Here is a 144,179-nt window from a genome sequence, read left to right on the forward strand (position 1 = left end):
CTGCCTCTCGTTTACCTTTCAAATCAATACGGTCTTACAACAGAGTCTCGCTTCTTTCCAGGCTGACCCACTTCCCTGACCCGTAAACTGTCAGGCCAGCCCTTCCAAATACTTCTCCTCTCGTTCTTTAGTGCCCTCACAGGTCGGGAGGAAGATTCATCACCAGAACTCATCTTTCCGTCATACTACTAAATTAAATAAATAATTGATGGTTATAATGCACTTCTCTCTGGTATCCCAAAAGGTGTGGTTTCTGCCCACAGTTTGTTCAGAATCCCGCAGTTACAATTCTCACTAAAATTAGGAAAGATTAACATATTACCCCCTGTAGCGGACTGTTCCGCCCCTTTGTTTATTATTGTTATGATTTGTGTTAATGCGATGGCGAAAGCCGTCCGATATTATTATTATTATTATTATTATTATTATTATTATTATTGTTGCGTATTGTTTGGCCGACGAGCGAGACGACGTCTGCCAGGTTATAGTTTTTATTTTTGGAAACCTCGTGGGGATGCGTGACTGATCGGCTACTGATTGTTTAGCTAGCTGACAGTCATGCATCCTTAGTTAAAACCGTGCAGAATGTGACCGACGGATATTCAATAGTTAATTGCTAGTTTAATCCCTTGGTCACAAATTATAAAAGGCTGAAGCTGTGTGCACTCAGGGGTGGAGAGGAGTTCAGTGATGAACGAGAGTGGAGACCGGTGGTAACGGTTGCTAGAGGTGCTGATTCTAAAACCAGCATGATACTTGTTACTTGGAATTATTTGTTTGTTTGGAAAACACCCTTTGTTTTGTGTGTTTTTTGTTTAAATCTTTTATTTGTGTATTAATAAATATACTGAACGGCACGGCTCAGTTTTCACCGGCAGTTCTTGTTGTGGAGTGTGTTTCTGGTTTGACGTCACCCCTGTGAAGCCATCAATTTTTTTAGCAACAGAAGCAGTCTTTTTTTGGTGTGGGAAAAAAACAAACAAAAAAAAAAATGATAAAATGGAGCAGTACATGGAGAGGTGGCATACTGATCGGAGGGAATTAAAGAAAGGAGGGGTTACATGATGCCTCGCCTGTCTGGAGTATGGGCATCTCCCTGATGTGTGCCCATATGAAGACCCCCTTTTTGTGCAGGCCTCCGATCAGGGTGAGGTGGAGACTGCGGAGGAGTAGATCTGCCTGAAGGCCGTACCATCGTCGCAGGTGGATCAGGAAACCTGCCTCATCTGCCTCAAAGGGGAGGAGTGGTGCTTGCCCATCGGCGAGGTCGTTCACAAATCACCTGACCAACCCCCTCCTTGGCAGGAGGTGGAACTGCCGGTCCTGAAGAAGGGAAGGAGTGGCGGTGCCAAGAAGGCGGCGAAGAAGCCGGTTTTCCGGTGCGGCCACGCAGGGCTTGCAGCCCACGAAAGGTGAAGCCCCCTTGTCCACAGGCCAACGATGTGAATCCGGGGGACTCTTATTACCCCGCTTTTCACAGGCACCGGCAGAGGGAGAATGTCTCCCTCTTCCACCCCCACCACTGTTGGTAGGGTGACTACCTCCTGCTCCCACCACCACCAGCAAGGGGAATGCCGTGTTGGTAATACCTGTTGGTTCCTCCACCACCGGCAGAGGGAAAATATCTGCTGGTTTCACCACCTCCCTCATGAGTAGAGGAGCAGGAGCTGCCTCTGCCTCCATCCCTACCATGCAGGGAAGAGAACCAGGAGCTGCCGCTACAGAGCCAGCACTACCTCCTGAGCACTATCTTCACTGCACAGTACTGCATGGACACAAGCACTACTTTCCCGGCATTAAAAGGAGAGCTGCACCAGTCCCCTGCAAGTGAGGGAGAGCCGCACCAGTCCCCTGCAACAGGACCTCCCACCGTGGCCGCCACCTTTGGCCCATTGCTGCCCCTGTTCTTGGGCCGGGACTATAAATCGGGACTTTGGGGACTAAGGGGGGAGGTGGCCTTTTAAGGCCATGTGTGCTGCGTACAAGAGGGGGCATGTGTGGCAGAGTGTTCTACCCCTTTGTTTATTATTGTTATGATTTGTGTTAATGCGACGGCGAAAGCCGTCCAATATTATTATTATTATTAATAGTTTTTATTTTTGGAAACCTCGTCGGGATGCGTGGCTGATCGACTACTGATTGTTTAGCTAGCTGGCAGTCACGCATCCTTATTTAAACCCGTGCAGAATGTGACCGAGGGATAATTCAATAATTAATAGCTGTTTTAATCCCTTAGTCACAAATTATAAAAGGCTGCAGCTGTGTGCACTCACGGGTGGAGAGTTCAGTGATGAATGAGAGTGGAGACCGGTGGTAACAATTCCTAGAGGTGCTGAAATCAGCACGATACTTGTTATTTGGAATTAATTTGTTTGTTTGGCCAATGCGCCCTTTGTTTTGTGTGTGTTTTGTTTGGTTAAATCTTTTGTGTATTAAGAAATATACTGAGCACCACAACTCAGTTTTCATCGGCAGTCCTTGTTGTGGAGTGAGTTTCTGGTCTGACATCACCCCTGCGAAGCCATCCTGCTCACATCCCCGTTCTAAGCTCCTTATGCTGGCTCCCTGTACACCATATAATTGATTTTACTATTTTCAGGCATCCAGACAGTCCAGACAATGGTGTGATTTTCCAAAGTTTCTTTTCTTTTCCTTTATTCCTGCCTATTAGCAATAGTAACCAGTAAACAAAAGAAAATGTCCAAACAAAGAAGAAATGCTAACTGAAATGAGACAGACAAAACAAATAACCAAAGTAAAATGATCCAGGCTCTGGGTGGCTGTTCTCTCCTTTCTGGCCATTCTGGTGTCCGGCCTCCTGGTTGGTTGTCTCCCTTCTAAAGCAATTTGTATAGCTCTGCCGAAAAACCCCAGTTAGCATTTGTTTTATGAAGAAAAAAAAATCCCTCAGCACCTCTCCCATACTTCTTTGTAGCTTCAAAAAACCAGCCTCGATTGCTACAGCATGGCCCTAATCAGTGGAACACCAATCAGTGATGGGCGTTTTGATCGCCTCCCAATTCTGGGAATCTCCAGCACATTCCATGTTGTTACCCTCAACAAAGATGGCGACCGTCCTTTAGGGACTTCCGCCCCAATGGCGGAACTGCCAAGTCACACAATCTCTGTTGGGGCCTTATAGGCTGGAATCCAAGCAAAATAACATAAATGAATCTTTGTCAAATATTGTTAACTAACACTAAATAAAAGTAAAATAAACTCAGGTCACATATCTTTTTCAAATTACAAATGGCTAAAGGGCTCTAAATTACAATGAATAAAAGAATATAAATACATGTACAAAATCAGGTCTAAAACAATACTATGCAAATGCATAGATCAGTCATCACTGAGCATCAAGCCTCACTTGTGCTTCTGGCCACAGATTTTCATCGACATCGTATCTAATGGCTGAATTTGCAAAGCAGCATGAAAAAAACCTTCTTGAAGGACGTACCCATCCCTGGCATTGCTCTGCTGTATAGGATTAAGGAATGGGGAATACGGTGGAAGGAACATCATTATGAATTGTGGATGTGCTGCAAACAACTCTCGCACTAACACTAGATGATGTAAATGTATATTGACCCACACCACGACAAATATGATTACTGCATTTGGTTGTACGAGGCTATTGTGCAGCACATGCAGGAAATTCAGCTGATGTACTAAATTGTATACCCCTAGTAATGGGCTTTGGGCCACACCATTCTTGGAAATGGCGGCACACATAGTGATATTCCCACCACACTGCCCTGGCACATCGACTGTGGCATGCTGGCCTGTGAGGTTCTGTCCACATCGTTGACGTTTGGCCAGATTGAAGCCAGTTTAATTTAGATAAGGAATGAATGTCGGTTGACACCGGCATCAAACTCCATCCTCCTCTTTAAAACCATTTCTATTATGACCATCTCCTGCTTAGCACTGAGGATACAGTGATGCCAGAGACTGCCTTCTTTCCTTTGAATTCTGAAAACATAGAGTACAGTAAAGCCTATGTAAAAGATTTCACACCAACACACTATAAACATACTCTTTCAGCAATTACTGTAATACTGCACGTATGTGCATGCAGTGTAATCCAATATTGTATACATTTTACTTACCGGTTCTCAGTACGCAATGTTCGGATTATTGAGGCTACAGTTGATCTCTTCAGAATGGGTTGGACAACCTGTCCAGCAGCTCTCAATGACAAGCCTCTGTTCACTGCATGGTCAATTATGGTTGCTCTGATTTCATTGGAGACAATGGCACGTCTTTGTTGTTGTTGACCTTGACCTTGACCTTGACCTGCAGCAACTTCTGCAGCCTGCTCCATGTTGTCACAAACTGATACTCTTCCTCACAGCCTTTTATGTAATGATGTAGTACTATCAATTAAGTTTGTCTGCATTCTCACATCTACAAGGCCATTTGCAATAATGAGCACTAATCAGTAAATTAAAATATAATTAAGTACTTTGCAAGAATAGATGTTAGCATTTTAAATGTTTAAGAGAGGTAATAGCACTGAAAGAACTGAGTGTGTGATTAAGAATTTGGCATTTTGTATATAAACATGTGAAAATGTGTTTTGAGTTTAGAATTGTGGATCTCAGTTCTGTTTTTTTGTGTTTGGTAATCTTTTGAATAAAGTGTTTTAGCAATCGTACAAAACTGTAATGTAGAAAAGAACAGTCATACAGGTACCACAGTAGCAGGTGCAGTTTACGCTGCCTCGGAGTTCCTGATTGCATCATAAATTCCAGATTTTCTAAATCCATTGAAGTAAATGTCTGATCTGCTTATCATTTTCAAGCAAATTGGTTTCTTCACATTGCCATTCTCTCACTTTGACATCTGACACATTCTTTGCCTTGCCCAATGTTTCTTTAACCTGGGCGAGCCAATCAAAACCAATAAAGCCAAAATAAATTCCTTGTTATATGGTAATATGCCTGGGAAGTTTTATTTTAATGTATTGTGTTGTTTGTTATGTACAGTGCTTTGTGATACTTTGGTGTAAAAAGCACTATATAAATGTAACAAATAAATAAATAAATAAACAAACAGAAAATGCAGTGACCCTGAAGTGCAAAACATAAAAGCAATAAAAGCTGAGTCTTTAGTAATTGAGTTGGCCGTGGTATATTTTGTCAGTGTTATAATTGGTATCGCAACGGCAACCCATGCCCTCTTACTTTTTGACAAAAGAAAAATGTATAAGGCGCAGCGGGGGGAAAAGGCGCTTGTATTATAGCACACAGGCGCTACAGCATGTAGACATCCCAAAATAATGTTTCTTCAGGTTTCAAAATGTGTCGGAGTATGACTGCAATAAGACTACAGGGCAGGGATATGTCACCCAATTCAGTGGCAGATACTTAGGCAGACAGCCTTTCAGTTTTCACAGCCTTTACTTTTGCTGTGAGATAAGGTTGTTTTTTTTCAGCGTGAGAAATATATTGCTTTTAAGACTGGAAATATATAGAAAACTTGGATAATTAAAGAATGGAAAAAAGAACACATTAGAATGCGATAATATTGTGGACGAGGCAGCGAAAATCAATTTCACCGCCACCACAAAATAAAATAAAACAAGGCAACATATTAAAGTATTCCTGCAGGAGCCACTCTGCACAGCAAAGCAAAAACGCTGACAACTTCAGAAGCAGTTTGATAAGCATTCACAAAGACAGAATATTCTTTACCAACAACTTATTTATCAATATAAATGTTATATATGGTCATTTTCTTTTTTTTTTTTTTTTTGTTTTACAAAACATTTGATTTAAAATAAACAACTCGCTACCCAACAATCACATAACAAGCTCATTATTAGTCATAGTAGTAATGTTGTTATTGTTGTTGCAAACTTTAAATAACCAGTAGGCTATAAATATATAACCTGCTTCAATATTTGACATAGTTGTTATATTGCTTTGATTTATTTGTAGAAATAATGCATCCAAATGACTTTCTTTTTTTTGTTCTATGTTATTGTATTGTAATATAGTAAGCATATGGCAACAAGACAAAGGCATGGCTTTTTTCTGTTGTAAAAACAGCCATTTACTGCACTTTATGCAAGTACAAGCTTGGTCTATTGCATTTTGTGATAATTATGTATTACAAAATGCATCAAGTAGACTATTAGTATTACATCTTTGATATATCAAGGTGGGTGCACCACCACCTGTTAAATCATATTTTTGTTCCAGGCCTTTTTTACATTTTAAACCCAAATTGTGTACAGTAAAAGCAGTTAAATACTACTATTTTAGTTTTTTTCGTGGCTCAAAAAAATTATGGCTTCGATGTCTATGAATTTCTAGCTTACCCTACACACCATTGGCATTGCTTAACATTTCCACAATGAAGGCCCTGTGAAAGATGATCTTTATAGTACTGTACATCTAAGAGCATATAGTATTTACCCAAAGTTTGATGACATAGTGCACTTGTGGCTAGTTGAAACTGCACTAACCAAAACACGTATGATGCTTTTTTGAAAACAACTAGAAATTCACACACACTGAAGCAAACTTTTTTGAGCTTCAAAAAAACAAATCAAATGTTGTCCAACTAAAATAGTAGTTTTTAACCGCTAGTATTACTGTATACAAAACTCATTTTTGGTAAACATGATACTTACCGCTGCAATACCAATTAGAATTTATAACACTGAATGAAACATACCACAGCCAACTAAGTTAACTTAAAAACTCAACTTGCACATTCCATAACCAGCTACCTCTCCAGAAACAGCCAGGTGGAGAAACGGAGAGTGTGCTCTCGTATCTGGGGAGTGGCCTTACGTCCGTTGCGTTTTAGGCTTTTTGTATTTGTGTTTTTATTTATTTATTTGCATTTGTTTTTTTTTTTCTGATTTGTATTTGTGTTTTTCGATTTGTATTTGTGTTTTTTGATTTGTATTTGTGTTTTTTGATTTGTATCGTGCTTTTCAATTTGTATTTGTGTGTTTTGATTTGTATCTGTGATTTTCAATTTGTATTTGTGTTATTCGATTTGTATTTTTTTTAAATTTGTATTTGTGTTTTGCACCTCAGGGCCACCGTAGAAAATGAATACAGTAATTGCTTCTGTGGGATATGTGTACCTCCCCTATCGGCTCAGGCCGCTTCTCTCACGCCTCCTTCTCCGACCCTGCTGCCAGTCCCCGCCTCCCTGTGTGACTGCAAGCCCGAACTTTCCTCATTCTATTGTCCTTGACTGAAGTTATCTAACTAACAATCTCGCTTTATCTGTACAACAAACTTCCAAACTTCACCAGCAAAAAGGGTACTAGAGGCTTTAAACCGGAGAATCTCGGAGCAGCTGCCCGCAGTCTGTGTGCAAACCAGCAGTGGGAAGCAGGCCGATGGGGAGGATGTGGATCTGGTACCTGCTGCTCGTTTCTGGCTCCAGCTCGGTCGGTAAGTGACGGGTAGCTTGTTAGGAGAGAGAGAGGGGGGGAAGTTAAAGGGGCCGCCTGTCGCAGTTTGCAAAGCACAGAAACTCTACCACACCAGTACAAACAAATAAAATGGCATAGCGTTATAGGCATATATCATTTAAAATTGTACCCCAGCGTCCTGCTGGATTGGAGTTTATAGCAGGTTACAAATTTGAACTGTCTCTTACTAATTTGTGTACAAGTTCTGTTTTTTTTTTTTTTTTTTTTTTTTTTTTTACTTCATGGTCCAACCAAAGTTCACATCTCAGTAGCTGATATGTACCACAAAACGTTTTTCGCTTTCATTTAAAAGTATAGCTTTGAGAATTGAGATGCTTGGATTTCCGTTATGCGCTGCACTGTAATGTATACAGCGTTTGCGGATTACGATACGTGGTGTGCCAGTTGGCATATGGAGAAGAGATTGTTGACAGGAGAAACTGGTGACAAATCAATCTCGGTCCCTCGTCACTTGAGAAATGTGTCTGTGCGGGTGCAGATGCTTGTGATGTATTTGATGTTAAACTGACAGGATACACTTGTTTTGCATACGGCATTCCGATATGTGTGATTTATGTACTGAGCGTTTCATAAATCCATTTTAATTATTTAACGTATTTCACAGTAGTTTTACAATTAACATAAAAAATAAGTTTTTGGTATCTTGCGTGAAAAAAAGTGATTAACAAATTGTTATTTTACATCAATATTTATGTGTTTAAAATATGTTTGTGTCTAATATGATCTAGTTTTTTTTTTTTTTTTTTTATAAATGTAGTGTCCTCATATTTAAAATATGGTACAATGGTTTAATTTTATTACACTTTCTATGTTTCAAACATAGATTCAGTGCCCCTTGTTCATATCGAAACAGCTGAGTTTATTGCAGAATATATTTGAATTAATGTCGCTTGTATAGTTTGTAATGATGTGGACCGCTACTTTTGAAAAGACGTGTTCATGCTATCACTGATTGGCTACACAATGTAGTAGCGCTTTCTCATTGGCTCAGCACTGTTGTTCTGCTGTTCTGACTGATACGTTGTGTTTTTTATGAATAACACAACAAGATCTGCCATGATTTAAGTGCTAACCATGTTAAATGCAATATCTAACATAAAATACTATTAAGTAGGCCTATATGTGAGATCAGTCTTCAGTGCAATTGATTGAGCATGGTGGTTATATTTTCTCATGTTTAACCAGAGATTGTCTTCATTACTTACAGTCCTGATAAAAAGAGCTGTCTCAATTTTATTCCAGTTCTTTTCAGAGAAAATAATTAAATGACAGCAACAACATCATTACCAACAATATCTTTTTTTCATGACTAATCCAAATGTATAACCCAGATGTACTAAAAGATGCCTGCCCCCCTCCCCCCCCCTCAACTTTTTAAATACTCTCACAATCGCTGTGGAGTTGAAGTTTTAATTTGGCATAGTGTATATGTACTGATACTGGTAAGGACATTCTCAAACATGCTATTGGGTATCAGAATCTGGGGATATATTGTATGGAAGTGCCTGCCCACCTGTGTCTGTCACACATATTTACTCTATGTGCAGAGGATATTTATGACCGGATTACAATGAATGTAAGCTTTCAGATCAAACTGAGGCAATGCATTATGTTGTTTGACAGCTATCGATAGTCAAGCCTGTGCATCGTTTTTGTGTAAAGGGTTTAAGCAAAGGAAAGCTTTTTATTTTTTGTTACATTTGGAATCGTCAATTATTTTTTGCATAAAGCGCAGAGCTTCTCTGCTCCCCTCAGGTCTGACTGACTGAATCTGCATGCGATTGAGCTCACCTCCCCCCCCCCCCCCCCTGCCCAGCACCCTGTGAGTGTTTACTGATGGGATAGTATCTGTGCAGGAGTCTTCAAAGTAACAGAGCAAGTTAAGAGCGTTGTGCTAGAATTACAAATGCAAAGCCATCCGATGTTTGGCAGTTATTTTCTAAAGTAAGACGGCAAGAAAGTAAAGAAAGTTTGGGATACTCTGGTAACACAACTAAGCTGCATGTCCATTTTATGAGGTGGCACCCTACGAAACATCAAACAAAATCAGCATTTATTCATCTGAGCTACCCCGGTGTAAAAATGAAGAAAAACAACCACGATCGTTCCAGAAGTTGTGTCTTTGGTCAGAGGTATTAAGCATCCTGGCAACGTCAGTCCCTAGTGAACAGGTGTTCAGTAATGCTGACCAGATTATAAGCATGTGCCAGTCATCGCTTAAATTAAAACAAAATGTGGACACTATCATGTTCCTTAACACAATTAAAATATAAGCTATGGACAACACTCTTGCTCTAAACTGCTGTGGATAGTGATGACTTTTTTAAAATTAGTTTTTTTTTTCTCTCTTGGAAATATAAACAGTCTTCCTAAAAAAGATATCCAAGATCCGACTCCTTTACCTCTAAATACACAACAAAGAGTTCTGCACAGTATTGTAAATGACAGAGATGGATGGGTGGCTGGTTGGCACATTTTCTGTGACTGGTTTTATTGGTTAAAGTACATTGCTAACAAAATAATTCCAGTAAATGTTATCTAATTTGTATTACCATCACTATGTTATTTATTTTTTTCATCAACTTGGTGAACGTCTTGCATTCTTTTCAGGGCTGTACTTCCTGTTGAAAGAACACATCTGACCCAGTGAGTTGCTTCTAGGAGTTTGAGTCGTTGTAGGAAAAACAATTGTAAACTGTTTTTTTTTTTTTTTTTAAAACATTGACTTCCTGACTGCATTTGTTTATAAAAAAAAAAATAATAATAATAATTCTAATTCTATTGAAAATTAAAAAAAAAAAAAAAAAACTTTTACGTGTGGCATTCACCACAGTGTGGTGCTAAATATGTACCACCACTAGCAGGTTCAGCATCAGCATTCTTTTATAAACTTGCGGTATAGTAACGACAGATTTAGTCGCAAGTGATTTTCAAATGAAATGTGTTAATAAAATCAATCCGATGCTTTGAAATTGAGTCGATGAGGTTGTTAATGAACGCATTTCTCGTTAAAAAGCTTAACTGTCCCAGGTCACTTGCAAAGAAAGATCATTTTCTTTGGTACTCTTTCCTCACCTCTGCGATAAATAAACTCAACATGATTTGAAGTAGCCACCAAACACTTACAATATTATACGAACAAGTGTCCATTGTATATCAAGTGTGGGGGGAGTCGGACAGCATTACAATTGTGTTTAGGTAAAATCCATGTCAATGATCTGTTGCCTAACAGCCCTGGCCTTGGCGGCTTCTACGGGAGGAATATTCTGAGGAGGCGCTTAGTGTATCTGTGTGCCCCTGTACGCCTGTTCTTCGTTCTTGTGTGGATTAGACACAGGTGTTAAAAGCCAAGGATGCATTGCAAATCCACAGCCACAGTGTAATCTCTAATATGCTGTTCTCTATACCAAGATTTCATTATTTACTCTTAGGTTTTTATTTGTATAATTCAAATAGACTCTACAGTAGAGGTCAGTTGTCATATAATGTACGTATCCAGAGTTCAAATAGGCTACAATTGCATTGATAATTTCTGTAACAATACACTGGTTACAAATGGTTAAAACAAGTGAATAAATCTTTCATAACCACAAGTATAGAAAAGGCTTAAATATTTTCATAACTACAAATATTAAATTATCTAGGTAGTCTGAAATAAATTAACCCTGGTCCTGTACACGCTGTCTTGTTTTTCGTTAATTAAAACCCTCCTTTTCCAAGTGCAAATTAATTCCTGATAAATTATTACAATTAACACGGATTTCCTTTTACGTTCCCAAGCAAACAAAAGAAATATTGGCAAGAAGCACTACTCGTTAAGGTATTAACATTATTTTGTAATCAATGCTACATAACGATTTGTTAATTAACACTGGAGTTATAATTTACAAACTTTTGAAAATCCCCCCCCCCAAGATTTCTAATTGTATAGCTTTATGTACCGGTAGTTTATTACATTTTGAGTCATTCCCCTTTAAGAGCAGCCTTTAAAAAGTTTCCACATCTCTCTAACAGGAGCTTGCTTTTTCCTATTCTGATAGCATGTTCCACTGTAGGCTGGCTAAGTAGGAAAAAGCTCACAAGAAAGTGTTTTAGGTTTGCAGCCTCAAGCACAGACACTTTGATGTCTTTGAGACAAACTGAAAGTTGCTCATACAGTAGAATGGAAAAAAAAAATAAAAACACTTGCTGGATTTCCATAAATTTAACTGAGCAACATGCTGATAACACCCAATTAGGTTTTTGTCAGTAACAGATGGCAAGATGCAGAAGGAGAGCAGAACTGAGAAAGATATCTTTCCAAGCCTGATGAGTCATATTGTAAAAGAATGTGGTCTACAGGACGCCTCACAGACATACAGATATGAAAAACTGACAGGGCACTCACAAACAGACTGGCTAATGAACAGTCACAGAGATTCTGGATACCTCTTTCTTGACGTGGTCAAGAACAGAAGTTGTACAGAAGTTGGACAAAAAATAAGAGTACCTTCCAATGGTACTGTCACTAGAGTGTAGACTGGCCTGGACAGCACTGAACACATTTACTGTAGCATTTTGTAATTGTTGTGGACCTATACATTACCATTTCTCAATGATTACTGATAATTAGAAAGAGTTTAGAAAGATATTTCCTTTAACCTTCTACACCGCTAGAAATCGCTTATGTATATACAGTGATGTAATGGTGACGTTAGACACCCATTTTAAGCCTTTTAAAGAGACACTGGTTGCTTACAAATAACTGACACTGCCAAAGGCTTCAGCAACCAATCAGGGGTGGTTTTATTTACTTTCAAAGTAAAAGTAAAGTTAAACAGAAAGCTAGACGAGCGAGTTTTAGTTTTTTGTTTTCTGTCGGGAGACTCAGCGATCAAAAGTACAAAGCTTACCAGAAATGATGCTAAATCGTCTAAAATGTTCATAAACTAATAAAATAAATTTACAAAATATTAACTGTAATGAAATATTCATAGGATAAACTTCGGGGATGACTCTCCAACTTAAATGCATTTATAGTAACGCCCCCTTTATTATGTGGTGCAGCATTTCAGTATCTTAGGTTTTGATTACCGTATGCCATGACTTTTAACACTAGAACCACCGGATTTTCTAACTGCTGCCATGTGGGTCAGTTTGACCCATACATTTTTAAACTGCTTTGTTATGAAAATTAAAGACCTACTGTCAGATACAACTGAAAAGTTTTATTCATGAACATCATATCTAGCATTTGCATCGCAGAAACACTATTTAAATGGAAAAAGAAACATAAAAGGCTTTATTTTTAAAATGAGCGCATATACAGCACAACTACAAACAAAGTGAAAAAATATAATAAAATACAAATTTCAAAAGAAACTGGTATGTACAGGTGTAAATGATATATGTAGATGCAAAACTATAAAACCAAAATCATTGTTTCTAATACGACAAAAAGAAAATACAACACTACTTCGGGTATGGTGGCTGCATTATACTCTATGGAGGAGTGTATGCGTCTGCAGGCTAACTGTGCCTGCATCCAGGAGCTGTGTTGTAAACACAGACGCAGTACGAGGTGTAAATGATATATGTAGATTCTGCAAAAGCTATTAAACAAAATCATTAGTTTCTAATTCTATAACAGTAGCCTAAAAGAAAGATACAAACACTAACTTATCACTTGGGGTATTGGTAGCTGGCATTATATGCTATGGAGGAGTGTATGGGCGTCTGTCAGCTAAGCTGTGGGCCTGCATCCATTGAACACTATTGTGTAAACACGTGTAAACTGGTACGTGCAAACCTGTAAAAAAAATATATAACCTGTTAAAAAAAATGTGTATATATATATATATATATATATATATATATATATATATATATATATATATAATATATATATATATATATATAAGAATAAATCATGGATTTGAGTATAAACAATAACAAGTAGTTGTCATGCCGTCAAACACCTATAAATACCTCCAATGTTTTGATTCAAACACAGGCTCCCTTGAGAAAGATATGTACAACATATCGAAACGTTGGGCAGCTGGCTCTTTGAGCTAATATATATATATATATATATATATATATATATATATATATATATATATATATATATATATATATATATATATTTAAGTAGTATTAAAAAAGAATATATAACATATGTTTCCTATTGGGCACTGTGGCAAAGTGATCCGCCCCTGGGCTATTATTTGTGTTGTGTGTAGTACAGTGTTGGTGTATTGTAGTTGGTACACAGGATATAATGTGAGTTATGAACACAAGTGATTTAAATTGTATATTTATATTTAGGCACAAGGATTGCACAGCACTTCACGTGCAGGTAAAATTAATAATATGTGAGCAGGGGGAATTGCACTTTATTAATTCACGTGCAGTTGTACAGAGAATTGAATGTTTGATTAGCAATCGAGTCTCAGTACAGCTGCATAAAAGCAGCATATTTTCACTCACACGGGGTTGTGTGTTCGGTGAGTGGAGAACTGGTGTGGAGAGGAGAAAGTAAAAAAAGTAAAGAAACTTAAATTCAAACACATAATTGCTATTTTGTGCTGGAAGGACAAGCACGATACTTGTGTGTTTGTTCGGACTCACTGTGTTTTGTTTGTCTGTTCGTCTGCTGTTTGTTTAGTATTAATCCTTTTTGTTTGTCTATTTTGGCCTCAAGTGCCGTGTCCTGTGTTTTATTTGTCTTTCAGACCATTTATTTACTGCTCTGTTCATTTATTAAATGCTGAGTGCAAGCAAGCGCTCAGCTTCACCAAAACTCCAGCTCTGTACTTATTTTGTGTTGGTTCCTGTTTCTGGTCTGACGTCACCCACTACAGCCGTCTTTGTGACAGGCACATAAGTTGTTATCCTACCTGTCATTTCAGTTTGCTGCGTGCATCTGAGTGCAGCTTGCCATATTCCAATCAAATGACTACTATATATTCCCAGTTGCATTTCTGGAACAAACAAAGAATTGTTGTCTCCCAGGTACATTGAAAAATAAGCTCGTACTCGGTCTACAAAAACAACAAACACATGTGCTAGGAAGAGGAGGCGTGTCTTGCTTGCTGCATTTACAAGAAAATCAGTTCTAGGTAGAACTGTTTATAACTTTAAAAAAAACAGTTCTAGGTAGAACTGTTTATAACTTTATCATTTTTGCAATTATGGCTATCAAACGCTGTCAGGATATTTAATTCATACATTTAGGAAAGTCAAAAATGGACTGTAACAGGGTCTTGCTTCTGGGTGTGTGCATTCGTTGCTGAGTGACAGGCAGGAGATCAAGACAGGGGTTGAAGTTGAAACGCCGGCACAGACGCGCAGGACTTATTAACAGAAACAGAAAGTGAAAGTAAATACAAATGGTCATGTGACATTACCAACGATGGTAACGCACAGAGAACTGCTACAGCAAGCTGTACAAAAAAATAATGCCAAATAAAACAGCACAAAAAACTATCAAAATAAAGGTGCCGTAATAACGGCGTACGCTACTCCCTAAGACATGGAGGTCCCGCTTTATACACCTCGCTCACTACACATTAGTGGGATTTACAATCCCTGAACTAATCTTTTCTGTTCAATCATAAACAAACCCCGACTTCTGACTACTAGCATGACCGTCGGCGGTTTCGCTTCTGATCCGTGTCACTGTCACGGCGATCAGGATTACGCAGCCAGGTCTCCATGTCCGGGTAGCGTGGACGATCTTTTGCCTATTGTCCGTGGCTTTGCAGCAGCCCCAATCACACCGATCGCCATGGTTTTATACTGACGCTTCGCCGACACGCTCACCCGCCTGCTAGAACAGCCGATTGCTTTCAGCTGCTGCTCCACGCAGACGGGTAATCGTCCCCAGCAGAGCGCCACAGCGGATAAACAATTAAATCAATATTAATCAACACAAACATACAATAAACTACATATTTCATTGTGCAAGGCTTACGCTTTGCCACACGGACATACACATATGATTTACAACAGAAGAGTAATTAACATTTTAAATGAAAAATGGGTCAAGCTGACCCGCATGGTGGTGCTAGTGTTAAAGCGCAGCATTACCGGAGAGCATACTGAACTGCTTTACATAAACAAGAATGCTTACCGACCCAAAAGAAAAAAGTATTTTGTTTTACCAAAGATGTTCATAGGATGAGAGATTTCTCTGATGTCAAACTTCTTCACATTGATTCTAGTAAAGAATCTGAAGTTGATGAACCTGCCCACCGATCAAACAATTTGGTGTAAACTTAAAACCCTACATGGAATTTATAAAATTATTCCTGATCTTAATTCATGAGTAGGTTGTGGCTAGTACTGGTTATTTTACAGTTTTTAGGCAATTAGGCAATTCTTTGAGTTCATTTTAAATTTTTTTTTTTTTTTTTTTTTAACATTGAAACAAGGTTATCATAGGGTGTATTTCATCATAGAGTAAAACATTATTCTCTAAATAATCTTCAGACAGCTGTTTGTAAAGGTATAATATGGTATACACAGTGGATATGTGCCCTGATTGAGAAAGTTGGCAGAATGTTTCACTGTAGCAAAAGCGTTAACCTGACTGGTCAACATGAGGGCTTTAATCTCTGGTAAATGACCTTGACTGTTGTCTTTCAAACCATGTTTAATCCATGTTCAAGTGAGTGACGAGTTGAAGAAATCAAACAGCTGGATGCAGTCTGATTCACTGTCAACAACTTTATTTCAGCATATCACAGTAACAATACAGGCACGATGCTCTCTTCTCTAACAAAGCCAGGAAGACGGCTTTGAATAATCCTTGGAACACACACTGTGGACAAGTTATGGAACAAACAGCACAAATCAGCATTAACACATAGACTATGAGTGAGGTCTAATTACTAAAACCCTTTTAAAATGCATTTTGCCACTAAGTTTTATGACCTAATGGTAAATTAAACATTTAACCCTTTTCGGTCCATTTATTCAGCGCTTGGCAGGCGCATCAGGTGCAATTTATTTTCACACACGCTGTTTATTTTACACGCACTGTTTTACATTTTTTTTTTTATGAGTAAAACAGATTTAAAAGGCACTGAATCGCAAGAGGACATCAGTACTGCGTTTCCAGCCAAGTCCCACCCCTTGTTCGCTGTATTTTTCACATACCTCTTTATAGACATGCATACTGATAAATCCTCTCCTGATCACTCGTCTTATCACCAAACTCCTCAATAATGCGATCAAAGTCATTATTTTATTACTGTAGCATCTCAAAAAGCTCTGCAAATGTCTGTGATATTCTTTGAGCGCTGGATGCAGAATCAGCTGTCTCCATTATATATGTCTGTGTTATTTCTGTAGTGCATGGGGCTATGAGATACGCCCTTTTTCGGCTTCATTCGGCTCGTATCTGTCTTTCTCGGCTTTTGCCGGAGAAAAAACGACTAGAGACCTGTGCTTTACATCTTTTTGATGAAATTGATTCGGATTGGAAAGGGAAAATTGTAATGTCAAACCTGGTCCGACATAGGACCTCAAAGGGTTAAACTTACACAAGTACGTGAACTCAAATCCTAATTCACAAATACAAAAGTTAACTGTATTTTTATTATTTTACATGTTTTACAAAGTTCACAAACCATGATCACTTTTCTGTACGAAGTACCTGAACTGAAGAACAGCTCCATGTAGAAGCTTATTTTTATTACTATTGAGTTATTATTTGGCAATTGGAAATACCCACGAACCATCCACCACTGGGATAATGAAGCCTGAGTGATGGCTCCACACCGCAGATGGAATTCTGAGCAAACCGCATTACTCATGGAATATTGGAGAAAAAGTTTGTATTCATTAGAAACAAAATCTAGAGCTGCATAAATATATTTTTCTTTAAAAATATCAATTTTCTTATAGCAGTAGAAACCTCATAAGAGGGCTTTACTATCTGCTAATGCCCTTCTCGTTATGTCTCAAGACATTTTAATGACACGAGGCGGGCCTTGCCAGACGGTAAAGCCCTCTTCTTAGAGTTAAATTTCTTACGTAAAGCTGCATTGTTCACGGAACACATTGCATAGAGCTCAACTATTTCGTTAAAATGTCGTCAACGACAAAGACACCAGCTGGTAAAGATCGCTCAGTCCACATGTCTGGTGATATTGTGTTTTGTTCTCTGTGCAATATTGCTGTGAATCATAAATGGAAAGCTACATGCGAAAATTATTTTGAATAAGAGAAGGCTATTCTTTAATCATCAAATATCTATTTTTAGACTTCCTGTGACCAGCCATTTTTAACATTAAAAACAATACAGCGCAGACTATAAGACTCAGTTATGAAATATGGTTAACTTGCATAAACACCCTCATGTGCACAAGCTGATTTATCATGCTGGCCTCCATAACATATATGCAAACCTCAAACATGTAGTTTTAGAATGGAGTCATCGTAACAGAATGCACTAGAGAGTATAGCTGGCCTGAATGTCAACAAGTACAGTTAATGTCATGTTGTGCAGTACAGGCTGCCTTCTATTGGTGTAAGTACATAGAAGGCCGGAAAGGCTGTTTTAAGTACTGCATGTGTAAACTTTGGAATCACAGGGAACTGCATAGGTCAGAAAGCAGAGTAGGTGTGCTGAGGAATTATTTAAACCTAAAATGAAAAATAAAAATAACACCGCGAGATAATATTTCTGTTACTAATACAATGCCAAATATAAACTTAAATAATTCATCCAATTTATGCAAACAAATGCCCCAGTATGTCTGACTGTTTAATTAGAATATGTTAATATAGTGTTTACACTACAAAATGTCTCTTATTTATTGAGCTTTTAATCAAAAAGGGCTGTTTTGTAAGACACAGTGGCGATGCATTCTCGAATAATACATGCTTTCTGCTTTTGTGGATTGCTGAAATGGTCCCTACATAAATGAGGCAAACCTCTTGTGAATAGCACTGGAGGGAGAGGTGGACTGTGGGAGCCTCTTGTGAACAGCACTGGAGGGAGAGGAGGGTTGTGGTAAGCCTCTTGTGAACAGCACTGGAGGGAGAGGTGGGTTGTGGTGAGCCTCTTGTGAACAGCACTGGAGGGAGTAGTAGATTGTGGGGTCTAAATGTCCCAGGCCCTGCCCATCCCCCAGTACTGCTCAATGGTAGGTGGAAAGCTTGTGTGTGAGGCAAATTGAGCTATGCTTGGGGACTGGGCTCGTCCTGCACAGAGGCTGCCATGCAGCTCATATTAGCAATCTACCCAGAGAGAGATCTGGTTTGAAACGCCATGTTTCACCAGCTTCAGAGCTCATTTTTGTCAAGTTGAAGCTGAAAGCCTGTGAATACAGAGCACTCCACTTCAAAACCTGGCACAGAACGAACGCCTTACAAGTTGACTTACAGTATGTACAGTAACCATTTAATTGTTGTGTTATTCTTGCTCAAACGTGCTAAAAAAGATTGAATGAATCTCACCGTGCTTTTACCAGCAAAGGGATTCTATTGTAAGGACCAGGCCCATTTGAACTATCCGTAAACAAGTATTGGGAACTTGCAGAAGGATTTGTGTCGGACCCCTTGCTTTAATACTAAATGTCTTGATATCCCTGGAGATCATTTCTCTCCTCCTCTTCAAATCTATGCAAATTATTTTAATGAGCAAGACCTCCCAGAAGTGAAGGCTGAACAGGGAGGGTCATGTTCTCAATTAGGCCAGCACACAAAAAAAAAAGTGTTTCTGCAATGGAGCCAACATGTGGTACCAGTAAGTAAGCAAGGGGTCTGGGTGGGTTTATTACAGGCAAACAACCCCCACTAAGGGGAGATGATAATGTGAGGCTAATCACTGGGTTTTAAGGACTGAGCTATGAAGGCTGAAAGAACTGTATCTATTTATACAGGACAGGAGGCATTCTTCACACAGAGAGTGATGAGGGTAGGGAATGGGCTGCTTAGCCATGTTGTTGATGCTGAATAACTGAGATATTGTGCTGCCTCCCTGTAGAATGCAGTGCTCATTAACAATATAATAGTTCAGGACATGGTCTTTCAAACACTAAAACAAACTGTTACAGATTAATCAGCCTGGCTGCTTTAAGTCATAGCTGCTTGAACTGACATTCAAATTATTATTGTATGTTAGAAGTACACTGTACACCCGCCGCCACTGCTGTCAATATAAGGAAAACTGATTGTTTTTAAAGTTGGTCTGCCTATGGAAATAGTTATTCACATTTTATAGTCTGATAATTTAGATAATTGTTTGGTTGGTATGAAAACTATACCTGTACTACCCTAATAAAAATAAATAAATAAATAAATAATCATACAGTTAATTTATTTTACATTTCTGAATCATAAAGGAACAGCAGCATTGGCTACAGCCTGGCTCTGTGCTGATGGGTGCAATGAGAGACACAAACACAAATCAGTTGTGATGGTTAAAATACATTGACGATTTAATTTAGAGATGAGAATGGGACTTTTACAAAGCAGCAACTTTAGGTTGGAAGTTTTTTTAATTTTTTTAAAGTCTGATGTTGCAGAACTTCGCAAGACAGTGCACTGTTTTTGAGGTGCGTGATTGTGCCTCATTTGAAACCCAGGGTAGCAGTTTCACTTGTTTGCGCTTCTTAGAAAAGATGTGTCTTTCTATGTTGTGTTACATTGGCCATTGTGAACAAGTTGTATGTGTTTCTGAACCTGGGACTATATTTTCAGTGTTTACTCCATTCATTTTATTAACGCCTGTGTAACAGGGAGAGATCTGTACTGACTCTGCTGGCGTGTTCACGGGCTGCAGGAAGAGGGCGGCAGTCGCCCAACAACCGCCTGTGAGTCATGGCAGTGACACGGGGAGGTGGGAAAGTTGTGTGTGGACTTTCCCCCTCTCTGAATGGCCGAGAGGCGGGTCTTGGGTGATTGTCGGTCCTATAAAATAACGCTCTGTTGTTTCCTCAGGTCTGCCCACCTAGACGCTCTAAGAGTGCGGAAGCTTTGATTCGGGACCGGGAATCAGCCGGGAGAAAAATAAAGAATCACAGTGAGACAGAGAGAGAGAGAGCGGGGAATCCTTGGGCAGACCCCGGTGTATTGTGAAAGAGCAGGCTAGATAGCCGATAGAGTAGGACGGTGATCCGGGTCGTGCGACCGGGATAACGCTGCCGAGTGCAGCACCTTTTATTTGTAGTTTTATTACTGTTTTATTTTCCCTTGTTCTTTTCGCCTTCTGTTTTCATTATTATTTCTTTGAGCACCTGCGAGTGCCTTTCTTGTTCACATACCAGCTGTGGTATTTCCGTGGTGCTGTCTATCATCGTTGATAGGCAGCCCACGGTCAACAGTGCCCTCTGCTGGAAAAAGTAAGAACTGTCTAAAAATAAAACTGGGCACCTGTGTGGTGTTTTCAAGTACACCTGTCTGTCTCCTAGTCAGTGAATTACCCACACCCCTTCCACAGCCTGTTTTTTTTTTTTTTTCCTAAAGAAAAACAACTGCATATTAATGTTACAAAGCAGAGAAACAAAAAACTTGCATATTCATATATTATTTTGGTTTAGTTTTTAAAAGATGAACATGTGTCTTTTGTCTAGAGTAAATTAAAGAATGGAGTAAATGCTTTCAAAATACCGTGGGGTGGTAGTGCGAACGAAAGTCTGTTTCATCCCACACTGCTGCACCTGAGGAAAAATGTACACATTGAAAACTGACTGCACTTCAAATTGATAATGCAATAATACCAGTCCACTGTAAAACTAGATTAGAACACTGTTACACTGCAAGACTAGATTAGAACATTGTTACACTGCAAAACTAGATTAGAACACTTGTTACACTGCAAAACTAGATTAGAACATTGATACACTGCAAGACTAGATTAGAACATTGTTACACTGCAAGACTAGATTAGAACATACACTGCAAGACTAGATTGACATTGATACACTGCAACACTAGGTTAGAACACTTAACTGCAAGACTAGATTAGAAAATTGATCCACCGCAAAACTAGATTAGAACAATACTACCCTGCAAAGTTAGATTAGAACTCTACTACACTGCAAAACTAGATTAGAACATCGATACACTGCAAAACTAGATTAGAGCACTGATCAGAACAACACTTCTTTTGATAGCTGTTTTGTCCTGTTTTAGGACTTCTGTCAAGTGTGTAAGGTAAGCAAACAGAAATATGCAATTGTATTAAACTGCAGAACCATTTTTTTTAAATTATTTAAAAACCACATTATTATTATTATTAAGACTTGTCATCCTAGTGTTTTTATTATCAATCAGACGTCAGCCTTTGTGACAAATCCAATGTACTGTATTTTTTTTTTTATTTATTTATTGGAATTTAATAAAGCCCATGGTTAAAATATTACAGAATTATTATTTTTTAGTTAGAAAGTGTATATGTAAACAACCATTTATATTGTGTGTTTACAGTACTTAACCATAACATTAACTTTTTTATTTATTTAAAATGATTATGAGATATGCTTAACGTGATAACTTGTTAGTTTAGCGTATTCATATAATGATAATGTCATCATGTAAAGAAGACTGCACTCTAGCACTGAACATGGTTTTTAACTTTTGATTTCTGTCATGTGTTCTGTGCATGGGATGACATGGACACACACGATAAGAAATTCTGACAATTCCTTAAGTAATTGGGTTAAAAGCACTGGGACTTTGGCTTAAAATATAGCGTTTTTATTCATGTGATTTTCTGTTGTGTTCTATGCTGGTCTTCAATTTAAATGTGGAACCAGAAAGATACCATATGTGGATTTAGATCAAGTTTATAGAGAATTGAAGCAAGGTTCTAATACAATAATTATCCAAAACAGCGTACAAAAAAAAGTTCATTTGATTTTGTACTTCAGTAATGCAGTGAATTAAGAACAGAAAAAGAACAGTTACAATACTTACCTGGCACAGAAACTGATCGTTATTTTAGTAAGATGTTAAGCAAGAAGTGTGTCGTGTAAGTAAAGTGTATTTAAGACTTCATACATAGATATGTTAATGTAAAAATCTGGCCTGGAATTCCTGAGTTCAAAGGAGTTGTATAGCTTTAAATAGAAGGTGTAACCTAATCTCTGTCTTGGCTGGGGTAAAATAAACCTAGCGCACTATTTGGAATGCATTGATTTGGCTACCTAATGATGAGCGAGGCTCGGTTTCCAGCGTTCATTGTACTCAGGCCTCCAAGTTTGCAATGAGATGTTGCTGTGCGTCTCAAGTCAGCTTGTGTGTAATGTAGTGACTTTGGTATACAATTTATTTATATATAAATTAGTCTCTAGGCGCATTGTTTAAGAACAGCCAAATGTTAATAACTGAGACATACCATAATAGTTTGGTGATATCATGTAGAACTTGGATTCCCACAACAATTGACACCCACACAATGTGTCAGAAAAATAAAACAATCTTTTATTTAAGGACAAAAGGGCTGCACAACTAATATTACAGAAAGGAAAGGCTATTGGTTAGAGAGATGCGTGAATAGTATTATGCAGTTCATTGATTCCATAGTTATCAACCTCAGATGGGGCAGTGGTTAAATTCTCTGCATTTACGAGGCAACTCCTCTTGAGCTGCACATTTCAAACAAACAATACATTTCTTACACACTCGAAAACAGGAGGTTATATTCTATTCCTAGAACGGTTTCCACTTAACTTGATAACATTTGTTTCAGTTACTTTCTCGAGTCATAAAATATTTAATGTTAGACGTGTTGAATACTTACAGATACAGAAGTCAATCTCTGTCGATGAATACTGCAGCTCTCCGGATACGCAGTTCCAATGTAGACTGTACTTTGCTGTATGCATTGTATTGCTAGGCTCTCAATAAGCTTCGCTTCAGTTTGTTTCGTGCAGATACGTGGAAACAAAGGCCCGCTTTCCGATTTTAATGCAGTATCCAGTTTACTGATCCAGTCTCTTAGGACAGACGGCAGGGCCATTTCTCAGAAGATGATTTTAGACATTATTCAGAACATTGGTTCTTCCTTGCCTTCTGTGAATTTGAGCATGCGTGCTTCCATGACTTCAGAAACTTTCTTCAGACCAGTGTAGCTACCATTTCATTCCGAACTCCAAGCCACATCTAGCGGGTGGACACTCCTCGTGCACACCTCCTTTGCGGAAAGAACACTTGGGCAGCACGCAGCAGAAGCTCACTCACACTTCGAAAGTCAGCAGGTTTTGTGATTCTACCTTCAACCCTGTTTGTCAGAATGCTGCTATTACCCATTCGCTCCGCTGGATGATTTTTTAATGCAAAGTCTTTCAGTGCTTGAAATACAGTCTCCCCCTGTGGATTGACATTACGTTCTTTTAGAAAATGGCTCATTTTCTTTTTAGTTACCTACAAAGTGTTTCTATCCATTCAGATGTTCATGCGTAAAAGAAAAACTGGCGGACACGCATGCAGCAGCCCAGGAAATAAAAAGGGATTTAGATTGCACACACTATCAGGCATAGCAAAATAAATGCATTGTTAATAGGTGCAACGTTTTATATTCTAATCACAAAAATGTCAGATACCAAGTGGGTGGTACAGTACCTATAAACTGAAAGCCCCCCACGCCATGCTGGCCTGTGCTGCTTAATTGTGCTTTGTCAATGCAATTTAGTCATGGCCTGTTTTATTGCTCTGGAATAGGAAAAGACCATGTGGAATAGACAAGAATAGTGCCATGTCAGTGCTTTTAGGTGAACACTATTTTCTAAAACCGGACGATAGTACAGATGAAAATTAAGTGAAAAGTTACTTACCCTGCATTGTATTGCAGTCCATTGGAGTGGTGGAAAGCCAATGCGCACCACTTTCCTTCACTGGAAAAAATGACTATAAAAACCACTTGCAGTTGGAATAAATATATATATATATATATATATATATATATATATATATATATATATATATGTCTATAGGATCTATATATATAATATATATAATATATACTGTGTGTGGCTGATTCACCTCAGCGATACTTTGAAAAAGTAATTGTTTAATCACAATTGGACCATATTTTCTTTTGTGAGGGGACGTTCTAGATTTTTAGCAAAAGACCAAAAACTTTCTAAGATTTTCTTGTTTAAATAGTTGCTGCAGATTTTTCATGTCCATGTTAATTGACATTTTCGTCATCTTTGAGTACAGTGGTTTAAATTTAGATTTTTTTTTTTTCAAAGATGTTTTAGTTCAGTAGTTGTGGGCACAGTTTGTTAAAGTTGCCGTTTATCTGTGGTCATTTGAAACAACAGGGAAAAAATCTCGTCTTTTAGATACTTGCTTTTAAAATGGATTCATAGCATTAATTCATAAGAATCTTGAAAAATGAATTGTTGCTTGCTATGCTAAGTTTATGGGATGGCAACGTCCTTTTTTTTTTTTTAATGGTGTTTTATTTAATGTAAAACCAGTGTCCCCTGTAGTGGATTGAGATATGAAGGAGATACTAGAAACTTAGAAAGGTGTACGGGTACACACATCGTCAATGTGATACAATCGTGATGCAGTTTAAAGATTTGTGCTCTAAGCTGCATCTTTTTGTGTTTGATAAACAAATGTCAATGCATGACAAAGAGTAAATATATGAGTAAAGTGTATTTATTTAAAAGGGTATTTAGTGTGACAGTGTAACTACGGTTAAACGGTTAACCGATAGAAATCAAATAGTCTAAATGAATTTCTTATTAAACGTTATTTACATCCCTTATTTTAATGGAAAGGCAGTTTCTTGGTTCTACAAACAGGGATATGGACTGTCTGGGAGTGCAAATTTGGCAATAGTAGCCTCACGACTGCATGTATATCTTGGGTGAGCAAGCAGAGGAACAACCATGAGTATACCAGGGTTCCAGTATTTAGAATACAGATTCATTTAGGGGAATTTTAATCCCACAAAGGTATATTTAAGATTTGGATTTGGAGAAGGTTCCTAGAGCGGGACCTTCCTTTTAGTGGGAGTAGCGCTGAGCAACTTGATGGCAAACTTGTTTGTTTTGTTTTTTTTTTAGCTGTTTTCCCTACTGTGTTTTGTCTTGACTTTTTGAATGAGTATTTTCCTGTACATATTTATATGTACATATACATATACATGTCCTTCCACACTAGGACTACCATTGTTGGTACACTATTGGCAGCCTCCTCCCAATGCACCTGCTTGTGTGCAATTGTAAATAAAACCTGCATGCCTGAACAGCATTTTCAATTTCAACCTGTGTCTCTCGTCGCTAAGCTGATACCAACACAGCAACAGAACAGAACTGTTACAGTGATGTTTTTGTTTTGTAAACTTTATTTTCCATTTGAACAGCGCAGTCTTATAGTTCTGTGTCATAAATATTGAAAAAAGGATTAAATCACCAGTCAGAAGTATAGCATTAGATAATGCGTAATGTTGCATGCACAGTTTTTAATCATATCAAAGTAAATGGGAGTTAAACCAGATTATATAGTCATTTAGCAGATGCTTTTTTCCAGAGACTTGGGGGTGAACTGCATCACAGCTGTTGCAGAGTAACTTAGAATACGACCTCGATTTTACATCTCATTCGAAGGACAGAGGACAAGGAGGTTAAGTTTTCAGGGTCACATATAGTGAGTCTGTGGCTAAGCTGGGATTGAACCTGGAGCCTCCTTTCTTTAACCACTAGACCACCAAGACTCCAGGTGCCTGGTTATTTGTGCTCCAAAAGAAGATAAGGCAATTATTCTTTCAGATTACCTCAGCTGGACGAGTCTCGGTTTTTCTTCAATTTAAAAAAAATACGGACCAGTATGCGCTGATTTTGTTCGTCTCTCACACACTACATATCGAGCACTTCCTTGATTTGCACCAATCTCCTCCAAACTTTTATTTTACTGTATACTTCAAGCCTTCTATAGGTGTTTTGGATTGCATTAGGATATAATCCGATAAACAAATATTTTTAACCCTTTAAGAACTGTACTTTTGTTTTGAAATTTTGAGGCCTCTCCCTCAGTATGTGCACTGGTTCACATACACACAATTAGTGCTAATCGAGGCCTGTGAAACGAACTTGCGGCTTTTGGTTCCAAATCACTTCCTGTGATGTAAGTCTAATTGATGTGATTCTAACCTAGAAGTGATTAGTTACCAGGAAGCAGCAGCAACGTTATCTGTGTGTGTGTGTGTGTTTTTTTTTTTTTTAATCTGTAAAATAAACAGGAGATCATCATCACAAGGCACCTGTGATGATGTTGCATGTTCTAATGCAAGTATAGAGATCTTTAAATTCCCTTATTGGTGGAGCAATTTACCAGGAGCTGTTGCACTTTGGGATCTATAAGCCAGCTCTATTATACCACACAAAATCCAGTCTAGTATGGGGTTTTAGTTTCAACTTCTTAAACATTTAAACTACGATTAAATATATTTAAAATTACCACTTTAACATATATGTATTATACCACTCAGAAAAGCCATCATAAGAAACCATGCATCACTTTTCATGAAGTACTGCAACATGTGTTTTATGTATTGTAAAATTATGTACAGATTTCAATTGTAAATAGAAAAAAAATTGAAGGTGAAAAATGTGCCTATTGTACATTGTATCCTGTTTGTCGTGCACATTTCTGACAACAGTTTAATATTTAACCACGTCTATACGTTTAACGCTTGCATAATGTTTAAACACTCTAAACTATGTTACTTAGTGGCTCTTGGAGAGCAATGGGTTAAGACAGGAAGCACAAGACCAGGCAAACTGTTTCCCTACAACACGTTCTCAGCAATGTTTGTGGGCAAAATGTTACCAGTGTAAAGAATATAAACTAGCAGCAAGAACTCTGCTGTCTCATACATGTGCAGTGATAGCACTGATGCTATTGACTCTCCTGAATCCACTCATCTGTGCTCCTCTCTACCTTTTAGAATGAACAATTTCATGAGATTTGTTGCCATGGGAACAGTTGGTGGTTAAAAGACAAGTGTAAACAGCTGGTCTTTTGAAGATAAATCTCCCAAAATACAGTAGAGCTTTTATAGAATGCAGTGCTACTTTTTCAAAGCAGGCAGTACAATGCGAGCTGACTGCTGGCACTGAAAATTCATTGTGACCAATGGTGTTAATTGGCACTCTGTGTCTTTGTGCATTTTAGCAATTCAAGCACAAGAAAGTTTTAGCATGAGACATATTCTAGATAATCCGGTACTGTAGGATAAAATGTAAATTATATTCTGAAAAATTAAATGAGTGGGACAAAGCAAAAAATGACCTGTTTTAACTTTGGACCTGCAGAAATGAGGATTAGGCAATTTCACCAAAACACTGACTGTCTCGAAACAAGATTCCTGGAAGGAAGAGATTGTGTCTTGTTCATTATTAGTTTCACAGACACTGCTCATACCTCAGTGAAAACGTGTCAGTTTAATACAAGTACTGTTACAGTAACATTTAACAGTAAATTACTGTTCAGAAAATATTTTTCACTTTCAAAACACTGTTTCTATAATCTGACCAGGTGGTTTAACTAGTGCTTGCATAAAATGAAAAAAGTCATTTTTTGGCTTAATGTTAAATGACCATAGAAATTACAACAAACAAACACTGAAATGTATAGTTCACTCACTATTTGAAATATTATTACTGTATTTACTTGGAAGTTTTTTTGCAATGTCCAAGTATGTGTCCTGGATGATAATTTCAGCTCTCAAATTTGAACTGTCACCATGAAAGCGAGTGTGACAAATTTCTGTCATATTTTGTAATGGGGTCAAATTGTTGCGACTCCATGTGTCAGTTTAATGGGTTGTAAATTCAAGGGGGGGGGGGGGTGTTGAGTCAATGAGTTCCAACTGGATAACTACATTAAACATTAAATCACTTGCGTTACTAATTCTAAAGGCCTCGGTTTCACTTTGTCATTATCATGGGTGTTCATATGAAGAGAACACTGTACTTATCTAAATATTTTTTAAGACCTGCATCTCCGGTGCAGTTTTTGCCCTGGCTTGAAGGTTCAGACACCCTCTTTCATTGTTTTATTGGCTCTTATTCCATGACAATGTTATGGATGTTACACTGTCACGCTTATATAAGGAATGTTGTTTGTGCTGATGTGTCTATTCTATCCAGATACACATAGTGGGGCTTTAGGTCTTAAATAGAATTGACAATGTTAACCTTAACCAGTAGTAAGCACAACACAGAAACCAGGACCAGAGGACACAGCTATAAATTAGGTTGAGATCGACTTCTCTCGGTTGATGTTTTAGAAAAATGTTGATGTTTTAGAAACACGCAAAGACAAAATGGCAGTCATGATGGTGACTGCTTTTAAGGTTGAAGTGGATGGAATGTTCAAGTGTGAGAAAGCGGACTAGTTTTGTAAAACTACGACTTGTTTTGTACAGGATGGTCAATAAAAAGGTTGTCATGTGAAAATGACCTTTTCTTTTACTTTGTTCATAGGAACACAAACATAGCATTAACTGCTGTGTACTGTAATTGCAATATTTGCAGTGCAGCATAACAGGAACAGTATCAGTACCATAATGTACCTAAACCACGGTAAACTGCAAAACCAGTGTATCGGTCATCTACTGGGGAGCCGAGATCTGCTCTCCAGAAGAGGAAAATGCTCCACCACAATTCTGTGCTGTTACAATTAGCTATATGGAGATTGAACAGCAACTGCTGAGGAACAAGGGGCTATCTGAATAAGTAGCAAATATCCTACTTGCTTTAAAAAAAAACATCCACTTTTCAAGCCTATATAGGCTAGAGAAGATAATTTGTCCTCTGGTGTGATTCAAAATCTCTGCACTCTACCACTTGTTCCACAAGGGTCTCTCCCTGTTCTCCATCAAGATTCACACTGCTGCAATCTCCAACATGTTATCTGGCTGGGAAGGTCACCCTGTAGGTGTCCACACTACAGAATCTAGATTTATTAAGGGATCAACCTCCTTAAGCCCCCAAGAAAATACATTGTCCTTCACTGGAGCCTTAGCCTGGTACTCAACAAACTTATCAGACCACTGTTGTAACCCATGGCTGTATGTGAATAGAAATATGTAATTTGGAAAGCAGCATTTCCAGTGGCAGTGACCTCAGCAAGAAGAAGAAGGTAAGTGAGCTACAAATCTTTGTCATCAATGCACCTTACTGCGGGATTGCCTGCAGGCCTAAAGCCCAGTTCCTTCCAAAGGTGGGAACAGAGTTCCATTTGGATCGGGTCTTGATCCTGATTTCTACCCAAAATGTAAATCTGAGAATGTGGGGTCTGGCCTCCTAATTGATGTCCAGAGAGCCCTGAATGTCTACATACATAGGACTCTCAATATCAGACCATCAGGACAACTGTGTATCTCTTTCAGCTCACAAACCTGGGGCAAACCTGTCTCCAAAAAGACAGTTTCATACTGCATCACATCTTGCACCAGGTTCTATTACAGACTTGAAAAAAAAGCTCCAGGGTCTCTCAAAGCCCACTCCATAAAAGGAGTGGCTATAATGTGGCAAAACTAAAATCTGTGCCAATACAGGACATCTGCAACACTACCACCTGGGCGGCCTTCTATACTGTTATTCAGCATTATAACTATGATTTGTCTTGCTCTCAGCCTACTTTTGCTCTGTTATCTGTGGCTTCCTCTAGTAACATCTAACCTACACCGTTCTTGTCTGCATCCTTTGTTAGGGTTCACTATGTGTGTGGAGTTCATCGTACAAGGTAAGAATACGAAGATTACCTGTAATATGGTTTCTTGGTAGGATAATTAACGCCATACACATATATCCTGCCCTCCTTTACCTTTTTTTACTGTCTTATTATTGAAATTTTGATAATGAGCTTGAAATTGTGTCTGGTTACCAGAGAACTGGAGCTTGCTTTTTGTGTGGAGTTCATCATCTGTGAAGAAACCGTATTAGAGGTTAGGGTTAGGGCTTATATATATATATATAAGATCAGAAACTTTGTGAGTTTGGTCTTCACCATATAGGTGTGTGGAAACACGTCATGCCACAGACAAAAGAAATCTCTGAGGACCTCAGAAAAACAGTTATTGATGCTCATCCGTCTAGAAAGGGTTACAAAACCATTTCTCAGGATTTGGGGCTCCACCAATCCTCTGTCAGACAGTCTACAAATGGAGAAAGTTCAAGACCACAGTCACTCTACTCAAGAATGGCTGTAGAAGAAGAAATTCCACGTTTTAGAATGGCCTAGTCAAAGTCCGGACCTAAACCCCATGGAAATGTTGTGGCAGGACCTTAAGCAAGCTCTCCATACAAGGAAGCCTTCAGATGTCACAGAGTTGAATCAGTTCTGAAAGAAGGAATGGGCCAAAATTCCTCAAAACTGATGTGAGAGACTGACCAACAGTTACAGGAAACGCTTAGTTGAAGTCTTTGCTGCTCAAGGGGGTGCCACCAGTTACTGAATCTAAAGGTTCACATTATATTGAATGTTGAATCATTTGTGGATAAATAAATGTTGAAAAAGTATCATGTTTTTGTGTCATTTGTTTAGTCAGGTTGTCTTGATCTCTTATTAGGACTTGGATTAAGATCTAATAACATTTTAGGTTTCAAATATGTGACATATGTGAAAATCCTAAGGGGTTCACAAACTTTTTCTCGGCACTGTACTTTGGCACCAAAAAGAAAGAAAAAAAAGCGTATTCCTTTTGTTCTGATATCATAACAATATGTACCCAGGTGCTTGTGAGAGATATTGGGGGTTCATTTATAGAGGCTGTACGCTTTTAAGAAGAAAGGCGTAATGGGATATCAGCTGTTGTCAGCTGACATACAAATGCTTAAGTGCAGCTCTGGATTATTACACTGCGGCTTCATGCAACAGTTATGATGGTGACCAAACGTGTGTTAGTACTGTTTTGTTAAAATGAACAGTTGCATTAAAAAAATGTAGAATAGCAAAAAACAAAAATAGACGTGCATTGCGTTACTTATTGTGATGCTGCTTGAATGATGAAAACATTTGTCTTTCATATCTCATTGTAAACTCCTTCGTCTTCAACTCAAAATGAGAAATGTTAGCATTGAAAGACAAACCTGTTAGTTATATTGCTTAGCAGTGGAAGCAACGAAAAGTCTTCTAGTCCACTAGTTGAATAGACTAGTGACGGCTGCCTGCAGAAATGTCACGTGATAGTGAAGGAATTGCAACATGTTCGTTTTCAGAGGAATGGGGTTGCATTGTGATCCGTGAACATATAAATCACATTTTAGAATATAGTTACAAAAAATTCCAAGAAATTTTTAAAAAATGAGTGTACACAGTTAAAAATGGAGTGAGGTCCAAAATTATCACTATCGCTTATCCCTGCATTGCAAAAGGATTTCTATAAATACACCAACAAGTACCTTGATATATCTAAGGAAGTTTGTGTTGAGTTCAACTTTTTTTTGTTGCTGCTTTCTTCCTATCTTCTTCCTTTTTTCTATACATCCTGTTTCATAAACAAAATCGGAAAATTAAAAGAAATCCAACTCCCTTTTAAAATGCTGTTTCCTTAACTGAATGGCCTCTTCTCTCCCTCTTTCAGAAAGCCAGCTGCTCCCTGGGAATAACTTCACAACGGAGTGCAACATTCCTGGGAATTTTATGTGTGGAGATGGGAAGTGTGTCCCCGGGAGCTTGCAGTGTAATGGGCTGCCCGACTGCTTGGACGAGAGCGATGAAAGTGGCTGCCGTGAGTGTTTCTCTCTCTCTCTCTCTCTCTCTCTCTCTCGTGGTGTCTGCTGGGAGTGCATGGGCAGAGTTTGAGTGAGTGTGAGCTGCTGTTGGAAGGTCTTTTGTTCTGTTTGTTTCTCTTTTTCTGACTTTTTTACTGTTTTTTTTTAGAGGATTCATATAAAGTTTTGGGTGTTGTTTTCAGAGGGGGTTGACTTTTGTCAGCCTTTGTAATTATTATGACAAGTTCAGGGGGGAAAGGATTCCCTAATTCTTCATTTGAAAAACGTATCCATAGGCATGGAGTTAAAGTCACTCCTGAGCAATTTTGAGATGCAGGCATTTTTAGCGGCAAAAGCTTCTTTTAGTCTAGGACTGAGGTCATGCGCTGTACAAATCTGGCCTTTGTGCCCAAATGCCTATCAACCTTCCATGTCAATCAGTCTGTGGAATTGGAGGCTTTTCATCCTCCACCATTCCAGTCAGATGAGGAGCACCGGCTCCATACACTTTGTCCGGTTAGGGCATTAGCGCATTAGGGCATTAGGTTGACCAGTACAAAAAGTTGGTGGCAATCAGAGCAACTGTTTTATATGTTTTGAAGCTAAGAACCAAAGCCAAGCTCTGTCAAAACAGAGGCTGTCCAATTTTATTGTGAAGATGGTTAAGATTGCTTACGAGCAAGCCAACTTGCCCCCTCCAGAGAAGGTCAAAGGTCATTCCACCAGGGGCTTGCTATCTCTTGGGCGTTGTTTCAGGGTGCATCGGTCTCTGACATTTGCGATGCACCAGTGTGGGGCTACTCCTCACACATTCACAAGGCTTTACAGGCTTAATGTCCTGGATCCTCAGAACCCTGCCTTTGGAACCAGAGTGCTGACAGCGAGGTCTCAGCCGAATTCAGAAGCACATGCATGAGGTAATTCTGTGTTCTGTGGACATTACCGTGCTTTAGAAGTATGGCAAACTATCAGTCTCGCCAAATTGGCTCTTCTGCAAGTCATGTCCTTTGACGGCTTGGGTATACTTGTAGTGGAATACATTTAGTACTTGAAGGGGAAAGTTAGGTTATTATCATAACCCTGGTTCTCTGAAATAGACATATAATTATTTGGTTGCTGCATACATTCCAGTAGGCTGAAGAAAATGCAGGGTTCTCCCCAGGAATGCTGTACAGCTGGGCAGCAGAACATTATAGCGAACGAAAAATAAACTTGCCTTACCTTAAATATATAATACGACAAAGAATTTAAATAACGTGTTGTCTTTCGTTGATTGCGCTTTATGTTCTACATTTTCTTTTTTATTACTGTTTCTTATTATTGTATATTACTGTGCTTTATTTAGGCACTGCTACGGATTGATTGGAGAAAGATAATATAGGGTTATTGGAGTTCACAAAAAAAAACTGTATCCTTTTCATTTCCTTTTTATCTTATTGCTTCATTTAAATTGTTTTCTTTAAGTTTTCAGGGCATTTCGTTAATGCACGTCTGTTTATTTTTCACTATTCTGCATTTTTTTAATGCAACTTCATTTTTAACAATTGCTTTTAACAAAACAGTACTCTCACACGTTTGGTCACCATCATAACTGTTGCATGAGACCGCAGTGTAATAATCCAAAGCTGCACTTAAGCATTTGTATGTCAGCTGACAACAGCTGATATCCCATCATGCCTTTCTTCTTAAAGGTATACAGCCTCTATATATGAACCCCCAATATCTCTTACAAGCACCTGGGTAGATATTGTTACAATATCACAACAAAAGGAATACACTTTTCAAAAAAGATGTTGTGCATATGTATAGCTATTATGTACTATATGTCAACCTTACAGCACAATTGTACGACAAAAAATTGACTGAATGATAATACCCGAAAATAAGTAAGTACCCAGCGCAAATATAGGGTTAGGCGGTGGATTGCGACAATAGCAGTTATTTTTTTAACATTTTAGCCTGTCAAAGTCCTTAACACAGAAAACCCACCTCTTCAACTCTGATTGGTTAAATGTTGTGTCAAGACGTAATACAGCTGTCATGTGGTTCCAAGATTTTTTTTTCACCCAGCAACATGCAACTGATCTAGTCTGCTAGAAGCGCAATCAATCCTTATTGCACATGTTGTAGCATCTGCAAGACGGGTGGATCTGTTTTTTTCAGGCTGGGCGGCGACAGCCACTTTGCCGGGCGGCTCGCAGGGCTGAAAAGGCCTGGGGAGATCCCTGAAATGTATTCAGTTGAATCCAGTGTAATAGGTTAACCCATTCTGTAATGGACACATTTGTATTTCAGGGAAACAGGGTTTTGATAATAACCTAATGGTTTAATAAACCAATCAGTGTTCCTCAAGACACTCTCTCAGTGACAAGTCAGTTCTGGTTCCTTTAGGTGGAGCATATACAATGGGAAAAATCTGTTTCGCCACAAGGTTATACTCATAGCCAAAGTGTTCTCTTAGGAGGTGTTCCTATACGAGGAGACTACTTTACTTTTCTTAGGCTGTCAGTATTTTGTTGTTTCTTATTACAGTGCTCTGTGACTGATATTGTTCAGCTGTCCACTTTATTATTTTAGGTTAGATGTCAGTCATTTAACTCAATTAGGGGGTTTAAGCCCTGGTGAAATGCAGATTTAATTTCTATGTTGCTGTGTGATAGCCACCTAATACAATACTTTCATACTGTGTCACACTGACCACTATGCATTATAAATAAATATGTCAATGAATAAATGTATTGTACTTCGGTGAGTATCAGTGTTTATTACCCTGTCCTTAACACTTACATTAGCAAACTTGGTTAAATGGAAAGTCAGCTCTTGATTTACATCATGATATCCCTTTGCATTTCAGTTTCCACAGGAATGTGAACATGCCACAGAATGCTATTGGCAAATATGGTTGGGTTCACCTCTTTTAATACATGCATAATACAGGCAGTACCCCAAATGGGACTGGTCAGCAGCCAAACCAACAGGTATACTAGTTGTAGCCTATTTGAATGACATGCAATTGCAACCAGATCTATTGTACTGTTTGTAAGTGTGGCTACCTTTTAGTATTATTTGTGTTGCATTTCATCCATTCTGTGTTAGGTCAAGCCCATGAGTGAAGTAAGTCTGGCCTGTCATTCAAAAAATGCAAGAGAAGCCCCTCCAATATCATTAGAGGTAGCCATGGAATACTTAGAAACATATTAGAAGTCATTAGGAAAGAAAAAAAAAAAAAAGCTTCTATGAAAGACATGAACAACTTTACTAAAATGTTAAAAGTCATTCAATCTAAAAAGAATGCAATCTCTGGTGATTTAATTCATTCTCATTTCTGGGCATTCAGAGGATAAAGCGATGTACACAGTTCAGTTTTTAGAATTATTCAGTCTTTGCTGTTGTTAAAAGTTTGCTTTATAATTACAAAAATCAATGTAAACCTAATGGCATTCCAAAATTTGTGTCATTGCTACTAACTGGTTTATGGTGGATGTGACTTATAGCCTAATTGTTCTTAAACCCCAAAAATACTTCCCCATCAAAGGAAGCCCTTGTCTTACCCAGGTAGTTTGATATGTGAAGCTTGCACTTCCTAGACCCCGTTCACACTACTGGGCCGCCTCAGGGGCCGCCTCAGGGGCCACCTCATGGGCCGCATCAAGGCTGCCGCAGATTTAGGTCTGTAACCCCGTTCACATTTGCGATTTTAAGGCACCTTTGCGAATTCACATATGTGACTGAAAAGCAGGTCTAAAAAATGGCGAATTGCTTGTTGGGAAGGATTTATATAATTAAGTAATACCCCAAAGGTGGTTGAATGCTTGTTATCTCCTGATTTGGCTAAAAAGTATTAGTATGATTATTATTTATTACTGTTTGTCAAGTAAAAGGCATATATGGAAATAATGTAATACTATAAATGTATATTTATTCTTTTGTGGAATGAAAGAATGGAGGAGATACCTGGATATAGGGTAATCCTTAGTTTGTGGCACAGATGTTTTTTATTATATTTTTTCAATGCAGCACAATGGCAATGTTTTGGTATATTAAAAGAGAAGGAGATATGATACTTTTTATTGGACTAACTAAACAATAACTAATCACACGCTTTCAAGACCTCAAAGGTCGCTGCTTCAGGTGAAAGTAGGAAAGAGAGTTTGATGTTTACATTCAAAGGTGGCATCAGAACTTTAATAAAAATAACCATGTGAAAGACTACAATTCTTAAAATGTTAATTACATTATAAAATGTAATATGATATATAGAGGATGGGGAGCAGTAAAATGCAGCCTTGGTCCTTATAGAACCCCCCAACCATCTTATGGTTAGCCCCAAGTACTTTGGGTGTATGCTTCTATAGGCTGCCATTGCAGAGCCATTTCATGAATATATATTACTGTGCATAATATGCTCCTGTCACCTCGTATGGTGATGTCAGGCCAGGAAGTAGACAGACAACAGTGCTGGCATATGAGTGAATGCGCTGGTGCGCTGGTTTATTGTGAAATAAAAGGTTTGAACAATACACTTTACAGAAACAAAATGGCACGGTGGCCAAAACATACACGGAACAAAACAGACACGGAACAAATAAGTGTCAGATAAGTATCAGTTGTTCTGATTTTAAGCTTTTTAGTTTCTCTTTCACTCGTCTCATTCCACCGCTGAACACACCAACCCCGTTCAGCCAAAGCTGCAGGTCTTTTATATTGTGGCCAAGGGGTCAACTGGCTATCAATTACCTAATTTACCCCACAGCCACATTTAGAATGGGTTCTATATCACGATTTTATCTGGATGGGGAATTCTAACCCCATCCAGGCTGTAAAACAATAACAATAACAGGGTGTGTTTTAAATACACTAAACAGTACATTTTAAATAATAATACAACAAATACAAAAACCCCACAAAACATAATATGCACAGGGGCATGGAGTACCCTGTTACAGTTCCTTATAAAAGTCTCTCAAATGATTGAACACACCTCATAGAGCTGCACGATTTTATTTAAATGTCTTCAATGAATAAGACACCAGCTGCATCAAAGATTGGAAATATTTCTGCTAGATAAATATGTCCAGTACAAGAAGGTTACATTTCACGTGCCTGGTTTTGTTCTATGTGCAATATTGCTGTGGATCATAAACGGAAAGCTACATGCAACCGCCATTTAGAATCTATTCTTTTAGAATCTATCTAGAAAACTATTTTTCAATTATTATTATTATTTTTTTAATTTCTAATATTTGTATAAATATTATGTTTAATTGTGGAAATCTACTTTTAGATCATGATGCATCATGGAATAAGATTTTTTTTTTACAGTGAAACAGATGCAGCCCAGCCCATAGTCAAAGCACAGTGAAGTGAAATACAGCATGGTAAAGCACTATTGTAAGCCATGCAAATTTACCTTGGCAAACTTTTATAAGGGGTGTTCTGCCATTTATCATCTGAGGACCATGTCTTTTATGTGCACTACAAACAGGTGTTTGCATTTTCTTTTGTCCAGCACTATACTCACAATCATATTGTTGTTGAATATACAGTCAGCTACTCATTTAATTTAATTTAATTAATCGTTAACTTGATTTAATTAGTCCTCAACAAAACATTCCTTAAAAGGTTTCGTGAACAGGGCACTGCATCGCTAGTTTATGAACAGGGCGCTGCATTTGCTGCTTTTGAATTTTTTCCTCATTTAGCCAGGCATGTTTATTTTCAGCATGTTTACTAATATGATACAAGGAGATTTAAAAAAAAAAAAAAAAAAGCACACACAAATTGTTTTAAATGGTTTCAGGGAACTCTGTTCTGGTTAAGATGTCTTTTACATTTATGTACTAAACTACATTTTTTCTCACTTGTAACTGATTAGATTAATAAAGGCCATACAAAAGTAAATAGGCTTAAGTCTGAGTCAAGTCTGTATTTGGCTTTGTGTAGCCATTTGCTACAGGAAGGTATTGAACATTCTACTGTAGTTCAGGGGCACTCATTGTATAATGTCTAATCTAATTCACTTGTACCAAAAAATCTATTGTCTTTTAGAATGTGCAATTTAATAGTCCTGGGAAATTAGTTGAAATGAAATGGCTCCTAAACAAATGGGGATTGTCGGTAAAGTTGTACTGTTAGCCCCAAGGTGTTGTGTGGGCTAGCAGAAAGCAAGTTTCTAAATATACCCAATAAATACCAATATATTTTATTATTAACCCTGCCAGTCAAACAGGATGTGTACTGTATATAAATGCAGACATGAAGGAAGGTTTTGTTTGGGGTCTACTTTATTGGTAAAAGCTGCTTCTAAGTAAAACCCTTTTAATCCGAGTCCCTCTCCACTAAGGGGAAGGAGCTTCCTCTCTGACTGTTCCTGCCCTTACACAGAATTTACATCTTTTGCCTACAGAACAAAACAAACAATAACTGGATAATACTGTGTCGAATATATTTAAAAATAAATATTCAGTTTATTTGAAAGCATATAAATGTGATGTACCTTGAAAATCTCTCTCTCTCTCTCTCTCTCTCTCTCTCTCTCTCTCTCTCTCTCTCTCTCTCTCTCTCTTGACGCACAGTCAGGGTGGGCTGGATGGAAACCAGCACCGAAGGCACTGCTGCAAGGTGTATACAAAACTCTCCACATTGTCCAACAATTACCACAATTAATGATCAATTAACTAAACCAGCCTCATAACTCTTAATTCACCCTTTTGCGGTCCATTTATTCAGCCCATGTCGGGTTCAGTGTATTTTCATACACAGTTTTTATTTTACATGCGCTGTTTAAAAGTAATTTTATTCAATACGCATTTTATCAGCTGTCTTGTTTGTTTATGACCGTGTTATGTCTGAGGTGATGGGACTATACGTATTGCTCAAATCTGCCTCTTTTTTTTTTTCGGCTTCTATCAGCCTCACTTGGCCATTGAAAACTTTTCTGGGCTTTTTCCTGGAGAAAACACGACTATGACTTGTGCTTGACGTCTTTGTGATGATGTTGCAAAGGGTTAAACTTAAATCAGTATATGATTTCTATGTTTTGTCATTTATTCTGTTGTCTTAACATATTTAATAGAAATGGAGTCCAGGTATTTAACAGATGGGGTGATTCACATGGGACTAAAAACCAGGTGTTCTCAGAGTCGGTAAATTCAGAATGAAACGCGATGTTGTGGCCAGCGAAGGCGATTTTGTTCATGATTTGTAAACAATGAACCGGGTTTAAATAACTAATTTCATTGTACCTTCCAAAGGCTTTTTCGTTACTCGAGTTATATGTATTTCCATACATATCTTCAAATGCACAGTTAAAAGCATTCATTTTTTAAGTCGCCAATTATGTTTTGTATTTTCGCCCATCCCCAATTTGGTTATGCCTAGTCGTTGTGTTTTACTGAACTGTAGATTCTCAGGACAGATGGTACCAATTTTAATATTATATTATGGTTTATTGCGAAGGCTGGTAGTGCTTTGAGTCGAATACCCCAGAAATGCTATGTCAGTTGTAACATAACACTGACATGGTTGATTTGGACAGGAGCAAAAAGTTTGAAATTTTACAAAAGGTCCCAATGTCCTGTAAAATAATTCTCACAGGTCCTCTGAATATCAGGGATAAAAAGAAACGGACGGTTTGCACAGGACTAAGTTTCACCGATGTCAGATGAAAATTTCACAGATTTTGGAGCTCTCTTTTCATTTTCCATTAATGCTAGTGTTAGCTGAGGCACAATGGCGCCAGGGGGCCTTTCTAAAAGATGTTAAAATATGAAACGGCCTGGAACAGAAAAGTGGTTTAACGGGTGTTGATGTATCAACGTAAGATGTAATAGGGTACTTGATGCAAGAGACCGAGCTTGTACTGGCATAACATTCAGTTAATGGCTGTTTTTACAATAGAAGAAATGATCCATCCATCCAAAAAGGGGGCAAAGCTACAATACTAGAAGTCAGCACCTTGCTGCAGTAAGCGATGTGTCAGTCATGGATTGGAGGAGACTTGATTGCACTTGCTACCAAAGGGGACGTGACCGAAGGTATATCAGGGGATCTGGCCAAGCAATCTGTTCCTTTGTTATGGTTACGGACTGACCGAGAGGAGTAAAAAAAACCTGTGAGTGTTTAACATTACCTTTTCTGTCTATTTAACTGTTGTTGTCATTGTAGATGATTAAATATCCGGGAGCTGTCGCTGTTAAGCTAGCATTAAACCCGGACTGCACTGCAACTCTGTAATCACTATTAAAGTGTATTCACAGCAACCACTTGCACCCAGATCACTCACTATTGGACTGGTGACTGCGTAGGTGTTTTAAAGTATGTGTTTGGTGCTATTGTTTCGGGACTGAACCCTGTGGCTTTGACTGGCTGTATTTATTAGTTCAAAGCAATTAATAAAGCTTTGTTTTCACCATTGGAACTGTTGTTGGACTGTTGTTATTAAGGCTGCATGACCTGTGCACTACAAACCACTTTGCCACAATGTTTAAACTGTCTTCTATAGTGTTGCAAGATGACTCATTTAGAAACGTTTACTATCAGATACAAAGTCGGCTTCTCTGCACTAATTCTTTACTATAAACATTTCTTCCAGCATTCGTGTTGTTAGTTGTGTCGCAAATGGCTGCCATATTTCTCTCCTTCTCTCCCACATCATTGAATAATAAATTTGTGGGTTCAAACCCCTAAGGCCACACCCCTAGCTGCGCCACTGGCTTGCAAGGTCTTCATTGTCCTCTAATCAAAATATTTGTATAGTTATGGATTTATGTTTTTACTTGGTTGAAGTGTAACGTTTTTTTTTTTTAAATTTAGTCGTTGCCATTTTTTTTTTTTCTCCCAATTTGAAAATGGCCAATTATTATTTAGGCTCGGCTCACCGCTACCATCCCTGGGCTGACTTGGGAGTGGTGAAGACGAACACACGCTGTCCTCCAAAGCGTGTGCCGTCAGCCGACTGCTTCTTTACACACTGCGGATTCACCATGCAGCTGCCCAGGAGCTACAGGGTAGGAGGACAACGCAGCTCCCGGGTAACTAACAGGCAAGCCCACAGGCGCCCTGTGAGCAAAAGGACACCCTGGCCGACCTAGACCCCTCCCCCCTCGGTGACGATAAGCCAGTTGAGCGCCGCCTCCTGGGAACTCCCATCCACGGTCGGCTGTGGAATAGCCCAGGCTCGAACTGGCTACATCCAGGCTATAGGGCGCATCCTGCACTCACGCAGAGCGCCTTTACTGGACTCACCACTTGGGAGCCCCCGAAGCATAGCATTTAATAAAATGATTGACATGTGTAATGTGCATCATTCAGCCAAGATAAAAGAGGAAAACAGGATTACTTCTGTTTCCTGACATTCAGAGTGTACTGTATTAGGCTTTTGCTTAAAGAGACAGTGTCACATTGTCAGTTTTATAGCAGCATGGGACTCTCTGTTCTGTTTAGTTACTCTGTTCCTGCTTTTCCATAGTTTAGCCTGTGTACGTCTGTACAAGCTGGTTGTATCTTCAGGGACACATGCTTCCATGTTTATTGAAACCTGTCTGCCACTTTGTTATTTTAAAAGCCACGCTGCTACTGCATTGTGTTTTCAATTCTATTGACAAGCTCTGTGATAGCTAGGGATGCGAGAGTTAAACTGTTTGCCAAGTGTTACACTTTTACAGTGTTTTTTTGTCAAAGATATCCCCCGTGCTGACTCGGGAGAGACGAAGATACACATCTCCTCCGAAACGTGCCGTTAGCTGTCCGCTTGTTTTCACTCTGCAGGCCCGCCATGCAGCCACCTTAGATCTGCAGTGTCAGAGGACCACACAGCTCTGTGCAACTTACAGGCAGGCCCCCAGGGGTCGCTGGTGCGCAGTGAGCCAATGACACCCTGGCGCACCCTGCATTCCACGTTGAGTGCCACTCAGGAGCCCAGGATATTTAACACGGGGCTCTGTACTTCCTTAAAGACACACCACAGTGTACGTAATTTTTTTGTTATATTCAAATATGGACTAATGGCAGCCATTTAAAGTTTTTGCCAGAAATGCAAGATGCATAACTAACTTCTACTTTATACAGAAATGGCAGTCTAAAAAGTGGCAACAAACTGCACCAATAAATAGCCAAATATTGACACCCAGAGACCTGTACAACTACAACAAGACCACTAGTAATATAGTGACAGTTTACATCAGCAAGGATCAAGTCAACTAGAGAGAAAGTTACTTGACAGGCGCGCATCATTCATTTGTCCCAGTCAACCTCAATCACTCGTGCATATGGCTCAAAACTGACAAAAAAAAAAAAAAAAAGAAAGAAAAATGGCTGCGATTTCCAGGTAAAGTAAATAACAAGACAGTACTTTCAGAGATTCCCCACTGGGTCATAAAGTACCCTGTGAATTTGAACAAAATCCATTAGAGGGTGTTTTGTGAAAATTACACTTTTGTTTATTTCCGTGGGAAAAGATTGGTAGTGTAGTTCTGGAAATGAGGGGTCGATTTGCATACTGCAGTCAGAGAAAACAATTGATACCAAAATAAATGTTTAACTAGCTCATTAAGGTCTTTTAAATTAATGTTCCTTTTTAGAAATATCAAATCTAGCATTTCTGGCAAAACAAAATGTCTGCTATTCTGCCATCTTTTACTGTACACGATTATTTATTGATTTATTTTTTAGCCACGACCCCCTTTTAAGGGAGTGTACTTGTTTTGTACAATAGCAGAGGTCATGCAACACCATTTTGAAAATGGGATGTATACACCCATGGACTTGTAATTTGAAAACCTCCTTAAATAAAGAAAATCTATTTTTATAAACCAAAAGATTAACTCCACCTTTTGTTTTCAAATGTCTGCATTTAAGTCTGTTTCTTAAATATACCTTAATTGTTGCTGCCTGTCAACATTGTATCTCAAGTACTCCTCTGAATAAATAATAAATAGAAGCTGTCATCAGAAGCGTCGTGTTACCCGTGTGACTGTGACTGTCTTGGAATCAATCACAGCAGCCAGCCAGTATTCACCTCTGTCTGAGCACATCAAACACAGCGATGCAATGATTCCCTTTGTCAGCAGGTTGGCAGAAACAGCTTCACTGTTAATTGAGTCTGGCTGTGTTCCCAAGGAAACCAGTATAAAAGTTCAAGAGAACCTAAAACAAACAACAGTAGAACCAGAACCATGTTTTAACAGTTGCATTACAGCAGTAGGTTTTGGTTTTGGCTAGATTGCAAGACACCATTTGGGGACTGTGGCAGGAAATGGTGTTGCGGTGACGTCAGGTCAGAAGGCAGAAGAAAAACAGACAGGCAGGTACTGCAGTTCACAGGCGCAGCGTGCGCCGTTTATTAAATAACACAAAAATAAATAAAATATTTAAACAGAGCAGAAAAATAAATGGTTTAAACAAAAATAATCGCAAACACAAAATACAACATTCAGGTCCGGCTGGGCAGTAGCCTTCATGGCACTTCTGAGTTTTAGTTTAAATATCTCTCCTCTCGCTCTCCCCTACTCTCTGTACACCCCACCCCGAACATGGAGAGCTGCAGGTTTTTTATACAAGTGACCACCTTCTGCACAAGGTTTGAAATCATTCCTGGCAGAGGATGAGTTTATTAACCTCGCCTCTGCCAGAACACTTTTCAACAAAAACAACACACACGGTGCTTCTTCATCATATATACAATAAATCATAAAACAGACAAATACAAAATAACTCGGATGGAGGGAGAAACCCCTTTCTAGAAATAAACAAACAATACATGTAAGCAGGGCTTTCCTACCACCCTTCTACAGGGACCTTGATACTGACAGAGTTATCTCCAATTGTAACCAATGCTCATATATAACAACACTGCTGTCTTAAACAGCTTAAAAAGCTTTTATCAGATTATAGCCGAATGCAATCCGAAATGTCTACATGTGTGACAGATGGACACAATCAGTGCCTAAAAGTCCCCAATTTTGGAATGAGGACACTAAACAGTTTCAATGAGATAGAAGTGCTTTATATCTTAATGTTTTCAGAATTCAGCCATCCCTTTTACTCTACAAAACTGCACCACTGCAAACAAGACTAATCATTTTACCAACCTGGGGCAAAATTCAATAAGCATTTGCCAATGTTTGTACTGCCTTTTGAGGACCTTTAATTCCAGGTATGTACTAACAAGAGTTGGGACAGCTGAACAACAGCAGGACATTTGCTGTTTAGTTTATGCCACTAAATATATTAAAAAGCATAACTGCCCAAAAGATTTTATTTAGAAAGACATCCCAGGAGTACAATCTTCAGCACAACAGGATGGTTCAATGATGATATTGCCCAATCTAATAAGAGATGGGTTTCTTGGATATCTCTTTCAAGTTCTGTGGAAGCTCAGAAGGCGAACACTTCCAGAGTATATCAGCAAAGATAATGACTGATGACAGAGATTGGAGGTCAAGATCTCATCCACTTCGTATCCACATTCTGCAGCCAGGACAAGGGTGTTTCCATTTTTGATCCCCCGACTCTAATAACGGGTAAAAATAATATACGGTATCTGAAATGATTATAGTTTGGTCAGATAAGCTGTCTGTGGACCAATAGAATGAAAGCAGCTGTTTCTGTGTGGTAGGGCACGCTGTACTGTCAGTGAGAATGCACCATTGCGTCACTGGGGTTATTCCAGATTATGTGCTGCTGTTACTGTGAGGGGGGTGGATCACTTCAAGTGAAGGGCTGTAATTTGATCATGAGGGTTGGGTGACATCTTAAACTGAGTGAGCCTCAGTTTGTCAACAAATTGTTATCTGAACCTTGAGGCTGAATTATTTCTCTGTCCAAGGGTGAGACTGTGCATAGTTGAATGATGTTGGAAAACATTTTCCTTATACACGGTTTTGTTTGAGCCCTAAAATCTCCTAACTGCAACATATCCTGTACATTTTGCGATGAGGGACTATGTATTTTTGCTCAGGCAGTGTGAGGCAGTTATCGTCACGTCACTGAAGTGCTCAGTGGTATTAATTCAGTCATCCTTGAGTAGGTAAATCTATTATATCTCTATTGTTTATGTTAAGAGTATAAGATTAAATCATTGCCACCACTGTACAAATCAATATATTATATAGTATATAGTACTTGTTTAGCAATCGATCATTTTTTTATAAAGCCTTTCTGATTTTTTTTTTTCTTCATATTAAAATTAGCATACAAGTATGGCTTAAAAAAAGTATGTGCATTATATAAAGAACAGGAGAATACGTGGTGAAATCATATTCAGATGTATTGTTCTCTTAACAAACCTAAACTAATTTAAAAAACAAAATAACTTACTTTTTACACTAGAAAAAAAAAACATAGTAATGTTTAATACCAGAACCGGAATATACTCCAGATATTATTTCAGTCGTCCTTGTTTTAGTAAATGTACAACGTCTCACGATTGTTAATTTAAACACATCAGGCTCTTCGTATTAAAGGAAGAATACAAATTTGATCTAAAAAAATGAATAAAAGCTTAATTTTTTAGCACATGCATTGTACACAGAACTGAATAACTGGTGAAAAAAACAAAGTACTGCATATATTGTAATATCTAATAATACAACTGAAGGGCAAGAATAAAACCCATTAACATTGAAAGTGGAAGGTGATCTCAGAGCTGGATTGCCTTGAGAGACAGAGAGCTGACGTGCTGAATGTGTTGTTCTCTGTTTAACAGTAATGGAATTCCGGAGTGAGGGCACGTGACAAGCAGGCTGTAGTGGTGACATCAGACCCAGAAGAAACGCACAGTATTGCGAGGTGAAATTGGAATTGCACTGTTGCGTGGTTTAATAATGAACAAAGTAAAAGGTTTTAAACAAAAACAGCAGACGGCACTTGAGGCCAAAATAAATAGACACAGAAAACTGACTAACACTAAACAAACAGTGCATGAACAGACAAAACAAATATGACCCGTGCTGGTCAATTACTAATTAATTATTCACTTCTCGGCACATGAACTAATCTGTGCAATCCCAGTGTTCACATATTATTACATACTTTAAATGCACGTGAAGTGTTTGTGCAATCACCGTGCCTAAATACAACTATATATTTTAAATCCTCCCGCTGAACCACTGGTAGCAGAAATGCTGCCAATGGTAATGCTGATAGCAGGGTGGCACACTCCAGCAGCGGAAAGGATGCTTCCTCCTGTACCACCCCTGGCAGCGGAAAGACTGCCAGGGGCAAATCTCCTTCAGCCGGGGCACTCCTGGCGGTGGAAAAGCTGCTAATGGTGAGGCGGTCAGCTGACTTGCTGACAGCTCCAAGGCTGACTCCTCCAACCCCAGCAAATCCCAGAAGGTCAGCAGCAAACTACCTCCAGGGAAGGTATCTTCCGGCAGTAGTGCACGAGCATCACCAGGCAATTGTGAGCTTGTCTCCTCAGGCGGTGCGGAGCAGCAGGTAACCCCAGGTGATGTGGAGCAGGCATCCTTGGGCGGAGCAAGGGTGGCATCTTGGGCAATGTCATGTAGGTATCCCTGGGCGGTGAATTATAGGTATCCCTGAGCATTGACATGCAGGCATCCCCAAGCGATGACTTGGAGGCATCCCCGGGCAGTGACTTTAGGAGGGGAGCTCCTGGCCCAGGAGGCGGCAGCGGGAGCTCCACTTATGGAGTTAGTCAGGACCAGTCGAGGTGCTGGGGTTGGCCACTCTGGCATTGGCTGCGGCAGTACTGGCCCTCTTTGCAGCGCTGTGGCCAGGCTGTTTTTCCCCCATGCTCCCCTCAGTATCCTATGGGGTGGCTACTGAGGAATGCCAGCATCACGTCCTGGTCCTTTCTCTTGTGGTGGAGGTGGGAGCTGCAGACAGTCTTCCTTTGGTGGTGAAATGAGAGGCAGGTCCTGCTGCTCTCCCTCTGGTGGTGGAAGCAGAGGTAGCTCCTGCTGCTCTCCCTCTTGGGGTGGAGGTGGGAACAGATCCCTCTTGGGCTTTGGGTGTATGGCCCCCCTTTTTGGGCGCTGGATGCTCGTGCTTCCCCCCCGTCTGGTCGCTGGACTCTTGTGCTCCCCCCCGTCTGGGCGCTCGACGCTTGTGCTCCCCCCGTCTGGGCACTGTCGAGCTATCATAGGGGCATCCCGACCAGTCGTGTTCCCCTTCCTCACATCGCCCGCACCAGCTCGGTGGCACCTCGGAGCAGTCCCTCCTGCTTTCCGCACCAGGGGAACAGGTTCTCTGGCTCCTCTGGCCACTGTTGCTGTTGCTGCTGGGGCGGTGGGTGCATCAGTCTACCAACCCCTGCTGGTGGTGGAGACTGAGGCGACCCCCTGCTTCTCTGTCTCCTGATGGACAGGACAGTGGGTCACGTAGTGCCCACCTCCGCAGATGAGCATAGCTGGAGTAGCTTTCCAAAGAAGTATCAGGGACAGTTTGTGCTGGAATGCCCCGGCTCAGCGCAGCAGTAACGCCCGGGCTGCTGTTCCTCTGACGTGTTGTGGCTGCTGCCATATGCCATTCTTTCCCATTTTTTTTTTTTTTCCCCCAAAACAGAAATTTGTCATCCGCGGTATCCCTGGTCTGACGCTTGGAGGCGTCAGATCTGGAAGAAACACACAGTACTGCAAAGTGAAATGTGAATTGCGCTGTTGCGCAGTTTAATAATGAACAAAATAAAAGGTTTTAAACAAAAACAGCACATAGCACTTGAGGTCAAAATAAATAGACAAACAAAACGGGCTAACACAAAACAAACGGCACGAACAGACAGAACAAACATGAACCGTGCTGGTCCTCCAGCACGACACAGCAATTGCAATTGCTTTTTCTTTTCTTTAAATTACTCTCCTTTCCACACCCCTTGTCCACTCACTGAACACACAACCCAGAGTGAGTGAAACGTGTATCCTATATATACTCATGGATTCAATTACTGATTAATTATTCAGTTGAATCTCGGCATTTGAACTCACTCGTGCTACACAGATCAATTTATATCTCGTGCAGCAATATCTATACACCAGCATTTAACACTCCACACGCAACACAGAATACATAAATACACACAGGGGCGGGCACTTGGCCACAGGGCAGTATTTGAATGATGGAGATGCATTATTACTGAGGTACATGCCACAGGTATGCCAGTAGCAGTATTATACTAGAACTTTAAGTGATTTTATTTTTATTTTATTTAGTTCACTCAGAGTTAACGCTTTGTGAGTAGGGCTGGAGCGTCTGTTTGAAGCATTCGGTAAGCGGTGGTTTTAGAACAGTTGTCATTTATTTTCTGTTCTGTTATTGAGGTAATAACAGAAGAACTGACCTCCATAGGAAATAATTGGAGAGCAGTGCCTGGTTGATGTATAATAAGGGTTAACTCTCATATATACTTCATAATAGAGACAATAAAGGATGTGGGAATAAACTGTGGGAATAAACCCCTCCCTCATGACCCTCTCTGTATGGGAGGCCATGTTGAACAGCCCTTTGGCTGACTAAACATTTCCTGGGAAAGGGGGGCCCATGGCGGGGAGAGTGATTCTGAGAACAGTCTCTGGAGAGATCCTGTCACATCAAAGCACGGGGGCTGGGCCACATCAAACAACTTAATGAGGCTGTGACCAATCAGATCCCATCGAGACTGCCAGGAGTCACTGAGCACCCAGCAGGGAGGGTCATCCAGCATGCAGTTAGAACAAGCATTCATAAAAAAACTTGCCCTGTGCTGTACTGACTCTCAAATACAAATTCAGCTCGACTCCTGTAGAAACTTCTCTTTGTTTCTATTTATTTAATATGGTGGTGGGTCCCTCTTGTTTTCCTTTTTGTTACATGTAATTTGTATTGTTTGTTTTCAGGGTTGGAAACAAATCATCCTATGCATTGAGTGTGTATATATATATATATATATATATATATATATATATATATATATATATATATATATATATATATATATATATATATATATTATATATATATATATATATATATCTATCAGTATAGACATTATTAAAAAAAAAAAAAAAAAAAAAAAAACATTATTAAACAATAGGTTTACAGATATGCCAAGGGGTAAATCCATGGCAAATCAGCAAATCCAGGATTTGACAATTATCATGTCTAGGCTAGACCATACTATGAACCCCCTAATTTCTTAGTTGCATTATTTATAAGGATAAGGCAGATTTATTTAAGTAATACTTCAACACGTCAATTTAATTAATCATTTCAGGGAATGCTACAGGTAGCCATGGAAACCAGTCCTGGACTGGGAAGTGCAAAAGATATTAGAAATTCAAAACAATTTCAGAAAAAATAAATAAATAAATAAAATCAAACCTAAATATTACTGTTACTCAGAACCATTGCAAATATCATAAAAAAATTAAACAAGAAATAGCATAAAAATGTATCTTTCCGCACATAGCACTTGTGGTTCCAGTTAAAACTATAATTAGGGCTTCTGGTTTTCAATGTTTTCCGTCGACTTTTGTACTCTCCTTTTAAAAATTCAATTGATCCCTGTTAAGCCTTTTGTGTATGTCAATCACAACTGAGAAACATGTTCATAGTAACAGTTAATTTATGTCCCAAAAATTAGCACACACAGTTAATTTATGTATACATATGTGTACATATGTATCATATATGTATGTATATATATATATATAATATATATTATATATATATATATATATATATATATCGTCTTTATTTGCAGAAACGACTCTTCTTTATTTATGTAAATACATTCAAATCTATCCAGCATATACTGCTTTATTTTTCATTATAGCTTTAATAAGGATGAGACTCTTGTTAACATGTTGCAATATCGTTTGTGCATTCTGTTCGTAATGAAAAATAAGGGATTAGCAAAAACCTGTAAATTAAATCAAGTTTGCTATAAACCTGTTTCTCAGTTGTGATTGACATACACGAATGGCTTAATGGGTATCAATTGAATTCTTAAAGGAGAGTGGAAAAGTCGGGATAAAACACCAAAAATCAGAAGCCCTAACTATAATGGACAAGCATGATCATTGTATCGTATTTTCAGTCTGTGACCCTGGAGCTGTCTGCTGATTTGGCACGGCATGAGGCGTCCACTTCCTAAAAAAGTGGGGTCTGTCACATGTGATTTTCTGTTTAGGAGGATGATGCCAAGAGCCTAGTTCATGCCTTTCCATACTTTTAATATACAATTCAAAGAGGCACAGTGAAAGAAATGGGTTCACACTTTTTATTAATAAACCAATTGAGTGAATATGCTTGTGTCAGCACACTTCCTTCATTCTCTTTCCCTGGGAGACTAGGTTCATCCTCTTCATTGCTGAGATCCTGTGACTGGCTAGAGGTGGGATGGTGGCTTGTCTATTTAGAACTACATCTTTCATTCAATTATACTGGATGAGTTATCATCCATAAATACAGTATAACATTTAGAATACATGGTATAAGAGACTTCAGTTATGTAAAAGTAAGCTTACTTGTGTAAAAACAAAGCACAGTTCACCAAATCTCCTTTGTTACTTCAGTGCCATTAATAATCTGAGTGTAACCTAAACCCTAAGCACCGGTGTCGGCAAGGAGGGCTTCACACAACATACAGTATCTGTCCAACAGCGAGGATTATTTTCTTCAAAGTTCAGCATATTGATAGACATGACTGAAATGGTAACACTTATATGCTGAACATGTCCATCTGTCACACTTTACATGGTGATCACAATAATGCCTTGATTTTGTGCCAATATTCTCCAAATGTTTGTCATGCACTCCTATAGAAGTTTCAGGTTCCATTAAGTTAACAATTCTTCCCGTTCAATGCAATGACAACCATTACCGAATGGGAAAGAGCCCTCTCTGACCGTTAATCGCTGAGTGTATATAAAAAAAAGCTGCCCTATCAGGGCCCTGCTGTGAGGGGGAAGTTCCTTCCACCTCCTGCTGAAGAGGGAAGTCCTCACAGTAACATATCACCATTTTCTCTCTCACTTCACTGAGACAGGTCACAGATTGCTTCGTGCTTTCTTGTCCGAATTTGGCTGATTTGTCTTCAACCTTCAAATTTATTAACATCCACGGTAAAATCACGCTTTCGAGCATTACTGAGAGTGCTCTTGCTTGATTCTTCCGTCACTTTACTGACTAGAGCTGGTTTCGACCCCTCTTGCAAAATTGGCGAGCAGCCATTACTCTTTTTCACTACAAGAGGCCTTGTGTAGTTTGATATACCGTGTTGGGAGCTGTTGTGTTGCTGTAAGGAGACCCCACTGCTCACAGTGTCGTACTCTACGCTGATTTAATTGGCCACGGCGACCAAAAAATTTTTTTAAAAATCAGCTCGGCCCTAGTGATTGACTCTGCACCGACAATGTATAGCAATTCACTTGCTCCATGAAGTGGGTGTAAGTTTCACCCACCTGCCCCTTTAATTAGGGACAGTAGCCTGGCCAGGTTAAACTCAATTTCCCATAGTTCCTTGCTTTCACCCTCTGTTCATCCTCTCCCCCCATTGGCTCATTCAGATATCCACTCCTCCAATCTCAGAGCTCCTTGGAAGCCAGTACTGGTACTAAAGCTGGCTGGCTAGGCCAAGGAGGACTCCATTTACAAACAAATAGCATATTACTTAATTAACAGAGTAACTTTAATTTAGATGAAAACTGGTGCATCCATTCACTCTTTTCAAAATCGTGTACTTTGTCTAAACCTTTCTTTTTTGTTTACACTGTTACTTGTTTAAGTTTAGTTGCTGTTCAAGGTCGGTTTAGGGTTTGTTTTTTGGTAGTGTGTTCAGTCTCCATTTTGTTCCTGATCCTCCTGATATTTTCCAAACGGCTGTTCACCACTCAACTCGGAACTACTCAACAGACTCACCATTTTCTACGATCCCTATTTTTTCATCAACCTTCATCCATCCTCTTCAGTACAAGACTCTGTTCTGGACTTCTTTATTTGTTGGTGAGATTATTCCTTTTCTGTTTGCTGTTTTTTTCTACTTTCCTTTGATACTTTGGTTACTGAAATTTTGGTTTTGTTCTTTTGTTACTTTGGATTTCATCTGCATTATTTCATTGGACTTGTTAGGCCTGAAATTTCATTTATCATCCATTGCCATCAAGACTGTCTTTGTAATTGTTTCCCCCATCTACTTATTCATTCACCTTTGTCTCTTTTGCCTGTCAGTGTGTTTGTTTTGTATTGGTGTGATATTTATGTGTTTGGGTTTACTGGAGGCCCACTGGACATAGCATTCATTTCGCTTTAGTGTTAGTTTGTTTGGATGTTTGTTTAATTAACTTTACTTTCTTACTCACCTGTACGTTCCACTTAACAAACTGTTATCTGCAATAAGTTGTTGGCATTATATTTCATTTATTACATTATAGTTTACAACAATAAACCGTTTGTTCATGAAATTGACACCTCTGACGTCCCTGCTTTTGCTGTCTGTCACTCTTGCTGACCTAGTTAGTTATAGATATTGGGCCAGTAGTATCTCCTTAGGGAGGACAGTACACCTGCTTCTCAGTTGTGCAGAGTGATCATTACAAATGCTCTCCTCAGCGCCGATCCCAGCACCTATTGACTCTGCACCAGTGAACATCTTCGGCACCATCTACAGCCCGGCACCAACCATGCTACCAGTCGGCACCGATTGACTCGGCACTGACAGTGCTCTCCTCGGCATCAATCAGGGGCACCGATTGACTCGGCACCGGTGAACACCTTCGGCGCCGTCTACAGCCCGGCACCGACCGCGCTACCCATCGGCACCCACCTCGGCGCCCATTGACTCGACACCGATCACTCTGCACCGACCGCGCTCTCCCTCGCCACCAACCTCAGCACCGATAGACACGGTACCGATCGTGATTCCTCTCTGCACCGAGCGCAGCAGCCCCGCCTACACACACGCCATGCCAGTGCGATCAACTGAGTCCTCCACTGGTTTTCACCAGTGCGCGGCGAAGCTACCCAGACAGGACGAGCACCTGTCCTGCGCCAGATGCTTAGGGCCAGACCTTGCGGCTAAAGGCAGGTGAGTTGAACTGCTCTCCATGCAGGAAATTCTCAAACACAGGAGAGCAGCCCTATCCCCAGCAGAGTCTCTCTCCCCGAGCTATGGAAGAATGAGGTCAGTGGTCCAGGGTTCTCCGCAGAGGTTCGCCTACTACTACCCTCCCCCCCCCCCCCCCCCCCCCGAGGGAGCTCTCCTACACACCTGGGTTACCCTCTCCTTCTCCACCACAAGTACAGAGGTGCCGGCACCTCTCAGAGGTGACGAGATGGTCACCGCCGAGGTACTGCAGGTACAGGCAGTCACCACGCAGGTACTGCTCTCCTTCAACACGCAGGCACAGACGATCCCCGTTACAGTCGCCTCGGGGGCGTGCAAGGAGTTGGTGGAGACTGTGAGAGCTCAGCAAACTATGCTGGAGACCCTACTTAAGTCACAGGGCAGACTACCCCCTACCACCAGTCAGCCCCAACTTCCACAGTCTCGTTCCCCATCCCTAGCACCTAGACCTCCTAGCCTAGGCGAGCTGTCCTTCACGGCGTCGAGGTCAGACGTCTCGCACCCAGCCACTTTCATCAGGAAAGCCACAGCGGCCGGCTCCTTACTGCCCCTGCCGCATGTGTCGCAGAGGGAAGAGTTCTGGGCACTAATGCAGCGTGCAGCTGCAGCCACGGACGTTTCCTGGCTGGCAGAACAGGAGGGACGGGAACCGCTTTCTCCAACAAAAAGGGCACCCACAGCAAGCCCTCCTTTTGTGCCAGGATTTCCTGGAATTGGTGTGCTCCACCTGGAGCAACCCAGCGTCTGCACCCGTAGCCTCCAGAACAGCAGAGTCTCTGCTGCACACTGCAGGAGCCCAAGAAGCGGGCCTAGGCACATTCTACACTATTGGGGACACGGTCATGGTATTGGTGCAAGGTTCCACCTTCACCAAGGGGGATAAGGACCCAACCTGTCCATCCAAGCCTTGCAGGACACCGGATGCTATGCTGAAAAAGGCTTATGCATCGGCCACTCTGTCAGTCAGAGTAGTGAACGCCATGGCTATACTGGTGCTCTGCCAGACCCAGTTAGCAGAGAGGCTGCAGGAAAGATCCACAGAGGCAGACATAGGGGAGCTCCAGGCGGTAGCAAGGGCAATGACTGACCTAATGGGGGAGTTGGGCAAGGCATCAGAGAGGTCGCTGGCCGCAATGGTGGCCGCTCGCCGCATTTGTGGCTGATGCAAGCCAAGGTCGTAGAAACAGAGAGGGTGGCGTTACTGGATGCCGCCATTACACCGGGACAGACATTTGGGGCGACCATTGATGTGAGCCTTGAGAGGTCCCACAGGGCCACGGAGGTCGCCTTCAAATTTTCGTGCCTTCCGGCTTACCGTCAGTGCCCAAGGTGACCTTCACAGCTTGCAGGGGCAACAGGGCCTGAACGCCACCCCCCACCCCAGAACAGACAAGCAGGCAGAGGAAGAGCCGGTGGCAAGGGACCACTGCCGGCCAGGGGTAACCGGTTCTCCGGCTGGAGACCGAGACTGAGACTGAGGCCAGGGCCTAAGAAAGACCCACCCCCTCCCACCCGGGTGACTGGTTCACATCAATCGACCTGCAAGACGCTTAATTCCATGTCCCGATCCATCCCGCGCACAGAAAATATCTGCGCTTTGCCTTTCAAGGCAATGCGTACGAATTGTGTGTGCTGCCATTTGGCCTCTCGCTGGTGCCCCGTACATTTTCAAAGTGCATGGATGCAGCACTGGCTGCACTCAGGCTGCGGGTTATTCGGATCCTGAACTATCTGGACGATTGGCTAGTTTGCGTGCATTCCAAAGCATGCGCAGAGGTTGTTGGGGCTGATGGCAGCCACCTCGAGAATCCTTCCGCTAGGGCTGCTGAGAATGCGCCCGCTTCAAATATGGGTAAATTTGCTCAAGGTGCACCCAGTCCGTGATCGGTACCGGCTGGTGCGGGCAAGCGCACATAAATGCCCAAGAAGTGAACCTGGCGTTATCTCATTTTTGCCAGCAGTTAGTGCACAAACATGTGCTGGTCCGGACGGACAATACTACAGTGGTAGCCTACATAAACCACCCAGGCGGCCTGCGCTCACCGGGCCTTCACCACGCAGCGCACAGACTCCTGTCCTGGACGCACAGAAACCTGTCCTGCGTTCCATCAGGGCAGTTCACCTCCCCGGTGTGGACAACAAGGAAGCAGACCTCCTGCCAGAAGAGCTCCAGACAGATCGGAATGGAGACTGTATCCTTAAGTGATGAAACAGATTTGGGAGAGGTTTCGTACTGCATGAGTTGACCTCTTTACCACAGCCAAATCCACTCATTGCCCCTTATGGTTCTCCATGGAGAGAGACTGGGGCCCCCTGGGAATAGACGCTCTAGCTCACCCCTGGCCACAGGGGCTCTTGTATGCGTTCCCTCCGCTACCATTACTACCCCTGACACTAGACAGGATAAGGGTGGAGAGAGCACAGGTTCTGCTGGTTGCACCAAGATGGCTGAGACGCCCCTGGTTTGTTTTCCTCTCCGACATGTTGTTGGGTCAACCCCGCTGCGCAAGGACCTTCTGAGCCAAGCGGAGGGGCTATTGTGGCACCCGAACCCAGCCCAGCTCCAACTCTGGGTCTGGCCGTTGAAGGGAGCCGTCTATTCAGACGAGGTTTGCCAGACGCAGTAGTAGAAACACTACAGTCTGCTAGGGCGCCGAGCACTAGAGCCGAGTACACATAAAAATGGAAAGTTTTCCAAGACTGGTGCATTGCCGAAGATCACACTCCTGTGACCTGCCCTGTTGAGATGATATAAACCTTTTTACAACATCTGTTTGACGCAGGAGAATCAGTGTCCACTTTGAAGGTATAAGTGGCAGCAATATCTGTGTGCCACAAGAAAATTGACTCTTTGTCCCCTAGGGCACATTTCCTTGCAGTGCAATTTCTTAAAGGGGCTCGGAGGCTTCATCCGCCCATGAAAAGTATGGTCCCCAAGTGGGATCTAGTACTGGTACTGCAGGTCCTTATTGGTCCCCCATTCAAGCCCATGGTGTCAGCAGAACTGTGCCCTGTTTCCTTGAAGGTGGTGTTTTTAATAGCCATTATATCTGCCAGATGAGTAAATGAGCTTCATGCGCTGGCCATCGTGACACATGTATGGCTTTCACTGGCAGTAACTCGTAAGTAACATTAAGAACAAATCTAGCCTTTTTGCCAAAGGTGGTATCTTCATTCCAAATTAACCAGCCAGTGGTTTTGGAAACTTTCAGACCTCCCCCACACGAGTCAGAGGAGGACCATAGACAGCACACGCTCTGCCCAGTTCGGGCTCTGCGCTGTTACCTGGATATTACGGCATCCTGGAGACAGTCCAACCAGCTGTTGTCTGCTATGGGTCCCGCTGTAGAGGTCAGGCCCTATCAAAGCAACGTCTAGTGCACTAAGTGGTAGATGCGATATGCTTGGTGTAGGAACAAATGTACTCCCCCTTACCGGGGGACATTACAACCCATTCTACCAGGGGCCAGGCAACTTCGTGGGCTCTCCTTCATGGTGCCTCCTTAGATGAACTATGCAATGCTGCTACATTGACAGGTAGTCAGACATTTGCGCATTTCTACCACCATGGTGTGGCAAACCGAGCGAGACCCTCTCTGGGCTCTAGGGTGTTGCAGGCAGCATGCCCTTAGGCCTCATGTGGGCCTAAGGGGCCTGTATTGTCGGTAGTCTGGAGCCATGACATCTTTGGTACAGTTTCCCATTCGGTAATGGTTGTCATTCCATTGAAAGGGAATGTTAGGTTATTACCATAACCCTGGTTCCCTGAAAGAGAATGCCAACCATTACCCTTCGAGGTCGTGTCCCCTGCTGACCTCTGATTTCGAAAGAAAATGGCGATGTTACTGTGAGGACGTCTTTCTTCAGCAGGAGGGACTTCCCCCTCACAGCAGGGCCCTGAAAGGGCAACTTTTTATATATGCTCAGTCATTGGCAGTCAGAGAGGGCTCTTTCCCATTTGATAATGGTTCTCATTCTCTTTCATTGAACCAGGGTTATGGTAATAACGTTATCCATTCTGGTACTGTGTGATGTATTGCCTGATTATGTGGACCATCTGTATATGTGTGCACTGGAAAAAGGTTTTGTTGGTAATAAAAGGACATCCACCTCATGTAGCTGTTTTTAGGACTAGAAATATGATGGAGGACACTACTGTGATTTGACTAACTGTACAGGACCGCAGTGTATAGGAAGGCTACAGCTAACCCAGTTGTTTCAGCACCATTCAGATTATTTTTCTGTTCAGCTCTTTAACACTCACATCCAACACTATTTTAATATCTGTGGCTATATTAGGAGATTTCAAAACTGGAACAAATCTTGCACATTTTTAGGGGGCGGATCATTTTTTGAATGTAACTTGATCCTATTTTGTAGTCATCGGATCTTTATATGGCTGGACCCTTAATTCTAACCACGTGTGCATGTTAAATGTTTTTGTACAGATGTTAATTTTAGTATTATTGCATATTATACCATTGAGTGCTTCATTGTTTTGGAATGCAATAAATTTGGAGGATGAGGGTAAAATGATTGTATTTATACAGTAGATACTGTATGTGTGTATACCGAGAGCAAAGATGATTGATGAACAGATAAGATCACGGTCAGTCTCCAATACTTGGTACCAAAAGTGGGAACAAAGTCTTAAAACATTTCTTTCGTTATCAACTGTGCAAGGTATGAATTTATGTAATTTATATAACAAGTAAGTCCTAAGATAAAAAAAAAAATGTCATGTTCAATTGACACACTTTTATTCAATGACCACTCTACTGTTCGTCATCTTTATTTTAGTGAACCTGACGTTTCAAATCTGCCGGAAATAAATAAATAAAAACCTGGTGATTGTGGTAAAACACTGTATTACAGTAATTATGAAAAGTATGTACATTTTCAACACATTGCTGTTTGTATGCTGCATATCCTGATATTGATAAGGTGGAGTAGGTCATTAAAATGTTCTTATTTTGGATTTTAATATCTTATATTTGATGAGAACTCAAACGTGGATATTTTATAAAATAACTTAAAGTAATGTATTCTGAATGTAAAGATATTTACATTTAGCAAATAAATGTGGATTTTTCTTATAGTGTAATTATTCAACCAAATGTAACACGCAAAACCCTCATTTTGATGATCTGTAATTCCAACATGCAAGAAAAGAAACACAACAGTATATTTAAATTGATTTCTTGTTCAAGGTAAATGATGACTGCACCAATCATGTCACAAATAACGGGTTTTTCATGACGTGGACTGTTTTTGTCAAAATTTTTAAATGTACGTCAAGTAAAAGTAATGTATATAACGTACCAAACATTTAAAAAACATTTATCCTACTAAAATAAGGTTTCATAATAAAGATAAACGTGAAAAAATGTTACAGTGCCTATCGGTACCAAGTATTGGAGACTGACACATCACTACATTACATTTAGATCTACGAGAGTTAAGGCAAAGTATTTTTAAGTTATTCAGAAGCCTCCATTGTTCTTTGTAAACAACTGCTATGTCTTGGACTGAATAAACAAGAACAAGAAAGGGAGAGACGAGATGGAGGAGGGAGAAAAGCACTGAGACAGAGGAGACGGCAAGGAAAAAACAAGCCCAAACTGGTCAAAGCAAACAGACTGGCGAGGTTGAGAAATAAATTGCCAAATTACATTTTTTTTTATGGTTTTTATTTTTAAACATGTCATGTCATCTCAATTTCTTGCTGCTTAATTTCCCCCTTCCTTTAAGCAAAGCCCTTGATGTTTTTTTGTTGTGATTATATAAGCTTTTTTGTGATGAAGTCTTCTTCCCATAATGCAGAGTGACCAGCACTAGCGCCAGCAAATTAAAACCCGTCACTGCAGGACTGCTGAAATGACTGTTAATAGGACTTTTGGCAGATCAAATTAAACAGGTCCCACTGAACGTGATTCGCAGTTCAAGATGCCAGTCCTTAGATTGAGTTACAAATACTCACGTGACAAAATACCACTTTAAGTATTACTGGGATGGCTTTACATAGAAATAACAACTGTTTTTTTTTTTTGTTTTTTTTTCTCATTTTGTTATGAATCCAAAATGTAGACATGATCAGCATGTTATGAACCAGGTTCTGCTTGTTTATGTCCCAGCTCCACATCCTCTTCCTACTTTTAGTTTGCCCATTTTTTATTTCTGAATGTTTGTGAGATCATGACTCCCAGCTAATCCTAAGAGTGTGAGAGCTAGCCTGCAGTAGGGTAGGACACTGGGTTCACAGATAGCGTTTTTCAGCGTGTGATAAAGTTTAATTGTTTAATGAGACTTGTGACAGGTTTCCAGGAACGTTGCTGCACTATTGTGCTCTGCCCCGAGTTGTTTCGCAATTTGAGCACACAGCCAAGAAGCAGAGCTGTTGTAGTCACCAAGATACATCAATGACTTTGACATACTTGTGTATCAGTGTTGTATTTGAGAATTATTTGTAACTATGTTTGAATCCTGTACCTGCATCCATTCTCTACACTGTGTTTAAAAACAAACATTTTTACATGAAAAAAGACCCACAAACCCACCCTTAGTGTTTTTCTTAGTGTAAGTTTCTGCTTATTTAATTGGTCCTTTGTAAGTCCCTTGTCTCTAACATGACCTTCTCCTCTCTTTCAGCCAGGGTAAAGTCCCGGTGTGCCCCCACATTCTTCGCCTGTGCAAGTGGGATGCACTGCATCATCGGGCGCTTCCACTGCAATGGCTTTGAGGACTGTCCTGATGGCAGCGACGAGGAGAACTGCAGTGAGTACCGCCATGCACTTACCTACTGTGATTATTAATGAGACATACATGGGATTACTTATAAATACACCCAGGACGAGTCTTTGTCTAAAAAAAACGAAATATGCATCTTTCATATAGGAAAAGTGTTGGTAATACATATTCGATGTAGTGGAAGTGTGTTTTGTTAGCTGTGTGTACTTTAGAGGCACAGTTGTTGCTATAGAGCCCTGCGGCTGAGTGTCTTGTCCCTTTGTTTTTGCGTTATGATTTATGTTAAAAAGACGGCGAAAGCCAGTATTTGTATTTATATATATATATATATATATATATATATATATATATATATATATATATATATATATATATATATATATATATATATATATTGTGAGATAGCAGGGAGGGGGTTAAAATCCTTCCCTGCTAAAAACCTTGTGAGAATGCACATTTGGGTGTTATGGGGTTTAATTGGGTAATTGTTTTATTGTTTAGTAATCCCCTGCACCTGGTGGTAATTGTAAATTAGAGCCAGGTGCAGGGTATTTAAGAGAGGCAGCCAGTCTGTTCCAGGCTGCTGCTGAGAGAAGAGCCCGACTGTGTGAGTGAGCAGTCGTATTGAGGTATTGTGTAAGGGTGTGTTTTTGAATGTTTGTGGCAGGTAAATGGTTTAGCCGTCCTGCGTGATAGTTAGGTTCCTGTTTGTTTAGTGAGTGCTCCAAATAGGAGCTAGGTGTTTGTTTTGTGTTTATTTCATTTTGTGTTTATTAAAAGTGAGCGCTGTTTCAGTAGAATCCTGTGTGTTGAGTCGTGATTCGGAAGGGAGAAGATATATATATATATATATATATATATATATATATATATATATATATATATATTTACCCTAACGCTATGCTACATGCGAACGGACTAAAGCAGTCCAATATCATTTGTTGTGTGAGACCGGCAAAAAGCCGGTCTCATAATATAGTTGCATGAATGGGGTTAAAATCCCCATTCATACAAACCTCATGCAGAAGGTGACCATTTCCCGAGTTAATATATTGATTCATTGTTGGGAGATGGTCACCTGTATAAAAGACTGCAGCTGTCTGCACTCGGTGTTGAGAGTGTCTAGAAGTAGAGAACGGGAGTGAGGAGATAAATTAAATAACTAAGAATAATAACAATTGCTAAGGGTACTTGCTGGCTTACACACCAGCACGATACTTGCTTGTTATTTATTTATTTGTTTGGTCAATGCACCTTTTGTTGTTTTGTGTAGTTTTGTTGTGTTTTAAATCTTGTATTTTCTATTTATTAATAAAATACTGAGCACCCTAGCGTTTCAGTTTTGCCCCGCCATTAATTATTTTGGTTTCTGTTCTGGTCTGACGTCACCCCTGCTCCTCCAAGCGTTAGACCAGGAATACTGCAGGTTTTGTTTGCTCAACAGAAGTGTTTTTTTTGTTTGCAACAGCAGCAGCAATAGTCATTGCCGGTTGGTTACCAAGAGTGGTGCCCTGTCTGTGCCGAGCATCCACAGCTCAAGAGGGGGGAAGTCGGTGCTTCCACAGCCCAAGAGAGGGGAGGCCGAACGTCCACAGCCCAAGAGGGTGGAGTCGGTGCGTTCACAGCCCAAGAGGGGGGGATGCCGAGCGTCCACAGCCCATGAAAGGGAAATCCCTTTCATGGGTCCACTGCCCAAGGCTCCAGTGACAGGGGAGGAGTACCTGCTGTTCCCACCTCCACCAGCAGAGGAAGAATACCTGCTGGTTTGACTTCCACCATCATCCGAGGAAGAGGAGCAGGAGCTGCCTCTGCATCCTCCGAGGTGGTCCACTCTCCTCTGAGGGGATTTGGGACTGGCTGACGTAGCTTGAGAGGGATATCAAGGAGACCCTCCCTGTTGTTATCAACCTCCTGTGGGCCCGAGATGGGAAGCACTGGGAGGCTTGGGAACAGCAACACCACCCAGCATCCTTCCCAGACGTCGCAGCCATGGTGCTGAACTACCTGGCTGCGGATATGGGAGCGTCCCCGTTGCCCTCGCTGCCATCTCCAGTGCCAGAGGGAGAGGAGCCCTTGCTGCTGTCACCAGCGCCAGAAGGAGAGGAGCCCTTGCTGCTGTCGCCAGCGCCAGAAGGAGAGGAGCCCTCGCTGCTGTCTCCAGCGCCAGCGGGAGAGGAGCCCTCGCTGCCATCTCCAGCGCCATTGGGAGAGTAGCCCTCACCACTGTTTCTGGTGCCAGAGGGAGATGAGCCCTCGCTGCCTTCTCCAGCGCCAGAGGGAGAGTAGCCCTTGCCAATTTTTCTAGCGCCAGAGGGAGAGGAGCCATTACTGCCATCCCTGCCGCCAGGAGCAGAGCAGCAGGAGCTGCCTCTGTCTCCACCACCAGCAGAAGAAGAGCAGCAGGAGCTACCTCTGCCTCTGCGACCTCCACTGCCAGGAGCAGAGCAGCAGGAGCTTCCTCTCCTTCCCCACCTCCACCGCCAGGAGCAGAGCAGCAGTAGCTGTCTTTGCCTCCACCACCTCCCCCAGTAGAGGATGAATGCCTGCTGGTTTCGCCTCCCACCATTGTGGGAGGATTGGTTTCCGCTCCCACCTCTACCACCAGAGGAGCTGGAGCTACCTCCACCACCACATTCACAAGACATTTGTGTTTTTTGACTATGCATTATTCTGGTGATGATTGGAAGCAGTAGTTTTAAGCTGCTCAGTCAGAGCTGGATATTGTGATGGATTTGGTCAATGCTTGTTTATTTCTGTAGAATGTTGAGTTAAAGGATTATTACAGAAGAGGGAAGTTTCTTTTGATATATGTTTTACACTATTTCCATTGAAACAAAGCTGCAAGAAATGCCAAATTAAAAAAAAAAGACTATATTAAATTAAATACAAATGCATTGCTTTGTAACCACACTGTAGTTTCCACAGATCTTATTTAAATTTGCTCTGTGATATATGTGAATCACATAAATTGCTTAATCAATTTTATACAAAAATATAATGACTTGGTGTCTACATTGCCTTCTGTGCACTCAATAAGCAGATCTTGTTGACAGTCCTGCTTGTGTCCCTACAAAGTAATTCCCTTCAAACTGGTATGTCTTTTGTAAAATGCTGAAAAAGACTACATACAACAGTAGCTGAACCGTATGTTTCAAACTTAAATAAATAAATACAAATAGATCATGATAGAAAAGTGCTGTGACATTCCTTTCAACATTTAAACAAATATTATTTTATTCTAAACAAAGGTACTGCATAATTCGCACCATAAAAAATCTCTCTGCAGTCAAATTAACCTGGTGCCCCATCAAATTCGCTATTAGAGAAAGGAGAACAGAGTGCTATTTATTTCACACATCATTTATGCTTTGGTTTTCTTTGCATTTTTTGTACGAATAGATTCTGTTACACTAGTATGAATATGATCATTATTGCCACTGAATGCATTTCAAACACTGTTTGTTTGAATATCCAATGATTAGTTAGAAGAATAAAGACTGAATTAGGCAATCCAGCAATTGTAGGAAATAAACAAATTCATACCATTCATACAAACCTTGTGCAGAAGGTGACCATCTCCCGAGTTAATTCATTGATTAACTGTTGCTAATCGGGAGATGGTCACCTGTATAAAAGCCTGCAGCTGTCTGCGCTCAGTGTTGAGAGTGTCTAGAAGTAGAGAACGAGAGTGAGGAGGTAAATTAAATCTTTAGCGTGTGCTGTTCTTGCGCAGCCAAGCAACTGCTGAATCAACAGCTGTGTGTAGAGCACAGAGTCCACCCGGGAAACTTGTCAGCGGGCAGTCCTCCAGAACGTGAAGCATTGTCTGTTTCTGCCCACATGAGCAGAGTGGGATGTCTATGAGGCCCCAGTCATAAAGACACGCTGCACCGTGGCCAGTATGATAGCGATTGAGTAAAGTCCAATTTTGTCGTGGCAGGTCAAAGCTGGGCAGGCGGTCTGTTGTGTCAGCAATATGGAATTGGTTGCGATTGTCGCTCTGGAACCACTCCTCTTGCCACTGGGTTGTTGATGACCAATCAGGGTCAGGAAGTGACAGCCAGACTGGGCGTCTAGATTCCAGACGCACCTTTGGTGGATGGAGGATAAAGTCATGCAATGGTAGTGCCGGGTTATCCTGGATCTTGTTGACGATTTTGACAACTGCTTCCTTGCGCCGAATGTGTGGAGGTGTGTGTGATGTTGCTCAGCACTGGTAGCCACTGGACCGGAGTTGAGCGAAAAGTGCCGGAGATGCCGAACTCGTGGCATGCGGCGCTCTGACAGGACACGCGTTAGAAACCCAGCCAGCCGTGACCTTACCCGTGGTCCTAAATGCTTCAGGAATTCTGGGGGGATGTTGTCCTAGCCAATGGTGGTTCCAGATTTCATTCTATTCAGAGCTTCTGCCAATTCAGCAGGTGTGACTGGATTAACTGTGACCTGACCACTATTCCTACGGTGAAGTTGGCGCCACTCGTCTCTTGCACGCCTCTTCCATTGCTTCTTGAGAGGTGCTTTGACGACCTGTATCAGGTGAGTGGCCACCTGGTTTGCCGTCACTCCTGGGCGGCTACATGAAGGAGGTTTCTGGGATGCACCAAGTCGACGGATCAAGTTCCGTGCCTTCCTGCTTGAGTGGGTGAAATCGAGGTTACTTGTCGATTCCTCCCAGCGTGCTGTTCTGGCTGCATCCAATGATTCCAACAACCAAACAGTCCGCAATCTCTGGGTCTCCTTAAATTTAAATAAGTAGAATAATAACAATTGCGAAGCATGCTGGCTTACACACCAGCACGATAATTGTTTGTTATTTGTGTATTTGTTTGGCCAATGCGCTTTCTGTTTTGTTTAGTTTTGTTGTGTTTTAAATCTTATTTTCTGTTTATTAATAAAATACTGAGAGCCTAGCGTTTCAATTTTGTCCCGCCATTCATTGTTTTAGTTTCTGTTCTGGTCTGACATCATCCCTGCAAAGCCACTCTTTCACAAGCCCCATGCAGGCTGAGGTAACTGGTCTGTTCTGTCTCATCCTTGGCAGCTGCAAACCACCTGCTGTGTTCCACAGCACGCTTCCACTGTAAGAATGGGCGCTGTGTGGACAAGAGCTTCCTCTGCAACGGACAGGACAACTGTCAAGATAACACTGATGAGGAAGATTGTGAAAGCACCTCTGGTAAGCCAGCTTGAAACCTCTCCCAGTGCAGCCATCTCTTCAGACAACTGTGAATATGAATCTAGGCACTTATACACCAGCTCCTTCTCACTGTGTCAAAACTGACACCCAAGCTACTTTCTTAAGATAATGTTGCTGGCACTTCAGCTGTGGAATTAGCTGCTGCCGTCAGCTGGAGGTAGCAGGCATACGACTAGCAAAAGTCTAGAAGACGTTTGACACAAAATAAATTAAATATTAAGCTTCAAGTCATAAGACAGAAGTAAATTGAGAGGTAAATTGTAATGAAAACATGCAGGGAATTGTGTGTAGTAAATGCCACACCAAATTATTTAGGAATATTCAGACATATAAAGAACTGTATTGTACGATCAAATTGATCACCAAAATGTAGATGAAAACACAAACAAACCAATTATCATTGTTTCATGGTCAAAACAAATCAAGAAAACATCTGCCCGGATCCATGATGAACATGATCAAATCAAGGCTTATTAGGTAATAATCCTATAATCTATGCTTGTTGTGCTAAGAAAAATAACAAAGTTTAGAATTGTCTTGCAAATTTGTTTTACCTCTGAGATACAAAATAAATAATCTATCTAATACATATATTTGTACTTACTAGGATGCAGTATTAACTGTATAAAATACTGGTGTCATATACAACTGGTATCTTTATATTCATCTTTGTGCAGCTTGCAGGCACTGTTGCAATCTAGAATTGGAGTAAGTGGCCATTCTTATTCAATAAACTAGCTTCCCCTTATACTAGGTTGTTCTTAATACTGAAAATACCTGGAATTCTCTAAATTTATAATAGAGAGCTGAAGAAAATGAAATTAAAATATTGCATTATGTAGAAGTATACACTGTTAATTCATGTGCATTGTCGTGGATAGTCAGGGTGTATATATTAAATTATATGGTGAAATGATGGCATCATTAATGTTAATTCTATCACACAGCATTTAATTAAACATGCTATTAGCACATCTGCACTACATTTAGAATCCAGTGCATGAAGAGCAGTGTATGAATAGACAGCCCTTTTATTTTTTAGGTGACCGTGTATAAAAAAAATAAGAACCTTTGGGCTCCAAAAATAAATATCTTTGGAGACTCTTCTATCAGTAGAATATAATTTAAATAGAAAATAAGTTTTCTGGTGGTGTGTTTTTTGTTTTTATTTTTGTAATAAAAGCCAGTATCTGTGCTGTGATGAACACTAGCCTATATGAACTGTGATGAACACTGCCCTGTATCTGAGCTGTCATGAATGCTGCCCTGTATCTGAGCTGTGATGAACACTGCCCTGTATCTCAGCTGTGATAAACACTACCCTATATGAGCTATAATGAACACTATCCTGTATCTGAGCTGTGATCAACGCTGCCCTGTATCTGAGCTGTGATGAACACTGCCCTGTATGAGCATGGGGGGCATGGGGTGTGGTGAGGTAGAACGTGAGCAAGTTAGCCCATGGTCACATGGAGGTCATTAGCAAGAGCGTTAACTGGATTTGCCGACTCAGTCATTAGTGAAAATAACCATAATTCATCGCTCATTCCTTTAAACCCTAGGCTTAGTCTGGCTGCTCTTTGTTGTCTCTTTGGTGCTGTGGTGACCAGAACAGGAGACAATACTCATCAGAGCAGTATACAGCCTAATCATAACCTCCTTGGATTTGTGATGTGGATCTGTCTCTGAGTCGCTTGACAGTGTTTTTGCCACCGATTCCAAGGTCACCTGGGACCAGTGTGATCTTGCCCTGGTAAACTTCAAACCCAAGGCACACCTCACTGGAGCCTGGTAATATTAAATTATTGAAGCCTAGTTAAATGATGAAAGGGAGATGAAATGAGTTAATCTTGCAACATGGTATATCAGTATAGTAGGCATTCGTTGTATCTTACCCACTTCAATAACTTTTACTTGACAATACTAATCTCACACATACAATCTTTATATTGCTGGTATTATTGGGGGGCTTTGTTCATTGTGGTATTGTATATATTGTTCTTATTTGCTGCTGCATTAGGTTTTCCTCTACATTCTGTTTTAGTCCTGTTTAATTCCTCCTGCTCAAGGAATTATTTGTTAATGTACACAAATTTATTTTGGTCCTTTAGTACATCCAGTACTGGTGAAACCTGAACCTAAATTCAAATGAATTGATAAGGAACAGATTAATACATAAAACACTACATTGACAGTGTATTAGTCTAATGTTTTATATACAGTCCTTGGCTGAGACTGGCTGAATCATCTACAGCGTATTACTGCTCTTACTTGCTTTGCGTCTTTCTTAATTTGAGGACAGCTTTTGATGCATGGTGTCTGCAGTACCCTGGACCCTGCTGGTCAGTCCAGTGCAGGTGTGTTTGGGGCATTACTTTATAGAACATACCAAGAACTGATTCCTACAGTGAGTAGTTCCATTATTTATATAGAGTGTATATTTTAATATACAGTTTCCAAGTAACAGAATTATTAATCTTTTCTGAGAATGCTTTCATAATTAGTGAAAAATGTTTCCATCTGTTTAAACTGCCGGAGTGTACAGTCATTTGCATGTTATTTGCAGTTGTCACATGATGCCAGTAAGATAATAAGCCTGCCTTACCTCCTGTAGTTAATAAACAGAAACTTCTTTACTGCCTCAAACAGCTGGACAAACAAACCGGAAAAATCAGCCCATCAAAATTATATCCAGATTCCAACAAGAAGAAATTCTTGCGTCGATCGACAAAATATATAACACACTGTACTATAAATTAGAGAAATGCATCAAATCATTTATAAGTAAATCTAAAAAATAAAGTACACTCTTACGTCAGCAATTTTTTTTGCAAAATTATTCATACCCTTTGCTGTGATAGTATTGTCTACAAGGTGCTAAAATTTCAATATGGTAGTGCAGAACCTAATTCTAGAAAAGTATAGAAAATGTTGGATTGTAAGTGAACATTCTTAGAGCGTATAAAAGGATTAGGCATAGAATGATTGCTGTCATTACCAGTAAGTCAATATGGCAAAAAGTAAAGAGCTATTTGAAGACCTTAGGCAGAAAATAATTTGTCATAAAGCTGGAGAAGGATACAAGAAGATTTCCAAGCATTTGAGTATCCCAATTTCAACTATTGTTTCTAATACCAAGAAGTACAAAACTCATGGTACTGTCACAACACTCCCTTGGTCTGGAAGATAGAAGGTTCTTTCACCAAGAACAAGTAGAAGAATTGTGAGGAAGATTAATAATAATCTGAGATTGACTGCCAAAGAAATTCAAAGTGAATTGGCTGCAAGAGGGACTGGAGTTTCCATTTCAATCATACTTTAATGGTTCAACCATCCTCAAAAACAGTATCCGGGCGAGAAGAACACCAGTCAGGGAGTTACAGTCTTCCATGGCTGAGCTGGGAGACACTGTGCATAAGGCAACAATAGCCCGGATGCTTCACAAAACCTGTCTTTATGGGAGAGTGGCGAAGAGAAAGCCAACTCAAATCTCGCCTAGAGTTTGCCAGAAGGCATGTGGGAGACTCTGAGACCAAGTGGAAGAAAATTCTATGGTCTGATGAGACCAAAATAGAGCTTTTGGTCCTCAACGCTAAGCGCTATGTTTGGCGCAAGCCTAACACCACACATCATCCTGAGAACACCATCTCTACCGTGAAGCATGGTGGTGGGCTTCACTGCGTCAGGGCCTGGAAAGCTTGTGAAGATAGAGGGCAAATTGGATGCAGCAAAGTACAGATAAATCCTGGAAGAAAACCTGCTGTAGTCTGCAAGAGACCTGGGACTTGGGAGAAGATTCATCTTCCAGCAGGACAATGACCCCAAACATACAGCCAAAGACACACTGGAGTGGCTTAAAAACAAAAAGGTCAATGTCCTGGACTGGCTCAGTCAAAGTCCGGACCTCAACATGTGGAAAGAGTTGAACATTGCTGTTCACCAAAGGTCCCCATCCAACTTGACGGAGCTTGAGCAATTTTGCAAAGAAGAATGGGCAGAAATTGCAGTGTCCAGATGTGCAAAGCTGGTGGAGACTTATCCAAATAGACTTATGGCTGTAATTGCTGCCAAAGGTGCCTCTACCAAATATTGACTCAAGGGGGTAAATACTTATCCAATCAATTATTTTCTGTTTTGTATTTGTAATTAATTTAGAACAATTTGTAGATTTTATTTTTCACTTTGACATTATGGACTTTTTTGTGTTGATCAGTGGCAAAAACTCCTAATTAAATCCATTTTGATTCCATGTTGTAACACAAGAAAATGTGGAAAAGTCCTAGGGGGTTGAATACTTTTGAGAGCCTGTGTGTGTGTGTGTGTGTGTACCCAATGACATGGATGCAGTAATTGTATCATTTAAATATACGATTAAAACCAAGATTAAAGGAGGTGAATTTCTCACCACTAGATTAACTGGGATTCATTTTTGAACCAACTGCTGAATCACAATGGAGTCAGTTTATTACTCACCTTACTGTATTTACAATTATCAGTTTACTTTAGTTTCCTTTACAGTTTTCTTTACTCAAACTTATGTTTTTCATTGCCGTTTAAATAATAATCATTTTAAATTATCTTTTATTAATAACTTGAAATTGCCTAAATAAAACAAAACAATACATTCTCTGAGTAACAGCTATGTCCTCCATAATTGTAAATAATATTGTTTTTAAATTTGTGGTTATTGAAATAAAACAAAGCTACAATGTTAACAGGTCTGCGGTCAGTAGCTATCCAACAGTACTGGTTATCGTGATTGATTCATGGGTTTGCATCGTTCCTGAATTTCTAAACAAGTACTTTGTCAAAACTGACAGGTTTCATTTGTTGTTGTGTTGTTGTTGTCTATAGCAGAAGAACTACTAGAGTGTATTTTGAGAAGTGAAAGCATGTTTAGCACGCAGGTGGTACAGCAGACTAGATGCACTCCTGTGATACTGGAACTCACTTTGACAGTAGATGGAACTAACCCTCTTTCTATCTAATGAACTGTCAGAAAGCTTTTAAAAAATAAAGTCCCATTCGCAAGTCCTACAATTTGAGTGCTTTGCTACATAATGCCCTTCAGTGACTAATTTTATATTCAAACGATGACGACACTCATTCAAAAATGGTGCAGCAGGAAATTAATTACGCTATGCTAAGAGGGACAAGACAAGAATGCGATTTAACATGCGATAAAAAATGTAATCTCCTAAAAAATGTAAGTGTTAATCACAGAAGTTAATTGCTATTTAATTGACAGTCCTAATTGGTATATCTAGCGTGGAATATATTTTTGTCATCTCACTTGAGTGGGATAGCGTGCTCACCAGGACTAGTTTCCAATGTGTCTTTGCTTCCATTCCAATCCAGTGGTGTCCTGCTGAAATTCAGGATGGAGCTGCGCTTCAGTAGCTCAAACAATACTGCCACAGATACGTGTTTTATAACAACTTTAAAATGTAATAATGAAATAATTTCAGATTGCTATTGTTGTTTTGATTTTGATACCAATTTCCTTAAGAATGAGTTTAGTTAAGAAATGGTCATAAACAGAATTAATCCACATCGAAGCATAGTCTGTTTACAGTGAAAGTAAAGATCTGCCAGGTAAAATAATCCCTGCATTAATTGATTCAAATAAAAAATGTACATATTTTATTGCTATTTATTTTAAATATATACGTGTGGTATAAACAAAATACTGAATGATCGTTCGTGGCATACGGTTTTTATTTCCCCTTAGGAGTATGTCCATACATACAGTGGCTCTCAAAACTATTCCTCCCCCTTCGACTTTTCCACATTTTATTGTGTTAAAAATGAGGAGTTTTTGCCACTGATCAACACAAAGAAAAGTCCAAAATGTCAAAGTGAAAAATAAAATCTACCAATTGTTCTAAATTAATTACAAATATAAAACAGAAAATAGCTGATTGCATAAGTATTCACCCCCTTTGCTATGACACACCTAAATAAGCTCTGGTTCAACCAGTTGTCTTTAGAAGTACCAAATTTAGTTGAATGGAGTTCACCTGTGTGCAATTAAGGTGTTTCACATGATTTCAGGTTAAATACATCTGTCTGTGGGAGGTCCCTCAGTTGGTTAGTACATTTCCTAACAAAAACTACATCGTGAAGATGAAGGAACATTCAAAGCAAATCCGGAATAAGATTCTTCAAAAGAACCAATCAGGGGTAGGATATAAGAACATTTCTAAGGCACTGAATATCCCCCAGAGCACAGTAAAGTCCATTATTAAGAAATTGAGAGAATATGGCACAACTGTGAATCTGTCTAGAACCGGCCTTCTTCAAAAACTGAGTATCCAGGCGAGAAGGGCACTAGTCAGGGAGGCCACCAAGAGGCCTATGGCAAAAAGCCTAACACCGTACATCATCCTGAGAACACCATCCCTACTGTGAAGCATGGTGGTGGCAGCTTCTCTGCGTCAGGATCTGGAAAGCTCATGAAGATAGAGAATAAAATGGATGCAGCGAAGTACAGAGAAATCCTGCTGAAGTCTGCAAGAGACCTGGGACTTGGGAAAAGATTCCAGCAGGACAATGACCCCAGGCCTACAGCCAAAGCCACACTGGATTAAATACATTAAATCCATTTTTATTCCATGTTTTTTAACACAATTAAATGTGGAAAAGTCCAAGGGGGGTGAATACTTTTGAGAGCCACTGTACCACTGACCCTCTTAGGCTTGTGATTTACTGGGACATCCTTCTGCACTGAATAAAAACCATCTACCACAAGCGATCATTCAGTATCCTCATATAATATATATATATATATAAAGCAATTATATATATATATATATATTATATAAAATCAATTACTGCAATTTATTTAACGGGTTATACAATATTCTTGGAAATATGGAGCTAGGTGTTTATATTGTGTTTTTGTTTTTTGTAATGCCTGTAGACATGTACATAATGAAAGAACTGAAGAAGTCGTAGTTTCTTGCCTGTTGTTCATCACAGGCCCTTATAAATGCAAGTAACTCATGCGTAGACTAAACCCACATCATCAAGCATGTTTCCAACAGCTCCTTCCTGCTTGTTTGCACAATAGAGTCTGCAGGCAGGGTTACTTGACAGGATCAGAGAAAATAAAACCATGGCATCAACGCAGACATTTACATTTTTTATATTTATCCTGTTCCTGGAACATATCCAGCTGTTAGTTACATGAATGTGGATGTCCTCATTCAAACACTTACTGAGATATGATATCCCATCACATTACTTCTGCGGCGTCCTATTGTATTATATTGTATTAGCATTTGTGTTGTGCCTTGCGATATGATCAGTGCATTAACTCATAATGCTTCTCTTATGTTTATCTTTCACTTTCAAAAAGTGGGTATATATATAGTGCAGTGAAAAAGTATTTGCCCCCCTGTCTGGTTTTCTGCATTTTTGCATATTTTTGACACTGAATGTTATCAGATCTTCAACCAAAATTTAATATTAGATCAAAGGGACCCAGTGTGAACAAATAACACAAAATTCATACTTATTTCATTTTTTTTATTAAAGAAAGTTATGCAACACCCAATGCCCCCGTGTGAAAAAGTAATCACCCTCTTAGACTCAATAACTGGTTACGCCACCTTTAGCAGCAATAACTGCAACCAAACACTTCCTGTAGTTATTGATCAGTCTCTCACAGCACAGTGGAGACATTTTCGCCCACTCCTTCATGCAGAACTGCTTCATTTTCTGGGTTTTTGAGCATAAACTGCTCATTGCAGGTCCTGCCACAACATCTCAATGGGGTTTAGGTCTGGACTTTGACTAGGCTATTCCAAAACTTTAAGTTTCTTGTTCTTCAACCATTCTGATGTAGACTTGCTTGTGTGTTTCGGATCATTGTCTTGCTGCATGACTCAGCTGCGCTTCAGCTTCGGCTCACGGATGGATGGCCTGGCATTCTCCTGTAGAATTCTCTGATACAGAGCAGAATTCATGGTTCCTTCAGTGTTGGCAAGTCGTCCAGGTTCTGATGCAGCAAAGCATCCCCAAATCATGACACTACCACCACCATGCTTGACCGTTGGTATGAGGAATACAGTGTTTGGTTTTCGCCAGACATAACAGGGCCCATGTTGTCCAGAAACTTCCACTTTTGACTCATCTGTCCATAGAACATTGTTCTAGAACTCTTGAGGATCATCCAGGTGCTTTTTGGCAAATTTGTGATGAGCATTCGTGTTCTTCTTAGTGAGCAGTGGTTTTTGCCTTGCTACTCTTCCACGAATCTCATATTTTCCCAGTGTCTTTCTGATGGTGGAGTTATTAAAACTGACCTTCGCCAAGGTGAGAGAGGCCTGCAGATCCCTGGATGTTGTTATAGGGTTCTTTGTGACTTCCTGGACGATTTTCTCTCTTGGAGAGATTTTGGCAGGACTTCCACTCCTGGGAAGATTCACTACTGTCCCCAACTTTCTCCATTTGGACATTATGGCTCTGACTGTGGTGTGGTGGAGCCCCAGAGCCTCAGAAATGGCTTTGTAACCCTTTCCAGACTGATAGGCATCAACAACTTTTTTTTTTTTCCGGAGGTCTTCAGGAATATCTTTTGACCGTGGCATGACGTGCCTTTAGAACCTGTGTGCTGACAACTTTACTCTGATGGTGAGGGCCAAAATTAGTTAGATTTATATTGGGCAGGGCTGGCCCAAATCAGGCCTGATTGTTCACCAAACTATTCAAACAGCTGACCCTAATTATCCCTTTAGTTGGGTTGAGTTAACAAGGGGGGCAATAACTTTTTCACAGCTGAAGATTGCATGTTTGATTACCTTGCACACCAAACTTTGGTGTCATTTTTACTGTCAGAGTCCCTCTATATACTACTACAACCCACAAAAAGATCTGACCAAACTCAATGTGAAAAATGTGCAAAATGCAGAAAATCAGACAAATACTTTTTCACGGCACTGTGTGTATATATATATATATATATATATATATATATATATATATATATATATATATATATATATATATATATATATATATAAATTCATGCCTGGTTGATGGTGGTGGAAAACGCTGTCTCAGGCATCGTTCCAGAAGTTTTTCTTACAAGAATTATGCCCCACTGATTGACGATGCACTTTTTTCTATCTTGACATGCTCCTTGTGTTTTCAGTTTGTGTAAACGTATGAACTGTCCCAGTGAGCCCCTGCTCGCTAGCATGAGTGAGAGCTGTGTGCTTCTCTTGTCAGAATCCTGCTGCATTACAACCCTCTACTATAAATACAACCTGTATCCAAAACCCTGACCAGCCACCAACCCAATTCAAGAGATATTAAACTAGACGAAACCAGTCTGACTGACCTCTGTTTCAGAGTCCATTGGAAAGCATTGGTTCACTACATAGTGCTGCAGCCCAGCAGTCACACATTGCACATAGCTATAACAAGCAAAGGCAGGCACACATTTCATTACCAGCAAGGGTAGAGCACGGGCAGACATCCACAAACAAAGTGTAACAGGAAATAAGAAATCCAAAAAAGGCAAAAACAAAACACAGTGAGTAAAGCAGCTAAAAATAAAAGTTTGCCAAACAATGGCTTAGCACTGCTCCCACTAAAAGGGAGGCCCTGCTACAGGATCCTTCTCCCTGGCACAGACTCAGATACACCAGGCTGGGATTAGAATCCTGCTATACACACGTTGATCTCTAGTCGTTGGTTGCTTTGAATCTCAGCCGATTCATCCCCAGTTTGCTGAGAACAAAGAACTGGCTTTCCAGCTGCTTTTAAAGCATGTGGCCAGAGGGTAACTGATAATCAATAAATCAGTTAACACCTGGCCACATTTCATACGAGTTCTAGTTAGGTAGGATCCTAACGCCAGCCCTGCCTGTAAACAAACTTTGTTTATAAACCAAAAGCACACTATTTTTTCATGTGCAGAGCTTCAGCCCTGCCGTAGTCGGTAACATACTGAAAGCTTTGGAAGATGTGTATAGCAAACCCTATCCACTGGAAGATGTACATCCTACTGGTCAGTTCCAGCATAAACGTGATTCAGAACACACTGCTTAGTGACTACTACACAATGTAGAAGAAATAATAATTCCAGTTTAAATCAAATAATAATGTGCAATGATAGTCTGTCTCTAACACAGTGAGCAGAAGCATTAAGGTTATGGAATGTAATAAGGTTAGGGCAGTCATGAAAAAAACATTACTATCATACTGCCGTCCTCATTTTGCTTTTACTAATTATTCTATAAAACTGTATAATTGGAAACTAGACTAAGACCGCCAGATGTTTTGCTCCTTTTGTGAAGTTATTTTCAAAGTTATTTTCAAATTCAGCCAAGGAGTCCTCCTACACACCACAAAGGAGTGCTGGTAGATGGAGCTGGTCCAGGTTATCTCTACATAGTCTCTCTTGGTACAGTAGTGAGCGCTGGTAGATGGAGATGGTCCAGGTTATCTCTACATAGCCTCTGTTAGCACAGTAGTGAGTACTGGTAGATGGAGCTGGTCCAGGTTATCTTTACATAGCCTCTCTTAGCACAGTAGTGAGTGCTGGTAGATGGAGCTGGCCCAGATTATCTCTACATAGCCTCTCTTAGCACAGTAGTGAGTGCAGAGACACTAACAGGTGTATTTGAGAGCCTTCACACACCGTGCTGTGGTGGTGGCAGATGAAAGAGATGAGATTTAAATCTCATCTAAAGCAATTGAACGCCGTTCCCTTGTTAAATGTGCACTATAGTGATATACTTGGAGCAGTCACTACTATAATGATATACTTGGAACAATCACTGTAGTTTAAGATTAATCATATCTCTATTTAACATAATACTTACCTCTACACCGTGCTGGGGATATAGTGGAGCGTCCTTATATGTGTATGTCACACAATTTTACAAATAACAAAGAGCTCATTATCCAATAGTCATAAGACTTGCTAAGAACATTGTTTAATATGTAGAGGATATGCCATGAATATTCATACTGTAGTAATTCCACAGATGAGGATAGTTGAATAACCATTAACCATCTTACCTAATGGCAATTCACACTTACATTTTATACATACCATTACCGGTACCTGTTGAACCACATATGCAATTGTGATAGTTCTTGGTTACGACAGTTTTTACCAAAATGATTACACAATATGGAAATGTAAGGTGATATTATCAGTACATGTCACACTAACATTTTGACATACTGCTAAATAACAACGAGGTCCGAGAATATGAAGTGCTTCCAAGCTGACACGGGTAGACACTGTGTTGCAGTCTGCATGTTTAGGATATGAAATGCTGTCTTGAAAATAAAGGGCTGATAGGCAGATGGTAAGCTTGGGTGATTCTATGGGAGAGGTGTTCTGTTTGTAGTCTGTACATAGCCATCCTAATCTGTTTGGAACACCCCTGTGCAGAAAGGCAACGTTGTTTGAAAAGCATTTATTTTCTGTGCAAGACTGCCACCAACTGTACACCCCATGTATCTAAAGAAACTCTTGAATATTATTTTTCAGTATTCCCCTTTTACTTTAGAAATTGAAAAATACATTATTACCCTATTAAGGCAATTTTCTATAACATAAAATAAAAAATAAAGGGTCTCTTTTATATATATTAATTTTTCTGTTGGTATTCAAAAGAGTAACCATGTTGGTTTTTGAGTTACATATCATATACTGTGGTTGAAAAAGTTCTCCTTCTTGAAAATGTGTGAGGATTAAAACAAAACAGGGCCACATTTAAATTCAGCTCCAACCGCTAACTAGGTGAACCGGCCAGGCAGTAACTGAGGATGAGCTTTCAAACAGCGTATCCAAGCAACCTGCTGCACAAAGTTCTGCTGGTGAGAGAACAAGGTCAAAGGAATGGCAAACACAACGCATACATTTACATAACATCATCCTGTAATTAATCAAAAATACAACAGTGAGAGGCAAAGGACGCACCCCTAATGATTGTGATAAATACATATTTTGCCACCCCTTAAGTTTGCCCCTTAGTTTTTGTAGCCATTTGTTTTCTCCTATTTCTATTGAAGCTATGATTTCTTAATGTACCGTTGGCATAGAAACATGACATTCAGATCCCTCCTGTAAGAGAATCATTATTAACAAAGGCCTGGACGTCCCTGTTTCAGGATGACATTGACGCTACTGCAGAATCAGATCTCCTATCATGGTGAAAGAAGATGGTCCCGCTGTCTTGTAATGGTGCAAAGGGTGGGTACTGCCTTTATAACCAGACACTGGCTCAGAAACCTTCAGGGACTGTACTGCAGGTGTCCGCATTAAACTTGTTGGTTACCACAAATACACCAACACATTTTTAAACTAAATCAGCCCCTAAAGTCATACTAGTAATACTGTTAGTTTTACTGAACCGTGTATTATTTACTAAATGGATAGCATCAGTTTTACAAATAGAGTTTTTAATGACACTATTTTTACTGTCAGTTTGGCTCTTTCGTTGTGCGAGTCAGTCCCTAGACTGTGAATCTCTGATTTCTGGCCCAGTCAGTACATTTCTCAGTGTAAACAATGCAGTTTAGTTTCCTGCAGTTATTGTATACTTACTATTGTTTTTTTGTTTTTTTTTATTTTTATTTATTTTTTTTTTTAATATAAATTTGGAAGTTTTAGTAACTCCAAATGGATCTTGAATATTTGTTCAACATACTATAGCGATATACTATAGTGGAGGCTGGGGCATATATGGACCTCTCTACCTACATACATACAGTACAGTGAAAAAGTATTTGCCCATTGTCTGATTTTCTGCATTTTTAAATATTTTTGACACTGAATGTTATCAGATCTTCAACCAAAATCTAATATTAGATAAAAGGGACACAGTCAACAAATACTATATTTTGTTCAACATACTATAGCGATATACTATAGTGGAGGCTGGGGCATATATGGACCTCTCTACCTACATACATACAGTACAGTGAAAAAGTATTTGCCCATTGTCTGATTTTCTGCATTTTTAAATATTTTTGACACTGAATGTTATCAGATCTTCAACCAAAATCTAATATTAGATAAAAGGGACACAGTCAACAAATACTATATTTTGATACTTATTTCATTTATTTATTAAAAAAAGTTATGCAACACCCAATGCCCCCGTGTGAAAAAGTAATCGCCCCCTTAGACTCAATAACTGGTTACGCCACCTTTAGCAGCAATAACTGCAACCAAACGCTTGCTGTAGTTATTGATCAGTCTCTCACCGCGCTGTGGAGGAATTTTGACTCTCCCCTTCATGCGGAACTGCTTCAATGCCTCAGTGACATTTGTGGGTTTTTGAGCATAAACCGCTCGTTTCATGTCCTGCCACACCATCTCAATGGGGTATAGTTCTGGACTTTGACTAGGCCATTCCAAAACTTTAAATTTCTTGTTCTTCAACCATTCGGCTGTAGACTTGCTTGTGTGTTTCGGATCATTGTCTTGCTGCATGACCCAGCTGTGCTTCAGCTCACGGGTGGATGTTCGCCAGACATAACGGGGCCCATGTTGGCCAAAAAGTTCCACTTTTGTCTCATCTGTACATAGAACATTGTTCCAGAACTCTTAAGGATCATCCAGGTGCTTTTTGGCAAACTTGAGACGAGCATTCATGTTCTTCTTAGTGAGCAGTGGTTTGCCTCTCAAACCTGTGTGCTAACAATTTCACTCTGATGGTGAGGGCCAAAGTTAGTCAGATTTATATTGGGCAGGGCTGGCCCAAATCAGGCCTGATAGTTAACCAAAGTATTCAAACAGTTGACCCTAATTATACCTTTAATTAGGTTGAGTTAAATAGGGGGGCAATAACATGTTTGATTACCTTACACACCAAACAATGAAAGAAGCACCAAACTTTGGTGTCATTTTTTCTCTCTGACTCCCTCGATATACTACTACAACCCACAAAAAAATCTGACCAAATTCAATGTGAAACATGTGCAAAAATGTAGAAAATCAGACAGGGGGCAAATACATTTTCACGGCACTGTATGGTGCACTTTTACATAACATATATCTAGTTTCACCAGGCTGGACCAGCGAAGAACAGGCTCTTATTTATAGAGATGACCTGGGGAATGGAGATTTGTTTGTTTGTTTCTTAACTGTGTAATTTCTCAGGATAGGTAGTTTTATAATTTATCATCTCACAGTATATATTTCATGATTTACCACCCATGTTATTGGCTGGAATTGGGTTCTGCAAACTCAATGTGTGCGTTTGAGATACAGCCGACTTATAGTTCCCTAATTGAATAATGGGTAATTGACGGTACTTCATTTAATTAAATGCATTGAGAACCTTTATACAAGCATTGAGAAAACATTATTATTAAAACACACAAAAACATCAGATTTTTCATTTGATTTAGCCCAGGGGTGCCCAATGCTGGTCCTGGAGGTCCGGTGTCCCTCCTGGTTTTTGTTCCAACTGTACTGTAAATTGCTTAATTGGACCAGCCAAGCTTCTAATAAGTGCTTGATTAGTCCAATTAACTAATTTAGGGGACAGTTGGAACAAAAGCCAGGAGGACACCGGCCCTCCAGGACCTAGATTGGGCACCCCTGATTTAGCCATTTCTGGAAGACCTTTAGTCTAACATGCCAGAAGAACAGCGTGAGGCTCCAAATAGAGCACCAGGCCTGTTGAGTCTCTCAGAGTGAAAGCCTTGGAAGTCAATAAGCGACTCATTGTTGCACCTCTAGTGTGATTCATGATTGGGCTGCAGCGCCGAGAGATACTGAGAGTGTGTTCTGGGGCAGGGGTTAGGGTCAGGCCCTTGACTCTCCCACACAGGCAGATATCCCTGCACATATAGTTTCCCCAGCATGGTGGCTTTGAGTCTCCTTTTGAAAACAAGGAAAAGAAAACAGCAGATAAAGGGGTTAATCCGGTCAGGGATTTCACACACACACGCACAGTGTGGGGATCTCTGACACAAGAGGATAAGAGAGCTGGGCTGCGCTGCGGAAGGCAGTGTGAGTAGCTCAGTGGTTAGTGCCGGTGTCACAGGAAATAAATTAGCTGGGAAATAAGTTAGCGTTTGCCTTTTTGAGCCTTTCTATGCATACATGAATATTAGAACTTAAAGGCAAGGTTCTCTGTGGAGATTGTTTCTGTCTGTGAATTTTAATTCGGAACAGATCGTTATTGCAATCTTTTCAATGTGTCTAGTAAATAATTTTACTCTGAAAAATGTTGTCAGGATCTATTAAAAGCTACATTATATGTGGTAAAAATCAAAAACACATTGTTGTAATATTAATAAAAACATTTTCAATTATTTAATAATAGGTTAACTTTAGGCTACATAGTTTACAAAGATTACATTTAATCGCTGGCTACTTTTATATTGTAGGTTTTCTTCCTCCATGTACTTGCAGTATATTTGCAAATACTAGCGAAAGAGAAATAAATACAATACATGCAGTATTTTGTATGTGGGTTATGACATTATCATTTGTCATGCGATTTATTTTTATGTGCAATTATATTTGTGTTTAAAATATAATAATAATAGTTTCTAATACAACCTATTATCTGTTGTTTAATAATAGGTGTTAAGTGTAATTCCCAGTTTACAAAGACATCGCAAACTCTCACCAGAGTTGTTATTTTAAATTTGTAATCCCCGTGGATATCTATATTAGGTTTTCTTTGTACAAACAATGCAGCGAAAGAGAAATAAATATATGTATAATTTGTATGCGTTGACATACTGTATCAGAAACCATGCATTTGTCTTACGATTTATTTTGATGTTTAATTATGTACTGCAGTCAAGCTATCAGCCAGTTTTGAAATGCCAGTCAATCTATCAGACACTAAACTTGTATAGATAGTTTCCCTGTTCCAAGCACTGAAATTCTTCACTCCAAGAGATTTAGAACTGCACTGGAATAAAAACAGCAATGAAATACACTTTCATACATTTTCAAAAAGAATGAAAAATGTAATATTTAGTAAGTGTGAAAGAAATCTCACTAATAGCGTATTGTAACAATAGCGTATTGTAACACAGTCAAAAGGACGATTCCATGTTGTTTAAATTATTGAGAACAGACATTTTTGCTGCTTTCTATTAAAATGTATTTGACCAAAAACGTACGTGTGTGTGTGTGTGTGTGTGTGTATGTGCATACCAGTATTTTTTATATATATACAGTGCCTATAGAAAGTCTACACCCCCTTGAACTTTTTTCACATTTTTTTATCACTTATCGCCACACTGTTAAGGGGGAAAATGTTTTTATTGAGAAAAACATTATATATTAAAAATACAAAACTGATAGATCATAATTGGATAAGGGGAAGCACTTTTGATAGCATTTACAGCTGTGAATCTGCTGGAATAGGTCTCTACCAACTTTGCATAACTAGATTTGGCAATATTTCACCATTCTTCTTTACAAAACTGTTCAAGCTCTGTCACGTTCCTTGGGGAGTGTTGATGGACAGCAATCTTCAAGTCTTGCCACAAATTTTCAATTGGATTTAGTTCGGGGCTCTGACTGGGCCACTCAAGGACATTTACCTTTTTGTTCCATAGCCACTCCAGTGTAGCTTTGGCTGTGTGATTTGGGTTGTTGTCATACTGAAAGGTGAACATCCGTCCCAGTTTCAGCTTTCTTGCAGAGGGCAGCAGGTTTTCCTCCAGGACTTCCCATTCATTTTCCCTTCTACCCTGACAAGTGCCTGTGGCAGTGTGCCCACCCCTTGTGTGTATTTTATTTTTCTGTATGTATTCGTTTGTTATTATTATTGTGTTTTATGTGCGGGCGGTCGAGCACCGTCCGTCTTTTTGTTTTGCTGTTTGAGACCGGCGAAAAGTCAGTCTTGTAATATATAGTCGTGGGGGTAGGGTTAAAACCCATTCCCTAGAACTCTCATGGGAATGTGGCTGGAGCCTTAATAAGGTAATTTATTAATAGTTAATTAAGGCTCCAGCCACGAATATAAAAGACCCACTCTCGGCTCAGAAGGCGGAGAGTGTCAGAGGAGAGACTTAAGGCTGTAAACATAGAAACAAAGAAATAAACAATTGCTACGTATGCTGGTTTTGCAACTAGCATACTACTGATTTTGTGTTGGTTTGTTTGGCCCTTGTGCCCTTTTGTTTTTGTGTTTTTTCGTTTAAACTGTTTATTTTGATTATTTAATTAAATAAAACACTGAGCGCCAATGCGTTCAATTTCAGCACTGGTATGTGGTTTTGTTGTTGCACTTCTTCCTGATCTGTGATGTCACCACACACGCCACTCAAGCCCACCAGTTCACAGTGCCCCAGTCCATGGCGATGAGAAACATCCCCATAACATGATGCTGCCACCACCATGCTTCACAGTAGGGATGGTGTCCTTTGGGTGATGCGCTGTGTTGGGTTTTCTCCAAACATAATGCTTTGCATTTAGGCAAAAAAGTTCCATTTTAGTTTTGTCAGTCGACAGATCTTTTTGCCACATGGCTACAGAATCTCCTGAGTGTTTTTGTTTTGTGTACTTCAAACGGGATTCAAGGTGGGCTTTCTTAAGTAATGGCTTCCTTCATGCCACCCTACCATACAGGCCAGATTGGGGTAGTACTTTTGGGGTATTGTTGTCACATGCATGCTTTGACCAGTCTTGGCCATAAAAGCCGGTAGCTCTTGCAAAGTTGCCATTGGCTTCTTGGTAGCCTCTCTGATCAGTCTCCTTCTTGCTTGGTCATTCAGTTTGAAGGGATGGCAAGTTCTAGGCAGGGTCTTGATGGTGCCATACACCTTCCACTTCTTAATAATCATCTTGATTGTGCTCTAAGGGATATTCAAGGCCTTTTCTGTTTTTTTATATACCCATCCCCTGATCTGTGCCTTTCAACAACTTTGTCCTGGAGTTCTTTTGAAAGTGCCTTAGTGATCATAGTTGAGTCTTTGCTTTGAAATGCACTACCCAGCAGAGAAACCTGCATGGACTGCTGAATTTATCCTGAAATCATGTGAATGACTGCCATTTAACACAGGTGAAGGCCACTTAACTTGGTATGTGATTTAGAAGGCAATTGGTTACACCTGAGCTAATTTAGGATTGCTATTACAAGGAGGGTGGACACTTATCCAACCAAGCTATTTCAGTTTTATTATTAATTAATTTAACATTATATATATATACACTACCGGTCAAAAGTTTTAGAACACCTAAAATTTTCCAGTTTTTCTCAATTTACTCTGAAAGTAAAGCATAGAACAAATAAACAATTGGAGATAAAAAATAAATCATGGAATTGTTTTGTTTACCAAATTTAATCTAAAGCCACCTTTTGCAGATATAACAGCCGAACACACTTCGTCTACAATGGAAATCAAATATTGTTCGGAAAGTTCTTCCCAACGCTGTAGCAGATGTACCCACAAATTTGTTGCACTTTATAGGTAGCTTTGCTTTCACCCTTCTGTCCCCAAACCAGCTCGATGGGGTTTAAGTCTGGAGACTGTGCTGGCCATTCCATGATTTGAAGCCTACCGTCTTGTTCTTTTCTTCTAAGGTAGTTCTGACATAGCCTGGAGGTATGTTTTGGGTCATTATCTTGCTGTAGGATGAACCCCTGACCAACTAAGCATATACCAGAGGGTATTGCATACGTTGCATAATGCTGTTGTAGCCGTTTTGGTTCAGGGTGCCACTCACTCTGTGCAAGTTGCCGACTCTGGATCCAGCAAAAGAGCCCCAGACCATCACGCTTCCTCCTCCATGTTTGACCATTGGTGTCACACACCTAGGAACCATCCTTTCGCCTACTCGACGGCATACAAAAACCCTGCGTGATGAAGATTTAAAATTTTGATTCGTCAGTCCATAAGACCTTCTTCCAGTCTTCAGTAGTCCACTGGAGGTGCTTCATGGCCCAGGCAAGCCTCTTTTTCTTATTTTGCCATCTTAGCAATGGCTTTCTTACTGCCACTCGACCTGTCAAACCTGCAGCTCGAAGTCTTCTCTTCACAGTTGAAACTGAGACTTGCTTACTTCGACCAGTGTTAAGCTGTGCTTGAAGCTGTTGTCCTGTGAACCACCTATGACGCAAGCTGTTGACTCTCAGAAACTTGTCTTCTGATTCTGTTGTGGCTTTGGGTCTGCCAGACCTCTTCCTGTCAGAGTTTCCTCCAGTTTCCAAGTGCCTTTTGATGGTGTAGGAAACTGTACTCACTGACACCTTGGCTTTCTTTGCAATTTCTCTAAAGGAAAGACCTACACTTTTAAGGGTTATAATGGTCTGTCTGTCTTCCTTTGTTAATTGCCTTTTTCTCGCCATTATGGTAGCAATATACTACTTTCTGCAGTACAATACTGTCCAAATAATGCTTAAGATGGTATAGTAACACAGTCTGTTCCAACACTGCTTTTATACAGACAGAGGGTTTGTAAGTAATCAACAAAAGTTGGGACACCTATAGGAATTGTTAGCATCAACTTTCAAGGCTTAATTTACTTCCATTGTTGCAGAACAGCTACAAGTTGTTAATCCATTACTTGTTCTTTGAAAAGGGCCTTTTTCTATAACTCTGAAATGTACATTATTTTTCAGTTTTTGACAACCTAAAGTTTTTTTTTTTAACCTCTGGCAGTTTCCGCTTACCTTTGTACCATTTCAGGTTATTCACTGGACTTGAACTGCTTAAATTTCAGTAAAAACTGGAAAAATGGGTGTTCTAAAACTTTTGACCGGTAGTGTGTGTGTGTGTGTGTGTGTGTGTATGTGTATATATATATATATATATATATATATATATATATATATATATATATATATATATATATATATATATATATATATATATTAGAGAGAGAGAGAGAGAGAGAGAGAGAGAGAGAAAGGCCATTAAAAATACTGAAAATTGATGTAAGGCACTGCAGGATCAGATAAACAATGTGTGATTGAGGCATGGCTTGGCATGGCCTGACATTCTTCTGTAGAATTCTCTGATACAGAGCAGAATTCATGTTTTTTTCAATAATGGCAAGTCATCCAGGTACTGACGCAGCAAAGCATCCCCAAATCATGACACTACCACCACCATGCTTGACTGTTGGTATGAGGTTCTTACTGTGGAATGCAGTGTTTGGTTTTTGCTAGACAGAACGGGGCCCATGTTGGCCAAAATGTTCCTCTTTTGACTCATCTGTCCATAGAACATTGTTCCAGAACTTTTGAGGATCATCTAGGTGCTCTTTGGCAAACCTGAGACGAGCATTCATGTTCTTCTTAGTGAACAGTGGTTTCCACCTTGCTACTCTGCCATGAATCCCATTTTTGCCCAGTGTCTTTCTGATTATGAACACTGGCCTTATCCAAGGACAGATAGGCCTGCAGATCCCTGGATGTTGTTCTAGGCTTCTTTGTGACTTCCTGGACGATTTTACGCCTTGCTCTTGGAGAGATTTTGGCAGGACGGCCACTCCTGGGAAGATTCACTACTGTCCCAAACTTTCTCCATTTGGACAATATGGCTTTGACTGTGGTTTGGTGGAGCCCCAGAGCCTCAGAAATGGCGTTGTAACCCTTTCCAGACTGGTAGACATCAACAACTTTTTTTTCCCCCGGAGGTCTTCAGGAATTTGATTTGATCGTGGCATGATGTGTCTCTAGAACCTGTATGTTGACAACTTCACTGTGATGGTAAGGGACAAAGTTAGTCAGATTTATATTGGGCAGGGCTGGCCCAAATCAGGCCTAATTGTTAACCAAAGTATTCAAACAGCTGACCCTAATTATCCCTTTAATTGGGTTCAGTTAACTAGGGGGGCAATAACTTTTTCACACCTGAAGACTGCATTTTTGATTACCTTGCACACCAAATAAATGAAAGAACCACCAAACTTTGGTGTCATTTTTTCTCTCAGAGTCCCTCTATATACTACTACAACCCACAAAAAGTTCTGACCAAATTCAATGTGAAAAATGTACAAAAATGCAGAAAATCAGACAGAGGGCAAGTACTTTTACACACACATACACTGGTACGCACATACACATACACATTTTTGGTCAAATACATTTTAATAGTAAGTAGCAAAAATGTATGTTGATAATAATTTAAACAAATAACAATAAAACGTCCTTTTGACTGTGTCACAATAAGCTATTAGTGAAATTTCGTTCATACTTATTAAATATTTGTGTTTCATTCTTTTTGAAAATGTGTGAAAGTGTATTTCATCGCTAGTGTTATTCTACTGCAGTTCTAAATCTCTCGGAGTGAAGAATTTCAGTGCTTGAAACAGGGAAACTATCTATACAAGATAAGCGTCTGATTGCGAAATAAGTGTCTGATAGCTTGACCTCAGTGGACAGAGTTTTGTTTATGATTTATCACACTGATATCCTGGTGATTCATGCTGGAGGCAACGATTCTGGTAAATTGAAAAGTGTGGATTAGTTAGAAAAATGAAAAAAGATTTAACAAATTTGCATGAGCTATTTCCAAATACAAAAATAATCATCCAGCGACATCTTTGGAAAGATGTAAAGGCATCTCCAAAAATAAAGAAAACACGTAACTGGGTGAACAATGTGATTTCGGATTTTGTAAGGGGTTTGGTGGGAGGGGGTCCATATAAATGACACTGGTAATGATATATTCCTAAAAAAAAAACTTTAATTAAGAAAAATGAAAGAATTAAACCGCACCTTCTGTAAATATATCCTTCCCTTCCCATTTTATTGTATATATTATATTGTGTAGGTGTCCTCAGCTCTCAGCGCAGCAGTGACCCCTGTTTTCTGGCCAGGCGCCTGCAGGCTTGCCTGTAAGCTGCCTGGAGCTGCATGTTCTCCAATGCTGTAGCTCTGAGCTGGCTGCATGGTGAGTCTGCAGTGTGTAAAGATGTGGACGGCTGATGGCACACGCTTCAAAGGACACCATGTGTTCGTCCTCGCCCCTCCCCAGTCAGCGCAGGGGTGGTAGTGGTGAGCTGAGCTGAGCCCAAAAATAATTGGACATTATTAAATTAGGGAGAAAATAATAATTGGCGACGATTAAATGAAATTTTTTTTTTTTAAAAATGCAACACTGTGCTTGAGGAGTACTTTACTACCATTCCTAATTGACATTTTACCTCCTATATGGGATGACTTATAAACATAAAACACAGGATAACAAAGGTGCCTTATCTGTGCACTTTTTTATTCATATTTACAGGCTGTTCGACTGACATGACATTCACATTACTTTTGATTTCACAAAAACTCCCATTTACAGTTTATGGTTAAAACTGCTTTCTTTTTTTACCCTGGTTAATTGGGCATCAGAGAGCTATGTTGCTTGTTAAAAATAATTAAAGAGTGAAAATTCTATTGGACTTGCACTTAGTAAGCTTGGAAAATTGAACAGGCTTTAAAAAACTTTGCATTCCCAACAGTTCACATTGACCCTTCAGTAAGCAGAGGAACAGGATTGCATCTGACATCAAGCTGCCTAACCTTGAGGGGATTTGCAGAGACACAAGGGCACCACATTGACAGGATCTGGGGTGTTGGTTTTTTATCTTGCGTGACTTTTCAATTTTAAAAGCATTTCAAGGTCCTGCCTGGATCATGTTTCCTCAATTAGTGTTTTGAAGGAAGGAACATTTGATAATTTGGTTTGTCTGAATGTGTGTCTGTCTCCTGGAGCTGTCTAGTGATCTCGTAGCCCAAGGTTGTGCAGTCTCGCCATCTGGTCCCCTCAGTCATCAACAGGGATTTATGGACACTTGTTGTTTACTACAAATCTATCTTTTTGTCCAGGACAAATGCCTCTGTAATACCCTCTGTCAGCAGCATCATTATGCAGTCCAGTTCTGCAGCACAGGGAGCTGACATAGTTAACCGTTACCAAAACTTTTAAGAGCAGTACACCAGGACCAGAAGACAATTAGAAAGTAAGTAGAGGTAGATTTAGGACAGAGGGAGTTCTTCACACACAGAGTGGTGAGCCTATGGAGTGGGTTGCCTAGTCATGTTGTTGAGGCAGAATCACTTGGGTCCTTTAAGACCCAACTTGACTTCGTTTTGAGATAAGTCAGCTTCTAGAACCCTAACAACCTGAGATGGGTCGAATGGTTAGTACAATGTCTTATGTTCTTGTGGAAATTCAGATTTGAAATTCAGATTTCATGTTTAAATTGATAATTACAACAGAAATTGATTTATGAGAATTAATAATGTGTGAAGTTACCTCCATGAGGTACCAGCACAGTTGGAGCTACGAATCTCCAGCTGTAATCTTTATTCAAAAAACGGAATGTTTGGATGCTGCACGCTGATTGGCTGTTGAGGATTTTTTACCCTGCAGTTAAATAGTACAATGCACGGCTGAAAAAAAGAAATAAAAAAAATACAAGACACAAAGATCTAAGTCAACAACTTAATGAAATCAAAGAAAACAAAATGCTTGGCAGCTGGTGTTTTTATTGTTTTGATGAAACATTAAGAAATGGTAATCAACTTAATAACAGTTAGTCTTGAAAATGTAATGGTCTATTACGATAATTATATGCTTCAGTGCGTAATTTGGCTGGTCAAGTGTCTCCGTGCTGGTTTCAGTCGCTCAGTAAACAGTGCTTACATAAAACTCAATGATAGCCTGTAATAATGTATTTTTGTCTTGGCTTCTCCAGGTCAGCGGTAGTAATGTGTGGATAGTGAACTTGTCTTTGTCTCCTTTTGTGTCTCTCTTCATTATCAACAAAAATACATGATTGGCATTTTTTTTAAATACTTGGTCACTAACAAGACTAACATTGTGGGTTATGTCAGCTCTGTTTACAGAGCGATTGAGACCAGCATGAAGGCTTTTCTTTTTGCTTTAATTGTATCCGTTTTATAAGCGGGATAAGACACTCCAGCACTTGTGCATTATTGCAACTTATAGAATGGCCTAGATAAATTAAGTGCTGTGATTGGCTGAACAAGATCACGTGACCGTATGGTAATAATTGTCTTACCGCATGGCTATGACATCATAGACCAACTTACTTACCTGATCTGTTAATATTACTACACTTCAATAGTAACAATTATCTAAACAGTGTTTCTGTAGGTAAACATGTCAACACAGAACTGAAACAGCATTTAAATCACTCAGAAATTTATTTATTTATTTATTTTTTTTTATCCATCACTAAGAATTACAAAAAAATTGTCAAATATACTGTGGTATTTATTTAGTAAGAGAACAGAACAAAGAAAACTCAGAGGCAAGCAATAGCAGAAACACTATTCAAAAGCCATCTGAGAAATCACCATGCAAGTCTCACTCAGCATGTAATATATTGTATATGCAGCAGCGGCATCTACTTATAAAACTAAATAGCACCTTATTAAACTTACTAGAAAGTATTTAAACTCGACACGAGGTACATCTCACCACTACCCTCCGATTTCACAAACATATTTAAAACAAAATTAAAATCTCTCGTGCTCTCTGCTGATGCAACCGATGGGCTTTTAAACAAGGTCAGGTTTGGCATCGAATTCTCTTGTGCTCACCGTGGATTGGAAGGACTGCAGCACTGCGCAAACTCACACAGAAGTCGTTTAGTCCACATATCATCTAATGCTGGTTTACAATCTAGGGAAATTATGCCGGTTACCAGCATTGGTGTGAAAACAGCCTCCGAAATTATCGGTCAGCTTCTCTTGAAGACCGTAAAGCCTGAATAGGATAATTTCATACAAAAAAATAAATAAATGCAACACTCGGAAGCCCCTCCCACGAGTGCCAGTGCAGTGTCTGGCTGTTCCATGAATCCTCCCTCAGATGTGGGAAATCAGGCTGTTTTCAATTCACAAATGTCATTTCATCTCAAAAAATGTTAAATGGCAATGTTCAATGTAATGTTAATGGCAAATAAGAAAAGTACAAAATATGTGTTACAATCAAACAGTCTTCAGGGACTATTTTTTCTCTGTGGAAGGATACATAATATATTTCTTCTTTTTTTTTCCTTAAAGCCAGTTTGTGTAATTATTTTAAAAATAAATAAATGTAGCCATTTTATAAGCAAAATAACCCACTTAGAGTTTAGGCCTTTTTTTAACTTATTAACAGATATTCTCCATGTATTTTCTTCCTGCTTCTGAGTTTTTAAGGTGGGTTTGCAATAGGATCTATAAACTATGCTGCCGCTTCCTTTCTGTAATTATGTAATCTTTCCACGGACCACCTGAAGGGACCACAGATTGAGAACCACTGATCTAGATGAACTATATATTTTTTTTCAACCAAAATTTATAATGAGGGATAACATTTCACAGTAGCAGCTTTCTCAAAGTGTTACAGAAACCCCTGCAGTGTTTTCCAAGATTAGTTGTGCTGTGTCCTGTGTTAGTCGGCAATGTGTTTAAAAATATACCGCTGCAATACAGACAACACAGGACACAGCAAAGGCAAAGTAATATGTTTATTGTTTACATTCTAGGGTGTTCTGAAACCCTTTACATCAAGTTTTAACTGTATGCTTTATGGCCTGTATTCTCATAGCATTAAGACTGTTTTAATCAAATCAAGTTTTCAGTTCACAAACTCTGTTTCGACTCTTTTGATAAGGTTTGGTCTCAGTTTTAGTTTTAAATTTAATATTAATAATATAATTGACTAATGCAATGCAAAACGTCTGGGAGTTGATGATAACAGTTTGGTAAAGATTGGTTCCAAAGCAGGCAGTTGTCGTGCTCACAGATTGAGACAGATGGGCGGAACATGGACGGACAGGTAGACACGATCAATGCATAAGGGTCCCTATTTTTTGGCCTTAACGAAAATAAGTAATGACATTTAATTCACTCCAGTTAAACTGAACAAGTTAGTTATATACTGGCACATTCAACATATGCTGGAATGGATCTGGGGTGTTCTGTACCACATTGCCCAAATCTTGAGAATTATAAAGTGAATGCTGCCTATATTTAAATTGTAGTGGGTACAGGCATTTTACAAATATTGGCATTATTCTTTTAGCTAGGTTTTAATCCTACTTTATCCAAATCTACTAAACCTCCATGAAGTAAACGTCCATACTCGGGTAAAATACTGCTCTATCGAACTGGAAACAACCAGTGTTGGACTTTGCTAATCTAGAAAAATATAACACTACCAATAAAAATGAATTTTATTTCTGCTTTATAATATTCTGTACCCATTTATATAATTGAATTGTAATTATTTTATAGGGATTGTATGATATATAATAATATAGACAAAGGAACTAGAATCAGGCATGCAGCCGATCAGTGCTCGTCCAGTTCCTGGGTAGCTGGTTGATCCCAAATTTTTGTCAAGTATGATCATAAAGAATCCCAGTGATTCGGCATCAGCAGCATGGCTTGGTAAACCATTTCATACACTCACCACTCTTGGTGTAAAAAGTGTTCCTCTAGTCCTTTGTTGTGGAGCTTTTTGATTTAGTGTATGTAGTTAATCAATAGAAATAGTAATGAAAAAGAACAGTAAGTGGGTTTGGTTTCTGAAGGTGTTACATTTGCATACCAGTTACATTTGCATACCAGTAGTGAGTGGCTGAGAAGAGACTCTGCTCTGAAACCTGAGCTGTTTCTTATTACCTGTAATGAAAAGTGAATTCCAGCCTTTGGCCTACTCCTGAGACAGCGAGTTGTTGCAGAGTGATAGGTTAAGTAAATGGAAAACAAATGATATCGAGGCCCTGGAGTCACTCATTTAACAAGCCTGGGCCCAGTAATCAGCTGCTTACAAACAAACATAGAGCAGTCTGATTGGCTGATGCTACTGAATTGGTTACTAAGGTGTGGTAGTGCCCAGCAATCAAGCTTCCTGATTAGTGGATGAAAGTTCTATGGTTTGTATTTAGTTGTTGTTGTAAGATAAAATCCGCCAGGGGGTCACATTTAGGAAAACAAAATGATTGACAGCAAAACAATAAATAATTTAAGTGTTGTTATGCCAAAGAGATAAGTACATGTTTATTAGGCACTAACTGTACTTAGTGGAGGAGCCTGCCTGCCTGTCTTCTCTCTCTCTCTCTGTCCTGCTCCTGTGCCAACTCTCACAGCTGGCTTAAATTAATGCTTAAAGACTGAAAGAGAAGAACAGTGGGAGGTAATAATTACACTCTTCTCTGGGAAATGAAAAGAGATGGCTGTCGTATCTGGAACATTCAGAAAAACAGTTACGATGGTGATAAAAGCAGCTCTCCGTGTACAACGCAGAACAAGCAATTAAGGGCTTTCAAACACCTCATAGCCTTTCAGGTTCACAGCACACTGTCTTCACTAAATGAACAAAATTGATGTTTTGTCTTTTTTTTGGATGGATGACTGCACAATGCAGCAACAATAAAGAAAAAATAAAGTAATTATATGAATCATTGTTGGCCCGAAGGAGACTGTTATATAATCAGTCTTTTTGGTTGCAATGAGCTGATAGGATTACATGCAGTTTAAAACACATGAAACTGTTTCCTTTAACCCATTGAAATACCCCCTACCACTCTGCCTCCATCCTTCTCTTAAAACTGCTATAACGGTACACAGCAGCAGGGAGCAGTGTGCAGGGTCATCAGAAGCGCTGTCTTGGCTTGTTATATGATGTCACACAAAGCAAGGTGTGGTATCATAAAATTATGCTTTCCTTCAATATGTCTGTCTGTTTTGTACTCTCTGTTTCTCACAGTTTATGGAGGTCATAATCACACAGGTAAAGTAAGTGACATACAAGGATTTTGGGAAACCTTTGCCAAACAGTTCAAAAGAACTACTCTGTAGTCAGCTCTAAGCTGCACTGGCAACCGGTGAGGTTAAATAAACAGGCTAGCTGTCCACACTTCCTGGACTGACAGAACTCTTGCAGTAGCATTCGGTACAATCTGAAGATTAGACGATAGGAGGATAATCTAGATAATCTCAGTTCAGGATCAACTAACACTCCCTCTGAGAATTTCTGAGAATGCCTTCAGCAGCTTCTTAAATATATTCATGTTGCCTTCTACACCTGTGTCACCCAATTTCTACACAATTGCCGCTGCTAATGAGATACAATAAGACTTTGTTTTAATAGAGGAAAGCTTGCATAGTTGTTGAAGGTGAGACTCATAATCAAATTGAGCTCCCCCTCTTATCTTTATTCTTACATTGATATTCTCAAAAGCCACTGTGGGGAACTAACAAGAAACATGTTTTGATGGTCTTTAGTAGAGAAATTATTGCTATGAACCATGCTGATCTCAAACTTGTTATATACAAACAATGGCCATTTCTGAAAAACGTATGACAGGAATGGCAGGTTTATATGGAAGAGCATAGCTCGGCCATTTCGTTAAAGCAAAAAGTCTAATCACACATAAAACATTAGAGCGAAATAATAATTTCGTTAAAGCATAATCATTAAGGGGGCTCCCAAGTGGCGCATCCAGTAAAAGCACTCCACGTGGATGTGCCCTATAGCCTGGAGATCACAGGTTCGAGTCCAGGCTATGTCACAGCCAACCGTGACCGGGAGTTCCTAAGGGGTGGCTTAGGTCGGCAGGGGAATCCATGGCTCACCACGCATCAGCGACCCCTGTGGCCGATATGACGCCTGTGGTTCTGCAGTGGAGCCTCCAGATCTGTGTTGTCCTCCAGCTCCATGGGTCTGGTGGCCTCGCTGTGGATCTGCAGTGTGTAAAATGACAGATGCTCCAGCCTCCGTTCCAGAGTCAGCAGGGGGGGTTGCGAGAGGTGAGCTGAGAATACAGATAATAATTGGGCACACTAAATTGGAGAGAAAACTGGGGTAAAAAAATTGGAGATGACTAAATTTATTAAAAAAAAAAAAAAAAAAAAAAAAAAAAAACATGTTCATTATTATGTTTTGACAGGATAATTATTATGTAAAAACGTGATTATTATGTAAAAACGTGATAATTATCGGAAAACGGAAACAGAAACTGCATTTTATCAGGCTCCAGAACATGACGCAGACTAATGCAATATCTCACTAGCATAAGTACCAATTCAGAAATTAGGAGAGACTGTTACGCATGGCTGATGTAGTAAACAAAATACGATTCTATTTTGGATTAGGCCTGAACCATAAGGAAATGTTGGAATGTTCAGCACATTTGAATGGAATTGTTATAAGCCTGCCTCACCACCACAAGGGGACTGAGTGGAGAAGTTACTAAAAAGTGATAAATCAATTACAAAGTGCTAGTCAACAATATTTAAATAACGTGCACTAATCAAATCAAGGTGTACAATTATAAAAATAAAACATACAAGTGACAAATAAATACGTGAAATATATCATGCATAAATATAACAGGCAAAATATAATTGGCATAGGCAAAACTAGATTTGCCCAGCATCGATTTTGAAGAGTTGGACGAAACTAGACTCGCCAGGGCTAGCCCTGAAATTCAGTGAAAACTGTTGAAAAAACAGGTTTCGACCAGTTGTCTTTTTCAAGTTCTTTACCAGTCTAGATTCGCTCGATTGGACGTGGGCGAGTGCTGAAAAAAAGTGGTAACTTCGGGATTCTCCCGGAAGCTCTTGGCGAAACTAGATTGGCCCGGGCAAAACTAAATTTGCCAGACCACGGGTTTCTCCCTTAACATATATACTGTACACAAAATATACCAGGAGGCAAAACAATTTTAAACATTTCTAGATTTTTTTCACAAATTAACTTCCCTACAGCATCACAATATCCACTCAACATGTGGAAACAGATACAATAAAATGTTCAAGTTTTATTCCACAGAGTTAAACTAACAAGCAGACCACAAGTCATTAGCCAATGTGTTTTTTTATGTTAACATTTGTTTTTTCACCTTTACACAATTTTTCACTTGGTAAGTTTCACTTAATAAGTCTCACTGGAGATCTTAAAAGCATATTTTAACTGTTTTTTTTTTTTTTTTTTTCTTTCATCTCCAGAATCTGTCCCAGGGCAAGACTTGGTGGCGCTGGATTGCCATATGCGCTACGACCCCAGCATCATTTATGCAGTGATTGGTAGCGCAGTCATCTTTGTCCTGGTGGTGGCGCTGCTGGCCCTTGCCCTACACCACCAGAGGAAGCGCAGTGTGCTCCTGCCTCGTGTGGGGCAGCACCTTCACCGCCTGCACCAGCCCCTGCTGCTCTCGCGCTTCGTCATCGTGGAGCCACAGCACTCCTGCAGCACCTCTGCCGCGTCCTACAGCACCACGCGCAGGATCCAACTGCTGTCCGGAGCGCTGTGCCCACGCAACTACACCATGGACACCCCTCCCTCGTACTCACAGGCAGTCCGTGACCTCAGGTAAGCATGGACACCCCTCCCTTGTACTCACAGGCAGTCCGTGACCTCAGGTAAGCATGGACACTCCTCACTCGTACTCACACACCATCCATGACATTTTTTCTTAAAGGTAAACAACATGAAGGTGATAGGTTTAAAGTACATTTTAAAGTACTCTCCACTTTCCATGTAAACATTAAAATGACAGTGTAGAACATCTTTGGTATTAAAATGACAGGGGACTGCCTACACTTTATGCCTAGAAAGCTGTCTACAGAACGCTTTTCCTATGGTAGCAAGTGAAAGCAATTGCATTGGTTTGCATTCTTTACACTGTCCCTTTACCTTTTGTTTGTCCCTCCCACAGCCGGCCTCCCTGGTTTGATCTGCCCCCTCCCCCCTACCCTCCCGATGGAGAGGAGCCCATGCCAGGGGATCTGCCCCCCTACCAGTCCCGCCGGGGGAGCATGCAGAGCCAGGAAAGTCCCAGTGGGAGCCACACAGGGACACAAACAACTATACATAGAGAGGCCCAGTCCTAGGGGCCAATCTTCCAGGGCTAAATACCACAGGATCCCCGCCTCTAAACCAGAGCCATATACAGAAGATCCTGCTCCAGTCATAGAGACCCAGTCCTGGGGGCCAGTCTGCCAGGGCTAAGTACTACAGCATCCCCGCCTGTACACCACAGCCATGTATGGATTACATATGTATGCCCCCATCTGAGTTTTTTGTTATATCTAGAAAACCATTTATTAAATTGTGCTGAAACTTAGTTAAGGATTCATTTGAGTATGATCAGGTGAGTATATGGAGGAACATGTGTGTCGTTTGTATGTCACAGTGGCCATGGTGGTGTTTGTCATGGTGCTGATGGCTCTTATGGTTATATCTACAGCTCTGACGGGGTGTATGTTACCAACATGAGCTGGCAATGCTGTCATAGTGCAGCTGTCTCGTTTGATTCAGAATTATTGTTGTCTTGATGAGGTGCCAAAGCAAATTGATATCCAAATGTCTGTTATTATAACTTATAATATACACAGATAACTTTCATAACCTACAAACAATTTCAGATTTAACAGAATTATTCCCATCAAAATGGATGACTGTATGTTCACCTGTTAGAGAGCAAAAACTCAATAAAACACCTGGTAAAATGAATAGAGAGCTTTATATAAAGTGCTGTCTGACAAGGGTGGAATAGCACTATGATGAGCTTGTTTTTTTCTGTTCGGACCCTGGACGTGGGAACAGGTTTTAAGGCCTTTTAAACAAAATAATTCCAGTACATTTTAATATGCATAACCGTCTATCTAGAAGTCTCTCATTTAATACATGAAAGATGCACGTGATGGTGCAGTTTGTTAGTGCTGTTGTTATTAGTGAACAGGTTACATTTAGTCTTGTGTTACGTTTGCTCTCAGAGGTCACGTGGTGGAATGCAGAGTCAAAGGAAGAGCAGGGTTTGGTTATAGAAAAGTGGCAGACTTATAGAATTTTTTCTAGATTATGCCTGTTCTTGAAAGGAGGTGGTGGAGAAACCTTATATTTTTTACATTGTACTCAAGAGAATGTAAAAAAAACCCTGCTCCTCAGTAACCAATTGCTGATTTTCATGAGTTCTGTTAATTATTTGTGTGACCACTTGAGGTGAAATCATATTAGATTTACTGGACTGCTTTACTGCTCAAAAATAAAATAGGATGCAGTCTAATATTCATTGCATACTGACCTATTGATAGCCTTTTAAATAATATAATTTAAAGAAAAACTGTGTGAAGGTTTTGAAGTGGGAACACGTTGTTTCCCAGTCCTGTGTCTGATTCCCACCCCTATGCTCGAGGGCTGTTCTAACAATCAGTGAAGCCCCAAATTACATAATTCATCAAATAAAAGGAACCGCTGAGCAGGCTGGAATCACTTGGATGCTGGTTACAAGAACTGTGAGTATGACTCTGCAAGAGGAGGCAACGTTAGTAAAGCTTTTCTGTTGTGGGAACAATGTGCTACCGCATGCTCTTGAGGTCCATGCAGTGCAAAAACCATCCAAATCTGGTCTCCTTTATCACCCAGTCTTAATCTAATGGCTTGTGTTTATCGGTGAAGCAATTCAACACAAAGCCTAAGGACATGTTAACATTGAGAGGTTTCAAAATTATTCATCATTCAGATTCTGGAGCTCAGAATGAAGGAGAACACATTGAACACATACCTTAAAAATATGCCCTCTGCTGGTGAAATGTATTTATTGTATTGCTTATCTTGACAATTTCCCCACCTTCATACTTTGTATCATATCCCAGCTATGACACTGCGAAGTGGCCTCAGGACTTTATGTTCACCAGCTTTATCGCTCCAGTCAAGTCTGCAGTTATCGCCCCTATATCAGAATGCAATGTGAACTGTTCATTTTAAATCACGCACCTATCTAAGGAACACAATATTAGTTTTGAGTCAACTCAAGTTCTTCATTGAAACATCATGGAACCTGTTAATGATGCAACACGTTTTAGAGGCTTTGTTACTTGTGGTTATGGCGAACAAAATACTTCATTGTGTAGGTCTGAAATGGGAACTTTCAAAATAAAGTATGATATTATACAAGATAAAATAAAGTTTTTAGTATGTCTTCAAGGAAATCTGTTATACTAGTACTTCCTAGATTATTTCACCTCTGCGGGGTCATCACCTCAAAGCCTTTGACTGGCTGCAAAGCATGTCAATCATTAAGGAGCTGGTTGGTTACATCGTGTAACAATTTTTTTATTTTTTTTTGTTCCTGGGAAGTAAGTGTTATTTCCTAATTGCTTATGCCTCAAAAGTATAGAACATGGCTATTATTCCCCACAAACTTTGCTTTTGTGACCAGGAGAGTGATATTTCAAAATATCACTATTTCCAATGGGAAAACGGGCAAATGTGTGTCTTTTCGTTCACATAAAGTCAGAAAAAAAACAACATATGAATCCAAATTAACATGTATTTATACTAAAGTAGTACAAAAATGACTACAAAAGATTTAGAAGTGAGTAGTTTTTCGAGATTTACGATTATACTGTATTTACGAAATCTCGAAAAACTACTCACTTCTAAATCTTTTGTAGTCATTTTTGTATTACTTTAGTATGAATACATGTTAATTTGGATTCATATGTTGTTTTTTTCTGACTTTATGTGAACGAAAAGACACACATTTGTCTGTTTTCCCATTGGAAATAGTGATATTTTGAAATATCACTCTCCTGGTCACAAAAGCAAAGTCTGTGGGGAATAATAGCCATTTTCTATACTTTTGAGGCATAAGCAATTAGGAAATAACACTTATTACCCAGGAACAAAAATTGTGTTACATAGTGTTATTAACAAAATAGAAGGCTCTGAATGGGGTGGGACAATTTTACTACCATGAAAGTGCAGGACTATAAGAAGCAAGGCTTGCTAACAAGAGATTTCTTTCTAGCTCATGTAGTATGAGATAACTTGTTTTACAATGAAAATATGTTTGCTAAAAATAAACAGGCTAGGGTCAAAACAAAGATTCAAGCCAAACAAGCCAACTTAGACTAGGCATTCGTCTTAGTTGCAAACACACATCAAAACACAGGTCAAAACTCCCCAAACAAACGATTTTCTCCCCTTATATGCATGTGGCCGTTCTCCAATTAGCACTCAGTTATCCAATTGGAAAATACCTGTGACTGATGGCAGGGACAGAATTAACCCCATCCGTGCCAACCTTACATTCACACACGCACTATTTACACAAGCAGGGCTTGTGTCCTGCCACAGATTAAAACCCTGCATCCTTTCTAGAAAAAAATTAAGAGTTTAATTTCCTGTTAAGTATTTCTGAAGGCAATGAGGACCTTTAACAAATCTACAAAAACTTGTTGCTTTGCTTTTGTTTCCTTTTAGAAACATTAACTGGAAAACTTGTCAGGTTAGGAAAAAAGTAAGCTCTTGCCCAATATGTTCTGTACTTTTTAAATCTTCATGTATTTTACAAATACTTTGTATTACTGTATAAAAAAAAAATGTTGTATTCTTTTACAATCATTTTTGTCTTGTGTTATGGTATTTAAATGTTATGGGTTATTTTTTCGGTTTTCTAAAAATGTACAAATGTAAAGTAATATAAATGATTTTTCCTTTAAATTTTTGTGTGTTATTATATTGCATTATAATCATAAGTGCATATTAGCACACAGCGTCCAGCAGAGCAGACATACATCTGTGATACTGAAACTGACAGCAGATACTAATAATGATCCACTAAACCAACAGAATTGACACTGCCCATACACAGCCTTCATGTTTAGGGTTTTGTTAATTGTCACTGCTCTACACAGCCTTCATGTTTAGGGTTTTGTTAATTGTCACTGCCCTACACAGCCTTCATGTTTAGGGTTTTGTTAATTGTCACTGCCCATACACAGCCTTCATGTTTAGGGTTTTGTTAATTGTCACTGCTTCCACTGCTCTACACAGCCTTCATGTTTAGGGTTTTGTTAATTGACACTGCCCTACACAGCCTTCATGTTTAGGGTTTTGTTAATTGTCACTGCCCTACACAGCCTTCATGTTTAGGGTTTTGTTAATTGTCACTGCTCTACACAGCCTTCATGTTTAGGGTTTTGTTAATTGACACTGCCCATACACAGCCTTCATGTTTAGGGTTTTGTTAATTGACACTGCCCTACACAGCCTTCATGTTTAGGGTTTTGTTAATTGTCACTGCCCTACACAGCCTTCATGTTTAGGGTTTTGTTAATTGTACACAGCCTTCATGTTTAGGGTTTTGTTAATTGTCACTGCTCTACACAGCCTTCATGTTTAGGGTTTTGTTAATTGTCACTGCCCTACACAGCCTTCATGTTTAGGGTTTTGTTAATTGTCACTGCTCTACACAGCCTTCATGTTTAGGGTTTTGTTAATTGACACTGCCCATACACAGCCTTCATGTTTAGGGTTTTGTTAATTGTCACTGCTCTACACAGCCTTCATGTTTAGGGTTTTGTTAATTGTCACTGCCCTACACAGCGTTCATGTTTAGGGTTTTGTTAATTGTCACTGCCCTACACAGCCTTCATGTTTAGGGTTTTGTTAATTGTCACTGCTCTACACAGCCTTCATGTTTAGGGTTTTGTTAATTGTCACTACACAGCCTTCATGTTTAGGGTTTTGTTAATTGTCACTGCCCTACACAGCCTTCATGTTTAGGGTTTTGTTAATTGTCACTGCTACACAGCGTTCACACTGCCTTCATGTTTAGGGTTTTGTTAATTGACACTGCCCTACACAGCCTTCATGTTTAGGGTTTTGTTAATTGTCACTACACAGCCTTCATGTTTAGGGTTTTGTTAATTGTCACTGCCCTACACAGCCTTCATGTTTAGGGTTTTGTTAATTGTCACTGCCCTACACAGCCTTCATGTTTAGGGTTTTGTTAATTGTCACTGCTCTACACAGCCTTCATGTTTAGGGTTTTGTTAATTGACACTGCCCATACACAGCCTTCATGTTTAGGGTTTTGTTAATTGTCACTGCCCTACACAGCCTTCATGTTTAGGGTTTTGTTAATTGTCACTGCCCTACACAGCCTTCATGTTTAGGGTTTTGTTAATTGTCACTGCTCTACACAGCCTTCATGTTTAGGGTTTTGTTAATTGTCACTGCCCTACACAGCCTTCATGTTTAGGGTTTTGTTAATTGTCACTGCCCTACACAGCCTTCATGTTTAGGGTTTTGTTAATTGTCACTGCCCTACACAGCCTTCATGTTTAGGGTTTTGTTAATTGTCACTGCCCTACACAGCCTTCATGTTTAGGGTTTTGTTAATTGTCACTGCCCTACACAGCCTTCATGTTTAGGGTTTTGTTAATTGTCACTGCCCTACACAGCACTGCCCTACACAGCCTTCATGTTTAGGGTTTTGTTAATTGTCACTGCCCTACACAGCCTTCATGTTTAGGGTTTTGTTAATTGTCACTGCCCTACACAGCCTTCATGTTTAGGGTTTTGTTAATTGTCACTGCCCTACACAGCCTTCATGTTTAGGGTTTTGTTAATCACTGCTCTACACAGCCTTCATGTTTAGGGTTTTGTTAATTGTCACTGCCCTACACAGCCTTCATGTTTAGGGTTTTGTTAATTGTCACTGCTCTACACAGCCTTCATGTTTAGGGTTTTGTTAATTGTCACTGCTCTACACAGCCTTCATGTTTAGGGTTTTGTTAATTGTCACTGCCCTACACAGCCTTCATGTTTAGGGTTTTGTTAATTGTCACTGCCCTACACAGCCTTCATGTTTAGGGTTTTGTTAATTGTCACTGCCCTACACAGCCTTCATGTTTAGGGTTTTGTTAATTGTCACTGCCCTACACAGCCTTCATGTTTAGGGTTTTGTTAATTGTCACTGCCCTACACAGCCTTCATGTTTAGGGTTTTGTTAATTGTCACTGCCCTACACAGCCTTCATGTTTAGGGTTTTGTTAATTGTCACTGCTCTACACAGCCTTCATGTTTAGGGTTTTGTTAATTGTCACTGCCCTACACAGCCTTCATGTTTAGGGTTTTGTTAATTGTCACTGCTCTACACAGCCTTCATGTTTAGGGTTTTGTTAATTGTCACTGCTCTACACAGCCTTCATGTTTAGGGTTTTGTTAATTGACACTGCCCATACACAGCCTTCATGTTTAGGGTTTTGTTAATTGACACTGCCCATACACAGCCTTCATGTTTAGGGTTTTGTTAATTGTCACTGCCCTACACAGCCTTCATGTTTAGGGTTTTGTTAATTGTCACTGCTCTACACAGCCTTCATGTTTAGGGTTTTGTTAATTGTCACTGCTCTACACAGCCTTCATGTTTAGGGTTTTGTTAATTGTCACTGCCCTACACAGCCTTCATGTTTAGGGTTTTGTTAATTGTCACTGCCCTACACAGCCTTCATGTTTAGGGTTTTGTTAATTGTCACTGCCCTACACAGCCTTCATGTTTAGGGTTTTGTTAATTGTCACTGCCCTACACAGCCTTCATGTTTAGGGTTTTGTTAATTGTCACTGCCCTACACAGCCTTCATGTTTAGGGTTTTGTTAATTGTCACTGCCCTACACAGCCTTCATGTTTAGGTTTTGTTAATTGTCACTGCCCTACACAGCCTTCATGTTTAGGGTTTTGTTAATTGTCACTGCTTCATGTTTAGGGTTTTGTTAATTGTCACTGCTCTACACAGCCTTCATGTTTAGGGTTTTGTTAATTGTCACTGCTCTACACAGCCTTCATGTTTAGGGTTTTGTTAATTGACACTGCCCATACACAGCCTTCATGTTTAGGGTTTTGTTAATTGACACTGCCCATACACAGCCTTCATGTTTAGGGTTTTGTTAATTGTCACTGCTCTACACAGCCTTCATTTTTATTTTTATTAAAATCCGTTTAGTCGAGGCCGACTTTCGGTCACTTTATGGGTCATCATTCTCCACGCATTTCTGTCTTTGACCGCTTCTTTCAGATCTTTCATGTGCATGTTTGTGTCAGCCTTGATTGTGTCCAGCCAGCAGGTTCTCTGACGCCCTCTTCTTCTTGACCCACTGACTGTGCTGAGCATTAATGCTGTTTCTAGGGAATTAGCTCGCATGATGTGTCCAAAATATGAGAGCCGCTGTTTCGTGATTTTTCCCTCTAACGATGTTTGTGGTTTGACACGTTCAAGGATCGTCTTGTTTGTGACCATTGCCGTCCATGGTGTTCGCAGCAATCGTCTCCAACACCAAAGTTCAAAAGCATCGATCCTCCTTCTGTCGGCCTTCTTGAGTGTCCAGCTTTCGCATGCGTATGTGGAAATCGGAAAAACGATTGCATTGATTATGCGAGTCTTTGTTGCTATGCTGATGTCATTGCTCTTCCATATTTTTGCCATTCCCTGCATTGCGCTGCGCCCAAGTGCGATTCTGCGTTTGATTTCTGGTCCCGATTCGCCACCTCGGTCGATCTTGGATCCAAGGAAGAGGAAATCTTGGACTGATTCGATTTCTTCATTGTCAATTGTCAAGTGGAGTGTACCATTGCCTGCTGTTGTCATTACCTTTGTTTTCTTGATGTTGAGGTACAAACCCATGCGCTCGCTTTCTTCTTTGACCTTTCGGACCAGATATTCTAGGTCTTTTTCACTCTCTGCGAGCAAAGTCGTGTCGTCGGCGTATCGAAGATTGTTGATGTTCCTCCCTCCAATTTTCACTCCGATCGGTGATTCTTCCAGATTACATAGTCTCATGATCGTTTCGGCATATAGGTTGAACAGGGCCGGCGATAGAATGCAGCCTTGTCTAACGCCTTTTCCGATCTCAAACCAGTCCGTGTTGCCGAATGCTGTCCTGACCGTGGCTTCTTGATTCTTGTAGAGCGATCTTATCAGTTGTTCTAGATGTTCTGGGACGCCCATTTGCTTCAGACATTTCCATAACTTGCCATGGTCAACGCAATCGAATGCTTTGCTGTAATCGATGAAACACATATACACGTTCTTTTGATATTCGCGAGTCTTCTCCATGATCCACCGCAAGTTTGAAATTTGATCTCTGGTTCCACGTCCTTTTCAAAATCCAGCTTGCACATCAGGGAGTTCCCTCTCGACAGATGAGGCCATGCGTTTTTGAATAATCTTTAGCAGGATTTTGCTTACGTGCGGTATAAGTGCGATGGTCCGATAGTTGCAGCATTCTTGCGTGTCGCCCTTTTTTGGAAGCGGGACATGGACTGATCTTTTCCACTCTTTGGGCCACGATTTGGTCTTCCAGATCAGTTGGCAAAGCGCTGTGAGTATCGGGATCGGTATTGGCTTGAGTAGTTCGGCTGGTATGCAGTCGATGCCCGGGGCTTTCCTGCTTGGGAGTTCTTTCAGCGCCCAGGCTACCTCCTCCTTCAGAATATCTGGTTCTTGCTCGATCGAATCTTCCTGACTGGCTGATGGACTCGGTCCGTTTCCTGCATATAATTCCGCTGTGTACTCTTGCCACCTCCTCTTAATTTGGTTTTCATTCTGTAGTACTTTGCCATTCCGATCTTTGATGGTCGTTGCTTTTCGGGGTGCGAAAGGTGCCCGTGCCTGCTTCACATGGGCAAAAAGCTCACGGGTATGTCCTTGTTTCATTGCAGCTTCCAGTTTTGCGCACCGTTCGTTCCAGTAACGCTCCTTATCCCTCCTCGCTTCTCTCTGAAATTCCGCATTTAGCAAACTGAATTCGAGCCTCTTGCCAGTGGCTTTGGCTGTTCGTCTTTTGTTGGCGATTTCGATCGTCGCATCCGAGAGCCATTGTGGTCCTTTCACTGGCTTTTTGTGCGGGATCAGTTGTTCCGCTGTGTCCATTATGATCGATTTCATTTCTTCCCACAATTCATCCGGGGCTTTTTCAGTTGTGCTGAGTGCCTCAAATCTGTTGTGTACCTCAACCGCATATTTTGCTGGGATGTTGCAGGTGTCAAAACGTAGCTGTGCTGGTTGCCTTTTGATGGTGTTGAAGCGGAGTTTGACTTTCGCGACCAACAGCTGATGGTCGGATCCACAATCTGCACCGGGTAGCGTTTTGACTGCTTGCACTGAGCTCTTCCAGTGTTGTTGGCAGAGGAGGTAGTCGATCTGGTTGCGATATTGTCCATTCGGTGCTATCCACGTGTATGCGCGGCGTTTAGGCTGCTCAAACCACGTGTTTGCGATCAGTAATCGATTTTCTTGGCAGCACTGAACCAAACGGTCGCCAGCCTCGTTTCGTTCACCTAGTCCGAATTTGCCTACGACTGGTGGTTCTCCTCCAGCGCCGACTTTTTGCATTGAAATCCCCGCCAATAAGGATGATATCTTTGGCCAGGACTTGATCGATTGCTTGTTGGAGATCCGAATAAAATTTTTCGATATCCTCGTCTTTTGCGTCGGTGGTCGGCGCGTAGACCTGCAGGATTGTGAGCGAGCGAGGCTTCCCGTGAAAGCGGGCGGTCATGATTCTGTCGTTGACAGCGTTGAAACATTGAACGGTCTTTGCAATTTTCTTGTTTGCAATGATGGCTACTCCATTGCATCTGATGTTGTCATTCCCGGAGTAGTATACCGTATAATCATCGCTGTTGAAATAGCCGCTTCCTGTCCAGTGGAGCTCGTTGATACCAAGTATGTCGATGTTGAGTCGTTCCATTTCGGTTTTTATGATGTCCAATTTGCCCGTATTCATGCCACGGACATTCCAAGTTCCGATGTTGTGAACCTTCGTGAGACGCAGACGAGTTCTTTCACATGGGTCTGCATCAGCCGACCGGTGTCCTGGTGGATTTGTCCCGTCCGCGTCATAATTGCCTGAGCTATTCGAACTTCGTCCTTGTCCTTCCCTGGTCGCTTGTTGGGTGCCTTCCGGCCCAGGGGGCCCACCTTCCAGCACCATGTTTGAAGACGTTTCGTTGTGATCCATAAAGTATTTCGGCAGAAATAGTGGGGTAGTTTACCATTGCTTTCCCCACCCCTCCCCATTTTTCCGGGCTTGGGACCGACATGTAGCTGCTGCCAGTTACACGGCTGGGTTTCATTTTTAGGGTTTTGTTAATTGTCACTGCTCTACACAGCCTTCATGTTTAGGGTTTTGTTAATTGACACTGTTGTTTCACAAAGCCTTCATGTTCAGGATTTTTTCCATAGTGTTTTGCTTATTTTGGTTACATTGTTATTTTTCATTAGATTTGTTTAGTGTTAATTAAGAACTTAAATGGAGTTGCTGGAACTGTTACTGAATAATAAGATGGACATTAAGAGTTGAATCTGTGCTAATTAAAAAAGTTAACGGTGATTACTTGACAGCCCTCATTTTTATACAATGGTTTCAGTAGCTCTTTTTAAATGCTAGACTGCATTAGACATCCATAAAAAGTTCTATCCTTGTTTCCTCAAACTGCCCTGTGGTTTTTCACACAATGGCGTCCGTCATAGCCTCACTTGACCGAGGCTTGAAGGAAACTGGTACAGCACAGCTCACATGGACAAGTATTTCTCATGCTGTGTGTTAGAACTATTTATATGATATTCTTTTATAACACCTCTATCAACACTTACATGCTGTATTTAAAGCAAAAAAAAATCAACATTAAGTTCTTGGCTCAACATTTATTTTAACATAGATTGAAAAGTTTTTCATTCAGGTATTAACATCCCATGCAGCAGTCATTACCTGCTTGATAACTGACCAGAGCAACAGTTAGGTACCCAGAGCCAGTCTGATGAAGAAATGAATGCCCTTAGACCAAAATAAAAGTTTGTATTTGCTATGATTTTTGTTATCGGAAGAGATTTTAATTTAATTTGTCCTTGATCGCATTAGGACAAGCTTGTTTTTAAGTTCATTTTTTTATGCTTGTATGTTTCCATTGAAGGAATAGTCTGCATTGTTGATATTGAAAGGGGTTTGTTTGCAATGGATGTCTTTCAGTGGAAGAGCTCCAGTAACTTTGAACAAAAGATTTGTTTTCATAACCCCTTACAGACATTATTTCTCGAGTTTCAAGACCCGGGTTTGAGTTGTTGCACTGTGGTGCCTAACCTGGACATCACATTTCCCAAATTATTTTTCCCATGATGCAGTGCTGCTTTGGTGGCACTCAGTTTTAATCGGATGAAGATGAAAACGGGTTTGCTGTGCTTTTACTTTAGATTTTTGTAGCGATGCTATTGGACCTGCTGGATCATTAGGTTTTAAGAGACCAGTCTGGATGTCTGTGTTTTTAGTTTCTTTATACAGTATTGAAGGCTGGTTCTTGCTTCTGTCTTTTCTCATTTATTTAATCACAGCAGTAACAACTTTATTAGTTTCAGTGAAGTTGACGCTTCTGTTTGATTTCATTAGTTGTTCAATCATTTCTGTTAATTTTCCTCAAAAGGTGAATTTGCTTAATAAGTTGAAATCAGCTGTTGACATTTTAATGTGTTTCTTTTTGTTAAGGTGACTACAGTATTGTCGTAAAATAGGCCCTTAAATAACTGTCAATAAGACAAGTGAACATTGCCTTATGAAACAAATTTTATCAATACCTGCTAAACACCAGTGTGCTATCTGTGTAGGTGAAACTGGAATAGGATATATAGCCTTGAGGTAGAAACGTTTCTCGGTAGACTACAAAGGATGGTGTGGTACAAACTAGTAAAAAAAAATGTTTATAGGTAAAGCTGCTGAGTAAGGGGTATTGATTTAAGTTTTAGTTTTAAAAAAATGGTAGAAATGTACAAGAAAGTCGGCTTTCCACAGACTGTACAAAATCACTAAAATCAGTCGTTGGTCAGCCGCTCCATCTCTAACTCCCTTCGTATAGAAGCCCTGTTTGTTCCTGGTACAGACTTAGGGCCCAATTCACAGAATGTTTTTAATGGCCTGTGACAGACATGCAGTGATTCTTGGTTGTAAATCTCAATCTTTTTGGAGGATGAGCCCTCATTGTATATGAGACGTTTTCTTTCGTGTGCCTCAGAATAGCGTTCCGTCTATTCTTAATCTCCACCGTTCTTTTAATAATGCCTACACTCTAAAATGTAACTGTGGGGAAACCTTTTTATGTGCTTCTAAGAACCTTTTTTTACATGGATTCTATATTCTCTATTTGCATACTTTCTGTTTTGTCATGTAAGCTATGAAATATGTATTGAAAATTGGAGTTTGCAAAACAATACAGTACCGGTATTATAAACCATAATTTACAAACTGACTTGATCAGAAGGGTTAAAAATTAGCTCTTTGCAAAATGTTATTAAATGTTTCTTTGTCCTTGAAAACGATGTCTCCTTCTTGCTGCAGACAAGTCTCCCACATCACCTTGCCTTTTATATAGCCTACTGTCTGACTGCTGCAAATTAACACCCACATGAACAAAAGGCAAGGAAGAACCAATGTTCTGAAGAATGGGTAAAATCATCTCCTGCAATCTCCTGTGAGAGACTGAGTCAGGAAACAGGACACTGCATTAATCGCAAAGCAGGTTTTTGTTTTATGTTGCTGCATGAACCCAACTGAAGCAAAACCGGCAGTTATGCTTTTCGAAGATTCCGAGCAACAAGAACACTTCTATGAACTACATAACTTTTTCCATTGCAACGCATTATCTGAACTTAGTTACGTCTTGTCAATGCTACTGTTTCTAGTTGGAAAACTGGCGACAAGTCAAAGGTAATACTGCAAGACTATTGGAAATCAACAAGCTGATCTCCATTTGAAAATAACTATTTGTTTATTATGAGCCGATGCAATACAATGCGTACTTCAAGCAAAGTACCATCTTCTTTCATTGGAACTTCAAATCCAGAGAGAGAAGCTGCAGAGTTCATCACCAAAGAAGACTGTCTTCTTTGTTGAAATCAATAAGTAATCAAACTATCAAATATTAAATATTTTATGACTCGAGAAATTACCTGTAGCAAATGCTATCAAGTTAGTGGATAAACTGTTCTAGGAATAGAATATATATAACTTTGTGTTTTAGAGTATGTAAGAAATGTTTTTGTTTGTTAAAATGTGCAACTCAAAGGAATTGCCTCATAAATGCAGAGAATTTGATTATTGCCCCATTTCTGAGTTAATTTGAATATATAATCAACTGAGGTTGATAACATATTATTAGTTTGGTAGATCATGTCTAAACTAAATTAACACGGTAAAACGAATTTGCTAAATTAGTTACTGAAATGTTGAATTCTCGTGCATTTTGATATGAAACATGATCGATTACAAAGAAATGAGTATTGAAAATATTAGTGCAAAGTAGACACTTTTGCCCAGATTTATAAAAGGATTAAACATGTTTTTACGACCATAAAACGGACGCTGATGGTTCTTAATTCTTGGATGGCATTTATAAAGCAATGGCATAAACACGCAATTAACACGTGATTTGCGGGGGCAGTGTCTCTGTGCGCTTTAGCCCTTCATGCATATGTAATTCTGGGGCATTTCTGAACAGAACTGCTAAAATTGGGAGGGGATTTTGCAAATGAGGTCTATGAAATATTCTGTCTAATTTATGAAAGCTGCCGGTAATTGCGGGCCTCGTATTTGTGTGATTATTTTAAGGACTCTGAAAAGCAGGCGTTAATTTGTCGCGGTCAGACAGTAGGCTATATAAAAGGCAAGGTGATGTGGGAGACTTGTCTGCAGCAAGAAGGAGACATCGTTTTCAAGGACAAAGAAACATTTAATAACATTTTGCAAAGAGCTCATTTTTAACCCTTCTGATCAAGTCAGTTTGTAAATTACAGTTTATAATACCGGTACTGTATTGTTTTGCAAACTCCAATTTTCAATACATATTTCATAGCTTACATGACAAAACAGAAAGTCTGCAAATAGAGAATATAGAATCCATGTAAAAAAAGGTTCTTAGAAGCACATAAAAAGGTCTCCCCACAGTTACATTTTAGAGTGTAGGCATTATTAAAAGAACGGTGGAGATTAAGAGATTTTAGACGGAACGCTTTTCTGAGGCACACGAAAGAAAACGTCTCATATACAATGAGGGCTCATCCTCCACCGTTATTTTAGTAATACCTACAGAATGTATTTTTTGTAATACGGCATTCTGGTATTTAACAATACTGGTTCAGGCAGTATTGTTAAATTCGAGTTGGAAAGAAAACTGTAAAAAAAAAAAAAAAAAAAAAAAAAAGACATAAGGACAGGTGACGCAGTTAGTTTGTAGCTAGAGCAATTACAATTTTTCGACCACATATACCATACAGATATGCTTTAAAATTATACATAGAGTAAGAAATACAGACAAACATAAGAATTAGGAGAGTTGTAACTGCATAAGTCTTTAAGAAGATATAAATCGTAATTAAACTGAAGACTGTTTGTATGAAGCTGTATGGAGTTATTGTTGTTGAACATATTGCTGTACAACAATGGAAGGATTATCCACCTGTTTGACTGCCATGGATGTACGTAAATAAAACTTTTATTTCTGAAGTTTGAAAAGTCCATACACCTGAAATTATTTTATATGAAATATGAAGTTGAACTAATATGTGAAGCACAGTAACTGGATGATGCGTCGTAACGTATAAGCAACCTACTACAAACTCTGAAGTGGTATATTTGTTTATTAAGAAGCCACCGCACATTCCATATTTTATTCATTTGTCCTGGTGATGTATTTTGAGCTTGTAACACATCCTCATTAGAAGTACTGCTTGTACCAAAATCTCCAATTACAGAGTGGTAAATTTCAGTTTTCGCTTCTGAGCATCCTCATCACCATGGCTAGCACCAGGCTGAGGTATTTGTGTGCCATTCATTTTATTTTGGATTGTGTAGCCTGCACACGCAGGGTTGACCCAAACCCGCTATTTATTGTGGTGTGTAATTCTCCACTGCTAATTGCGGTGAGGGGTATTTAAATTGGTTGATTGCAGAATCGCCTGCTTTACCTAATTAGTCTTATAAAATAGGTTTGTTATTTTTACGTTGAACGTGGCCGTACTGAACACGCACATTACGTGGCTTTTTGCAGTCGGTTTTTCCCCTTTATACATTTGGGCCTTTGTGTGATCAGCCATAATTAATATTGGTATATTAACCATGTATGCTAATAATGTTATGGTATATATCTCTTGATATACATATCTCTAACCAATCAACTTTCCTTTCTTTAATATTAGGTTAGTTGTGCACCCTTTTTATTTTTAAGTAAACTATTATTTTATATTTCTGAAACGTTGTGTGTGTCGATTATTGTCAAGGCAGTACAAGTTCTTCATGATCCTGAACTTAAATATGGTGTATCTCATTTCTTACATTTTGATGTCCCTGAGTGGGCAACTAGAGACTAATTTATATGTAAATAAATTGTATACCTAATTCACTACATCATTCTTACACACAGTAGTAGTAGGAAGAAGGCGTTGGACAGCAAGAATTAGGCAAGGAAAAGCCGGTCCAGTGAAAATCAGACCCCGGCACAGATTCCCAGATGACGTTTCAGGTTTCATCTCTCATAGCAGTCGATATCAGAGTTATGCTAGGAGCCGAATTGAAATCTACACCAGGTGATCGCAAAAAATCTTTCTTGAGGTTAAGGTGTTATCAGCAAGTTTATGTAGCAATTATAGTTTTATAGTCTCCTTGTTTTAATATACATGTAGTACAACTAAAAGAGTTTGAACTGTAGTGTGAAATTGCAATAATTTTAGCATTACTGTTAAGGCTTGCAAATCAAATATAATCACACAATTGAAACACAGCAGACGTTAACAGACATTTACAAATGAAAAGTAATAACTTACAATACTTTAACTTAGTGGTGCTTTGCCTCATTAATATCCATGAAGAAAAACAAGGTCTTGTTATCTTTACTGTTTCATCATCATTCACCTCAAAGCCTAAATATTTCCATATTTCACTGTAAAATGTAAAGTATGGTGTCATGTCGAATTTTGCATTATTTTAAGATGTGTTTTTATTCTGTTTTAATGTTTAAAAAGTCTGTACGGAAGTCCATTAGGCCCTGGAGATGATGATGCTTATTTCACATCTTGCTCTACTTCTTTCCACTTAGGTGCACAGTCCTCCATTTGGTATTCAGGTGGATTGATAGGTGGGATGTCTGAAGGAATTGACAGGCTCCTGCCTTTTTGAATCTGTATGTATTTCCTCCAAATATCTCTCTAGCTCAAACTTAGATGATTTTAGTGTGCCATTTTTCTCACTGGTGAATATTTTCTTTACAAATTTGAATGAAAACAAATTTGAATTTATAATAGTTCTCACACACACATTCTTTTTGTGTCATTTCCATAGGTGCTCAGCTCTGTGCAATGTTGCAAGCTTATCTTTTTTTATCTTATCTTACCCTGTGGCAGGCTGGCAAGTGGATAGAGGCCCAGAGACAGACTGCAGTTCAAAAAAATAACTTTTATTATAAATAAACACAAAAATGAAAGTGCACAAGGGCAAAATAACGATTTAAACACAAATAACAAAACTTACAAAAATAAAGATTTCCAGGCTGGGCAATGCCGTCACTGGATTTAGAAAATTCACCAAACCAAAACCAATAAACACCAACCTGCTTCCTCAGCTCCCTCCTCTCTTAATGGGAAGCAGAGGCCTCCTTTTATGTCAGGTGGCTGGGCGCTGATTGATTGTTAATTAAGCTAATCAACTAATCAGCCACCTGAACATAATAAACCCAGGCAGGTAGGGGAAATTAACCCCATCCCTGCCAATTTAAAAAGGGCAGAGCTTTGCTCTGCCACAGACCCTTTCTAACAGATTGAGTCTCTCCTGACTTTGTTCTGCTCTTCTCCATTGCTTCCTCAACTGCCTCCTTTCTCTAACTAAACGTTCACTCTCCTGCTGCCGACTAGACTTTCCAGGAACAGTTTTACTTTTTCCTTCCAATTTTCAAGTCCAAACCTTTCATTTTTATATGCGTAGATGATGTCCCCAAATTTATTCAGCTTCTTTTCAATTGTACCACTTAACCTTTCCAAAGTATTTACTGTGTCCCATGCAGTTGTCTCACAAGCTCTTGGCCATTTAGCTCCAGGCTTGTGCCCGTTGAGGTTCTTTTCTGTCTTACGCTAGTTCGTCTGACCAGGTTCGCAAGAATCATTAGGTTCATCACTAGCTGTATCCACGCAAGTCCACCTCACATCTATGACAGGGGTGCTGATATCCTGTGAACTGTGGTTTGCTTCCTGTACCGGGATTTCATTTGACTGACTTGACTGACATCATAAGAAGTACTGATCAATGCAAGACCCTTGTCCCTTCTCCTTCAAGCATTTCATTCTCCCTTGATAAATCTTCAAACCCCAGACTATTGTCGCCTTGCTCCAGCCAAAGACACAAACCTGGAATTCCATGTTTTTGCTAACTGCAGATCTTGAACTAGTCTTTTGTGAAGTACTCTCCATTCTCATATCCATTTTGGTTCCTAAGTCGTTAACCGTGTTATCCAATGTTGAGTCATCTTCCACCCCCGCTCTCGCAGACTCTAGGGGCATTTTTCTCTTTAATTTCTTAGAAGCCTTTGGCAGGTGTCTCCAGCATCCTGTTTACCTTTGAAAACATAGAGCTGGATACTGCTGACAAGGGTCGCTAACCCTTGCCAGTCCTAATGGGGCTTCTTTCCTCCTGTCAGTTGTCTCTCCATGCAGTCACAAGGTTTTTCCTTTGTTGCCAGTCACTGGAAATTTTCAGATCTTCATGATTTCCAGATGTTAAAACTTCATGCTGATCTGAACTAAGCACCAACTAAGACGTAGCTTTGCAGTAAACTAATGTGATCCATCTGCATCTTCATCCATTTGCATTTCTTTCCAACTGATGATGTAGATATCCTTCTGACTGGTGTTGTTGATGGCTGAAGTGTAATGCTGGCTCCAGGGATCAGCTTATTTTGCCTCCCCAGCGCATCATGCTGGCTCGGGGGATCAAACACAGAATGATCTCCCCAGCGCATCAGCATGACAACCGTCTGGATTGAGCTAAGTAGGGTACATCTCTGGGGTCTTCAAGTGGGCACCTTCCATCCTCAGTGTTTCGTCGACTAGCCCTCGACACCTCAAGAGGGCTCGACAGTGATTCTAGTGTCCCAGCATCACCCCCCTCCATCCCCCACTCAACTCAACCCAGATTACTTACCTGTACATCAGCATTGCTTTCTTTCTATTGTGCTTGAGATAACCAGCCAGAATCTTTCCATCTCAACCACAGCCAGTTGCTGCTCTTTTCTGCTGCTTCAGATAAGTTCTTCACTGTGTGACGCAACTCTTGGCCACTGAACCTGACATCTCTGAGAAACCGGGTTGTAGAGTGTGCCACAAATCCTCGACAATCCACCTCCACTGGGTAAACCCGGACTCTCCATCCTCACTCTTCTGCTTCAGCAGCTAGTTGAGCCTCATGACAATACAATACTAGCTTTTTAACAAATTAAATAAATAAATACCATTGTCAATATTTATTTATTTTATTAAGTTTAAAAAAAAAAAAAAATCTTTATCGTTTCTAATAGTATATTGTTCACTATTCTTGACACCAGACAGTGAACACCCAATCAGTGTTATTATTTAATTGGGTAATTTAGGGCTATATATTACTAATTAACAGGATATAAATAGCAACTTTTAAATATTGAGAATTGAAATACTAATTTTGCTAAATATAAAAAGTATCTTGAATAAATCTACAGACATCTGTATTTAAGATGCTTTTTTTAATTTTGTAAGATTTGTATTATCACAATGATTCGGGTAATTAAGAAGCAGTAAAAATTAAGCAAGTGTTTAGTGTTTACAATTCATGATGTGGTACGGAACAGAAGATACCTCTGCACTTACGTGAATGCTTTTTTTATTTTTTTATTTATTTTTTTTTTAAATCGCGGGAAATACGCCGTAAATTTATGTCAGGGTTTCCCAATCCTGGTCCTGGGGGCCCAGAGTTCTGAGTTACTTAATTGAACCCTTAATTGAACTATTCATTAGCTTAAATAGACCTTTTTTTTAATTGTTTACAGCTTTCAAATAGTTGAAAATTTCAAGTTAACTATACAATTATATAAGTAATTTGAATTAGGCAGTTTTTTTTTCTGAGTTGAGAGGAATTAAAAATAGGTCTAATTAAGAACATTATTAGTGCAAACCAGAAATGAAATGAAAACCAGCAGACACAGTGGGTCCTCAGGACCAGGACTGGGAAACCCTGATTTAGTGCAGGGTTTCCCAATCCTGATCCTGGGGAACCCCTGTGTCTGCTGGTTTTCATTATAACTGACTTTTCAGTTACTTAATCAAACCCTTAATTGAACTAATAATGTGCTTAATTACTTTTTAATTGTTCTCAGCTCCTAAAAAGTTGCCCATTTCAAGTTACTTATAAAATTGTATACTTAACTTGAAATCTCCAACTGTTTAAACTTCTCCAACTATCTCCACGTGACACAGTTTGACACGTAATTTCCCAGGTGTGAGTTACTTTGTATTTTAACCCTATAATAATAAAAAAAAATTCTGTATGTAACAGGACGGTACCTGTGCTGGCTCGTTGGTGCATGCATGGTCCTGCAGGGGGAGCTGTGGAGCCGTGAAGGGTCTGCCTGTCAATCATGGCAGTGACATGGGAAGGCTGGGTCAGGGCTCGCGCTCTCTCTCTCTGTGGTCGGGAGGCAGGCCTTGAGGGGTGCTCGACCAAAAAAAAAATAATGCTCCGCTGTTCCTCAGGACTGCCCGTCTACAAAGAACAACAGCGGGAGCTCTGGCCTACAACTGCGACAGAGACCATAGTAAAACTCCAGCGTCTGGAGTGAGGAGAACAGACAGGCAAGCCAGGCTGAGGAAGATAGTCTGGAATCAGGGAGGTCAAAACTATTAGTTCCAGACCTAAGGGGCACATGTGTAGTTAGCGGGAAAACCTTGGGCCCAACAGTGTATAGCAGGGAAATAGCAAGCAGGGCACAGGCTGAAAACCTGATCCGTACAGGTAGTGACGCTGGGGGCATTGCTAGAAAAGCAGCAACTTTTATTTGGAGTTTGGTTATTGTGTTTTATTTTCTCCTTTTGCTTTCGCGTTTTGGTTGGATTATTATTTTGACGCACCTGCGTGTGTGTGTGTGTGTGTGTGTGTGTGTGTGTGTGTGTGTGTGTGTGCATTCTTCAGCGGCTCCCTGTTTACCAAGGTGAACCAGCAACGCAGTGCCACCTTGTGGCAGAATTATTAAAGTACACCCCTGTGGGCCGTTTAAGTTTGTGTTGTATCTAGTGAATTTCACTACCCTTACTGTACAATTAAACTGTTTTTTTTTTTTGTTTGTTTATCTGCGATCAACTCTTTAGTTATAAAACATTGGAAGCTCACTGGTGCAATGTATATGTGAACTGTAGCGCTCAATGCAATAACATACATCTTGGTGTTAACATTATTTTGAATGTTTTTGCTGTAGGTATTTGGGCCCCATGATGACAGATTTGCACGGAGTTTTCCAGGGTATGTCATTAAGTCTCATATGCTGTGTCTGAGCTTGTGTATATTTGATTGAAATAAAGCAATCATACCTTAATTTGGTCTTGGATTTTCCTAATTAATTCAGCTATATGTTTAGCAATTGTTCCTACAGTATAGATTAACACAACTGTTTTTCACAATAATGATATAACAAAAAGTCCTCCCATATTTGAAAACACATTGTAGCTATTGCCTTCTTCCGTGTCTTACAATTGTGCAGCACGAAAACAAAGTAGCCATTTCATTACAGAAAACGTGATCGTATATACCCATTGGTCATTTACGTAATAAAAAACGAGTTAACTCAATGCTTAGCAGAATTGGAGAAAGAAGATAATTTGTGTTTGATCTCCACTGGCACCCTTTCCACTGAGAGGTCATTGTATCCACTTTCCATATGGCCGCTCTGATAGGGATGGCAGCTCTGTATCTGCGCTACAGGGTTTGATGGAGCGGCCAGTCCAGACAAAAGGCTCGCTCGTTGTCACAGTCCAGCTTTCTGCCAGGCTGAGATAAGCTGCCACTATGCTCCCCCCCACTTAAGTGAGGATAATGAGCCTTGTAATTGGATGGCCTTGGGGTACACTAGCCCAGACATTCCTTATGCTCGGATTAAATCTTTTTATTCTCAAGCCAGCAGATTCTAATAAAATGCTGTTCATCATCTGGACTTTACCTAAAGAGTGGTACAGTCAGCTTTATCACTTTCAATTCTAGCCTTGTTTTTCTCAAGATCCCATCTTATCTACAAACACCTTCTGTTTAAAGTATTTGTAGCTAACAAAATTATTCCATAAATCACTCCTTATTATAGCAGTATGATAGTGCTATAGTTATTGGTTTCAACTTTGTTTCTAAACTCCAACTTTTAAACATTAATAATTATGATCTCTGATATTATAGGGGGTAGAGTGATGTCCTTTGGAACATAAACAATTTGTGACATTGTCTCTAAATCTTTTTAGCTTTTGTAGTTCTTTTTTAATTTTAATTTTAATTTTTTTAATAATTTAGTGTGTCAGAGTTCTATTATTTTGACCTCGATTTTTTCCCAATTTGGAATGTCCTATCGCTTTCCTCTCAGTCACCTACATGCTATATAACCAGAATGCTCAGTGAGGTTAGTTATTCACTAGAGTTTATTACGCTAGTCTAGTGAGCGAATAGAACAAAAAGGATGAAATGCATCACTTTTTTTCTTTGTTCAGAGCAAGAAAATATATGTCAAGATTCGCATTTAATTTTAATGGAAACAGTTACAGTTTCAATTATTTAGGGCGCTGTAGCAGGGTAGCGTTGTGGTCAAGGCTGGTCAGCGGCTGAAAGGAAACTTAGAGTCAGGAAGCTGCAGTTTTAACTGCAATTCACACTTTTATTAAACTCAAAAGAAACAAAGCAAAGAAACAAAGACACAGGGGCCAAAAAAAGGTTCAAACTACATAAATCTGGACACAAACACTACTGTCAGGTTGGGCAAGGTGCACTTGAAACACCGCACAGGTGCCCAGTTTTATTAATGCAATTTATTTTGTTTCTCTGTTCAATTATTTATTTTAGCCTGCAGAGTGCGCTGTTGTCCGTGGCCTGACTACCAACGATGATAGTCAGGACCAGGGGAATACCAATGCTGTTAAAAAATAAAAGTGCAGGGACATTCGCAGGTGCTCAAAAGAATAATCAAAGACAAAAGGCGAAAGAAAAAGGGAAAATAAAACACAGTAATAAAACTACAAAATAAAGGTGCTGCACTCGGCAGCGTTCCCCCGACCGTCACACGGCCCAGGTCTCCATCCTATGCTCACTCCCTCAGCCTGCTTGCTATACGTATATGGGGTCTGCCCAAGGTTTCCCCACTAGTAATATTTATTTTCATCTCTTTGGTTTCTTTCTTTTCCGACCGTTCTCGGTCCTGGAGCAGAGCTTCCTCTACCTTGTGGTTTTGTCTATCAGGGGCAGAGGTGAGGAAACCGCAGGAAGTTACTTTATAGGGTTAGCAATCCTCCCAAGGCCCACCTCTCAGCCACTCAGAGAGAGGGAGAGCCACACACCCTCTCTCCCACCTCTCTGTTTCACTACCATGACCGACAGATGGAAATTGAAAGGCTGCTGCCCTCTTCCTGCAGAACTACGGATGCACCAGAAGAGTCAGCACAGATCTCCCCCCTGCTACAGGTCGCAATTGGCGACCTCCCCCCTTGAAACACCATCCCCTCGCACACTGTCCGTCTTTCCCCGTCCGGATTCTTGTGGGTGGGTTGGTCCCGACTCAGCTACTTCCCCTTGGAGACCAAGAACCAGTGACAGGCCCAGGCGACGTGGAGGGGCTGTCAGGAGCACAGATTGGCGAATGGGCGGGTGCAGCAGCCGGCAGAGGTGTGATCCCCTGTGACCATGGAGGTCTTTAGGTTACTTTCTCTTAACATTTTTTTTTTTTACTTGATGTTATAATAGACCCTAAAATACTTATAAAGTATTTGCCCCCTGTCTCATTTTCTGCATTTTTGCACAGTTTTCACAAAGTTATTGCCCCCCCCCCCCCCCCCCCCCCCCCCCCCCCTCAGTTAACTCAACCCAATTAAAGGGATAGTTAGGGTCAGCTGTTTGAATACTTTGGTTAATAATCAGGCCTGATTTGGGCCAGCCCTGTCCAATATAAATCTGATTAACTTTGGCCCTTACCATCAGAGTGAAGTTATGTCTGGTGAAAACCAAACACTGTATTCCACAGTAAGAACCTCATACCAACAGTCAAGCGTGGTGGTATTGTCATGATTTGGGGATGCTTTGCTGCATCAGGACCTGGACGACTTGCCATCATTGAAGGAACCATGAATTCTGCTCTATATCAGAGAATTCTACAGGAGAATGTCAGACCATCCATCAGTAAGCTGAAGCTAAAGCGCAGCTGGGTCATGCAGCAAGACAATGATCCGAAACACACAAGCAAGTCTACATCAGAATAGTTGAAGAACAAGAAATTTAAAGTTTTGGAATGGCCTAGTCAAAGTCCAGACCTAAACCCCATTGACATGTTGTGGCAGGACCTGAAACAAGCAGTTTATGCTCAAAAACCCACAAATGTCATTGAGTTGAAGCAGTTCTACATGAAGGAGTGGGCCAGAATTCCTCCACAGCGCTGTAAGAGACTGATCAATAACTACAGGAAGTGTTTGGTTGCAGTTATTGCTATTAAAGGTGGCGTAACCAGTTATTGAGTCTAAGGGGGCGATTACTTTTTCACATGGGGGCATTGGGTGTTGCATAACTTTCTTTAATAAATAAATGAAATAAGTATCAAAATGTGTTATTTGTTCACTGTGTCCCTTTTATCTAATATTAGATTTTGGTTGAAGATCTGATAACATTCAGTGACAAAAATATGCAAAAATGCAGAAAATCAGACCGGGGACAAATACTTTTCGCGGTACTGTACCTTTCAGCCCCACCTACTCTACACTTGTTTCATTCCATTGATGTTTGTCTCATTTCTGAAATAAGTGAGATGTGCAAATTACCTGTCCTCCAGGTGGCCTTGGGGTGTGACCCTAATAGTTTCCAATTCTTTACTGAACATCAGTATATGTAAGTATAAGTATGGGATATTTTTATACCACTAGCAGCGGGCAAGATTATGCCGAGTTGGTCATGCCATTCCATGCCTTAGACATGGGATGTGGTATTATAAAGAACTACTAGAAAATGTGGGATGCTGAAGCATAGCCCTGCTAACTACAAGTCTGACACGTGTGCATGCTGACACCTAGTGACAAGAAATATTACTGCAAAGCCAGTTTCCCTTATTGTGTTGTGGCAGGGCAGATATTTGTACAATGTAAATATTTAATCCCAACAGGCAGGCAGATCAGTCATTTGAGAATACTGGACTCGCTGCAGGGGAACTGAAAAGGCATGTTAGAATGTCACCAGGTTAATTTGGTTAATTAATTGCTGGTATAAGTGTTAACGGACACTTGTTTACAACATACACATTACATCATGGGTAAATCAACTAAGCACTACATTTCTCATTCACCAGGAGAAAAAAGCATGTCTGCTAAGGATCGCAGTGTATCCAGATCGAGTTCCACCTACAAGCATGCTGGTTTTCCCTTTCCACAATATACCACTCATTTCAATCAGCATTATTGCAGGGAGGAGTATGAACTGGATACGCTGCAATGTTTAAAAGAAAAAACATCTCTTTCTCCTAGCAAACTATCTGAGTAAAAAGTAAAAAAAAAGTGTAATTCTCTAGTTTATATACCTATGTAAGCACTCCTATGTGGCAGTGGGTCTCTGTCCTGGTTACAGAGAGAGCTACCGCTTGGGTAAATATTGCATTGCAAACTTCTCCCCCTGCTTAAAGGGCCAGTCCCCATTTATTTGTTTATTTATCAAAAATAAAAGTGTGCCCCCTGGCGGTGAAATGCATTTTCTGCTTCCTTTTTTGCATTTGGTGCAAAGTTGTGGATAGTACAAATCAAACAGTTTTCTTAGATAACATAAGAGACCTTTCAGATTTGTAAGCAGTAAAGCTTGACAGGGCTTCCATCTCCAATCCTATATTTGTGAACTGAACATGTTTTCATTATAGCTCTAGATGTGTCATTGTGGTCTTTCTAAAAGTTGTCTTTTTATTCCATCCTCAGAAATATTGCACAGCCTATGGAAATAACATTTTCAGTCCATTATTGGAAGCATCGGATAAAACAAAAGATTTCCCCATTTCCTTTAACAACGTTCTTCTGAAAAGGGAGCTTGAAAGTTATTTAAATTTTTGTTTGGCCATTCAAAGAGCATTTTTTTGTTGAGAATTCACTTGGAATGCTTCGGGTTGACTTGATCCATGCATTCTTCTAATGCTTTTCTTGGGGAATCTGGAGCTAAAGAAGTGTCCCGCACTTCTGATTACGATGGGAACTGCAGTCAGAACCACAGCCGCTCTCCACCATTGTGATTCCTATAGATTGTTCAATAGAAATAAACTATAAAGAACTGTAGGATTGTTTACTTCTTCCCATAGATTTATATGTAGATTTTTAGATATAATTTGTAAAACTGGCATTAAGTACTTTTTTCTGATCATCTATATATTACATGTGCACTTTTAATAAACATACAAACAAAACACAGAAACAAATGAAAAAGAGGGCCGAAATAAAGAGTTTAAACACAAAACACAAAAATAAGGACTATAGATCCAAAAGTTACACAGGCCAGGATGGGCAACGTCTTCACTGGCTTTTCTCGTTCCACCACCACCTAAACAAAGGATTTTCTCTGCATTTTATACAAGTGGCCATTCTCACACACATTATTTACATTTAGGGCTTTTGCCCTGTGTGACGGGGTACACCTTGCCCCAGTGCATATTTTGCTTATTTTGTGTTATGTGGTGTTATTATTTAAATGTATGTATTTAGGCACTGTTGTTTTAGACCCCTGCCAAATCACTTCAAGTGCAGAATGTGGCACATGGCACCCAACTACCCCAACCCTCCCATCAGGAATAGGAAAAAATGTCTGGGGATGCCGAGCCTTTACTGTCATGGGATGCCAAGTGTGCAATGCCTGGGGATGCCTGTTCATCACTGCCCAGGGATGCCTGTTTGTCATCGCTCGGAGGTCTTTCAGTGCTGTGGCCGCTGTCAGAGCAGTGCTTGAGATCCCCAAGTCAGAGAGAGTGGGAAGGTGTCTGTGTGCTTGTGTTTGTGTTAGTGAGAAATGAGTCTCTGCTGTTGGCAATTTCTGCCAAGGAACACCTCTGGTGTTATGAAAATAGCTGTTGCTTCCTTTATTAATCCATAAAGGTGATTTTAAGTACCCTGCTTGTCTACAATATTTTTTTTTTTTTTTTATTACTATGTGCCGTACTGTATATTAAATGCCATATTTCAAATGTACCACAATCCGTCGTGTCGCAGGATAATAACACCTGCACGTGTCTGCCCCTGATTCCCTCGAACAAACAGCGACTAATATTCCAACTGCCTTGCCGAATTTAGCATCTTTATTACTAACCTCGCAACAAGCCAGAGCATATCAATCTGTGATTTCTGCAGGCATCCACCAGACCCCTGCAGATCAAATCCCCGGCCCCTGTGGACCCCAGTAGGCCAAACTGATCGGCCCCTATTCAGCCAGGCATCCTACTGGGCATCTTACGCATCCAGCAAACTCATAGGAGCACTGCAGGCATCCAGCTAGCCCCCACAGATCACATCTCTTTGTGAATTCTGCAGGCATCCATATGGCCCCTGCAGATTGCATCTCCGGGCCTGTACTCCCAGCCAGTCATACAGTTAGGCCCTTGTCTACCAGGCGTTCAGTTACTCCCTCTCTGAATGACCAGAATAAAACCTTTAGCTATCCGCCTGGAGGATGGGCAGTATGTCTAGCCACAGAGTTGTCATTTCCACTCGTTACCTGGTTAGGGGTTTTTGTTTATCCTCTTCTGAGTGCTAATGGACCGGGCTGGCACCAAAGCAAGTGAGCAGAGGTAAGCCAAATGGCTTTTTCTCGTTCTTGAATTTCTTATGTTCTAATGTTCATTATCCACCTGCCGGTGTCCAGCAGGCCCCCGCAGTTCACCAGCCTTCCACTGGTTTTACTCTCAGCTCTGCTGTTCTTCTGCCTTCCCCTGATAACATGCTTATCTTCAATTAAAGGCCTGTCTCTCTCTCTACACCATCAAATACTTTCAGATGTGGATATGAATTTAGTCTCTTTGCTTATGGTTAAGCTATGTTTTATTGTACTTCCTGGGTCATTTTGTTTGAAGGGTGAAATTGTGTCCACCTCCTTCACTGTCTTCTTTCCTGTCAATAACCAATCAGCTTCTTCCCCTATTGACTGACATGCTTTCAGCCAGCAACATGCTTTGACCTAGAAGACACTGCTGGGTGAAATGACTTGGGAGTACAAGTGCAAACAGATAACACAAGAATAAGGCATAGAAACTGATTACTTAATTTAACCTAAAGTAGCAAATTAAAATACATGTGTACTACAATGTATGTTTTTTAAACTGCATATGTGAGAATTATGGAGCTAATAGTGCAATAAAGTGCAAAATGGCTAAGATTTATGCAGGGCTGGATTAAGAGTAATGGGGACCCGGGGTGTTATCGTTTTGGGGGCACCTCTTTGCATATTCAGTTCCTTCCCTTTACTGTTTTACTACCACCACACTCGATTAACATTAATGGCATGTGATTCAGTCTCAGCTGATCCATATTTGACCTGATTCGATGTTTGAATTATCAACATTTTTGAAAATGAGCATTTGCCTACAGCATTAGTTATTGGCAGTGTCAAATAAAATAATTGGGAAATGCAGACTGCAGACTCTTTTGTCATAAAAGCAAGTTATCTGGAAATGTGTTGTCCTTATTTATCTCTTACAAAAAGTTAATTAAATTCTCTTAATTAAAAAGTTAGGACTTGCCATTAACTCACATTGGCTAGGTTTCTACGCAGCTTAGAAAGTCATCACTCTCTACAGTCGTTATTTATGTGATGTTGCACGCAAATACCAAGCACATTTCACACGTTACAGGAAGTGCGTGTCTAAAATACTGTATGACTTCAAATGCAGGTTAAATCCCCTTTTCACACTAAAAAGCTGTACAATTGACCAACAACTCAGGTTTTTTTGCATGGAAACATATCCAGAAATCGTAGATTATACTTACGAGATTTAAGCATAGAAAATCCTGTTTGTGATGGAACCTCGTGCAACTTTCTATAACTGAAGGCCAAGCCAAGTTATCCTATTGGCAAGCTTCTTAACCAAATAGGAAACAAATAAGCATACAGTACAACAGGCTTAATGTTTTTTGGTTTTTGTTTTTTTTTACATGACACCATTATTCAACGTTTCAGATTATTGCCATTTGACTCATAAAAACTGCTTTATAGTTAAATTGTTTTATAAGCAAAGTTCCCTTTCAATGTGAAGATGACCACCAATGACATTATGTATGGGATATGCCTGCCCATTGGGTAGGTATCGCTGAGCTCTTTATACCAGAGATGCCGGTAGGCAAATTCCTGGGGTGATGCACTCGGTCCAGCCCGTCCTGCGCAACGTCTAGCTCCCTGAGCCAGTGGCCACCTAACTACTGCGTCCTTTCCAGCACGCTGCTACATATATTCAGACTTCAAGGGCAAGCTCTTGGTCGGAACCTTGCTAGCCTAGTGGTGGCTTGTAAACAGCTGTGGCTGTCACAAGCTAGAGTTCCTTACTGGGCCAGCCGTGGAGGAGGTCTCACAGACATCCCACCGGGAAAACAAGGAGTCACGGCAGATGACCGTTTTGCTCCCTCACCGCGCTCCCGCGTGGGGCAGGTCGAACCGCAGATGAGTTCCTCAGACACGAACTGTCATCAGGACAGTTCCAGTTCCCACAGCTCCGCGCGTAACCTAAACCATCGCCTACAGGGCACACCAGCAATGAACAACCTGCCGCTCCCAACAAGCAGGGGAAACACAGGTCACGGCCAGCATCCCAGGAGGCAGTTCCAGGGCCACCACCCTAGGCAGGTGTCCCATACTGATACGACACAACCCCAGCATCGCTTTCAGGGTCCCTGAAGGCTTGCGGCCTCAGATGCTGTCTGTCACGGGACATGGACCCTGGGACAGCCCCACTCAAAGCAGCGTCTGTCACATTGGATTATGGAAACAGTCTCGACTGCGTATATTGGTGCTGGCTTGCCCCCACCTGGGAGGGTAGCCGCACACTCCACTAGATGGTTGGCTACATCTTGGGCCCTCTTCAGAGAGGCTTCGCTGCCCGATATTAGTACTGCGGCTAGCTGGGCTTCGCTGCATACTTTCTCCAGGTTCTACCACCTTAATGAGGTAGATCCTGCACTGCCTTTGTAGGCATGAGGGTCCTTGAGGCTGTAAGCTCACACCGCTAACTCTTGGTTTATGCGGTTCTGATGCATCCCTGTGGCAATGTTGCCCCGTCCCTGTGTGTATTTCTGTGTTATATGTTGGGTGTGGTGTGTTATTGTTGGTTAGTACACAGGATATAATATGGGTTATGCGCAAGTGTTTAAAATGTACGATACTTGTTTGTTCGTCTACCATTTGTCTGTCTGTCTATTCGTTTTGGTTACTGTGCTGTTTTATTTTAAAAAGTGTTTTTCGTTTGGAAAGACTTTTATTTTCTGTTTATTGATTAAACTGCGCAACAGCGCAATTCACATTTCACCTGGCAGTACTGAATGTTTCTTCTGGGTCTGACATTGCCACTACAGCCTGCTTGTTACAGTCCCTCATATACTGCCATTCCTTTTCCTTCACGATGGCTCTGGTATACATTATCCCATATGTAATATCATAAGTGGTCATCTTCAAATTGAAAGTGAACGTTATGTTACTTGCAAGGTCGCATCGGTCGCCCTCACGGGTTCTATGGAAAAAGAGAAATGGCTTCCTTGGGGTGGGCGGAACCGAGTGCATAATCCCAGGAAGGGGCCTACCGGTAGCTCTGGTATAGAAAGCTCAGCAATACCTCCTCAATGGGCAGCCTATCCCATATGTAATGTCATTGTGTGGTCGTCTTCTCTTTCAGGGAACCACGGTTATGTGACTAGCCTAACGTTTCCTTCTGTTGATTTTTCTCCAATTATCAACTAGTACTGGTACCTTTGCATACATTTGTTGGTATTTTATTAAAGTAGCATGTCAGCTTTGGTGTTTCGGTTAACATATCTTCCTAATTACATTTTAGTTGTGCTTTCTGATTTTCAGCACCACTCTCATACTTTCTAGGTGCTGTTCTGTCAGACACTTTTACCAGTTCTCATTTGCGTCATGTTCGTGCAGCGGCACACCTGATAAAGGTGGCACGTTACTTGATCACTGGTCAAGTCATATGATCAGGCAGTTCCTGCTCCTCCAACGCAATACAACTTGATAAAAGAGCCTTGTTGCTCCGATCCATACATTCATAAGCTGCTTATGTATTTTAGATATTTTATTCTAAATTCTATATATTTTTGGGGGCCCCTCAAAATCTGTGGCCCTGGGCTGCAGCCATTAAAGCCCCTGCTTTAATCCTGTCCTCGATTTATGTAATTATTTTAAACCCTGAGATTAGAATGGTTGCTCTGTTGGACTCTCTCCATGGCGACAATGTCCCTTTGGTGACCAATATTGGACACAGCAGTTTATGTGTGGTCTCACCAGTGCACTGTACAACTTCATCATAACCTCTGACTTGTACTCTAAACTTATTCCCAAGCTTTCTGTTTGCCTTTATGATTGCTTCCAAGCACTGTGATTGCTTTCAGATGGTAAGACATAAATTCTCATAAGGTTCCTACCCTAACATACTCTAATGGAAAGTTACCTATTTATAGACACTGTTCTGTTATACATGCTATTATACTATGCTATCTAGTCATATCATGTGTTCTTAGTTGTCATGTGACAAATCTGGAAGTTCATTGAAGGTTATACACGTTTTTCATTGTTTGTACAGTTCAGTACTTCTACCTTCTCAATTCTTTAAATGTTTATGCCTTTGGTAGCATCGTAGGTATGTATTCCTTAAGTATTTAAATTGCAGTATCGTTGATTATTTTCTAAAAGCATGACTTAGATTGATAAGTATTACAGTGTTAATATGTTAGCATTGCTGTAGATACAGTTAAACAATACATGCTAGTATGTTTACTTTGTTACATTTCTAATTAAGTCAGTGCTAGCTTTAGAGAACATGTAGTTGCTCATGGTTTCATTATTGAGCAATTAACTTTGTAATTTACGTTTATATTACTACATGCAGTTTTGATTTATGCATCTTGCTGTTACTATGCAATGCTATTTACATTCTAGTTACAACGTGCTATAGCTATAGCAAGGCTATAATCCTTTGTGTAATTAATGTAAGCAAGCCTATGTTATATTAAGACAATCTTAGTGATTATTGTCTTTTACTTCTCAGTTTCACCCTTTCTCTGTCAATAAATGGGAGTCAAAACTGACATCAGTCTCCAGCGCGTTGATGTGGGAAGGCGTTTAGCTGACTGTCAGATTGTACACAGGCACATATAAGGAGGACAGGACAGTGAAACGACGGCTTTCTAGCAGGCAAGACGAAGAGGTTGAGCTGAAGTGCTACTACGTCACGACAAGGGAGAAGCCGAAGACAGACACATTTGGACTTATCTGCATTTAAGATATTGCCCACAGCATCAAATTCAGCATTGTCCCAGACAGACAAACTCATATTACCGAACATAGAGTTCAGCCCTTTGAAAAGGTAATCTGCAGTTCCCTTTCAATTCGAAAGACAACCATTAACGAATGGGAAGAGCCTCTCTGACCGTCAATCACTGAGCATATATAAAAAAGCTGCCCTATCAGGGCCCTGCTGTGAGGGGGAAGTCCCTCCCATGTCCTGTTGAAGAGGGACGTCCTCACAGTAGCACATCGCCATTTTCTCTCTCACTCCACTGAAAGGTCACAGATTGTGATTGCTTTCTTGTACTGAATTTGGCTGATTTGTTTGGTTTTTACCAACAAATTTATTGAATCCACGGTAAAATTACTCTTTTGAGCATTGTTAAGAGTGCTCTTGTCCAATTCTCGAGTCAGTTTTCTGACTAGAGTTGGTTTTGACCCCTCTTGAGGGATTAGCATCGGCCATTACTCTTTTCACTACAGAAGGCCTCATGTAGTTGATATACTTTGTGGGGAGCTGTTGTGGTGCTGTAAGGAGTATCCACGGGCTCGCCCAGAAAAAAAAAAAAAACAGCTCAGGCCTAGCTCCCCTCTCAATCAGCGTTTCCCTCGACGCCAATCCCGGCACCGATTAAATCGGCACAGTTGAATCGGTCAAAAGCGTCTACAGCCTGGCATCGACTGCACTACTATCGGCACCAAGCACAGCAGTTCACCTGCAAAACCATGTCTCTCCAATCGATTGGGTCCTCTGCTGGGTTCCACCAGCGCGAACAATGTGTGGTGAAGCTACCAAGGCAAGACGAGCACCGGTCCTGCGCCAGATGCCTAGGGCCAGAACACGCAACCAAAGCACTGGCAGGTGAGTGGGACTGCTCTCCAAGCGACGGAGAGCAGCCCTATCTCTAGCAGAGTCTCTCTCCTCCAACCAGGGGAGAATGAGATCAGTGGTCCAAGAACTTCCGCAGAGGTCATCAAGGACACCCACTGCTACAGTGACCAGGGAGCTCTCACACTCATCTGGGTCACCCTCCCCTTCCCCACCACCGGTACAGAGGCGCAGACACCTCTCAGGGGAAGCGAGATGGTCACAGCCAAGGCGGTACCGCTCAAGGGGACAATCATCAGGGAACAGGCGGTCGCCGCGCAGGCAACGCATCCCTTCCTCATGCAGGCGCAGACGATCCCCTTCACAGTCGCCTCAAAGGCGCCCAAGCTCAGCCGAGCGGTGCTTCGCAGAGCTAGCAAAGACTGTAAGGGCTCAGCAGACCATGCTGGAGACCCTATTAAAAAATACCAGGGCAGGCTGCCCCGAAACCACCGGGCAGGCCCAGCCCCCACAGTCTCGTTCCCCATCCCCTCTGCCTAGAACCCCTAGCCCAGACGAGCTGTCCTTCACAGCGTCCTGATCATACGTCTCAGTCCCAGCCACCTCCATCGGGCAGACCACGGTGGGGTGCTCCTTACCACCCTTGCCACTTGTGTCATTCTACAACGAGGACTATCTGTATAGACGGGATGGACTGCACTTAAATAACAAGAGAACCAGTCTACTTGGAGAAAAGATCCTCGAGCAGGTTCAGAAGCATTTAAACTAGAAAGGAAGGGGGGAGAAATCAACAAAAAAACAGAAGGGAGACCGCATCAAAACAAGAACAACAACTCAGGTAAGACAACCATTAAATGTATTTATCTAAATGCTAGAAGTATCAGAAACAAAATTCTAGAACTTGAAGCTACTGCACTAACAGGTAACTATGATGTGATAGGTGTTACAGAAACTTGCTTGTCTGAGAGTGATGGGGACGAATATAATATTTGTGGGTATATACTGTATATGAAAGACAGGCAGGACAGAAGAGGAAGGAGGGGTAGTGATATACATAAGAAACAGTCTTGAAGCCCAGGTGTTAAACCTGAACAAAGAAAATAAAACCAAATCAATATGGGTCAGAATAACGGACAAAAATTCAAAGGGCATAATAATAGGAGCATGCTATAGACCGCCAGATTCAGACGGTGAGCACAATAATCTGTTATACAATGACATTAGAAATGTGTGTAGCAAAGGAGAAGCCATACTAATGGGGGATTTCAACTTCCCCCAAATAAAATGGGAAAACCCGGTGGGTAGCACGAAGGATGAAATAGAAATGGTGGAAATGACAAATGACTGCTTCCTAAAACAATTTGTCAAGGCACCGACTAGAGGGGAGGCATGCCTTGATTTAGTCTTTTCAAATAACGAAGATAGAATAACTAAAACAGAGGTCAGAGAACCACTGGCAAACTCAGACCACAACATGGTCTCATTTGAAGTGTTTTTTAAAACCCCAAAAGTAATGACTAAAGCTAAGGTTTACAATTTTAGAAAAGCAAACTATGAAGGTATGAAACAGAGACTAACAGAAGTAGTTTGGAGTAAAATAGAGAAAACACCCACAGAAGAAGGATGGTTGTTCTTCAAAAATGTAGTACTAGAGGCACAAAACAATTACATCCCTAAAGTAGACAAATCTAAATGTAAAACTAAATTGCCAAAATGGTTTAATAGATCAATTAAAAAAAATATTCAGCGAAAAAAGGCACTTTATAGAGCATTAAAAAAGGACCAAAAAGAAAGTACGCAGAAAGAGTACACGGAACTGCAAACGCAAGTCAAAAAGGAAGTTAGAAAGGCCAAGAGAGAAATAGAAATGAACATTGCTAAGGGAGCTAAAACCAATTCCAAAATGTTTTTCCAATATTACAACAGCAAGCGAACATTCAAAGAGGAGATTAAATGTTTAAGAGATACAAATGGCAAAATCGTAGATGAAGAAAAAAAAATAGCAAATATATTAAATGATTACTTTTCACAAGTTTTTACAAAGGAAGATACTGACAACATGCCCCACATGTCATCCAGTTCCTATCCAGTTTTAAATAACTTTAGCATAACTGAGGCAGAAGTGTTAAAGGGACTAGGAGCTCTTAAAATAAACAAATCCCCTGGGCCGGATGAGATCCTCCCAGTAGTACTCAAAGAAATGAAAGAAGTTATTTACAAACCGCTAACCAAGATCATGCAGCAGTCTCTTGACACAGGGGTGGTACCGACAGACTGGAAAATTGCAAACGTAATACCGATCCACAAAAAGGGAAACAAAACTGAACCAGGTAACTACAGACCAGTAAGCCTGACTTCTATTATATGCAAACTTATGGAAACTATAATAAGATCCAAAATGGAAAATTACCTATATGGTAACAGGGTCCTGAGAGACAGTCAACATGGTTTTAGGAAAGGGAGATCGTGTCTAACTAACTTGCTTGATTTTTTTGAGGATGCAACATCGATAATGGATAATTGCAAAGCATATGACATGGTTTATTTAGATTTCCAGAAAGCTTTTGACAAAGTCCCGCACAAAAGATTAATTCTCAAACTGAACGCAGTTGGGATTCAAGGAAACACATGTACATGGATTAGGGAGTGGTTAACATGTAGAAAACAGAAAGTACTGATTAGAGGAAAAACCTCAGAATGGAGTGTGGTAACCAGTGGTGTACCACAGGGATCAGTATTAGGTCCTCTGCTATTCCTAATCTACATTAATGATTTAGATTCTGGTATAGTAAGCAAACTTGTTAAATTTGCAGACGACACAAAAGTAGGAGGAGTGGCAAACACTGTTGCAGCAGCAAAGGTCATTCAAAATGATCTAGACAAGATTCAGAACTGGGCAGACACATGGCAAATGACATTTAATAGAGAAAAGTGTAAGGTACTGCACGCAGGAAATAAAAATGTACATTATAAATATCATATGGGAGATACTGAAATTGGAGAAGGAATCTATGAAAAAGACCTAGGAGTTTTTGTTGACTCAGAAATGTCTTCATCTAGACAATGTGGGGAAGCTATAAAAAAGGCTAACAAGATGCTCGGATACATTGTGAAAAGTGTTGAATTTAAATCAAGGGAAGTAATGTTAAAACTGTACAATGCACTAGTAAGACCTCATCTTGAATATTGTGTTCAGTTCTGGTCACCTCGCTATAAAAAAGATATTGCTGCTCTAGAAAGAGTGCAAAGAAGAGCGACCAGAATTATTCCTGGTTTAAAAGGCATGTCATATGCAGACAGGCTAAAAGAATTGAATCTGTTCAGTCTTGAACAAAGAAGACTACGTGGCGACCTAATTCAAGCATTCAAAATTCTAAAAGGTATTGACAGTGTCGACCCAAGGGACTTTTTCGACCTGAAAAAAGAAACAAGGACCAGGGGTCACAAATGGAGATTAGACAGAGGGGCATTCAGAACAGAAAATAGGAGGCACTTTTTTACACAGAGAATCGTGAGGGTCTGGAATCAACTCCCCAGTAATGTTGTTGAAGTTGACACCCTGGGATCCTTCAAGAAGCTGCTTGATGAGATTCTGGTATAAATAAGTTACTAACAACCAAACGAGCAAGATGGGGCGAATGGCCTCCTCTCGTTTGTAACCTTTCTTATGTTCTTATGTTCTTAAGAGTTCCGGCTGCTAATGCAGCATGCAGCTGCAGCCATGGACGTTCCCTGGCTGGCAGAATAGGAGGTAAAGGGAAACCGCTTCCTCCAGCAGAAAGGGCTCCCACAGCATGCCCTCACCTTATGCCAGGACTTCCTGGAATGGGTGCGCTCCTCCTGGAGCAACCCAGCATCTGCACCCTTCGCCTCTTCATACTGCAGGAGCCCAAGAAGCGGGCCTAGGCACATTCTCCATGGTCACCCTATTGGTGCAAGTTTCCACCTTCACCAAGAGGTATAAGGACCCAACCTGCCCATCTAAGCCTTGCAGGACAATGGATGCGATGCTCAAAAAGGCATACGCATCGGCAGCGCTGTCAGTCCGAGCAGCAAATGCCATGGCTATACTGGTGCTCTATCAAAACCAGTTACAGAGAGGCTGCAGGAAAGGGCTGCAGAGGCAGACACAGGGGAGCTCCAGGTGGTAGCTAAGGTGATGATGAAGGCTTATGGGATTTGTGGTTGACACAAGCCAAGGTAGTGGAGACTGAGAAGGTGGCGCTACTGGATGCCACTATTACACCAGGGCAGACTTTTGGGGCGACCATTGATGTGAGCCTTGAGATGTCCCACATGGCCACAGAGGTCGCCTCCAGGTTTTCGCACCTTCCAGCTTACAGTCAGCGTCTAAGGTGGCATTTGCAGCCTGCTGGGGTAAAAGGATCTGAACTTTGCCCTCCACCCCAGAGTAGACAAGCTGGCAGAGGACCACCGCAGGCCAGGGGTAACCGGTTCTCTGGCTGGAGACCGAGGCCAGGGCCTAAGAAAGACCAGCCCTCTCCCAAACCCAAGGGAGACCGCCTCTGAGGGGCCCCAGCTGCCACCCCCCCCCCCCCCCCCCCCCCCCCCCCCCCCCCCCCCGCAACTGGACTGACCAACAGCAACGACCCATGGCAAGGCTGCACCCAGGACTCCTGAGTACTATCGACAATGAGACACAGATACGCTCTACAATTTCGCATAGGTCCGCCACACTTCAAGGGTGTGCTCCTCACCACCATCGAAACAGCAAGGGCGATACTCCTTCAACAGGAGATCGCCAGTCTTCAAAGGACCAATCTTCAAAGGAAGATCACTGTATGCTTGGTAAGTCCAAGAAATGCCCTCAGTGGCTTTTACTCCAGGTACTTCCTGGTGCCCAAAAGGGACGACGGTTTCAGACCTATTCTGGACCTCAGGGTCCTCAACTTGTTCCTCAAACAGAGGAAGTTCAACATGTTGACAGCACAGCGTATCATCCAGTCCGTCCAACCGGGCGACTGGTTCACATCGATCGACCTGGAAGACGCCTACTTTCAAGTCCCGATCTGTCTCATGCACAGAAAATATGTGCGCTTCGCCTTTCAAGGCAATGCGTACGAATTCTGCTTGCTGCCATTTGGCCTCTTGCTGGTGCCCCACACATTTTCAAAATGCATGGATGCAGCACTGGCTCCACTCAGGCTTCGGGGTAGTCGGATCCTAAACTATCTGGACGATTGGTTAGTTTGCATGCATTCAAAAGCATGCGCAGAGGCGCACACAAAACAGGTCTTAGATCATGTGACGAGGCTCTCAATACATCAATAGAAGAGCAACTTCGTACTGTCTCAGTCCACAATGTTCCTGGGGATCAAACTGAACTCTGTGAGTGTGCTTGCCTCACTGTCGGAAGACAGGATTTGGTCGTTGGAGTCCACACTCTCCCTATTCAGGTCCTCTCCTACAGGTCAAAGTATATCAAAAGTTGTTGGGGATGATGGCAGCCGCCTCGAGAATCCTTCCACTATGGCTGCTGAGAATGCGCCTGCTTCAAGCCTGGGTGAATACGCTCAAGGTGCACCCGGTCCAAGATCGGTACTGGCTAGTGCAAGTCTCCAGACAATGCCGGAAGATACTGGAGTGGTGGTTCAGTCCCGGCAATCTGTGCCTCGGATCTTCCCTCAGATCCCCCCACAGAAGGGAAGTGGTCACTACAGACGCCTCCAGCCTGTGCTGGGGAGTGATCTGGAATGGGAGAGGAATAAGAGGTCAGTGGAAGGGACATTGGCAGCAAGCGCACATAAATGCGTAAAAGCTACAATCAGTGAGCCTGGCGTTATCCCATTTTCACCAGCAATTAGCGCACAAACATGTGCTAGTCCAGATGGATAATACTACAGTGGTAGCCTATATAAATCACCAAGACAGCCTGCGCTCACCGGGCCTTCACCACGCAGCACACAGACTCCTATCCTGGATGCACAGAAACTTGCGTTCCATCAGGGCAGTTCACCTCCCCGGTGTGGACAACAAGGCAGCAGATCTCCTGTCCAGAAGAGCTCCAGATAGCTCGGAATGGAGGCTGCATCCTCAAGTGGTGAAACAGATTTGGGAGAGGTTTCGTACTGCACGAGTCGACGTCTTTGCCACAGCCGAGTCCACTCATTGCCCCCGATGGTTCTCCATGGAGAGAGACTGGGGCCCCTTGGGGATAGACGCACTAGCTCACCCCTGGCCAAAGGGGCTATTGTATGTGTTCCATCCGCTACCATTATTACCCCTGACACTGGAGAGGATCAGGGTGGAGAGAGCACAGGTTTTGCTGGTTGCACCCAGATGACCGAGACGCCCCTGGTTTGTTCTCTTCTCTGACATGTTGTCGGATCAGCCGTGGCAGCTCCCGCTGAGCAAGGACCTCCTGAGCCAAGCGGAAGGGCTATTATGGCACCGGAACTTTCAGACTTCCCCTTCACAAGTCAGAGGAGGATCGTAGACAGCACATGCTATGCCCAGTTTGGGCTCTGCACTGTTATTTGGATAGGACCGCGTCCTGGAGACAGCCCAACCAGATGTTTGTCTGCTAAGGGTCCCGCTGTAGAGGTCAAGCCCTATCAAAGCAACGTCTAGTCCACTGGGTGGCAGATGCGATACGCTTGGCGTATGAACAGATGGACTCCCCGTTACCAGGGGTTATTATGGCTCATTCTACCAGGGGCCAGATAAATTCGTGGGCTTTCCTTCATAGTGCCTCCTTAGATGAGTTATGCAATGCTGCTACATAGACAGGTAGTCAGACATTTGTGCGTTTTTACCGCCTTGATGTTGCAAACTGAGCAAAACCCTCTCTGGGCTGTAGAGTGTTGCAGACAGCATGCCCTTAGGCGTCATGTGGGCTCTGAGGCTATCGCTGTGGGGCTGTATTGTCGGTAATCTGGAGCCACGACAGCTTTGGTACAGCTTTCCCATTCGGTAATGGTTGTCATTCGAATTGAAAGGAAACTTTAGGTTATTACCATAACCCTGGTTCCCTGAAAGAGAATGACAACCATTACCCTTTGAGGTCGTGTCCCCAGCTTACCTCTGTTTTCGAGCAGCAGGGCCCTGATAGGGCAGCTTTTTTTATATATGCTCAGTGATTGACGGTCAGAGAGGCTCTTCTCATTCGATAATGGTTGTCATTCTCTTTTAGGGAACCACGGTTATGGTAATGATTCATATTCAAAGACAGCTTATTTGCAAATGAGTGCTTGTGTTTCCAGTCTGTCCTTGTCCAAGCTGGTGGTTTGCTGCTATTGAGATAGACATGCTGGTTCAAAACACTTAGGGGACTTAAGTCTCCTTATTAAAGTTCCCCACAGTAAAAGCACAGCAAAGTGTAATAAAGCATAGTGAAAGTATAGATAAGCATTGTAAAGCACAGAGAGGTATGATAAAGCATATAAAACGATAGTAAATGCAGAGTATAACCATAGAAAAAATGGTGAAAACTGCACTATTACTGTGCAAGTTTATTGTTGGATTTTTAGAGCATTTTACAGCACCGGTGAATCCACTGGTATTGAAATAACCACTTATTTATTGGCGTAATCTGCAGATAACCACAGACAGGTGTTCTGTGCAATCTGGGGTGATTCATACCCAGCAGCCCTTACAGTCCAAATGTGGTTTATCCAGCCACATGATCAAATCATCACCTTTGTAAAGCTTGGTTGAAAAGGTGGTAAAGGTGGTTAAAAACCATGCCTGTCCACACTTCTAAATGAACTCATTGTGTGTGTGCACGTTTTGTACAGCCAAATAGAATCCTGAACGGGTATTAATATAACTATGACATGTTAAAAGATGGCAGTAAAACCCGCCAACGATCTGCCAGTCCACTTTTATCAAAACAATCCCACGTGGTAAGACGCAAGCGACGTTATAGAATTGCACTACACCAATAGCCGCGATGCCTGGATGTGACTGATGTTTTCCTGCCAATCGGAGTGTAAGGGGCGTGAGGCTGGGCGGCGACTGTCTGCAGAAGACATTTCTGTGCTAAAGTTCAGAAGGACCAAAAACACAGCGGAAGGAAGAGAAACAGCACTGAAATATCCGTGTCGTTTAAAAATCGCATTTGTAGAATGGCGGGGAACCGAGACAAAGCGTCCGACCAGATGAAAATGTGGAAGGAGAAAAGGGGAGCCCAGGTAATACCCAGGGCGCTGTAAACACACTGCATGGAGGGAAGAGCTTGGGGCGCCAGAAAGATAGGTTTGACCTTAAAGCGGGTGTAGGCCAGCGATAACATGCGAGAAACTCGATGATGAAATGGAGAGAAAGGGTGACTAAATGTGACATTGTAAATTAAATGGTGGTTAAGCATTCTGTTTTGATAATCTTTACAAACACAAGTTTAACGTGACTGGAATTATTCACTTGCGGTGTACGGCAAATACATTACATTGTTATAGATCTTCTTGGTAAAGTGCTGAATCGACCGGTTTTCTGTTTTGATTGTGCTGACCTATTGACGAATGCACTGCTCCTGGTCACTCTCATTAGCGATATTTCTTACTGCTTTCTTACTCGATAGGGGGTGTTCATTTAAAAACACATTCGGAGCCATTTATCTTCGAGGGATTTCATCTGCATTTTAATGTCATTCCTGTTCATATGTGCAATTTGTTGTTGTCGAATTTTCTGGTGAAGCATTATCTTTGTAGCTCAGACTGAAGTGCAGTGCACAGGGCACCCTCACTATCAGCACTGAGCCATTAATACACATTATATAATATTTGAACTGATAACAGAAATGAAATATCAGGGTCATGTAGTTAATATACTGTAAAGCATGCATTTAATAGTGTAGTTAGGCCTGTTTATTCGTAACCCTTCATAACCAACCAGAATGCTCCTATCTTGAAACAAACTTGACCAGGGCTGGTCATTGCAGGAATTCACAACAGGGTTAAACACGTCAGTTTAAAATAAATACATACTTTTACCTGACAGCTGTATGTTAAATGAACCGAACCGTTCCCAACACAGCTCGTGTCTAATGTGCTGTAATTGAAAACTTTAGAGCCTTATAGAACCGTGTTGTATAACCCCAATTTAGTACTATGTAATATTTGTCATGTTTGTCGTGCAGTAAGTACTGCTGGGAATTGCAGCAATGACCAGCACTGGTCAAGCTTGTTTGAGACAATAATTCTGCTATGCAGGGTTAAGAACGAATCTATAGTTTTACTGTAAACTTCCAAAGTAATTTATTGTGAGGTGGCAAAGTGTAAACTGAAATAGCTCTGGATTTGTATTCACAGCAGTACCTGGGGATGTTGCTGACTTTCCTGTTACCTACTTGGTACTGGCTTCCAAGTTTGCTGTGTTTTTTTTTTTTTATTTGCTTTTTTTTTGTGGTTCTGTCTCCGATGATGCTATGCTGGCTGTCTTTCTGCTTGGAGCAAAATAAAAATAAAAAAAAAATTCCTTGTTGAAGCACAGTGTTGAAGTATGCCCTCCTTGAAGCAGAGTGTAGAAGTGTGTGGTGTTGCAGTATGCAGTACATCTCCAGAAGCACGTTGCTTTCAGAGCCTGGTTTGCTGACTCAGGGGTTTCAGAAAGACTTGATTTTGAACTTTGCCCAGCAGTCCACACTGTTGTATAAGAAGCATATCTATCCAGGGCAAAGGGAACAGGAGCTGGCTGTTTTGTGCAGTTAATGCAGTCTACAGGAAAGCTGTTCCAAGATCACCCTGATTTATTATTTATTTTCCATAATGCAGTCTACAGGAAAGCTGTTTCAAGATCACCCTGATTATTATATATTTTTCATAATGCAGTCTAAAGGAAAGCTGTTCCAAGATCACCCTGATTATTATATATTTTTCACTTACAATGTATCAATGTCCAATATATGCACATACTGTTCCTTGTAAACAAGTACATCCTCTATAGTCATGAATTAACTGTCCAATCATTTTGCCTGCCCATTTCTCTGCAGCTGGCACACAAAAGAAAATGCTTTTACTAAACAGGCATGCGCTAGACCCAGTGAGTTTGATGGGGTGCCTGCCCTGTGTTTTCCAGAGAGCGGACACGATGAGCACCGGTGCAGGCGTGCCCGTGGGGGACAAGCTGAACTCGCTGACGGCCGGCCCGCGGGGCCCCCTGCTGGTCCAGGACGTGGTGTTCACTGATGAGATGGCTCATTTTGACCGGGAGCGCATCCCAGAGAGAGTGGTGCACGCTAAGGGGGCAGGTGGGTACAGTGCAGGCAGGTTCTAGTTCTCCTGAATTCTGAGCTAAACACGCATTTCTAAAAGGGTTTAGAGTATTAATAATCTGGAACAAAAAAACATCCCCTATCAAAAACACAAGCCAAGTTTCAAGAAACCATTGGGGAAACCTTGGCCAGCACCAAGCAAATAGGCACAACTGTAAAAGCAGTGGGGGCTAAGGGCTAAGGTTGCCCCACTTGTTTCCACTAACTGCTTGTGTTTTTAATGGCAAAAGCATTTGAATGCAAAGTTATAATTAGACAATTTTCATAGCATTCAAAGTATCAAGATGTGATAAATTATATATATATATATATATATATATATATATATATATATATATATATATATATATATGTATGTGTGTGTGTGTAAATTATACATATTCATATATGCACATTAGTTGTGTGCAAAAGTATGTATGTTCAATGAGTGTTATTCATATCAACACATTTTTTTCACATCTAAAATGTGTTACGTAAATAAAATACATTTACATTATTTTATTTTTTTTTTAAAGTTTGCAGTATATACTCTGTGTGGGAATCAAACCCTAGACATGCTTCGAATGCAGCTTGCTGTGCAGATGCCCTAGCATTCACGGCTGCATGCAGATCTTTGCCTAGCCATGTTATATAATCTTTTTTTTTTTTTTTAGTTCAGTAAAAACGTTTTATGTTGTATGAAGAGATAAGACAGTTAAAATAGTAAATGTGAATTTATTGATAAGAAACGCAAGTTGCAAATTACAGGTGGAACCCTAGTTAGACAGCTGTTAAGACGTGATACTGTATTATCGCTTATTTAATTTAAAATGTTATGTTTGTTGTTGTTTTGGGGGACATATCTACACAAATGTATAAGCATAAAACTGTGGGACCAACAGCACTTATGGAATACATCCTGCTGTTTTGAGAATAGTATTGAAACTTTTTTTCAGTACTGTATTCAGTTTGTAGTCTTTTTTTATGTTTAAAAAAAAAAAAATTTGAAAGCAACAAACTGATATGTATGTGCATACAAATAAACACACCGTGCTTCTCTTGTCTGAATCAGTTTTACGTTTAAAGTATATAATGCTTCAGTACCGCTGTCAGATGTGCTTTGCAGAGTGGGGCTATCAGAAAAGTACTCATTTTTAAATAACCCTTTAGAGTGCAGTATATGTAGTATTGCTGTTTTTGTAAGCATCTGAACACTCATTAATACAAACCATTGCTGTATTCTGCAGCTGTTCGGATGAACAGGCTTCTGCTGTATGTTATTCTTAATTCATTCTGTTCTGGCACATTTTGGGGGGGCTCGAGCGCTAATATTGTAATGTTTTCATGTTTAGGAAGTAGTATTCAGGGAGATTGTGTTGAATTCTCAAAATTATTTGAAACTACAGAGAATTCCTGACAAACTGAACAGACAACAACTCCTGCAACAAAGCAATTGTCCGGGTCGTTCCACTATATTTTTTAATTTGAAAGTAAAAAAATATGTATATATGAAGCATGACGGCTTATATGTACAAACATCTTCACTAATATACAATTGAACAAGAACCGTTGAGTATTTATTTTCTTTTCATGTTTATATCTGATAGTGAAAAAGAAATAAATGTATCAAGATGAAAGAAAGAAATGTCTATGTATTCATTTATTTCAATATTTATTTGTTTTACTTTTACCAAATATATAGGCTGTCCTTCAGAATTGGCTAATTCTTAGAAATAAACGTTCCCTTTTGTCCAGTAGGGACCACAAATAGCGTTACTAAAAAAAAAAAAAAAAGTGTTTGTTTATATATATATATATATATATATATATATATATATATATATACACACACACACACACACACACACACACACACACACACACACACACACACACACACACACACACGGTCAAAAATTTGAGTAGACCTGCTTGAGACCAGGTTTTTCATGATTATGCTTTTAACTGTATAAACCTGTCTATAAACACTTAATATTTCATTATATGATACGTGTACTTCTTTAAGCTGATAATCATAAGTGAATTGCATTCAAAAATTTAATTTTTAAATGAAAATGTAAATGTTGTCAATTTCAATGAAATGGTCACCCAAAGCAAGGGGATTTCAGTCTGAAGCCCAAGTCAGTTAAAAGTCTGAAATGTGTATAACACGGTGTTAGAACACTGGGTCTAAGTATAAAAGTGTTTTGTTAGATGTTCTCTGAGTTAACTAGCATGTTACCTGATTAACCTTTTGGCACCAATTGTTGTTAACAGATGAGGGTCCATGATTACTATAAATATAGGTAGCATAGGCACAAGTTTGCCATTCCTGAATGTAAGGGAGCAAAAAAATGGCAAAATACGCTCAGTTAAGCAAAGAAAAAAGATAAGTCTGTAATTACTTTAAGAAGTGAAGGTCAATCTTTAAGACAAATCGCAAGAACTTTGCAAGTGTCTGTAACTGCTGTGGCCAAGATCATCAAACGATTTGAAGAAACTGGCACTCATGAGGACCGAACAAGGTCAGGCAGGCTAAGGGTGACCTTAGAATCGGAGAACAAGTTCATTCGAGTCACAAGTCTGTAAAACCGGTGATTAACTGCCCTTGAAATAAAAGCTCAGCTAAATGCTACTAGAAGTACAGATGTTTCAACATCAACTGTTCAGAGGAGATTGCGTGAAGCTGGCCTAACTGGAAGAATTGCTGGAAAGAAACCATTGTTAAGAGTTCAGAATAGGAGGAAGAGACTTGCCTGGGCCAAAAAACACAGAAACTGGACGTTTGAGGAGTGGAAGTCGTTCTTATGGACCGACGAGTCCAAATTTGAAATATTTGAGTCCAACCGCCGAGTATTTGTAAGACGCAGAGAGGGTGAGCGCATGAGTTCTGCATGTGTGGTTCCCACTGTCAGGCAAGGAGGTGGCAGTGTTATGGTCTAGGGTTGCTTTGCTGGTGACAAGAGTTGGTGATCTTTACCAAGTCCATGGCAAGCTCAACCAGCACGGCTATCATAGCATACTTCAGAGGCATGCCATTCCGTCAGGATTACGGCTAGTTGAGCAGTCCTTAATTCTTCAGGAAGATAATCATCCCATCATATCAGACTTTGGGGGAAGGGACTGTAAATGTAGCAATAATCAGCAGTACTGTGCATATCAACACAATACCTGGAGCAATGAACAGCAGACAAAAAAAGATAATTGCGATCGCCCTCCTCTACTGGAAAAAGAAAAAAAATAAGATTGCTGTGAGTCCATGACATCGCCAAGAAAAGAAAAAGTTATGACAAATATCATCAGCTGATACAGGAGCGCCGGTTTGATGAAGGCAGATTTCAGACCTACTTGATGTTGTATAATACAGCTCTGGAAAATCAGAAATCAGAACCACAAGCTTTTCCTCCACTGTACTTTTTTTTTTTTTTTCCTCGCAAAGGAGCCTCCTGCTTTCCCCTGATTGGTTGCTGGTAGCTAACGGCGCGGTGCGGTGAAAGTTGTAAATATTTGATCTCCTGCATGCCGATCTGCAGTGCCGCTTCCCGTCACCGCCTTTATTGAAAACAATTGTTTTTCTGCGCAGCACCCGGTGTGAACGGCCCTAAATTGTGTAGTGCTGAAGGGGCGTTCACACCGGACGCGGTGCGGTAGTAACAATTGTTTTCAATGAAGGCGGTCTTGCCTTCATCAAACCGGAGCTCCTGTATCAGCCAATGATATTCAACGCAACTTTTTCTTTTCTGGGCGATGTCATGGACCCACAGCGATCTTACTTTTTTTTTCTTTCTCCGGTAGAGCAGGGCGATCGCAATTATCTTTTATTGTTTGCTGTTCATTGTTCCAAGTATTGTGTTGTAAATGCACAGTACCACTGATCTTATTGTTGCTGCGTTTACAGTCCCCCGTCCCCCCCAAAAGTTTGATATGATGGGATGATAGTAGTTGTATTTTTTAATAATGTGTATAATGCTCAATAATATCAATGCATAATGATTCATTTAACTCACACTCTCTTTGCCTATACCCAGCAAACCAGACAAAACTCAGAGAAAATATCTCAATTTTTAAAAGTCTTTTGTCTCTTTTAAATATTTAACAATTTTTTTGTAAAAGCACATTTTGTTTGTAACAAAACATTTGCCTATAAAACCCATTAACAACCCCTCCCCCTAATGATTGTGTGTGTGTGTGTGTGGGGGGGGGGGGGGGGGGGGTAAAATTAGGTTTTATAATATATATATATAATATAGATACACACACAGTACTGTGCAAAAGTTTTAGGCTGGTGTGAAAAAAATGCTGTAAAGTAAGAATGCTTTCAAAAATAGATATGCTAATAGATTATGTTTATCAAAGAAATGCAAAGTGAGTGAACAGAAGAAAAATCTAAATCAAATCTATATTTGGTGTGACCACCCTTTGCCTTCAAAACAGAATCAATTCTTTTAGGTAGACTTGCACAAAGTCTGGGATTTTGTAGGCATATAGTCAGGTGTATGATTAAACAATTATACCAAACAGGTGCTAATGATCATCAATTCAATATGTAGGTTGAAACGCAATCGTTAACTGAAACAGAAACAGCTGTGTAGGAAGAATAAAACTGGGTGAGGAACAACCAAACTCAGCTAACAAGGTGAAATTTCAAGGCAGACAGGGGTTTCCAAATGTGCTGTCCAAGCTCTTTTGAAGAAGCACAAAGAAACGGGCAACGTTGAAGACTGTAGACGCAGTGGTCGGCCAAGGAAACTTACTGCAGCAGATGAAAGACACATCATGCTAACTTCCCTTCGCAATCGGAAGATGTCAGGCACATGCCATCAGCTCAGAATTGGCAGAAAACAGTGGTACCCTGGTACACCCACCTACTCTCCGGAGAAGTCTGGTCAGAACTGGCCTTCATGGAAGACTTGCGGCCAAAAAGCAATACCTCCGACGTGGAAACGCGTCCGGTGTGAACAGCCCTTGACAGTCAACACAACACGCTTGCTAACTGAGGGTTATAGGGTAAAATCCCACGTACACCATACCATTTTTTATTTATTTATTTATATAAAGAAAGATATTTATGCAGGCAAATGTTATATTTTAAAACAGAAATAAATCATTTAATATAAAGTTGTTTTTTTGTTTTAGTTTTAAGTTTTTAAAATGTCAATAAATCGTTTAATATAAATGATAGACGTCAAAATAAATGTGTTTCCTAGTACATTTCCATGTTGACAAAAGTTAATTGTCAGTTAAACTGGGCTGCCCTGTAATCTACATATGCGTAAATAAAAGTGCCTGGGGTCTGTAAAAAAAAGATGTTTTTTTAAAAGGACATTTTTACCTTACTTTGGTGACTTATTTCTTATACTGCATGGCAGGTATTTACTTTTTTTTCTACATTTCACCTAGGAGTGTTGGGAACTACAAATTTAGTGCTTCTGGCTGATTTACTTTTGCTGTGCCAATACCCTGAAAACACATAAACTATCCTTGCTGTATAGTTAGTCACTGG

At 40.4% G+C, this 144,179-nt stretch overlaps 2 protein-coding genes across 6 annotated transcripts in view; both read left to right on the forward strand.

The window, feature by feature from the left end:
- Nucleotides 1–7,071: 7,071 nt before the first annotated feature.
- Nucleotides 7,072–98,220, forward strand: LOC121330014 (low-density lipoprotein receptor class A domain-containing protein 3-like). Of its 4 annotated transcripts, none has more exons than XM_041276213.1 (6): nt 7,072–7,421; nt 32,007–32,153; nt 59,849–59,974; nt 64,989–65,123; nt 95,063–95,476; nt 95,773–95,853. In XM_041276213.1, the coding sequence occupies exons 1-5, from the start codon at nt 7,367–7,369 to the stop codon at nt 95,428–95,430; spliced, it is 831 nt and encodes a 276-aa protein (XP_041132147.1). In that variant the 5' UTR covers nt 7,072–7,366; the 3' UTR covers nt 95,431–95,476; nt 95,773–95,853. The 4 variants fall into 4 exon arrangements, with proteins under 4 accessions (XP_041132147.1, XP_041132143.1, XP_041132145.1 ...); XM_041276209.1 differs by having other exon boundaries at nt 7,094–7,421; nt 95,063–95,426; nt 95,773–98,220; XM_041276211.1 differs by lacking the exon at nt 64,989–65,123 and having other exon boundaries at nt 7,097–7,421; nt 95,063–95,426; nt 95,773–98,220.
- Nucleotides 98,221–136,447: 38,227 nt separating this feature from the next.
- Nucleotides 136,448–144,179, forward strand: part of LOC121329912 (catalase-like) — a 23,991-nt gene continuing 16,259 nt past the window's right edge. Inside the window, exons 1-2 of one of the 2 annotated variants that reach the window (XM_041275932.1) lie at nt 136,448–136,619; nt 138,502–138,673. In XM_041275932.1, the coding sequence (XP_041131866.1) occupies nt 136,554–136,619; nt 138,502–138,673 (238 nt within the window). In that variant the 5' untranslated portion in view covers nt 136,448–136,553. The remainder of the gene's footprint in view (nt 136,620–138,501; nt 138,674–144,179) is intronic. The other variant, XM_041275933.1, reaches the window with a different exon arrangement.

Source organism: Polyodon spathula, chromosome 17, assembly GCF_017654505.1.
Source record: "Polyodon spathula isolate WHYD16114869_AA chromosome 17, ASM1765450v1, whole genome shotgun sequence".
NCBI lineage: Eukaryota > Metazoa > Chordata > Actinopteri > Acipenseriformes > Polyodontidae > Polyodon > Polyodon spathula.

What these genes read in the sequence shown, in the direction of transcription:
- LOC121330014 (XM_041276209.1), top strand. Translation starts at nt 7,367, where the DNA reads ATGGGGAGGATGTGGATCTGGTACCTGCTGCTCGTTTCTGGCTCCAGC. An exon ending in TTCTGGCTCCAGCTCGGTCG is followed by an intron (nt 7,422 to 32,006) that starts GTAAGTGACGGG and finishes TCCCTCTTTCAG; the next exon opens with AAAGCCAGCTGCTCCCTGGG. An exon ending in GAGCGATGAAAGTGGCTGCC is followed by an intron (nt 32,154 to 59,848) that starts GTGAGTGTTTCT and finishes CCTCTCTTTCAG; the next exon opens with CCAGGGTAAAGTCCCGGTGT.